Source organism: Copadichromis virginalis, linkage group LG14 (genome assembly GCF_057382275.1).
Source record: "Copadichromis virginalis isolate Kocher_CV1m ecotype Utaka linkage group LG14, C_Virginalis_male_GT1.1, whole genome shotgun sequence".
Classification (NCBI taxonomy): domain Eukaryota; kingdom Metazoa; phylum Chordata; class Actinopteri; order Cichliformes; family Cichlidae; genus Copadichromis; species Copadichromis virginalis.
The window spans coordinates 28,162,107-28,306,285 of record NC_140631.1 but is presented as its reverse complement, the minus strand read 5'-3'; the positions used below and the strand labels follow the sequence as shown (position 1 = coordinate 28,306,285).

General features: G+C 39.6%; 4 protein-coding genes across 7 annotated transcripts; 2 read left to right on the top strand and 2 right to left on the bottom strand.

The window, feature by feature from the left end:
- Positions 1–11,879: 11,879 nt before the first annotated feature.
- On the bottom strand, positions 11,880–46,103 carry LOC146694155 (neprilysin-like). Of its 4 annotated transcripts, none has more exons than XM_085430301.1 (23): positions 45,639–46,103; positions 42,415–42,591; positions 41,096–41,131; positions 39,008–39,169; positions 26,674–26,754; positions 26,154–26,249; positions 25,932–26,050; positions 25,716–25,784; positions 25,125–25,259; positions 22,851–22,952; positions 22,582–22,718; positions 22,341–22,434; positions 21,334–21,462; positions 17,405–17,503; positions 17,206–17,283; positions 16,887–16,990; positions 16,474–16,532; positions 16,256–16,375; positions 15,750–15,883; positions 15,260–15,325; positions 14,638–14,733; positions 14,089–14,165; positions 11,880–13,893 (listed from the first exon to the last, which is right to left on the bottom strand). In XM_085430301.1, the coding sequence occupies exons 1-23, from the start codon at positions 45,679–45,681 to the stop codon at positions 13,794–13,796; spliced, it is 2,313 nt and encodes a 770-aa protein (XP_085286427.1). In that variant the 5' UTR covers positions 45,682–46,103; the 3' UTR covers positions 11,880–13,793. The 4 variants fall into 4 exon arrangements, with proteins under 4 accessions (XP_085286427.1, XP_085286428.1, XP_085286430.1 ...); XM_085430302.1 differs by lacking the exon at positions 45,639–46,103 and adding an exon at positions 45,223–45,447; XM_085430304.1 differs by lacking the exon at positions 45,639–46,103 and adding an exon at positions 43,299–43,699.
- Positions 46,104–71,064: 24,961 nt separating this feature from the next.
- Positions 71,065–81,550, top strand: LOC146694154 (putative G protein-coupled receptor 149). The gene is made up of 5 exons (XM_085430300.1): positions 71,065–72,280; positions 73,753–73,933; positions 74,092–74,594; positions 79,352–79,495; positions 80,287–81,550. Exons 1-5 carry the CDS (start codon positions 71,297–71,299, stop codon positions 80,797–80,799), a joined length of 2,325 nt encoding a protein of 774 aa, XP_085286426.1. The 5' UTR covers positions 71,065–71,296; the 3' UTR covers positions 80,800–81,550.
- Positions 81,551–87,716: 6,166 nt separating this feature from the next.
- Positions 87,717–118,725, top strand: dhx36 (DEAH (Asp-Glu-Ala-His) box polypeptide 36). Its single transcript, XM_085430298.1, has 26 exons — positions 87,717–88,269; positions 92,705–92,862; positions 93,011–93,118; positions 93,253–93,454; positions 94,162–94,200; positions 94,356–94,526; positions 95,566–95,645; positions 97,872–97,946; positions 98,636–98,802; positions 98,911–98,992; positions 99,080–99,220; positions 100,560–100,665; positions 104,878–104,965; positions 105,948–106,003; positions 106,129–106,193; positions 108,962–109,105; positions 109,538–109,655; positions 112,012–112,110; positions 112,421–112,594; positions 112,708–112,794; positions 112,895–112,978; positions 113,085–113,184; positions 113,333–113,423; positions 115,098–115,218; positions 117,171–117,323; positions 117,412–118,725. The coding sequence occupies exons 1-26, from the start codon at positions 88,015–88,017 to the stop codon at positions 117,640–117,642; spliced, it is 3,195 nt and encodes a 1,064-aa protein (XP_085286424.1). The 5' UTR covers positions 87,717–88,014; the 3' UTR covers positions 117,643–118,725.
- Positions 118,305–143,957, bottom strand: LOC146694152 (rho guanine nucleotide exchange factor 26-like). The gene is made up of 15 exons (XM_085430299.1): positions 143,758–143,957; positions 141,804–143,325; positions 140,941–140,992; positions 140,720–140,862; positions 138,755–138,811; positions 138,391–138,551; positions 134,924–135,076; positions 134,653–134,782; positions 134,064–134,138; positions 133,678–133,767; positions 132,059–132,210; positions 127,290–127,499; positions 120,905–120,975; positions 120,613–120,717; positions 118,305–120,279 (listed from the first exon to the last, which is right to left on the bottom strand). The coding sequence occupies exons 2-15, from the start codon at positions 143,247–143,249 to the stop codon at positions 120,137–120,139; spliced, it is 2,988 nt and encodes a 995-aa protein (XP_085286425.1). The 5' UTR covers positions 143,250–143,325; positions 143,758–143,957; the 3' UTR covers positions 118,305–120,136.
- Between the last annotated feature and the right edge of the window lie 222 nt (positions 143,958–144,179).

Below are 144,179 nucleotides of genomic sequence, written 5' to 3'. Positions count from 1 at the left end.
AAACAGTAATCTATATGACTCAAGCCTCATTACCGATTCACAGCTTAAGTACCCGAAGAGCTGAGAAGCAGAGGTGTATTATGTAGAGTTCAAGCTTTCAGCAATGCTTTCCATTACCACCTTTGGTTAGTCCTTTGAATAAAAACGGGAACTGGAGGCTTTAAGAATACAGAGGAGGAACTCATAGAACTACTTTAATAAGGAGGCATTGCTTTGAGTTTGTTTGCAACCCCCTGAATCCTAAATCTGCCAGAATCATCATATGCATACAGCAATTCCACCCAAGTCCATCCCATCAAGGGCAGCAGCTCAACTATGGCTCATGCTTGTGCAGCATCACTGGGCAATGAAGGCTAGGTAGCTCATCTGTGAAGAATAGCAGTGGTTAGAGTGACAGATGATAGAAAGAGAAAGAAAGACAGTTTAAAAAGACAGAGACAGTGAGTATGAAAAAATGGAAATTGACACATCAGTTGAGTTATAAAATATGAGTAATCCTAGAGAAAGACTTCATTTTTGAGGCCACTGCTTTTGTCAAAGGCAATTGTGGGAGCATGTCTAATACCTAACAGTGATGCCTTTGATTTGTGGGAAATTAGGAGCGGTCAGAGGAAAGCCATATGAAAACTGGGGAAACTTGAAAGTTGAACATATAGAGCCTGCAAGCTTGTTATTGAGGTAGCAGTGCAACACAGTGTAATTCAAACACAAATGTGTAACGCTTCATTACTGGTATGAGCAACAAAGTAACAAAACAGTCAGTGTGTTGACAGCAATATTGTCGCTGACTTGCAATTGAAGCGTTGCTCTGACCCATGTGGACATTATCCAGGGGCTTGTGTCTACCTGCAAACTTGGAAGCATGATTGTTTGACCTTTCATCACTTCTACAGTGGAACGTTTGGGGCATGAACTTAATCTCTAGTTACCATAGACATGGCTGCTAACAGAGTGGTGCCCTTTGCTAGGCAACTCTCAGCTTTCAGACAGTCAAGGGTGACGCTGAACAGGAGGTCTGAGTTACTGTTCATTTCCTCCACTGCGAAGGTCGTATCCCCAAGGCGTTGACAAGCTGACTGGTTAAAACTGCTACATGAGTCACACAGGAAAATAACACCAAGAAAGATCAACATCAGAAATAAAGCCATACAATGAAAAATGCGTAGTATTAATAGACCTCTCTGCATTGAATCATATCTGTTATTAACCTCTGTCTCTCTTCCACAGCATGTCTTTTATCCTGTCTTCCTTCTCTCACCCCAACCGGTCGCAGCAGATGGGCGCCCCTCCCTGAGCCTGGTTCTGCCGGAGGTTTCTTCCTGTTAAAAGGGAGTTTTTCCTTCCAACTGTCACCAAAGTGCTTGCTCATAGGGGGTCATATGATTGTTGGGTTTTTCTCTGTATCTATGAAGCGCCTTGAGGCGACTTTTGTTGTGATTTGGCGCTATATAAATAAAATTGAATTGAATTGAATTGAATTAGCTAATATTAAGGAAAAGAAAACATTACATCCTTTAAAGTCCAATGTTTTAGGGGAAGCACTAGCTTTCTCAGTCTGAAATTCCAGCTCAGGCTGTGCTGCTCCCACATGAACACAGATGAGGCCATCAATCAATAACCTACCTACCTGATAAACACTACCTGGAATATATTTTACCACTGGCAAGAGTTCCTACTTCTCTCCATAAAGGTTATTGTCAGCAAAGCAGCCATGGAGCTGAAATGCATATTTGATAGAAAAAAGTGCAGTAAGAGAAATTCAAAGAATATCCAAAGTTGATTAGTTAGTACAACAGATATGCGCATGAAAATACTTCACATAAATCCTCTAATCACAAATCAACAATACAAATGAACAGTTACTTTGAGCAACAGTGGTTTCAAGTAATCTTTGTCACACTAAAGGAAAGAGGAGGAAAACAATGTAGCTAATATATAAGAATCACTGCAGCAAGGATGGAAAGTCTGATCAAGGCTTAGCAGGAGGAGAAAGAGATTACAGGCTAATATGGAGTTAACACAGGAATGGCGTAACACCCAGGTGTGCACATTCAGATCACCAGGGAAAGAGGTTTTAAAATATAGATGCTATATTTACATTTCACCTCAAAGTAAGTTGTTGCAGCAATGGTGTAAAATCATTGGAAACAGCTGTGTCAATTTCATCAACACCCACACTTTGCACTGACAGCAGACGTTGGGCACTTTCATGTAATCTTGCAATCAGCCTAACCTCATACTTTTCAGATCTCAGCATACAGACTCTGGGCCATATGTTAGCAGGTGAGGGTGCTGGATCTACAATTAGAAGGGGGGACTAGAGGGGTATTAACAATGAAAGGGCTTAGCCAGAGAAAAAGAGCTGTCATTTTCAGAAGGACAGCCTGTCAGTTGCAAGTGCTCATCCAATTACACCATGAGTGCCGTCTCTTTTGCGTTCTCGTTTTCTTCCCTTCCTCTGAATCTTCCTGTGCCCTCTGCTTTCCAGGGCACATGATCTCACTTTTCCTCTGCTCTCCTCCTTCATCCTTTGTTGGGTCTTAAAAGGTCTCCAGTAATTACTGCTCCTCTCCTCCACTCCTCTCTCCTTCTCTCGTCGACACGCCTATTTCTATCAACGTACAAAACAAAATCTGTTTCCACATCAGTTGGCATATTGCATCCAATGTGATTATTGTGCAGAAAACACAAAGTGTGGAAATGACTGACTGTGGTTTTACTGACAAGTAACCTGCCCAGACTCTGGGGAGCCACAGCTCCTGGTCAAGAAATAGTCCTGCACACTCCAAACCTTTTTTAAAAAATATATTTACACATGGTTTGTAAGAATCAAATTGATTTTAATATTTAAATATTAATAATCAGTTTCTTGTATGTTTTGGCTAATCTGTGTAGAAAAAAAAACAGACAGGTCAAAATCCACAAAAGAAACCGTTCAGAAAAATGCGTTTTATCTCACGTTGCTCTAATATTGACCCAGAGTATTGAGCTGCTGGAGAGTCAGAATACACTCTAGAGACAACATTGCCAGCCTCAGCTGTAACAGTTTCTCCCGGGAGGATAAGAGAGGAGAAGACCAGGGCCCACCACAGCTGGGACTTGGTCCATAGAGAAAACAATGTGACAGCCACTGCATCACTTCCAAAAAAAATAAATAAATAAAAATAAAGGAAAATTTAAATGTTCTGTTGGTAATATAAAGTGTATTGTGAATGTTGGGTAGAGGAGAACAGGCTAAAATCAAATGGGACTGAAGAAGGGCTAAAGATGGATTGTATTCCAACTCCACCAGATTTGTTTCACCCTGCTCTGCCGGATGCCAACATCAAGCCCTCACAGCAAGGAGGCTGGTTTTGCACACATCACAACAAAAAGATTAGAACAGAGAGAAGTGCCATGTCCAGGCGAGGTAAGACACACACGTACTACCCAGAAATGAGACACAACATTGGGTGGGGGGGGGGGGCTCCGTTTAATAAATTTTTCCTCAACCACTCATCACATTGATATTGTTTCTCTATTTGTCTCTAGTTGTGGGTCCAACAGATTCATCCTACAAACTATTCCCTGTTCTGTTGATCGTAGGATGGATTCTCGGTTGCATAGCTGTTGTCTACTTCGTCTTCATTTTTGCTTGGGTATCTGATTTCTCTTTAAAATGTATGACATGCTTAAATGTAATACAGCAATAATGTATGTATTTGCTAGATGTTTTTAAATGTGAATACTTTTGAATAAGTTGTGAATGCCAGTGGCTTGTCAGTCAGTCAGACTTTCAGCCCACCACTCTGACTCAGACTGAACTATCTCAAAAAATATTTGATAGGTTACCATGGGGCTTTGCATAGACCTGCAAGCCCCAAGACAATGATTTGCTGTGACTTAGCTGATCCCCTGATTTTCCTTTTTAGCACTACGTCATGGTTTCAGTTTAAAACAGAAATGGCTGGATGGCTTAAAATTTAGAAAATTTAAGATAGACATGGATGGCTCAATCTGGGTGAAATATTTTATCCTTGGCAACCACTTAATATTTCACATTTCATCAGATCAAGATGACATGTATACACAAGAGGAAAAGTACCTCAAAGAAAAAATAGTGACTAGAGATTATGTTTCAAAACCTACAAGCCAGCCTGAAGTCTCATCCTGTGTGTTGTCTAAGGGGCTTGGAAAGAAAAGCGTCTGGACTTCTTTGAGTTGCTTGAAGACGTTTCACTTCTCATCCGAGAAGCTTCTTCAGTTCTAAGGGTCAAATGGTGGAGAGTCCCAGATTTAAACCCAGTGGGAGTATCCCCCCAAAGAGGGACAAAGGACCCCCTGATGATTCTCTACCTAATCACATGAGTCAAGGTGTGAAAGCAGGTGTGGGTCACAATCAGCCAGGGTTTCGGGTGAGCTCATTATGAAACCTGGCCCCACCCTATCATGTGATTTCCTGAGATCAGATGGCCCAGGATGTGAGTGGGCGTTAAGGCATCTGGGAAGGGAACTCAAAACTGGATTATAGATGGCAGACAGTTGGTGTCGTAAACCACCGCCTCTGTTCAAAGATGGTCACTCACAGTGGACATAGATGGCTTCTTTCACTCCTCTACACTACAATAGGTGACACGGGGGAGCCCATGAAAGATAGACGCAACAACATTGTCATCCCCTATGTAGCCGGTGTATCAGAGAAACTCAGGAGAGTTTTCTCCAAGCACGGCATCCCAGTGTATTTCAGACCCAGCAACACACTCAGACAGAAACTGGTTCACCCGAAAGACAAAACTCCTAAACACAAACTTAACAATGTGGTGTATGCTGTACAGTGCAGCGAGGAATGCTCAGACCTCTACATTGGAGAGACCAAACAGCCACTTCACAAGCGCATGGCCCAACATAGAAGAGCCACCTCCACAGGACAAGACTCAGCAGTCCATCTGCATCTAAAGGGCAAAGGTCACTCTTTCGAGGATGCTAACGTTCACATTTTGGACAGAGAGGATGGTTTGAAAGAGGAGTGAAAGAAGCCATCTATGTCCACTGTGAGCGACCATCTTTGAACAGAGGCGGTGGTTTACGACACCAACTGTCTGCCATCTATAATCCAGTTTTGAGTTCCCTCCCCAGACCCCTTAACGGCCACTCACATCCTGGGCCATCTGACCTCAGGAAATCGCATGATAAGGTGGGGCCAGGTTTCACAATGAGCTCACCCGAAACTCTGGCTGATTGTGACCCACACCCGCTTTCACACCTTGGCTCATGTGATTAGGTAGAGGATCATCAGGGGGTCTTTTTGTCCCTCTTTGGGGGAAACTCCCACTGGGTTTATATCTGGGACTCTCCACCTTTTGACCTTAGAACTGAAGAAGCTTCTCGGATGAGAAGTGAAACGTCTTCAAGCAATTCAAAGAAGTCCAGACGCTTTTCTTTGCAAGCTCCTTTGACTACGATGACCTGGATGACTGAGAACCTTCACAGACATCCTGTGTGTTTGTTTTACTAATCTATTTTGATTTTCTTTGTTTGGCAGAAAAGTGGTATGTGAGGAAGAAATTCAATTCATCACAGAAAAATAACTTCTCCTTCCAGAGGGCACGGGGAAGAAAAGATCATCTGTACGCTTCAATATTAATTTTCTATCAGATACGGTCTGGACAGACAAGAAAATGTTTGTATGAAATTAGGGAACGGTTCCCTACTGTGATTGTTTGATAATAATGTTCACATGAATAATTCTCTGTCCTGTCATATATTGTTTTTTTCAAATAAACACATTTCTGCAATTATCTCCCATTCAATTGCAGTATTTATATTATACTGTAATCACTACAACATGAATTAAAACACTTTCAGGCATCTGGGATTGAAATCCATTAACTCCACAATCAAGTAGATATCCTATTGAGAACACCAGCTGTTTTTTGTCAGATAGTGTTAAATGTGAAACATTTGCATATTTAGGCTGCTGAACTTCACTTTGTAAACCATTTCAACTTTAAAAAGAATAATGCTTCATGTTAAAAAAAAACAAAGCCAAAAAAAAAACAAAACAGGAATATACTGTATTGTCAGTGTCACATAGCCACATTACTGGGACATGCCAAGTTCTGCTCAATTATAGTCTACAGTGAATGTATATAGCTGGGTGTAATTTCTGCTAAAATGATGCACCCCATTTGGTGCTTGTTCCAAAAAGTTGTCTGTGTGTGCATGTGCACGTGAGCCCTCTCTGTATATTCCTGTCATACAGCTGTGCATCAAAATTCTTTCTTAGTCTTAGGACTAGCAATATTGTTACCATGGCTACCACAAGTCTCTTTTTTTTTAGCAGTCCCGCACTCTCAATGGCTGTGAAACCATAACTCTTGAGAGATTAGACATCTGAGGAGTACTTTTTGTTCATAATTTGTTCTAAGAAATGTAAGCACCTGATGAACTGTTGCACACTACTGAATTCAGGCAGAATTTACTGTAGCACGTCAGGAAATGTTTGAAGCCAGTATTTGGACTTCAGCTATGAGTGATCAAACATCTTAGCTCATAAGTTAAAATGACCAAACTCTGCAATGGCGCTGTCAGCTTAAAGAGGCATTTTAAAGACTGCATTTAATAAGAGGCTATTACACTGTCTGGTTTTTTACTGCAAGTTGTGTCACATCCACTTTCCAGTAAGCAAGAGGTGTAAGCCTTATAATCGGGCACAGGCCAAATAAGCCTGTACATTGAGTGTCATGTTCAATATGTGCACCAGATGCAAACATCAGTCTAAAGGGTAATGAGGCTGAGATGGAAACTTTGTATACCACAACACCGTAATAGCAGAAACACATGTAAATTATAGTGACTCGCACACACATCTTCATGCTGACAAACATGCAAACACATGCAATTACTCTGCATCCTACTTATACACATATAACCTTTCATTAAACACGCATACAATGATTTGTAGTAATTTAATAGCGTCAGGTTGCTCGTAACAGATATTTTGCAGAATAATCATGCTTTATGCTGTTAACACACCCACTGTGCTCACTTCACAGCAAACCTGCCTTACACCACCTCACATCGAGATACGCATTCTTCACAAAACTTGCAGCCAGCCTCACTTTGGCATGCCTTCCCACTAATAGATCACTTTACAGGTACACCACATGGTGCTGTGCAAAAACATGTCTTCCAGGTGTGGTACATTAACTCTAAATTAATTCTATGTGTCTACACTTGACATTACACAATTACCACCTTGTTGTTTTGCCCTTGTTTAGTAGAAAAACATAAAACATGCATGAGTGGAACGCAAAACTGAGATCATTCTAATAAGATGCATCGTTCCTGTCAAACCTTACTGTAAGTATTGGATGGTAACAGCAATAATATTGCTTATTGTTTCCAATAATACCTGTAATTGTAACGTTATAGTGATGTAAGAGTCTTTTTTAGGCTTTAGGCTGATTTTAGCAGTAAATTTAACACCACTAATGATGCTGGCAATACGGCTGCAGTTCTCCTATATATAACCCTGGAACCACCTGGCCTAACAGAGGCTGTTTGATACCACCACCACCTGGGGCAAAGCCAGGTCCATTTTGGTCTTAAACTTATTTTGGGATGGGAAAAAAGTAGCCTGTATGTGGATCTAATGCTCTTGAAAGACTCATGGGGAATAAATGCATTTGTTTTAACAGTAGCTGTGGGCCAATTCAGCTGTAGTTAAGAAATCAATAGCTTCTTAAAATAAACACGGAAAATGACAGTTAAACTTGAGTCAAATCTTGTTGTGGAGTTGATACATAGTGAACAAGCCAAATATATAAAAGCACTGCCTTAACATAAGCACCATGACCAGCCAAGACAAGAGATTAAAGTAGAACTGATGGTTTTTCTTGATAATTAAAGACGGAGGTTGAAAGAATGCACATCATGTTTTAATTGTCTGATTTAATCCAAATATCTAGCAGCTGATGATTTGATGATATTTTATCAAGAGTGTTTAACAAAGCAACTATCTGGCCAGCAAAATCAGCAAACCAGCAAAATGGAAAGACTGCATTCCCAGAAAGCCCTACAAAGTGCTGCATGTCGAATTGGCATTTCTGATTGTGACAGATAATAGTGTTTCATCAGTTGAACCAATTAAGTGCTGTGACCTGTGTGCCAGTGTCTTGAAGCAGTTAATAAGAAATGCGTGGTCCACTTAGTGAGACAAAATGTAAAATTAATGGAACTGATCTTTCACCTGTTATCTGCTAAAAGAAGATCAATGGTTAGTTTAATGGCAGAACACACTAGAGTAGACATGGTTGAAACATGAAAGGGAGAGGGGGGGGGAAAGCATATGTGGCTGTCTTCAGATAACTGAAGTGGATGCCTAGCTGTCAGCTCAAGGGTCGATTAGAGCGAGCTACAACATGCAGTTTCACCTGCGAAAGAGAAACAAGATCCAGTGTGGAAAGTTGTGTGCAGCCAAAGTAATCAGTAATCCTCATCGGATTAAACTTTTAAACTTTTGCAGCTATCTATCCAAATGGACTCAGCTAAAAAACAAATAATAATAGGTAAACAAACAAAGAAAAAGATATTTAAAAACAAAAACAGATTTACTGAACAACCACAGGAGGTCACTGTTTTATATTAATTATGAAGTGAGCACAGACACTAATGTGAAGCCTTAAAGCTGTTGATGCAAAAAATATTTTTTAAAGTTTTATCATGTCCTTTTTTCAAATATTTTAAACTGTATTTACACATTGTCTATGCTGAGTACTTGAGGCAAACTAATACACATATGTCTTTTTTAATTCTTAAATTCTTGACAATATTTTTAGAAAAGGCATTAAACAGTTTCTTTTGATATATCTGCACTCACTAATGTGAAGCTGAAGAATTTTATATGTTAATTTATGTATTAAATGAAAACCACTAGCGACAGTGAATTGTTCCCGTGCCCGTGTGATCTTATGAATTCTTTTCTTTTATACTAATGCATGAAAAAGTAAAGAGCCATATAAAAAAAACTTCAGGGAAAACTCAACCAGTTTGAACTCAAAATGGGTGGCTATCAGCAGCCATTAAAAACAAGAGCACAGCAAGAGGGCACTTCACAATAAGAGCTCCTTTTGAATCAAGTGAGCAATAACAAGATGTGATTTCCTACCTGAAACACTTTCTCACTTATGATTCTCCTAACATATTATTTGCACGTGGCAGTGTGCCTATGCACATGTGCTTTTGTGCATACACCGTGCAGTGCCCCAAGCACTAACACACACAAGCATTCCAGAGACTGGAAGAGACACCCCCCCCCCCCCCCCCCTCCCCCAAGATACACACGCAAATACACACATACCCACACACATACCAGTAGACCCACCATTAAGGTCACCCAAAGGGCGCACGATGGAAAACTGAGTAGTTTTATGACCAGAGGGCAACAGAAGGGAACTTTGTAGTGGGAGCGAAAACAAAAGAAGAGCTGGCACTGGTGACTTTCTTAAAGTTGAAATGGCAGTAGGCTTTAACATTTTAAGCCCAGAAGTGCTAGTTGTGTTGTGAAATATAAAATAAAATAATAACAGCAAATTAAAAAAAACAAAAAACAAAAAAAACCTCAAGTCACTCTTTAATGTGTTTTCGTTTAATATCCCCCCTCTGGGTTACCACAGCAGTCTACAATGTTCACAGTGCAAAATAAACTGTTCAGCCTCCTAGGAACATGCTGAGGTGTTGTAATGTTAGCTGTGATGTTAGCTAGTGTAGCTGCTAATGACTGGGAAGGTGAGAGCACGAGGAAAGTGGGTGGTGTGAACTTTCAGCTAACTGCCAAAGTGTTACAGCCAGTGGGAGCAAAAGGGGGAATCTTGGCAGTAAATAAGCAACTGCAACTAATATTCTACTGAAAACAGTAACTGAATGAATCTCAGATAGGGCAGAAATGTGTTAACCAGAAGCAGCAGGTGAAAATATCTTTGTTGGCTGTTTGTTGTTTTATGCAGTCAAGAAACACTAAATAAAGTTTGTCCTTGCTTTTTAAAGTCACCCTGTTTGACACACTGGCGACATTTTGTAGACTCCAGCATAACCCCCAAATACTTCTGGTCTGCTCTGCCAATGAGAAGCATGCACTCACGTGAAAGTTTTTATAGTGTGGTAAAGAAGAACTACAAAAATGAAGACATAAACAAAATAATTCCAGGCTTTACTTTTTGTCTATTTGCACAAGTATGTGTTTTTTGGCCCTTGCCCCTGCAGCAGCACTCTCCCCTTTCTTAAGATATTTTTGACACTTTTCTTCAGAGTTTGGTCATATTTCCTGTGCTCCTACTTGGCATCCCTGTCCCTCACATCATGTGCGTTATAATTCTCTTTGGCTCACCTCTGAACTTCTGAAGTGTTGTTTTCCTTCTTCTTCTTCTTCTTCTCATTCCCTGTACGTCCCTGACAGTTTCCCTCTCTAGTCTCAGCCAAGGTGCAAGCCATCCCCGTGCCAGGAAATGTGCTTGCTAGTTCATTGCAGCATGGGGTATATTTACTAGCAGGCAGCTTGGGAGCTGCTATAAAGATATTGCACAGTCATTTGTTTGCATTGTGACTAACTTTTGGCTGGCTTCACACTCAGCTCCTACTCCCCCAATTCTTATAGGCCTAATTAGTGGGGGAAGCTGCATTTAGATTAAATATTTGCCCTCTCTGTGGAAATTTCAAAAATAAACCACTTTATTCATAATACACGCATCAAGTCAACAATATTGTGTGAGTGGAATGTAATGTATGTCCATACTTTAATCTTTACAAGGCCATCAGGGAAATGCAGATTTCAAGCTTTGATGTAGAATATTTGAATGATTTTCTGCACAATTTTATTAGGTACACCTGTTAAACTGCTCTTTATCACAAATATTTAATCAACCAATTACATGGCAGCACTTATGTAGACATGGTCAAACCGAGCATTAGAATAGATAAGAAGAAGTTGACTTGTTGGTCTGACTATTTCAAATCTACCGGATTTTGATTTCAGATAGTATGGTCAGACTTAAACAACATAAAAACATTGATCCATCCCAGTTATGTCAGTTCAGGCTGTAGTGGTGTAGGAGATATTCTCTTGGCATCCTATCATGTCAATATGAACCAAAATTGCTAAGTAAGGTTTCCAGTGCTTTGTTTATTCTAAGAATTAGGCATTTCTGAAAAACTGAGAAGAAGAGGAAAAAAAAAACAAACATATCATCAGCTAATTATTGTAGTAAATGACTTCAGCTTCGCCCAAAATTTTGATTTCTTGTTTCTCAAGGATTTCTGACAAGATTAACCAACCTTTCACATGTTACTAGCACGTCCTTCCTATCCCAGATAACATGCATTCAGAAATATATTTGAGCTAAAGAACAAAAACACCCATGAACATAATAAGTCAAGCTGTCTGCAGACATACTGTGTTTTTTAAAGGTTTATTCTGAAAGAAAGATGCTTCTCAAGATGATAATCAGTCATTCTTAGAAAGTATCTAAATACAGGCAACTGAGGTATTTCTGTCTTTCTACAAGTGGACTGAAAGTGAGAGAAAGAAAACCGAGTGACCAATAAAGACACAAAAACAGCTAGCACAAATAGCATTGAGAATATCTGTCTATATATATATATATATATATCAATATATAGATGTATAGAGATATATATATATATAGATATATATCAATATATAGATGTATAGAGATATATATATATATAGATATATATATATATCTCTATACATCTATATATTGATATATATCTCTATACATCTATATATTGATATATATATATATATATATATATATATATATATATATATATATATCAATATATAGATGTATAGAGATATATATATATATAGATATATATCAATATATAGATGTATAGAGATATATATATATATAGATATATATATCTCTATATAGATATCGATACATATATCTCCCGCTCGCCCCTGCAGGCAGTTTAGCTTTCAAGCTGTAGTGCTCTACCAAAGGCCTGGGAGCTTGAATATATATATATATATATATATATATATATATATATATATATATATATAGTTTGGACATGGAAGGCGTATACAGTCTACATGATCATGTACATCATTCATTGCACTAATTTCTAGCTTTTCTAGCTTTTTCAACTTACAATTTAACATTAAAAAATAAAACCACATGAAATGGTTAATTAAATTCTACTGATTTAATACAATCACCTGTATTCAAAAAATGGATGCACTTGTGATTTTTTTTAATGTTTCTGAAACTATATAAGAAGCTTAATCTTTTTGCTTTGTGCTTATAATCACCGTAAAACAAAAACAGAAAACATTGGCTATATGGCACACTTTGTAAGATTAAGCCAAGATAAAAATGGGAAATCACTATGCTTCTTCTCAATAGTTAAACATTTTATGAACACACTTATTCAATGTCTTATCAAAAGTTTGGAAGCTTAATAATACGCTCACATGAGTTTGTTAAAAATCAGATTCTTTTTTGACTTTGGCTTTTCGTACTGATAAAAACATGAAACGCAATGTGGCAATTACTGAAATCAAGCCGGGGTTATTATATAAACTGGACAGACCACGGACAGCTCTTTGCACTCGTTATGCTAAGTTAAGTCATATGGCAGCTGGCTAAAACACTGAGACGTGAGAGTGGTGTTGATTTTCTCATCCAATTCTTAACGAGAAAGCAAACGAGCATGAGAAAAAGCCGAGCTACTTGTTTAATAATACATTTTCTTATCCTTTGTTCTCCCACAAATGCACATACACACTCACACAGAGTAGCACAACTGTAAGGCATACCAATCTGCTTGACAAACAGCAGGCAGTTATAACAAATGACGTACAAAGACTGGAAAAGACACAGAGACATTCATTCACACGGAAACACTCAGGAGTCTCGAAGAACGAAAAGGGTTTGGTGTCTGTCGATTGTCGTCTTTATGACTTATGACCAGGTGTCATCTTAAAGGCAAAAACTTCATTTTGGTTTATAATCCACGTTCTGCTAATGAAGAGCAGCCACCTGCCAACTGCGGTAAAGATGTTAGCATTGATTATAGAACAGCACTGTGTAATATGCGATCGCGATTAAATACTCGCTGCTCTATATAATAAAATGACTTTTGATTTTCTATAATAATTTATCTAATCTAGTTTTATGGATGACCAAAGATTACACTATGAGTACACTGAAGAGTGGATCAGCATGTTGATGAAGGCTGAAACCAGCTGAGGTTTTATGAGAGTACAGCTCAGGCCCACATACAATAGAGTGGTTCAGCCCTGTTACATGTATATGAGTGTGAGTGGGTGTCTGGTGTATTCATATGCCAGTGGGCTGAGCACATTTGTCTGTCTGCTGCTCTTCTGCCAAATACTTTTGCAGAATTTAGACTGAAACACACTCACATGTGCACTCACAAATACACATTGGACTCATAAATGAGAAGCAAAACAAGAAAAATTGAGAGAAAAATAAAAACAAAAATACAAAAGTGATTGTATGAGTAGGAGAATAATTGGGCTGAATGAATGAACTACAGTGTCAGAGGTGGAGAGACAGTGCTCAGTCCATCCATCTACGAGGGTACAGTGTGCTGCCGTCCTTGGATGAAGTGCATACTGCAGTGTCAGTCCACCAGCCATGGTCCATCCAGTCAAGAGCTAAGGGAAGCTTCCATTTTAATGCAGCCCCCGGTGAGTTCTTCAAAAATCAGAGGGTAGAGGTACTGTAGGGGAATGGGGAGGACCCATCCCAGAGGTATGTGAATCACCACACACGGCAGATGTTGTCAGGAACCATGTAGCTGCTTTTGTTGCAGTTGAATGCTTTGGCAAATTCTGGGAAATTCTGAAGGGAGCCTAGTACCCTGTGAACGTAGAGAGGAGATTGATGGTTGGAGCTGAAGTTGTTATATTAGACGGGGACTTGAAAGTGAAATTAACATGACATATCATTTTGTCTAGGTTTTAAAATGTTAGCTACCATTGTAATTTGTTTTCTGCCCTTTGCCGGCAGCACATAGCTGATTGATGTAGAGAAAATACTCTTGGTTTGAGTTTACCTGAATTTCCCTGGACTGTGTACGTCAACTTTAATGGAATTAACAGCTTGCTCTGGCCGATGTGTTCCACACCACACCTGTAAAAAGACAGTGATTAGGATGCACTGAATTGCACCAAGAAATCTGCACATCTATCCATTGCTTAACCCAGTCATCCATCAATCCATCCATCATTCAGCCATCATTATTGCTAAGGATTGTCTTATTGCATTGGAGTCACACTGGGTTAAATATGTACACTTGGGTTTTAAGGGGTATTTATTTATTATTTTCTTCTTTTTTTTTGGGTTGTATGGAAGCCCCAAACGCAATTTCATTGTTCTTGACAATGACAATAAATAAATAAATACTAAATACTAAATACTATTCAATCAATCCACCAATCCATCCATCCATCCATCCATCCATCCATCACGAAGCATGCACATTTTGCAGGATATTTTTCTAATGTTGCCTACAGTCCTAGGAAAGATCAGAACTACAATGCATGTGTAAAAAATGGCTTATTATTCAACAAACAACTGCTGCATCAGACAGTAAGGCTATTACCTGAGCAAAGTTTAGGAAGAAGAGTTGATCATGGGAAAGGTCAATTCCAGGCAGAGGTGGTTCCTCTCCATGCTGCTTTACGTAGTTCTTGTAGGCCTAAATCAGTGACACAATCTTACCCAGCAGTCATGTTGAATACATCCAAAAATCACACTGATTATGAAATCATAACTTATGTCACCATGTTTGCAGACAGAAAAATAAATGCATATGGATCCATCCTGTCTCCCTGAGATCTACGTATTAATTAGAAAAATAATCTAGACTTTGCGCTGAAAGAGAAAGAAAAAAAAGTGTACCGTGTATGTACTTTGTTAGACATGTATAATTTATGTGAAAATACTATACCTGCTCTTTCATGTTGCATTCAAGTCTTTGAATGTCTTTTCTGTGCTTTGCCAAGCTAAAACTGATACATCCAGCAGCGACATTATGTCCTTTATTGCTGTGTTTACAATAGCTAATGAGCCAGCCTGTGACCTAACAAAATAACTAGTCTATTAATGTTATAAAGCAGATGACAATAGCAAGCTGCAGACTGAATCACCTCCTCTCTTATCTGTAAACTGGGCCTCTTAAACAGACTTTCTCTCTCTCTCTCTTTTTTTTCCAGGCTCATTACCTGATACGCCTGTCGTATCCCTCCATTGTCAGCAATGTTTTCTCCGAGGGTGTTGTTACCATTTAACTGGAGAGGCGATATAGGGACATAGAACACAAAGATTGACAGGGGAAAAGGACAGAAGGAGGCTGTAATTTTTCCTCTGTATTTCAGCAAATCGTACATATAACTTTTGGGATATAGGAAATCATTTCACAAGGGATAAAAGAAGCATTGTTCAAAAGAAAAGGACACAGAAGGTGAGACAAAGAGAAGGAGAGGAAGAGCCATTGATATGTCAACACAAAATATTAAGGGCACCTGGAGCAGAGAAGGTATGAGGCAGCAAAATGTGTGGAAAGACAGAAAAATGACCAACAGATAAGCTGGCAAAGGTAACAGGAAAGCAAATTATGAGATAAAGTAAAGTTCATGATAATATTGGGGGAAAATATGGGAGGAAATTTGATAAGAGAAAGAAGAAGGATGGATATAGTTCAGATGAACGTACATGTAGTCCACTAGCGAGATCCCAAGAGAAGTTTCCGTACTGATCAACAATGCACTTCGACAGTTCGAGGAACCTCTGTGTTGAGTCTGGTGTCCACCAGTCCTTCAGGTCGCCATCCTTATCATAGTTACGGCCTAAAGAATGAATGGGACGTGGACAGGTTGAACTTGATGAACAAGAAAACAAGAATATCAAGAGCACTTAAATGCTATATAACATATAGCAACTAACATATATATTCTATGTTAGTTGCATATTTCAATTACATTTATGTGTTTGTGAACAGTAGATGTCAGTACAAATAAATCCTCTCATCTCTGAAGCAGAACCAAGTTGGAAAAAAAGTTCTGAGATCCTAAATGGTGTTACAAAACATGTTTTTCTGGTACCAGTTACAAGGGGAAATCTATTACATATATATATATAATTTATTTTTCCAAAGATCAATGCAGTCTGCCAGAACTGCCCCAGGGAGGAACAAAGAGTAACAATGCGAAAACTCATACCATTGTCATCAAAGCCATGTGTGATCTCATGACCGATTACCATGCCGATGCCGCCATAGTTGAGAGACTTAGCCTGGCCTTTGCTGAAAAAAGGAGGCTGAAGGATTCCAGCAGGAAACACTGACACCAAGAAAAGTAAAATAAATAAATCAGCAAATACATAAAATATGTATTGTTTTAGTCTTTTGCAGTTTAATCTTTGCATATATGTGAAATACCTATTTGATTTTTGCTGGATGAGTAGAAGGCATTGACAACAGCAGCTCCAGTTACCCACCTGGAGAAAGATGTTGGAATTAACCTACAGTGAAGAGCACTACTGCTACAGTAAAGAGCACTAGACTACTGTGAAATGCATGTTTGATGAAATATATCAAAATTAACCTGCAGTTATTAATAGCTGGGCTAATGTTAGCCTCCCAGCCGAGGAAAGCTGAACTCTATACGTGGGTAGGAGTATGTGTGGGAGAATGATCAGTGCACTGTGCTAAATGTGAGATACTGGGGTACACCAAAAGTGGCAAAAAGAGAAAAAAACTGATTTATTACTGCTAATTTAAATGGTAATAATTGCAGCTTAATATACATCTGGAATAAGGCAGTTTATTCTACCCCTCAATGGAAAGCTTACTCTTCTTTGTTGACTTTTACTCTGAGTTTCCGCAGGCGTTTCTTCTGCACATACTCCAGGTTCTGTAGGATGTTTTCAAAGTACTCCTCTGCACTGTAGCTCAGCTAACACCAACACACAGAAAAACAGGAGGATTAGCCGAGATGAGAGCTATCAACACTTGGCCATATATTCTCCAGCAAAACTCATAAAAGCCAGGAATTCACAGAGATTTTTCACAGAACCGATATGCGGCTACAATAAAGGCGCTCTGTATTCTGCTGAAATGATTCCATGAAAGAAGGAAAACATTCTCAGTTGCATATTTTCAGATACTTACATCTTTGTACTCATTGTTAAGATATTCGCCATCCATGATGTTGTCTGAATAGCCGATCCGTTCCCGAATAGCTCGGGCCTGCACAAGAATAGGTTGAGAAAATTGAACAAACATTTTTAGCCATCAACTATCCTGAAATTCAGAATGGGCTATACGTATAACAATCATTAACTGTTATAGCTAAAAGTATAAGCAATACCTTCTCCTCAGCTGCTTTCTTGGTCTCTGCATCCATCCATGTCAGGTCATCAAGGTTACTAATGAACACTTCCCGAATGCCTTTAATCATCTCTTCCATCTAAGCCAAACCACACAAACACAAACAAAGAGTGAAAACCTCATCATATCAGTCAGAACAGATTTACTGCAGAAGGAGACTATCATCAAAAGTCATCTGAAGTTATGCCAAGCAATCTTGCAACATACTGGGCAACAAATTCATAAAAATGCACTTCCCTGAATTAAGCCTCATTATTACATAGTCACGTATGAATGCAGAACAACTCCAGGTTACACTCTGTGTAGGAGACCTTGGCAGACATTTTCAGAAGTGTGATATTAGTTTAACATGACATATTTTTTTCTATCAAGTGTTAAAATTGGCTGTAAATTGGCAATAATCAGATATGCTTCATGACTAAAAACAACTACAACTACCAAAAGAAAATTATTATTAAATAGATATTTCTTTGTACATATAAAAGTCTCATCTTGTTTTAAAATTCTCTACAGTAGATGTCTTCACTCCTTGACTGCATGGTTACAAATACATTATTGATCATGCTACTGCTCTACATATTTTAAAAATCTACATTCGCTTATAGATGCATTCAGCATTTTAGGGTTTCATTTCTGGTTACTCGAATGATCCTGAGCTTCATGAATTTAAATCATAGAAGAGATATTGCAGCATAACGGCATCCATGCGATAGGCAGGCCAGTTATATTATTTTTATTTAACACATGAACGAGTGCAAGTGAAAAGATGCTTCAGAGCAATAGTAGCTTCAGATAATGAGATTTTCTTATGCAAATTCAAAAATCATCAGTCATCACATCAAAAGCTCACTTTTCAGTGAAACCTGTGGTGCATGTTTCTATAATGTATTTGCCCTGAGCTACATGTTTTCACGATCTGACTGACGGCACCAGTGCAAACCATGCCTGTACTTTGGCCATCAGACTTAAAAAGGCAAAGGTTTTTTGGCCACAAGCACAACAAATACACAACTGGGACAATTCAAATGAAAGTGAAATGAATCGCCACCAAATAACAAATGCAAAGAGAACAGAAACAGGAAATTTAAAAAAAAATAACTTCAGAGACATCAAAGGTCACCCTTCAAGAGTCCTCTAACCACAGATTTATTTTGAGGCCACAGTAGGCAGACAAAAGGCACACCAGCTTCTCATCACATTAGCAGAGCCCTAGCTAACATAATGCGTGACGACTTGGAGAGCACACTGTGGTTGCTGACAAACCAGCAGCGATTATACTTAAGAGGCTTTTCTAAAAACCTTTTAACATACTTGTGATAGTGTTGTGTGCATGGATACGCTGTGTTCCAGTTGTTGGTTTTTTTCTTTTAGTCAAAGTTTTAGTATGATTATGCTTCTTTGTCACACAGTGCTGCAAATTAGGTGCATTATCTACCCAAAGCTAGCAAAGTGCTCAAAAATAGATATTTTTCATTCACCATGATTTAGTCCACATGGACTGAGTTTGGAAAAGTAGACAGTTGGACCCAAAGTTACCTTATCGTAATAAAAAGGGGGATGCTTAGAAATGTAATGCTTTAGCAACAATCTAATGAAAAATATTGTAATTCAACTTATCAGAGTTACATATTTACCATCTACATTAACTATTTTGAATTACTTTATATACCATATATACTTACTGGTCAATTTTTAGGTACACCTTTCAAGTACCAGTTTGGACCCTCTTTTGTTTTCAGAACTGTCCTAAATCATTGTTGCACAGATTCAACAAAGTGCTGGAAACATTCCTCTTATTTGATTTGTGAGTGTTTGTGTTGTTTTGTCATGGTCCTGGGCCATGTTGGCCCAGTATTCTTAGTTTCCATGTGTTTTGTATTTTGTTCTTTATTTATGCCGTGGTTCCTAGGTTCTGTTAAGATGTTGCTTATTTGATTACCCTCTGTGTATCTGTGAGCCCTCGTTTCCCCTCCTTGTGTTTTATTCCATCTTTTCCCCAGCCCGTTATGTCTGTGCTCTCCCCGGGCTCTCTCTCCTCCTGTCTGAACCTCTGTGTACTTCCTGTTTTACTTTGACAGTCTCCCGTCAGTGTTGCGTTTACTCCTGCCGTGTCTTGTTATGATTATCAGTTTCACCTGTGTTCCCCGTGCGCTCCCACTTCCCTCATTAACCCTCTGTGTGTTTATGTCTGTGTCTCCCTCAGTTCTGTGTCACGTTCTCCCTCATTCATGGCTGTGTGTTTCTCCGTGCAATATGTTATAGTTTCCAGTTTAGTTTGTATGGTTTTTCTGTCCAGCAATAAAGCTGTGTTTTGAGTTCAATCCTGCCTCCGTGAGCTTGCGTTTGGGTCCTCATCCTGCCTGCACACAGCCGCAACCATGACATGTTTAGCCGAAATATATTTCTGAATGCATATTATATATAAGATTTGCTAATTACATCTGAAAGGTTGGTTAAATTAAATTATTCATTGCAATAATAACTTTTGTTAGGGTTTTTCCTTTTATTTATTTATTTATTTATTTTTTTGAGAAGTCATATATACACTCACTGGCTGCTTTATTAGGTATATTTTTCTAGTACCATGCCTTAATTTTTAGATTAATCAAGATGCTGGAAAAACTCCTGAGAGATTTTGGGCTATATTGACATGATAGCATCAGCTGCTGCAGATTTGTTTCTGCATATATCCCGTTCAACCCTGTCCCAAGGGTGGTTTATTATTGTATTGACATCTGGTGATGTTATGTTCAATAAACCAGCTTTATCATACAGTGTGTTATTCTGTTGGAACACAAAAAACATCAGAAGATAGATAGACTATACACATAGACTATGGTGTTTAAATGACACTTAATTTAAAACCCCAAAGTCTATCATTAAATTTCCCCCACACCATTACACCACTAGCAGCTTGTGCTATTGATTCATGGCAAGGTGGAACCATGCTTTCAAACTGAGATTTATTAGACCAGGTACCATGTTTCCAATCATTTATTGTCTAGTTTTGATGAGCTGATGTAAGTTACAGCCTCAGTTTCCTGTTCTAAGTTTACAGGAGTGGCAGCGATTGTGGTCTTCTACTGCTGTAGCCCATCTGCTTTAAGATTTGAGGTGTTGTGACCTCTGAGATGCTCTTCTGCATACCTTGGTTTATAAAGTGGCAGATGAGTAAATATTGTATCGATGGTATACTAATAGCAGCAGTATAAAACAATAATTTACCTAAAGTACGCACTGAAAGGAAAGAAGAACATATCAAAAAGATACTGTATCTGTGTCACTTAAAGAAAGTGTGGCAGCTGCAGGTCAGTTAGTCACAATGAAATGTGTGTACTGTGTGCATCAGAGGATGTACTGCCATACAAAGATACTGTAAAATTCTTGATGATATGACAGAAATGTACAATAATGTATTTCTATTTGTGAAAGTTGTACATGGTCGCAAATAAAAATTGATTCACATGCACAATGTCAGATGCCACAGCTCACACATACACATGCATAGGCAGTTTGAATTTACAGTGTGGGTGGTGTGATCGTGCTAACAAGGACACCTTGTTCAGCTGCTTTGAGTGGAGGCAAGCAAAAACTACAGTATTCTGATAGACAAGACACAAATGTGACAAAAACACAAGTGGGTGTCAAAATACTCTCCATCAGATGTGCCTGAAACACATGTTTTTTGTTGTATGTATGACTAACTGAATACATAAACGTCCACACTCCTCTTGTAATGCCCTGCAGAGGCATTTTTAGATTATCAGTTTCAGCTTTCAATAAACAAGGTGCGGAATTCCATTACAGAGATTGTATCTTGTCTAATGAAGGATATTTCCAAGAGCTCTTTATCTTTGATTGAGTCTAATGTGTTTTAACAATACAAAGCCTAATGCACCTTCTACTGACCAGTTCTTTACTCTTTTCAGAGAATGCCTCCTGCACATAAAGTCGTCCCACAGCATTTTCCAGGTTGTTGTTGACGTACAGAGCACACTGTCGCCACACTGCTGCCTCTGACGTCGTACCAGACAGAGCCTGCAGGGAAAGTAACAAGGCACAGATCAATTAAAGATGAAGGATAAACTGGTCAGCATATTGTTTAAAGAGGCTCATGGCAATAGGAAATGGGGCAGTGGGGAAATGATTAGATTAGAAAAAGGATTACCAAGATTTTTAAGGCATGGAGGAAGAATATGAATGAAGCAACGTGTTGAAATCGACTGTTTATTAGAGCCTGACTGATACTGCAGTTTTAGCATCAATTAAATAGGTGTGTGGGTGGTGGTAGGGTTTGATTCCCATCCCCCACTTTATTTTAAAGAATTTTTCAAAATGAAAACTCTTAACACCCCCCCCCCAAAAAAAAGTCATTGAAAATATAAAATCTTCTAATTTCTAAAAATGTGCCTATTTTGCATGTTGCATAGACAAATCTCAAACATGTTTTAACCTTAGATGGTTTTCCAGTAGCCTTGTCAGTGTTAGAAGATAAACTGTATCAGCTTAAGGTAACTGATATTGCTTTGTGAAAGTAGCAAAAAAGTGCAGTAAATAACCATTTGGAAGCAGCCTTATGTGCTAATGTAACTGTGGTTTAGATCATTTCTGTTTAGCACTAATTGCCAAGTGTTAACATGCTCACATATTCCAGCAAGGTGGTGACAGTGGTAAACAAACCTGCAAATGATCAGCATGTTGGCATCTTAAACATGATCCCATGCTAACTTTAGCATTTAATTCAAAGCATAAGTATTGTCATTTAGCCCCATACCAGCAGGAACATTACTGCAAACATTTTTAACTGCTTTGCACCCTGTGTTGTTTGCATTTCTTTTAATAACTTAGGTAAGCAGCAGTGTCTGCAAACAGGACCTTCCATGGACTATAACAGCATCAAGGTCCTGTACGTATACCTTGCGGAAGGCTTTCCTGGTGTCTCTGTAAGCTCTGCTAAGACCCACCACCATGTTCATAGCAAAACGCCACACCATGTAGTTCTGCAGATCCCTGTGAGTAGACAGAAACATGTTGAGAAAAAAGCAATCATACTCACACAAAGCTATCAATACTGTGCACTCCCTCCCCCACAAGCTTAGAGACAAAAACAGGCTTTTATACTCCATCACAGATACAGACTTAAATGAACACACCTACCTCTTGGTGTATTTGGCCAAGATCAGGTTGAGCCTTCTGTAATAGTTGGGCGAGTAGTTTATGACCTTTTCTGTGTCAGGGACGCTGATGTTGACTGTATTCATTATTTTAGCTGTGAAGTAACTCCAGTCAAATAGCTTCAAAAGGAGTTGTTTTTTTTTTTTTAAATCCCCCCAGAGATAAAGAGGAGAAGAAGATAAAGATGAGAAAGAAGTATCTATGTGAAATGAAAACAGCAAACTGTGGTACATAAAGAATTTTTTTTTTACCTGTGATTCAACCTCAAGGGTGAAGTTGGCGTTCAGGTCCCCCAGTTCCATCTTGTTGTAAAGCAACACCGGGTTGTTACGATCCTCTGGGGTATCAGTAGCCTTGGAAAGAGCAAGACAGAGGGGCTAAAAGTCAAGAATGCTGTCACAACCCTCCTGTTTCCCGACACATGCGTACAGTTGCAGTGCAGGTCCAGCAGCATCAAAAGTATTTGGCGTCCCAGGAGGCTTTGGCTCTGTAAATGTCAGAGCGCGAATGGTGTGACTGCCTTGTAAAAGCCAGCAGCTGAGTGGAGGAGAAGTGAAGCATGGCAGAGAGCAGAGCAGAACAGACTAGGATGACAAACACAGAGTGTGGAAAACTGTTGATGAAAAGTCACGGTGTTGGGATCAGGCTGGTTAACAGCTTGTTTTAGACATCAGCTGCTACAGACTGGAACCACAGACACACACACAGAGGAGGGAGGTTTGGTCTACAAATGGATGACAGGAGGGTCATCCTGCTAACAGAAACCTTTTGTGTTAAGTTAGATGAAAAAAAACAGAACTAGAATACAGAAGGAAGAAGGAACCTTTGAACCATCATCTTTCCAGTCTGTCAAGAAGTACCAGCTTAGACAGAAAGATAAAGCTACTGAACCTGCACAAAGTCTTTGCCCTGCTAAAGTTTTTGCCTGCATTTTAACTTACATCAGTTGTAGGTTGCCTCTTGTGGGATTATAATATTATTTTATGCCATGTTATACCCCTAAATAAAGATTGTGAATTATTATGTCGTTTTAGTTTGCATTATTCTCCTGAATTAGAAGAAGGTGATAACTATTGCATTTGTTAAACTGATTTGCATTACATTAGACTGCTGATTTATTGTGAATGAATGATATTGTTTTATGATGCATTATACTGCTGAGTTATAAGAAATACTGTTCGCAGAAAGTCATCGCCTTATTTGTCTGATTAGAAGAGAACAGAACATGCTGGAGTTTTCTGCCCCATCTCAGCAGGAGCAGATAAACAGGGAGCCAAGGTCGTAGCTTAGGCGCTGTGTGAGAGAAAGAATGTGAATGTTTAGGCTTTTATGATTAGGTGGGGGCCACTAGAGGCTATAAGAGGTTGATCAATGCTCCACCATTTTGAGATCTGATGCTGTCTGCGTACGGTGTCCATCTCCCACGCGTGTGATCATTAAAATCATTGTTTGACTCAACCCGGCCGGACCAGTGTTGTTATTGTGGTTTTTCCTCTTGTGTCCATCCCCAATATTTGAATCCGTAACACTCTATATACTGAAATGATCACAGTAATTATGTCACCACAGCCTGCAGCTCTACATTTAACTGCAGGTCAGTGAGCTCTATCAGGTATGATTCAGAAAATCTTGGATTTCACAAGGAGGCAACTCACTGAATCTCCTCAAAAATGTGCAAGTGTTTTTCATTATGTTGACTTGCTTATTAAGGTATCTGCTATTTTACTGCTTTATTACTGACAGTTTACTCCAAGTTACCATTCCAGGTTATGGTTAACTTTCTTCTGTAATATTTTAGTTGACTGTACTATTCAGTCTCAATGGCTGTCACCTCATTCACTAGCCTCAAAATTGAGATTAGTTTAGCTTAATACCAGCCTGCTTTGCATCACTAACAGTAGTTTTAAATCAATGACATCCCAATGTCTCTCTTTCCATTACCTGAAAAATATTCTCTTTCAGCTAACAAGAAGAAAATGTCACTCCCTTATCTGCACATAGGTCAAGGAGAACGGGAATGAAGAAGCTCAGAAAAAAAGGTGTATTTCATATTTTATAAAATGGTATGTGTTTAACTACACGTCTTCTGTTGCTTATCATTGGAAAAGGGTAAGATGTGAGAAAGAGGTTTATTTTTGATTGTGGTGTAGTTCAGTTTGCCACATAATCTTGCTAGCTGTTTCATTATGGACAGCTCTCAACCACCAGGAAGTCTACACTAGCAACAGTGCCCAGTGACAACTAGCCAGTTTTAGTTTGACGATATCTATTTTATATCTACCACACTTCTCGCAGTGGACCGGGAATTATTTTACATTCAGTTATTGATCATAATCAGACTTGGAACTGGATGAATACTTGGAACTGAGCAGGCTTGAACTACAGTATGCATTACTGAAAACAAGATCTCTTTCCCATGGTTTCTCAAAGCCATAATAAGCATATTTTGAAAAGTACAGGAGGTTCTTAAGTATTTGAATTCATATTTCTACTTGTAAAACGGCAAAGCACAAATCCATACTTACATTAGCAATGTCTCTCTCCAAGTCTATAACTCGTGTCACCTCCTCTCTAATGCGAGTTTCATTGATCGCTAATCCTCGGTCCTTGCGCATCAGCTTAGCCAGGTCAATCATGAATTGCTCATAGGCCCGACATGCCTGCAAAATAAACACAACTTGTAACTCACTGATTTCAGTAACCACTGACTAAATCAAGATTTGACTGATACAAAGTCTGTCTATAGCAAACATGCATATCAATTAAGGCAAAATAGGAAGCTGTAAAGTGAAACCAGAGCAACGGACGTCTGTTCCACTCACACATCTGGTTTGGATTGAGATAGAGTTATCAGCATTATGTGTGTTTTCGTTCATCACATACAAACTCACTACATTTCTAAGAGTAGGAATAAAATTTATTTGTGCACTGATGTGAACGGATGTTTCGGCTGATAGCCTCATCATTTGTGGTTTTTTTGGAACAAATTCGGAGGGACATGAAATCCAGGGGCTCAGGTGAATAGTTGGAACTGCTTTCATTATTCATTGATTAAAACGCTTTAACTGCACTGCACTGGCGTGTGGATTTGTATACATGTAAACATGCAAACTGACCTCTGCATAAGGACCAGTGCATGCATAGTAATCTCTGGACACCAGGCCAAGGCTTGTTTGCTGGTCAAACTGGCAAGGAGAAGAAGACATTTATTTTCAGTATCAAAGCCAAATAAAGGCTTAGTCATTACCTTCAGTGAACAGAGGGACATGAGGGCTTTTTGAATATGAACAGAGGGAGGTGAGTTCTTTTCCTTGCCACAGGCATACACCTACATGAATGATATGCGAGGTTGAATCCCTGTCATCAGTGCCGACGAAAAAGTTAACCAAGAGCAGAGTTCCATATTTCTCATTCAACTTGGCAATAACGTCCTCCAACCTCCATGTTCTCCCTGAAGAAATAAGAAAAAAGAAGTGAAAAAGAAGTGAAAAGAAAGAAATGGCATCAATAACATCATGCCCAATGACACTTGAAAAAGAACCAAAGTTCTCTACCATAATTGGTCTCCCAGTTGTCAACAGCTATAGGCCACTCAGACACGTCAGGCAGCATGTCAAGCAGAGGACTCCCCCCTCTCAGCTCAATTAAACCTAGTTATAAGCGAAAATCAAAGAAAATAGGTTTTGCGGTGTAGATACATTTATTTTCTACCCATAAAATTGTGAAAATCAATTAAAAAGAAATTCAACCACTGTATTGCTTTTTATCAAGTACATACTAAACCTGTGGCAATTCAGAGGCCTTAGAGGAGTTTATTGATGTGGCTTCCAAAGCAAATCACTTCTGAAGAAAGCATTCATTTGAATCATGTAAAGCTGAAATACTGCAGTTCTTTTTTTTTTTTTAATTGATGATTCATGTATATTTTCATGACAGTTTTGTTGATAGACAACACAAAAACTGAATAAGAAACATTTAACCTTCAACAGCAATTTACAAAATGACTGTTCACATTAGGATAATAGAAGATCTAAAAAGGCATAGCGTGTTAATGTCTTTTGCCTGCTGACTCACTCTCATTGGTACAGGACTTGTAAAGGGTCTTAGCCTTGGTGAGAGCAGCAGCTTCCCCCTCCACTGTTTTTTCAAGGACACCTTCAAATAAAGAAACAGAGCAAGCATGAAGCAAACAATCACAGACAAAGATGAAGAAGCAAAGTTGCTCACTGCACAATAAGGAAAGAGGGAGTAGTTGGGTGCATATAACCTCAGGTACAACATAGAGGTTTTATTTTTCTTATCTCTGGGGATTCAAAAATTCAAGAATTCAGCTGTCATGCGTATGCATTTTATTTATTTTAATTAAGGGATGCTTTCGGTCCTTTTGTCAGAAAATGGCGACACTAAGTAAATTATGATATAAAGCCTTTGCAGTAGATAGTAACCGGTGACAAAACAGAAGAAATGTAATTATTCTAAGAAGAAAAACATGTCACAGCTGTTCTTTTCAATTTAATTGTTTTATTTCTCTCTAAATAAAAACAACCTGAATAATTATTATGAAAAAAATATTCAGAAAGTGCATTTTTTTGAGTCATAAACAAGTACAGAATAAATGGTCTTCTGAAGATAGTTTAGGTTTGCAGAAAATAGACAAAAACAAAGCTTTGATCATTTTTATTTTAAATGTTATATAAAAACACAAGCAACATAGTGTGTATTGGAATTTTCCTTTGATATACCAGGTGCCCCAAGAGCAAAGCTAACACATCAATACACTGTCAAAATGTGAATAAGGTGAACAACCAGTTTTACTTTGAATGAATAAATAAATCAATGAGTAAACAGATAAATAAATAGTGTTCTAGCTCCCATCTTTTAAATGGGCATGATAAATGTTATCATGCAAAATCATGTAAAAATAAATGCATATTTTATTCTGTGCTTGTCACAAATACCTTTTGGCATGGGAGTTACGGCACAGAGCAGACGAAAAGAGGTGGAAAGAAATCAAGGTGCAACAAAGCTGAAGGTGTGGCAGTAAAGGGCCATTTGGAAACAAGAGTGAGCACCAGCGCTTGTTTTATTACCTGCGTTCATTGCCTCTTCAACACCTGTTGTGGGCATATGGACGCCAGTTAGCTCAGCCTCAGGCTAGATAGCATTTCTAGGTAGACAGCTAATCAAAATGAGTGATAAGTGTTGGGGTGTAAACTTGCTAAACTGAGGGGGAGGGCATGGGGACCAATACTCTTTTCCTGTGCCGCCTCAAGGCACCAAGTTGCATATTGTAGCTTTAAAGTGTAACTATTCCTACAGGAACTGCTGTCACTTTTCAGCAGCAGCACACGAGCAGGAGCAACACGAGGATGTACCTAAATACATTTTCTCATCATCAAGGTTCAAACACCCACACAGTCAGTAATTTTTGTGTTTGCTGCAAACCGCTGTGGTTAAAGCAAGTTTATTGTTATGTGATGCCGGTACAGAGTCTGTGTCCTCGGTGCTTCAAAATAACAAAACCTTACACCTACACAGGAGGTATCTGAAACTTCAGCTCAAGTCCAGCTGCTGGTTTGTCATTCAGCACCAACAATATGAAGAACTTAACTCTCCCTGCACTACGCTGATAAATTCATGAGCATGACTATCACGTCATAATGTTTCACTGCAGTTCAACTAGTATGCTGGGATTTCTAGGGGTGGTTCAGGGAACCTTGAAGAAAAAATTAGAGAGATGGTGAGCGCATTGAGTGCATTGAAGTGATAGGAAACATTGTAACAATGTAGGAACACAACATGATGTAGACTAAAGATATTCTGGTATCACAAAAAAAAGCTCTTTATTTTTCTCCATCGAAAAAAGTCTCAACTTTTCCCCAGCTTTTAGATTTTTTGTTTCTGTTCATCAACTGTATAGTTGCTTTATATGGCCTGTATCATGAATAATACATGATGTAAATGTCTTTCAAGTCTAAGTGCCTTGTGATATGCTTTGTCTACATACGGAATGTATGTAAATAGCTGCACTTATGATTGCTGTTGCTATTGTTTATGACAACTCAAGAGAAAGAAGCAGCCTTTATGTATTTCACATTTTGAAAATGTATCTCATCAGGACTATATGTGCATTTACATTTTCAGCACAAGATAGTGCATTTAATGTGCTAGTGCACTGACCTTTCAAAGACTGTAACCCAGGTTCATATCTGTCTACAACTAACACCTTTCCCAGCTACAAGTAGTAGTTGTTTGTTGTGAATACCAGTACAAATGCACGTGCTTACAACTACAGCGCTGTGCAAAAGTCTTGTGTCACCCATTTCTTTATATTTTGCTTCTGAGGACCCAGACTTTCTTGTAATTATTTTAAATGGTTTTAAGCTACACTTTTCAAAGCTTTTTAAAAGTTTTTCGTGGGACATGGGCTTCGTTTTCTCTTATTTTCAGTCCAGTCCTTTAACCTAACCATTGTTTGTTAGTTTTTTAGCCCTTAACACTGTGTATGATTCATGCATTAAAAAAAAAAACACCTAACTCAAGGGATGAACCAGTGTTGTGTCTACACAGAACAGAGAGCTTAGCAAAGAACCCATTTTAAATGGTGTCTTTAGGTATTTTGTTACTAGCCTGTCGTACAAACACATCATTTGTTCCTAACTCTATAGTTAAATCCTATGTAAAATGCCAAGGATAACACTGTTTCTTAGGCATAAAATAACATGTTTGCACCAACAAGGTGATTCCCAAGGAGCTAGGTGAAAACCTGGCATATCCCAGCGCAGTCTGCAGCGTGTCCTTAAAACAATAGAGGAAACTGGACAAGTGAAGTACAAAACATCTATAGTAGTATCTACAGAGTAGATTTAGCTCTTTCAATGCTGTGCACACAGATAACTAACAAAAACTTTTGGCCAAGGTACAGCCAAAGAGAAATTGCTACAGACCGAACTACAGAGATAATGCCCGTTCATGAACTCGTGGCTTCTCAGAACTGGCCTGCTGTCTAGAGAACCAGTCATCTAAACAACAAGAGTGAACGATTGAAGTCATTCATTTAGATTATTGTAGCATGTTTAAACATTTAGTCCCTCAGGGATGGCTTTTTGAAGATTTAATGGAAGAATTCATTGGTATAGCTAGCTTAGTATTTCAGACTGTGTGTCTCCTCTGCATTCATAAACTTCCGCTTGTTGATAGCCACAAAGACAAGCTGTGCAAACACTGTCTGGTTAGTACAATCCTCCTTTCTTGAGTCTAAAAGAAAGGATTTAAGGTCATTTTCCCCATGGCTTTTAGTGTAGCAGACTAAATATTCGGCAAATACAAGCATGTATAACCTGCATGGTAAATGGTAAACAGACTGGCTCTTATAGAGCACCTTTCAACTCTACCTGTACTCAACGCGCTTTATTCACCCATTCACTTTTTTGTGAATGCTTTCTATCTAACATTCACACACAGTCTCAAGAGCTTGGAAAGAAACATTCACGCACATTCATGCTACAACGGATGCAATAGAGAGCAATCTGGGGTTAGTTTCTTGTTCGAGGATATTTGGCACACAGACTGGGAGTAGCCAAGGACCGAGCCACCAACCTTCCAATTAGTAGATGACATAATTTACTTCCCGTGCTGCACTCACCCTGATGTCTGAAAATTAGCTTTTTCTTTCTGACAACACAAAACTCATAAAAAATAAGAAATGAAATAATATATAAATCATGTGCTGTGTTGCTGCAGAGATTTTGACTAAGATCTAAGAAGGATATACAAAATATCCCTGACAAAAAATGCTACCAACATTTCAAAAGCTTAAATGATATTTTCTTTGTTTTATTCTTCCTGGTTGTTTTGACATTATCCAAGGAGAGCAATTTCTGTGTTATCAAAAGTAAACTCTTCAGTGGGTGGTTAAGTAGGTAGGATGTGTTAGAAAGATAACCTTTGATAACCTTTTGACTTTGACAAGCCGTCACATAGCTCAACATGACCTGAAAGCTTCCTGACAATTATAAAGTTATCTTATAAATATTGCATCAACAGATATACACCATCATGCTGCACAGCTCAGTGACACACCAGGATCAATACAGGAAAGAGGATGGAGTTTAAATTACACGGGCGCTTGACAGCCAACTTTCCCCTGAGTCCAAAAGGACAACAATCCTGTCACTATGAGTTGGGTTGATATGAAAAGATAACAATAAGAACAAATTAGATTTTTTTAACTGCTCAAAAAAAAGGATTTTCAATGCAGCTCTCTACAGTTTAAAGATCTGGGTTTCCATAAATTACACAATTCATTTTTTTTTAGGAAAGATTATCAACTTTAATATTTAATTTATCAAGATCTGATATGAAATATCATTTTTTTCCCCTTTATAAGCAGTAGGTCTGCAAAATACATATTTGAGCAGTTTCACTCTTTGTTTCTGCAAATTCAGTTTGGATTAAATTTGTTTTCTACAGATTCTGGTGACCCATTATTACCTCAGTGCATCAAATACTGCTGATCTGTCACATGTTGCTGGCATCTCTTCCTTACACACAAAGTGTTTTGGCAGCAGCTGTGGCAGAGAAAGATAACAGTTCTGTTTCAAAGGTTGATATTCCTGTGACTCAGGGATGGCCGGAGGTTTTTCTTTTCTTATTATTGTTATTATTTCATTTTCAGCATCTGACTTCCATTGGGCTTTTGACTTACACTGTCACTCACGTGTTATCGTTAGACAATGAATACAGCTGGTCATGGTTCACAACAGTAATCCTGCATGTAGGAAAATGACACCTCACCACTAGGTTTAAATGTGGTGCAAAAGAGTGCCTTTGAAGCTTTCATAACGGGTGAGTAAGGGGGTGAGAGATGTGCAAAGCCAGCCACTCATTACACACATTAGTATGTGATGAGAAAAGGTTGGATTCAGAAATCCTTGGACACAGCTTTTTTTGTTTGTTTGCCATATGGGTTACTGTGGTTTGTACCAGTGACCATCAAATTATAATTGGTTCATTCTAGTGTTAAAGAAGAGTCATAAAAAGATTTCCACAAAACATGAAATGATTCCAAGAGATACCTTTTCAAATGGTATCTCTATCTCCTGCTGCACAAAACATCCTTTACCCCTTGGAATAAAAAGGAAAACAATCACGCTGTGACAGCCACCATCCACTGACCTCAAGCCTACTAAGAACATGAGGAGCATTCTTTAAAAGGAAGATCTATAAGAGTGGGCAACAATATAGCAGGAACCAGCAGCTCCGGGTGGCAGTATTGACATCCTCAAAGGAAATCCTGACTACTATACACAGACCTACAAGTAGCCCAACTGATGAGAGAGTTAGATTTAAAATGACATATAAAACCAACTTAGAGGTTTCTTTATTGTGCTTATTTTATGTTTATATGTGTTTTTGGATCACAGCACAGCACTGTTATCTATAGATCTGCCTCGGAAAATAGAAGATATAATTAACGTGGCTCAGATACTGCCTCCCCCACCTCTGAGTAGGCTGTTATCACCTAATTAAATGGTACAGCAGCTCAATCGGACTGAGATCAGGTGAGGGACAAGTATATTCTTCATCCTCCTATATTCCACCATAATGATGTTGTATCCATTAGTTTCTTTCAAAATTGGTATGCTGAAACACAGAGAACATCATTTATCCAAATACAAACACAGGCTAGAATTTTGCACCAAATGCTCAGTGTGTAGTTTTGAGTGGGTTTTTTTTTTTTGGTTCATTTGCTACTTTTTTAAGTAATTTCCTTCCTTTTTCCCTCATAGGTCTACTTGTTTTCACTTCTTGCATAACTGCATTTCACTTCAGACTCTTTATACCGTGTTCGTATTTCGAATCCTTCCATTTTCTTATTACCATGTGTGCACTATTTATGTGCTCATTTAATTGTAATGATGTCCTGAGATAGAGACCCTTCACAGGGCGCTTCCTGCAAAAGGGCACAGATCATGTGTGTGTGATTGGATTACTGACTGCCTGGCGCTAATGTTTAACCACAGCAAAGGCTTACCCTTTCACTCTCTTTTCTACACACACACACACACACACACACACACACACACACACACACACACAAACAAACAAACAAACAGACACACTTTCTATCACCCCTTATGTGTGTATTTGGATTTATTTGAGAATGGATTTTGTGCCACCTGATGTTTGCTTGAGACGTCACGTCAATTTGAACCAAACCACTCAGCATGATACAGAATCCGAATTTAGAGTTTCTACCCTCTGCATTGCCATTTTATCCCTGAGTGTTTTTCATTCCACAAGGCATTTCACTTGCAGTGTTTTTAGTGCAGCTGGATTTGCTTACAATACATGACTATAAAGGATGTACTTAGTGTATATTACGAGCAGAAATTGCAAATGAAGTCAAGACTGAAATGAGTCAAAAGTGTTTTCAGACTCTAAGTTTCCTGCTTTACACATTTGTAGGGACAATAAACCCACTGCGAGGAAACGTCTTTACCAAAGGAATACAGATTAGCTTTAAAAATTTTATGCAATAGCTTTAACATCTCAGCTTCTCTGAGGCAGCCCCGTCTCCTGTTCCCATTCAGCTAAAATTTATTGAAATGTGTTATCTAAGACTGTTTGTTTGCGATATATCTGAAAATGACTTCCTAATTAAAATTTCTTTGTCTTTTTTTTCATGGCTTTGCTAATGCTGTACATTTTCAGGTAAAAGATATTATATCAGACCGTGTACTCAAGAATATTCTGGAGAAGCTCCTATCGGTTAATGTTGTAAAGAAGCAATTGCATAAAACCATAATATTTTTCTAAATGTCACAGAGTAGTCTAGAGCCATAATTCTAGCCAATCAGTGGCAGACTTGAAAAGAGTATCAAAATCAGAACATCCTATGATTCAACCCCCTGTGGTCTAGGCGAAAGGATGGTAGGAAATCATTCTGCTTTTTTTTCTGAAAAAATACATTTCTACTCCATATGCCCAGTGAGTTTTTATTTATTTTTTGTTTAAGTGAAATTGGCTAGTCAGGTTTTTGTTTGCTCTCTGTGTGCTATTGCTGGGAAATATCTGGGCAGAGGAGCTATTCTGAGGGTCAGCTGCCCCACAAATAAAACGTTTGAAGCAATTAGGTTGGAAAAAAAACTATTTTGTGTTACTTATGTTTAAACTAAAATAGGCTGAACAACTGCACTTTAAATCTCCATTTGTTTAAATTAAATATTAATTACAATTAATATTAATACTAATTAGTTAATACAAATGATGTTTTGTTAATAGAATGTACATAAAAGATGCACATAGCCAATATAGTCATTGGATAGAAAACTCCCATTATGAGGCCTCGCATTAATAATAATGGATTGGATTTATATAGCGCTTTTCAAGGCACCCAAAGCGCTTTACAATGCCACTATTCATTCACACACTGGTGGAGGTAAGCTACAGCTGTAGCCACAGCTGCCCTGGGGCAGACTGACAGAAGCGAGACTGCCATATCGCACCATCGGCCCCTCTGGCCATAACCGGTAGGTGGTAGGGTAAAGTGTCTACCGCCTACTGCCAAGGACACAACGACCAGGACAGAGAGCCTGGGAATCGAACCGGCGACCTTCCGGTTACAGATGCGCTTCCCAACCACGGTTGCCGCATTGACTGCTTTTGCTGTCATCATCTTAGCTATTAGAAAATAGAGGTCACAAGAAAGGAACAGGGGGGCCTTGTGGCAAATTGTCAGTCACCAGGTAAGCCCACCTAAGGCACACCCCTCTCTATCATCCTTTTTGACTCTAATTATAGTTTTAAAAATAAATAATATCTTGCGTTCAATAAGAAGCAGACAAATTGAACTAAAACCTTCAACGGATCTGGAAAGTGTTTACTCAGGTTAATGTTTAATTAGATCTTAGATTGCTTTCTGAAATCAAAGTAGCAGCCTCCTGCTGGCACATCAGCACTGGCTTCATGTTTCAGACCCATAAGTTACATGCAACTTTCATATACTTAGTGGTTATAGAGCTATTACATGTAGTCTTGTTCCCCATTCAGTGACAAAAACAGTAATTTCTTAGAGCTTGGCTGCGCCACAGCCTACTTTGCTATTGTGTAAACTAAAATAATCCCAGCAGTTGCTGAAACAGCCATATAGCTCAACACTGCAGTTTTCAAGTAAAGGTAGTAAGTATTTAGTCCCCCCCTCCCCCCCCAAAAAAGCAAAATCAAAACTTTGTATATACTATACACTCGTTCTGTCAGTTCTTGTTAGTCAAAATGCCACTTTATTACTCTTAGTGTTATTTACACAGGAAACTCAGACATTTGGCTTTAGGACAGCTAGCAGGGGAGGTTATTACCTTAGTGGAGGTCTAAACTATTTCCTTTTATTCATAAGCATTTTTTCTGGCAAAAACATATTCACTTCAGGATTTTAGTTCAATATGTTTTTGTTGGAGAAGAATTACTGCATTAATATTCATATTATTTTTCTTGGCCACACACCTCAGGTCAGCTATATTTATTTGATGTGTTTATGAGGAGTCGAGTTTCTGTGGTGTTTTGCAACGATTCTTGCTGGAATTTTGATATGAGGAGGTCATGTGAGCAAGCTATTTATCATGAGCAAGTCCTACTGTGGTCAGTACTGTTTGTCTTACAGTAAAGCCGTATTTCAGTTATTGTTGTCACAGACAGACAGTCTCTTCAGTTTGTCATAAGTTGTTAGCATCATGCAGAAAGAAAATCTCATATCTGGACACAGTGTTGATGCCACAGCTACCACACAGGTTTGTTTTGAAGCTCTTGATTATGCCGAATTCCACAAGAAACGTAATCTGCAGGCGCTGCCCTGGTTGGATTTTGCTCTCAATAGTCAGATTTAGACCTATACAAGAAGCACCTCACACAATCAAATCAAATCAAATCAAATCACTTTTATTGTCACATCACATGTGCAGGTACATTGGTACAGCACATGTGTGTGTGTGTGTGTGTGTGTGTGTGTGTGTGTGTGTGTGTGTGTGTGTGTGTGTACACATATCTTACAAATATGTGTACAAAACAAGAGAGCAGCAGTGTGCTCATATACAGATAATGCACAGATAAATGTACACACAGACACAGACACACACTTTGCACTTTAACAAACAAACACACACACACACACACACACACAGACACACACACACACACACATATATCTGCCTTTGTTCCTTCCTAACTAGTTTGTTCCTTCCTGAAACAAACTAGTTAGTAATTAAAAGAGTCACGGTCAATTAGTTAAATTATTGCACAGCATGCCACACCTGAGGAGGGGGAACTGAAAAACAAAATTCTACCAGCCTCGTGCACCTACGTACACACAGCTGTGGTCACATTCAGGGTGCAGATCCTCATTACGGATCATTACAGCATTTTACAGCATCTGAGAACAATCCAAGGCATTTACAAGCAGCCACAAATCTACACAGCTATTCACACACATACACATAGATGGAGTCATTTTTATTGCATGTCAGAGAGCCTAGAGCTCTGTGGTATCCAGGTGTTTTCAGGCCCCTGCAGCTGTTGACAGGAAAAGGATGTGCTCATCAGTAGGCGGTAGTATCCAAGTAAGCATCGGCAGCCAGGCCTAAGATCAGAGGTCTTATATTTGAGACCTCAGAGCAGAGGTCACAACTCTTAGGTCTCACACTTACAGTAAATTTGCCTTCTTACATATTTAGTCAATAGAAACGTTTTAGGGGCAAAGGTTTTATGGCTATAAGTCTTCAAAACAATAGAATGTGCACTTCAGATCCAAGGCGTTGTGTTTTTATTTTGTTTTTTTAAATGAAAAAAAAGGACTTACACAGAGAAGCAAACAGAAAGTAAACCTGAACATGTGTGCATACAGTGCAGTCTGAGACGTTCCTACTGTGACAAGCTGAAGGAATGAGCGCAACACTGACTGCTGTTGGGGATTTAATCTGATGAATGACTGGAACCTCATGTCTCTCTGTGGTAAGCAGAGCATTTAGAGCAATTAAGTCAATGATTGTAAAACATCAACCACTGCACTTTGCCCAGTGTTTCTGCCAAAACTTCCTTTCTTCCTTTCTCCTTTTATAGTAATGCAGCAGATATTAGCGCAAGACCTGATAAATCAGCCAGGTCTCAGCAACAATACAAGAGTAAGCATATTTTGTATGTGTAAAGTCATGCCGCAAACCCACACGGAGCCATGCAATGTGCATAACGGCACATACAATAGCATTTTCAAATGGTCAAATGAGTCTTTGTTGAGAAATGTTTCCTTCTTGCCCCCTTTGTGTGATTTTTATGAGTGCTTATACTGTCATAGAGAAGACAGAATAAAGCAGAAATGAATGGCTGTGAGTTGTGCAGTCCGAATAAGTTAATGTGCACTGCTTTTTATACCATCCCTAAGCTGTTTGTTAGAAGTCTAATTTAAAATCCCTGCAGTACCTCTGAGAATCTCGTGTTCAAGAAAATCACTGTGAAGGCGTAAGAGGCAGAATTTCAGCAATACACTTTTATAATTACACTACACAGAAGAAATAATGATGCAATTCTACCACTAAAAGGACCCTCTGAACAAAGGTATATAAATAAATGATCATTATGTTACAAGGCAATCTCTAAACCCTAATGAATGTTCTATTGATTGGTAAAAAGGTGTTGATCAAGAAGTAAAGAAAAAGTAACAAAATTAAAGAATTTGTTTTCCAAAACAAAAAAGTTTTAGAAAAGAAAAGCTTTTCACTTTAAAAATAGCATAGCATGATAAATCATTGTAACAGACGGCAGACAATATATACTTCATTTTGGATTAAATGCAAAAATTACTTCATTCACATCCACAATCATTTTTATGTTTTGAAACAAATCTCACCAACTGAAAATATCAGGGTAGAAAGCAAAAGAAAGACGATACTGTCCCAATGCACTAAACAGTGTGTTTATCCATCAAGACTGGACAAATGGATTACTCAAGGATGCTGCAAAGTCCACAAGACAAGCTGCACTTTAAACCCCATTTTTCCTTTCCCAATAAGGATGAATCTTTCTCATCCTCTCTAATCACTCTGTTTCTCCTGCAGCCACTCCACACTGTTTTTATTACAGAGAAAGGTACTGATATATACATTTCTAAATTTATGGCAGATGAAGAGTTTTCATTTTCCATGGAAAGTTTGTGTCCCATAAATATTTAGCACCCTGAAACAAAGGGCTCTGCCAACCTTCATGCAAACAACTTGAAATGAAGCATGGACCCATATGTACACACATGCTCAAATCTGCAAACACATTTGCACTTTAACTGCCTTTTTTGTAACAAGGACACTACACTCTAATGCCTACTAAAAACCTACAATACACTTGGGCGCACTCACACATGCAATGCTTAAATTGTGCTTTTTTCATCATAATGTGTTGGGATCTTTAGAAAACAGCTCACGCTCACACACATGCACACATATAGATAATGCCAACAAACTCCCAGCCCCCGTGGCATCAATGATATCTATAGAGCTGCGATCCCTGATGGACAGTCCTCCTTACATGTAAACTAGAGAAACCAAGTCAAGCTGTCCTCAGTCCTACAAAAAGTAGACCAATAAGAACGTATTGTGCGAGTGCTTCAGAAGTTTTCATAAGCTAAAAGCTTTGATACAACCCTAATTCCAAAAGAATCTAAAGACAAACAGAATTTTATTTAATAGAATATAAAAGAATATCAGATGTTTCAATTGAGAAATTGCTTAATTTTAAGACAAATGTTGGCTACTTTTAAATCCAACAACTTGGACGGCCCCTCTCTCCTTTTGTCAGGGGGCCACAGCATCCATGTTTTCCAGAAATAATTTCAACACAATGGAAAACTAAAACAGAGACCCTTGCACACTGTTTTCTTCATTCTGCCTCAGTGCACCTCTGCACTGTGTTTTTAAAGTACACAACTCAAATTTCAATTTGTCTGACTACAGAACTTTGACTCAATCTGTTTTAAATGAGCTTTGGCCTAGAGAAGATGTTGGCATTTCTGCATCATGGACACACGGCTTCACATTTGTACGACAGAGCTTTAGCCAGCATTAGTGGATGGCATGGGGAACTGTGTTCACAGACAGTGGTTTCTGGAAGTGATCATAAGCCTTTTCAATGATTTCCAGAGATTTCTTCAGATTTTTCTCAGTTTAAACATTTGATATGTTTTCTGTGTTCAATTGTGAAATAAATACAACTTTATGACATTGGTAAATCATTGCATTCTGTTTTTATTTTTGTTTTACACAGCGTCCCAACTTTTTCCGAATTGGATTTGTATAAACACTTTGGTCTGATTGCCTGCTTGTCTTTCTGTGCGTGCATCTGCTTGCGTGGGTGTGTGTAGGTGTCTGACCTTTGAGGATGACCTCCAGTTCATCTCGTAAGATGTCAAAGGTGCTGTATCTAGAGGTGGTTTCAGGGATGATGTTCTTTTTAAGCCACCCTCCACAGGCATACTGGTAGAAGTTGTCACAGGGGTCCACGTTAGCGTCCATGTTCTCAATGAGACGAGACGCTGCATGGACAGAGAGGAAAAAAACTCCATGAAATGAAGGAATACAGAAATAAGCAAGCCATTGTTTAAGGATATACAGTTTCAGTAAAAAATAACCAACAAATATATGACAGTGTATATGCAACCTATAATTTGTATTCAAAATTGTGTATAGTGCTGTATAGTTTTTTCAACAAGTGCAAGTCAGTGAAACCTACCATTGCACTATATTTGGACAAATGTATTGACAGCAAAAAGCTAACAAGCTGCAGGCTACACTAAAAGGACTTATTTGAGTATTACTGATGTGAACACATTTTTGTTTAATAATTAAAACCATTGTTAACTTAGATTTAATAAAAATAAATGCATTCAAAGAATAAATATTAGGCTGAAAACAGAAAATATACAGTAAATGAAATCCCGTAAATGTGTGTGAAGTTAAATAACCAAAAAGTTGAAACTAATTTTATTGGGTTTCCCCAAAAGCAGATCAACCTGCCCTTCTCCCAGTCATAGATGGCACAAATAGATGGATAACAAGCAGAAAAATAGGTCAGAGACTAACACAGATCAAATTTTGTTTCATAAATGACTGTCAGCTGAACTGATATTCTCCTTGAACACACATGTCCATTCTTAATCACTGCAATTTAGGTGGATAATGGCAGATGGCAACTTGAAGTTCCAGTTAACATGGTAGCCAGCATTTCCATTTTTATATGGCTTGAAATAATGTGATATAACACATTGATAAGTGATCTGTGAAAATCTTTCCATGTTTTCAGTTGTTATATAAAGCTAAAGATATGAGCTGTCTGAGGCATTATAAATGGTTGACGGCATCTTTTCACATACGATTCAGCAAGACAGTGAAAAATACTTCAAAACACTGAAATGCTGAAACTTCACAGAGAACATTGACTAAGCAGAACGAAGGTAGGAATTGTTAGGGCTCTTTCTGTAGGTCACTGAATAACCTGTAAAAAGAAAAGAGCATTTGCAATCATGATCTCCCTAAAGCCTGAAATGCTTGCTGTTGCAGTAGCATAATATTCAACAAAAGAAGATACAAAAATACAATTCTCTGGTATAAATGTAACATTTGCAGCAATGCAAAAGGAAAAAAAGCGGTATAATGACAGTGATTGAGTTCAGCTTAGCACCGGTACTCGAAAGATGTATACTTTTTTTAAACTGCAATTAAATTCCGCAAGGCAGCTCAGAGATCTCCTGTGACAAGGCTGTCTGTCAAATTTGACTGAACTGGGACACCAGCTCCCCAAAAATGCATCAGAAATGAATCAGCATCTGTTGCTAGAAACGGGAGGTAGAGTTTTAACCAGTTAATCTTGTATTTCATGTATTTTTCTCTCCTATGAGATGTTTTTAACAATGTGAAAAAATAAAGTAATAATGTTTTATGTTAGTATAGATGAAGAGAGAGGCAGGGGTTCTTTTTTTAAGGATAACAACAGAGTTGTTGGGAGCTACTCTTACAATTTTAGTAAAAATGTCATGTTCACTGACAGGAATCATGATAAAAAAAAGAGGAGAGAGAGAAAGATAAGAAAAATTGGTTGTGTGACAACAGCTTTGTGTGATATTCATAAACGTTATACAAGATTGCTTATTGCTGGAAACGTGGTCAAAGAATATTTACAGTTGAAATAATGAACTCCATAACAAAATCTTAATATGCTGAGAAAAAGAAGTTTCAGCTTTGGACTGTTTCGCTTCATCTATATACCCGCTTAACGAATTACCAGTTTCTCAGCTTCTGTTTCCTATGAGAATCTGAAGTGACAATTTCTCCAAGAATGTATCTGAAATCCCTGGGCTTCATGAGGCAAACTCAGTTTTCCTATCTTCTCCGTCTTCCCTTGAGAAGAATCAAAGCCTGCGGAACGAGCCATTAAAGAGAATGCACAAACAAACACTGCTTACCTGACTGTGTGCAGTCTGCTGTGGTGCAGATTTCATCTACAGAAAATGCAAAACAAATCATTACTCAGTGGGATTTTTGCAGCTATCAGTCATGATGTCATATCCTATTCCTCTTACTCCACTTCCATTTTCTCTCAGTTCCTTTGTTTATTTGTTCTTCTTCTTGCAAATAACGTGTGTAACTCTCACTATCAGGAATGATTTAGATGGTAAAGTGTTAATGAAATTCAGTCTGACACAAGAAACAAAGTACTGTACGACCTTGAACAGAATGCTTCATGAGTTATGTGGAATTGCACATGATGTGCGCACAGCTATGTGCATGAACGGGCACAAACAAGGTGTTGAACTTTAATCTTCATGACTTGGTAGTTTACACATTTATGAAGCAAAATGCTATAAAAGCCTCAAACTTAATTTGATTCCTCTTTCTGTTAGATGATTGTTTTCTAAACCTGCAAATTTTCACATTCCTTTTATTATTATTTAATCTGTACATCTATAAATAAGCTTCCTATTATCACTATTAATTTATTCCTACATAGCTTGTGCCACATTCCATTAACCCTGGATCTGCAGTGATATAAGTGAAACTCCTAATATTATGTAAAATGAGCCTTCTGTCATGTGCAAGTGACAGTTTAATAAATCATAAAGAACATAAAAAAGCACGAAAATTCATGTATATGTTAAAAAACTGACAAATGAAACAAACTTATTTGGCTTCCACTGGCAAAGAAAGGTTTTCTCAGTGTCCTTTTATCATAATTTCTCCTGATTTGAAATAAACATCAAAATATATTTACATATATTCTCATCTGAGGTCAGATTTTGTACAATGGGTGTACAAAGGTGCCAAAAAACACAATGGAAACTTTAAAAAAAGGACCTTTAAGAGTGTTTTCTTCATTCTGTCTCAGTGACTGCACTTCTGCACTGTGTTTTTAAAGTACACAGCTCAAGTGTCATCTATCACCTGAACAAAGTGCTGCTCTTCAGCAGGCTTCTTTGTGCTCACCATTAACCATGAACTCAGTTGAAAGCAATTGTCCTTCCATGTACACAGTTTAAAGGCAATCTTGAAAAGTTTGGAAAAGTTTGGTTAAGATGAGAAAAAAATGCTCGGTAACACTCGGTGACTGTCAAAAGTATTTTTAATTACTTGATGCATTTGTATTGATAAGGATTTTGTTAGGTGCAGAAAACCTTCATCAGCATGAGCCTGACAAAAAAACCCAAAATGTTTGTCCTTTGAGCTACTCAAGGTTTTCGATATTTCTTATTTATCTTTATCAGTCTTCTGTTGTTAGATCACTCACCCGTCTTCTGTGTGGCAAAGAGGATGATGAGGGCAATGATGACAATGAAGAGCAGGGAGACAATAGTAATGAGGCCGATCTCCAGGGAGGTCCATCGGAGCTTCTTAGCCGACTTGGGGGTGTTGGTCTCTGTCATTCTTGGCACTCCTTCTTCAACTGCCGCCTGTATCAACTCACCTACGGAGTTTTGACTGAAATGATTAGTCAGCTGAGAGCAAACTAATCAGCAGCTATTCTAATGAGCAACAAATTCTGATTTAGTAAGCAAAAACTTTAAAATGCATATATGCTGACGTTTGTAGTTTGTGTATACTGGTTGCACAAAATAAGTAACTTAATGTTGGCACATTGGGACATTTTTGCAGTTTTGTGGCAAATGTTGCTTTAATTTATTAGAAATGATTCAATAATTTAATATAAAAATAATAATTCAATCTAAATATAACAAAATGAATGGGTTCAGATAATAGCAGTGAGCCAAAAATATAAGTAGAACTAAAAATCCCAGTCTTTGGGAACCTTAAAGTTTGGGAATTTTTTTTTCTCTGTTTTTTTGGACCATGTACTTTTCTAACATGAAAGGTATTAGTTGAATCTTTTTGTTGCTTTCTTAGGCACATGCAGAAAAAAGAAAGAAAAAGTTAAAAGGAGATAAAAGACACGGCAATGTTAGGAAAACAAATGAGGGGGAAAAAAGAAACCGTAAAAACTTTTTTTTTCTTGGAGTGAAAGGTGAAAATAATGGAAGTTCTTACCCTGGTGACTGTACGCTCCCAACAACAAAAAAAAGGAAAGCAAAAGAAAACAAAAACAAAAACAAAAGAACAAAACGCAAAAACAGAGAAGGAAGCACACACTTCTGAAGAACAGAAAACAAGCAGAACCTTTCCTCTGCTCTTCTCTATGCAGTGTTGTTTTCCTCTCCGGGGCCAAGTGAGAACTTTACAAAGTTCATGAAACAAGTAGTTAAGTCTATCTCTGAAGGCAATTAATCCTTAATCCTTTAACAACGCTGCACAGACATGCACTCATTCAGTGACTGCACACAAACACTCATCCACAGCCATGCTCTCATACACACTACAAGCTATAGTGTCATGAGGTGTCTATGCAGATGGGTGAGTCTTGCCACATGCAGGCTGAGATGAGAGCGCTGCGTGACCAAAGGACAAAGTCTCCTAACTTTCTTTGAACGAACAGACAACTACAGACACACATCATGTCCTGTACTCCCACACACCCCCAATCCACATTTATCAAACGTAACCACAGTCTTGCTGGATGTAAATTCACCTATCAATCCACTTCATGACTAAACAATAACCCGAGGTAAAGTAAACCTCTGAGGTTATGGCTGTTATCTAGCATGATAAGCCACTATTACACACACCAAGCACAGATCCCCACAGGCAGGGTGCTTTCCCAACTCTACACCGAAACCAAAGCATGTAAGACATCACCAAGATTTACTACAGGGAAGTGACAACTGGATTTGTTTCTACAACTGTAATAAAGGCAAGGGAAAATATGGAGGGGAAACAAGTGATTGAAAAGATAAAAAAAGGAGATGAGACAGTACGATGACACAAGTTGATATGTTAGTCGCAACTTCCTGTCAACCCCTCTCAGACTGCAGGAGGGGGCAGAAACTTTGTCTGCGAACACACACATCACTGTGACAGCAGTCCCACAGCTCTAATAAAACCATGTGTGCATGTCAGCATTGTAGAGGTTGTATATTATATTCAGCCACGCTTCTTGACACTTTGCATGCCAAGAAGTCGAATGTCTGCAAAATATATTAAAAGGGAAACTGAACATAAAGACGCAGTGAAGGAATGTGCAAAAAGAGTTGAGAGCAAGAGGAAGAAAAGGTGCAAGAAAAACTGAGCAGGACACTGAGAGGTCCTGAGTGACTCCCTAAAAGTGTATCCAGGCACGTTTAGCGGAGTCCTATAGGAGCACTAATACTGTCCCACTCGTGTTCTATTTGTCATTACGCTTACTGCTGTGTTTCTGGGGCTACAAATATAAAGTAAGGTTATTCTCATTTACTCATTAACATTGGATCTGGTTAGGTTAAGGGGACCTGTTAGCAGTGACAGTGATGCTTTTATTAAAGAGGTTTACTCTGTCAGTGTGTGTGACAGAGAACACCTAATCCATGTTAAATGTTGCTACTCCAGTTACAGGATGCAGTCAATATTTTTTTTTCTAATGCTGTGGCTCTGAGTGTATTTGAAAAGTATGCACTGCTGTGTCTGTATTTTAAGATAATAGTTTATGAAAGGAGCCACAAAAATCAAAACTCATTTTTTTCCCACTCTGTCTGCCTTTCTTGATATATCTAAAACATAAACAGCCCAAATCTTGTGAGACCACACAAACCCCTTCAAAATTAAACCCATCATTCACTGAGACACCTGAAAACACCCATGTGCCCATACGCACACGCACACATACACAATCGACACAACACTATTTGCAAAGTCACTTTTTTTTTTACAACTTACATACATGTGAGCATTTAATATGTCCAGAGTCTAAATGGGTTTGAATACATGGAGGAATGTGGCCTACTTTAACTGAAAATAACACCTTCTCTGAGATATGATTTTTAGCGCGGGGCCTATAGCTGCACACTGAAGACTAAAATCATCTTTGAGTGAAGAGTCCCTGTGCGCAAAAGTGCTGTGATCTAGATGAAATGAAGTCCACCTCTTAAATTGCTGTCCAAATGGTTTTTGCAAAAGCAGTATGAATGCAACAGTAAAAATAACTTTTAAAGGGATATAACACCAAACTTACAGCAACACCACCAGTCCGCACACAGCTGGAATACAGTGCACTAGTATCACAGAGAGGTTAGAGGATACCCAGCTGGAACAGTGTTTTCTTGACGCACCAAATGCATCTAAGTTTTAAACTATGGTGGGGGAAAATATAAGCCTCAGCGCACACACCGTGCTTCGCAACCGAGAAATGCGTGCCAGCTCCTCATCTCCTGTTGCACGTCAGAAACTCCGAGGGGGGTGGCATGATCAACTGGTGCACGCTGCCCCGTGTCACTGAAGCAGCACGGGCGCACAAGCAAAACCGATGCGCGCGCACACACGCGCGCACACTCACACATACGCTCACACACACACACACACACATAGAGGCGCCGACGCACACAGATGGCACAGCTTTACAAGAGCGCTTGGTTTGCGTGAGCGACTTACCAGATATGTCGGGAAATTTACGGTCGATGATATATATGGGCATCACATCCACTGATCAAACATCCATCAAATCCACGGAGGGAACGCGAACTGCTGATCGATCTATTCCAGACGATCTATTTGCTTCACCCGGGATTTCAACAAGACACAAACCGATCCCGCCTCTCTTCTTCTCCTTCTTCTCCCTCTTCTCTTTCCTCTGGCTGTATATTCTAGGAGTACAAGAACACACAAACGAACACACTCACGCACAGACCCTTCTCTACAACTACCTACTGTACTATACCACATCTACCCAGAGAGGATCGCTGAATTGAAAATGATCCATCAGAGTCTTGCGCAACTGTGTGATCCACACAGGGGAGACCCCATATTTATACAGCCCGTGACATACAGTAAAGCAGTGAAGTAGCCCTCTGAAGTTAGCCGTCCATAGAGTCGTTGCCTCCTCCGCTAGGGCGACGTTTAGAAGTGACCCTGTCAGCTGCACTTGCTACTAGTGGTGCCTAAATAGCCCCAAGGCGCAAATTCAGATGAACAGTGCCATGGACTGATGTGTACCTTATTTCGTATAGCCTACTTATACAGCTTTTAGTAGCTTTTAAGCCTGAGCAATAATGGCAAAATGTACAGCAAATTCTCTGTTTTTAAGCTACACTATGCTTAATGGGTCTAAAATGCATAATTTGAATTAATAAGGACGAGCAGCTTTTAATGGAAATATTGCCTGCATTGATTTACATATGCAAGAAAAAATGATTTGTAATAGTGCAATCGACATGTAGGCAATAGGGACACGTGGATTAGTCTTCCTTTCTTTTCTTTTCGTTTCTTTTTTTTGTCCCTGGAGGCCTAGACAGTCCTAAAGATGCAAACATAAAACATGTATTCACCACTGATTCACCATTGACTACTTATTGTTGCAGGGTCTTTATCTCAGAATAATAAAGTTCCTTGAGGCGACTATTGTTCCGATTTGGTGCTATATAAATAAAAATTGTATTGAATTGAACTGAACCATAAAAATCTACACCGTCTATGTGGAGTGATCTCAACAGTGAATAGAGATTGTCTAATTCTTTTTAAACTGTCAGTCTATTCTACCTAAATCATGTTTAATGTTACCAGGGCTGGGAGTGTTATATTAAATATATCTGTGGATGTATGAGAACTGTTTGGCCTTGTCATAGTATCGTGCCTATTGGGTGTTAGTGAGTTTTTAAGACAAGTCAAAAAAAACCAAAAAACTTAAATTTATTATATTCTCCATGTTACTGTTGAGTTAGTTGTGACCTTTTGCTCCTACTCCACTTACTATTTAACAACAATGTTCGCCAGTGGGCCATTCCTGTAAGACCAGTTAACAAACAGTGGTGTTTGAACTGAAAGTGAAAGTCAGCATTAAAGTGAGAGGGGTAGAAACTACATGACACTGGAAAATGAATGATGTCATTTATTCATGTCTTATTTATTTATTTATTTATTTATTTATTTATTAGTAAGTATAATAAACATTTCACAATATTGTAAGAAAGATGGACTATCTGGTCAAAGAGACATGATTTAGTTACACCTATTGCAAAATGCACTCAAACTCTAAGATCCAGAACTCCAAATTACTTTTTCGTGCATGTCCAAATTCAATAGAATGGTCCAGTTAGTCCAGGTTGAGAAAAAATGATTGCTTGATGGAGTTTAAGGAAGAAAAAAACATTGCTATGGGTGGGGAAATAAACATGTGCTCATAGTTCCCCCGGTTTAAAACTCAAAAAATAAACATCACTCTCCTGTGTTATAGTTTTAAAGCCTAGTAGTTATAGTTTTGTTGATCCATTCATTCACCCCAAGCTCTTTCTTAGATAGCTTTTGTGGTTGTATAACTATGTGACCTTACTTCCTCTTTAGCTCTTGTCATTATAGATAAAAGACCTTATCACAATAAAACAGAAGGTCATAGATCACAATAAGCTACTTTGTCAGCTCCACTATCAATCATGTGAATTACACCAGGAAAAAAAAATAAGCAAGCCTATTTAATGTCACCCAATTATCCTGTCCATGTTTCATTGTCTGCAATCACAAAAACAGTAGGCATGCCCTCCAAGGAATTCCCATCTGTGTATATCTTTTGAATATCTGTGAAGCTGAACTGACAGCGGTTTTCACAGCAGCTGTCTGTCAGTGCATTTAAAGGATGTTCATTTGCCTGGAGTGCAACCACTGTGATCATATTTTCCATCGTTGTGTTTCTGTGCTCTTCACATAAAACCTATTGCCCCTTCTCTGTTGGCCATTTGAGCTCTGTTCGCTGTCAGTAAACCCAGCATGTTATGGACTCCTGGAGAGTATTGGATTTTAATTGCGCTGTGCCTGGGGTGACACAGGTATTAAAAAGTCTTTTGTTGTAAAAAATAGGTCGATGTGTGGAAAAACAGACACAAACATACAGACACACACTCTTTTCATTCTTTTTAGGTCTTTGGGTCTTTTTTAGGTAGGCTGTATTTTTCAAGCTCAACGGGGTCCCACACTAATCTAAAATGATTTTCATCCAAGCTCAATTCCATGTTTACCATCTCAGTTCTAAATGGCATTACACAGATACAAATATGCATCAATTACCCTCGTGGACATCGCATGGGTTGAATAAAAAGAAATGCTGCCTTTCTGTCATTTTAATTCAATTTAGTACCATTTATTTCTTAGAATAAAAATAAAAACTTCCACATTTTCATTAGATGATTCATCAGCTGAGTTTTGTGTGACAATTTTGTGGATGTAATTGATTTCCAGACAACTGGAAGCAAAAACCGTGACTAATAACCACTTCTGCATTTGGTAGGCATATGCTTGTGAATAAGCTGAAGAAAACAAATAGATGGATGCTTGAATCACACAGGACAGGCACTTTGTCACAATTTTAAAAATATATGCTTTGTTCGTAATTAATGTAACTGATGTCTAAGTGTTAGGCGTTTGTCGCCAGAGGAGCCAAGGTACGAAGGGTTTTCGGTTTGTATCAAGGTCGCTCAGATGGGTTGTACTATCAGCAGCTCCTTTCAGAAACTGTCACGGGAGCACCTCTACTATCAGCAACGGACGAGCCATCCAATTCAGCTCAAAATGTGCTGTCAGTACACATAAACATGCACACATAATCTACACCCGAAGTACAGATCCACAGAAACACAGCCACAAGATTAATGACTCACATTTACTGCACAAACATTAATAACCTTGTCACTCATAGAGATGGACTTTCAGCCCAAGCTTTGTGACAGTCATGAGGCGGCTTGCAGAGGAATACAGAAGTGCAAAACATAGAAAACACAGGAAAATGGTTAAAAGTACCAGATTACTCAGTATTTCCACACAGGCTCAGACTGTTTAGTTCTTATTTTTTATGAATTATTGTCACAAGGAATTGGATATACTCTGCACTACACTAACAAAATTCATTTGTTGTTATTTTACAGTTCCACGACACTAACTCTTCAGTGATTTACTGGAATCACTGGGAAATACTATATGTAGTATTAGGTAGATGTATACATAGAGTGCAGGAATATTATGAAAGCTGTTCCACTTGAGCAAATGCCTTCCATTAGCATGTATATCATGTATTTGTTAGTGACTTACATTTATTCCCTTGCTTTGAATCATATGCATAACTACCATGTGGCCAAGTCCAACCACTAATAAAAAACATAATCTCTGCCATGTGCTTACTGTGATAACTTTTTGTTATCAATAATACAAATTCACACCCACACCCATTAATATACAGTGTTCTTTATTATATTCATTATTTGTGCAGAGATTGTTTGTGCTGATAATTTCACTTGCTCTGTTTGAATTGCAAAAGTGGGGCAAATATCTATTCCTCTTTCTTTCCTGCGTCTTCCTGAAAGAAGTTTGCCTTCAGGGCTTTCCGCTAGCAAGGCTGTCAGGCATAAAAGCGTTCTTTTCCCTTATCCTATTTCCAGTTCTCAGCTGCAGTGTGATCAGATTTAGATAAAGATCACGGTTTGGGTTAAACCTCACCCTTTTAAAACTGGTAACCACACCTTAGAGATCATGTCTGACAAAAAGGCCTGCAGGCAAACTGCGAGTGCGTTCGTCTGCGTCACTGTTTTTTATGATTATCGATAGTCATCATAAACGCTGTGAAAATTCAAAAGACAGCTTCTTTACCCTCTTCACTTGTCCATTCTTGCTTTGCAGTTGTGAGCTGCTCTAAGAATTCCTGACGTGGAAAGGAATGCAAACCGATTCAAAAAACTTCCTTCCCAATCAGATAAACTCTCTTTTTTTCCTCAAAGTAAAAAAATATATATTTTGATAAATATGACATTATATAAATGCAGTGCTAGTTTAAGCTCAGTATGTTCTTTTCTAGAGACATTTTGTTCTTTACTACCTGATGCTTTTTCTGATGCATGCCAGCACTTGCAACCGACCATGCTGGTTATAAATATATGAACAGTTATGTGAACAAGGTTACTTATAGTACTAAAAGTGAGGAGAATTAGCACACATGTTTTACGATCCCTCAGTTTAATGTGTCAGCTCTGAAGTCATTGGTATTTTGGTTTACTATTAATATTGTGCTTTTAAGCATTACCAAGCAGCAGGTTGAGTCCCTGAACCCATTTTTAATGTGAGGAGACGCTGCTGCCCCTAGCACCAAATATCAAACTTAAAAGTTAAGCCACTATAATGGAGTGTTAGCAGCTAAAAAGACAAATGTGTGTCTCAGAAGGTAGTGTGTTCCTTTTTTCTGCTTAGTAGATGAATAGGTAACTCTTCACTAACAACTCGCATGTATACTGTAACTTCAAACTAAAGTCATACAGCAGAGGAAATAATTATTTGATCCCCTGCTGCCTTTTTAGGTTTTCTCACTTACAAAGAAATGAACAGTCTCTAATTTTTCATGGTAGCATCATTTTAGTGGAAAGAGACAGAATATCATCAAAATATATAGAAAAAAACACATTACATAAACATTAGAAATTGATTTGCATGTTATCTAATGAAATAAGTATTTGATCTCCCAAAAAACATGATTTGTTAGTGTGATTGAGGTCTTGAGACTGGCTAGGCCACTCCATGACTTTAAAGTGTTTCTTCTTCAGCCACTTCTTTATTGCCTGGGCAGTATGTTTTGAAACCATGTCATGCTGGAAGACTTTGTGACTTTGCCACAGTTAATGTGGCAAAGTCACCCTGTACCCTTAGCAATATAAATATAAATATAAATATATATATATATATATATATATATATATATATATATATATATATATACATATATAAATAAAAACACCCAGCACGCCCCTGCGGGCGGTTTATCCTTCAAGCTCGGGTCCTCTACCAGAGGCCTGGGAGCTTGAGGGTCCTGCGCAGTATCTTAGCTGTTCCCAGGACTGCGCTCTTCTGGACAGAGATCTCCGATGTTGTTCCCGGGATCTGCTGGAGCCACTCGCCTAGCTTGGGAGTCACCGCACCTAGTGCTCCGATTACCACGGGGACCACTGTTACCTTCACCCTCCACATCCTCTCGAGCTCTTCTCGGAGCCCTTGGTATTTCTCCAGCTTCTCGTGTTCCTTCTTCCTGATATTGCTGTCATTCGGAACCGCTACATCGATCACTACGGCCGTCTTCTTCTGTTTGTCTACCACCACTATGTCCGGTTGGTTAGCCACCACCATTTTGTCCGTCTGTATCTGGAAGTCCCACAGAATCTTAGCTCGGTCATTCTCCACCACCCTTGGGGGCATCTCCCATTTTGACCTCGGGACTTCCAGGTTATACTCGGCACAGATGTTCCTGTACACTATGCCGGCCACTTGGTTATGGCGTTCCATGTATGCCTTGCCTGCTAGCATCTTGCACCCTGCTGTTATGTGCTGGATTGTCTCTGGGGCATCTTTACACAGCCTGCACCTGGGGTCTTGCCTGGTGTGATAGACCCCAGCCTCTATGGATCTTGTGCTCAGAGCTTGTTCTTGTGCTGCCATGATTAGTGCCTCTGTGCTGTCTTTCAGTCCAGCTTTGTCCAGCCACTGGTAGGATTTCTGGATATCAGCCACCTCCTCTATCTGCCGGTGGTACATACCGTGCAGGGGCCTGTCCTTCCATGATGGTTCCTCGTCTCCCTCCTCTTTCTTGGGTTTCTGCTGCCTGAGGTATTCACTGAGCACTCGGTCAGTTGGGGCCATCTTCCCAATGTATTCTTGGATGTTCCTTGTCTCATCCTGGACTGTGGTGCTGACACTCACCAGTCCCCGGCCCCCTTCCTTCCGCTTAGCGTACAGCCTCAGGGTGCTGGATTTGGGGTGAAACCCTCCATGCATGGTAAGGAGCTTTCTTGTCTTTATGTCAGTGGCTTCTATCTCCTCCTTTGGCCAGCCTATTACCCCAGCAGGGTACCTATATATATATATATATATATATATATATATATATATATGTATATATATATATATATATATATATATATATATATATATATATATATATATATATATATATATATATATATTCCTGCCTGGGGCGTCTGTATCCAGTAAGGGTCCTAAGGCTAGACCCCCTATGCTAAGCAAGCCTACCGCAGACATGAGCGAGACAGATAAATATGAAGGCATGCCAGCTCGGACGTCGCCCGGATCAACAAGGTCCGCGTCAGGTGTTGAGGAACCAGGGCACCCTGACGAAAAGTGGGCTACTGGAACAAGAAGGCATCGGTGGGCAAGAGACGAAAACAGGGTGTTGTTGGAATGCTACTACGCAAGTAACCCCGGCGGAAGGGGCTACATGAATAGGATGAGGGACCTATGGATTCTTCGATACCCAACATCTACAATGACGGCGAAACAACTAGTAGCTCAGTGTTCCAACATTCGAAAAAAGGGACTGCTCTCACAGCTAGAGATTGACGAGGTACAACACAAATGCTACGGCAAGGAGGAGTCAGGACGCCAGGTCAGGGGGGCGATATCATCACCCCCACCCGAGATTGGGTACATAGCCCCAAGTGCGATAGGAGAAGGATCGTTGAGTGCGAGAGGAACTGACCTGAAAAATAGGATCATGGCCAAGCTTGAAACCTGGATCCCGCGTAGCCGGTTACCAAGATTACGTGAAGTACCCTCAGAAGGTCTGCTAGATGATGTTAATGCAGCACTACGGGCAATACCTACAACCACGATTACCGACACTAACAAGCTGATCTACAATACGGCAGCAGTGATCAGTGAGATGCTTGGCTACAAGTTGAACAGCGACAAGGGGCAGTACCCTCCATGGAGAAGGAGGCTAGAGGGCAAGATCAAAGTAGCACGGAGGGAGGTTAGCCAACTAACGGAGTTGCAGAAAGGTGCGACAAATAAGGTGCCTAAGAAATACAGCAAGCTGTCCATACCTGAGGCCTTGGAAACTGCCAAGCAAAGACTCACAGCCTTGGCCAGCCGCTTGAGGAGGTACACCAGAGAGATAGAAGGCAGGAGAATAAACCAGCTGTTCTCCACAGAACCAGCAAAGGTGTACTCTCAGTGGCAAGGGAACAATAAGAGAACAGCACCACCAAGGCTGGAGACGGAGCAATACTGGAAGAGCATATGGGAGAAGGATGCAACCCATAACGGCAATGCTCAGTGGCTAGAGGATCTGAGGGCAGACCACAGCGACCTCCCTGAACAGGGTCCAGTAACCATCACAGTGGCAGATATCCAAGAAAGGGTCTCCAGTATGAAGAGTTGGACAGCACCAGGACCCGACATGGTTCACGCCTACTGGCTGAAGAAGCTGACTGCACTCCACGAGCGTCTGGCAGCACAAATGAACCAGCTGCTAGTTAACGAGAGACACCCGGAATGGCTAACTGAAGGCCGGACGGTCCTGATCCCCAAGGACCCCAAGAAGGGACCAGTCCCCTCCAACTACCGACCAATAACCTGCCTCAGTACTACATGGAAGCTCCTGTCAGGCATCATATCGGCTAAGATGAACAGGAACATGGGTCAATACATGAGCGGGACACAGAAAGGAATTGGCAAGAATACCAGAGGCGCAAAACACCAGCTACTGGTAGACAGAACAATCAGCCGAGACTGCAAGACCAGACTGACCAACCTGTGCACTGCCTGGATTGATTACAAGAAGGCCTATGACTCAATGCCCCACAGCTGGATACTGGAATGCTTAGAATTGTACAAGATCAATGGGACCCTAAGAGCCTTCATCAGGAACTCAATGGGGATGTGGCGTACAACACTAGAGGCCAACTCCAAGCCCATAGCACAAGTCACCATCAAGTGCGGGATCTACCAAGGAGATGCTCTGTCCCCACTGCTGTTCTGCATAGGCCTGAACCCCCTCAGTGAGATCATTAACAAGACTGGCTACGGATACCGACTACGGAACGGAGCAGTTGTCAGCCACCTCCTGTACATGGATGACATCAAGCTGTATGCCAAGAGTGAACGAGACATCGATTCACTGATCCACACTACCAGGCTATACAGCAATGACATTGGAATGTCGTTCGGACTGGAGAAGTGTAGTCGGATGGTATCAAGAGAGGGAAGGTAGTCAGAACTGAGGGGATTGAACTACCAGAAGGCAACATTGCAGACATAGAGGACAGTTACAAGTACCTGGGGATCCCGCAGGCAAATGGGAACCATGAAGAGGCCGCTAGAAAGGCTGCAACCACCAAGTACCTGCAGAGGGTCAGGCAAGTCCTGAGGAGTCAGCTGAATGGTAAGAACAAGATCCGAGCCATCAACACGTACGCCCTGCCCGTGATCAGGTACCCTGCTGGGGTAATAGGCTGGCCAAAGGAGGAGATAGAAGCCACTGACATAAAGACAAGAAAGCTCCTTACCATGCATGGAGGGTTTCACCCCAAATCCAGCACCCTGAGGCTGTACGCTAAGCGGAAGGAAGGGGGCCGGGGACTGGTGAGTGTCAGCACCACAGTCCAGGATGAGACAAGGAACATCCAAGAATACATTGGGAAGATGGCCCCAACTGACCGAGTGCTCAGTGAATACCTCAGGCAGCAGAAACCCAAGAAAGAGGAGGGAGACGAGGAACCATCATGGAAGGACAGGCCCCTGCACGGTATGTACCACCGGCAGATAGAGGAGGTGGCTGATATCCAGAAATCCTACCAGTGGCTGGACAAAGCTGGACTGAAAGACAGCACAGAGGCACTAATCATGGCAGCACAAGAACAAGCTCTGAGTACAAGATCCATAGAGGCTGGGGTCTATCACACCAGGCAAGACCCCAGGTGCAGGCTGTGTAAAGATGCCCCAGAGACAATCCAGCACATAACAGCAGGGTGCAAGATGCTAGCAGGCAAGGCATACATGGAACGCCATAACCAAGTGGCCGGCATAGTGTACAGGAACATCTGTGCCGAGTATAACCTGGAAGTCCCGAGGTCAAAATGGGAGATGCCCCCAAGGGTGGTGGAGAATGACCGAGCTAAGATCCTGTGGGACTTCCAGATACAGACGGACAAAATGGTGGTGGCTAACCAACCGGACATAGTGGTGGTAGACAAACAGAAGAAGACGGCCGTAGTGATCGATGTAGCGGTTCCGAATGACAGCAATATCAGGAAGAAGGAACACAAGAAGCTGGAGAAATACCAAGGGCTCAGAGAAGAGCTCGAGAGGATGTGGAGGGTGAAGGTAACAGTGGTCCCCGTGGTAATCGGAGCACTAGGTGCGGTGACTCCCAAGCTAGGCGAGTGGCTCCAGCAGATCCCGGGAACAACATCGGAGATCTCTGTCCAGAAGAGCGTAGTCCTGGGAACAGCTAAGATACTGCACAGGACCCTCAAGCTCCCAGGCCTCTGGTAGAGGACCCGAGCTTGAAGGATAAACCGCCCGCAGGGGCGTGCTGGGTGTTTTTATATATATATATATATACATATATATACATATATATATATATATATATATAACTGTGGGGATGGTGTTATTTGGGTCAAACTCTACATTTGTTTTCCTCCAAACACGGTGAGTCAAGTTGATGCCAAAGGACTCGATTTGGGTTTCATTTGACCACAGCACTTTCTTCCAAGCCTTATCTGAATAATTTAGATGTTCACTGGCAAAATCAAATAAGACAAAATTATTTGATTCACAAAGCTTGACTTAATAAATTGTGCAAAAATGATCCGGTTTTTTTTTCAGGTTTGGGCATACGCATTTGTAAAATTGTTTTAATGTGTGGTCAGATTACTTCTTATTATGTACACATTTGCAACCCTTTTGGTGCAAATTTCTTTCCTTAAAAGAGTGGAAGAAAGTGAGCCTTTAAAGCTGTGCGCATTTGTTAAGCTGTGCTGAGATTTATTATCAGTTTAGTTTAGTTTAGTTTAGTTTAGTTTAGTTTAGTGTGGAAGTAGTCAGTAAGAAAACAAAAAAACAAATGCACCAAAATAGTAATAGTAGTAGCAACAACAACTTGTAACAAGTGTAGTCACAGGTAGGTGGTGCAGGAGAAGTACAGGAGGAAGGACAGGAGTCCCACCAGAGTGTTCTGTATTTCCAGTTTGCTGTACTGACTCTACTGCTGAGGTGATAAACTCTTATCATTTAAATTAATGAAAACTGTGTTTTTTGTGCCGAGTTGCATCAATCTGAATTTTATGACTTGATAATATATGTGTTTTACCTCTTTCTTGAATTTCCTTCATTGGGGCCCCCAAAAACAGGCCACATGCTTCTACTGTTCAGAACCTCCCTCACTCCAGCCCAGAGGGAGAAGGACATATATACTTACCCCATCATAATGTCATAAGAAAATCTTCATAATTTGGCTATAACTGTCCTTTTCCTGCCTAGAAGCACCACTTGGACTTGGCTTGTAGCTCAGTGACAGACTCAATACTTCACATTTAACAAGCTACAGACTCTCCAAAGGGGAGCTGTTATGTCACACCAGTTCAATACATGTCAACCAGCAGTTCTAAACTGATGCTGCTGTTACTTTTCTTCACCTGCTTTTCCAGTAGGCCAGTAACTTCTCTTAGAATCTCAGGTCCAGAACTGTGGCTGGGCAGGTGTTTCACATCAGCCCCACATGTCCTTGTTTACTCAATTTTTCACTCTCATATATTAACAGCTATGCACACACACACACACACACACACACACACACACACACACACACACACACACACACACACACACACACACACAAAGACACACACACCTACACACAGAAAGTTGTCCCTCCAAAAGCTCTCACTTGCTGACAGCTGGAGGTTGAAGAGGTCAAGTTGATTGCTGCTACACAGCTTTGATCTCAGACTTAGTGTGATCACTTCCCAGACTGAGGTCTACTGGTTCAGTACAGTATGTGTTTCTCTTTGAATTCCAGTGTGCAAGGGATAAAGCCACTCTGCTATGAAGAGGTATCCAGTTTTTATGACTAATTGGCTTCAAATACGGGCTTATCCAGCCATATTTTTGACTCTTGTTTGTAATTATTTTCTATAAGATGCATCAAAGAAACAAATATGCATATCATTAATTGGCACTATTTTTTGGTTAAATGCATATAAATATATAAATGCATCTCTGTGTGTTGCTCATGAGTGTATTTTCCTGAGTTGGTCTGAATTGGTTATGCATGACCCAGAAGAATTATCTAATAGTGCTCATCAGTCATGGCCATTTAGCATGCCTGCTCCTGAGTGTGTTCCACCCTCTGGCACCTCTGTTCCAAGCTTTCAGAAGTGATAAACCCTTTCACTGTGTCCACCACTGAACAATTTGTCTTACTACACAAATGATCTGACAGAGGTTGGTCCACAAGCATGAGTGACTTGGACCTGAACAGCTTGTCTCAAAGAATTAACTACAATTAGTAAAAGAAATACCAAGGAGCAGTTCTGAATTAAATGATCTTAACTGGCAATCTTGAAGATTTGTATTAAAATAAAGGTCTGTTAAGTAAGATGATAGTTATACTTTTTTTTCAGATGATAGTTATACATGAAGTACTATAAATTGGTTGTCTTCAGATATAAACAGGATAATTGCTGTTATATTACTGCAAAATGTAAATTGTGTTTTGAGGCCCAGCTGCGAGGTAGTTAGCACCACTGGCCTCTTCCGGGGCACGGGGTGCCCTCAGGCCTCTGGCCTCTGGGCCTGAGGCCCGGTCCTCTCTGGCACAGCTGGCTGCTGGCAGAGCCCACGGGCACGTCACTGCAATCCCCTCTGGCTTCTGCTCCGTAGCTGCTGGGTGACCTCTCGTTTGGGGCTCTCCTCAGCTCTTCCCAGGAGGGTGGCACGGTTGCCCCTTTAGTGGTCCTCCTCGGGTCCTCGTACTCTGGGATCTCTGAATGTCTGGGGCCTGGATCTCCTCCATACCTGCTTCATGCCCTGGGGGACGGGGCTATGGCGCTCCACACTCCCTAGCAGATCGTTACATGGAGAAACCTTTTGAATACAAGCGTGCTGATCCACACAGGTGTGCACACAGGTGTTCACAGACACAAACTACACCTTCCTTGGCTGCACATTGCAGCCAAGGAACCTCAAAGCACATTGTGCGCTGTCGATCTTGCGTGCTGCACAATAACATGTAATATTTAGTATCTACTGTTATCTACTGTTAGCTAGTGTATTGTGATGGTGTTTTATTTATTATGTTGCTCTTTTTTGTTTGTTTTCTCTTCTGTTTTTTTTATCTTCATACAGGTGATCCAGGTGTTTTGTTTGTTTTTCTTTTTTTTCTTCCCCCCTTTCTCACCATCTCTTCTCCCCTCTATTTTTCTTTCTCTCCCCCTCTTTCATTGTCTGTCCCGTCTGTAACAACCGAAAATCTAATAAAATAAACACATAATTATAATAAAGGTCAGTCAAATTAACCAATATGGCAAGGCCATGATGATCCACTTGGTAAAGTAATTCCGCTTGGCATCTTTCTTGGCCTTCAGACAACAGTTCTGATGGCTAAAGATCCAAACGGGACAGGCAAAAAATTGGTGATTCTAAATGGACCGTAAGTGTGAGTTTGAATGGTTGTCTCTGTGTGTTAGCCCTGCCATAGGCTGGTGACCTATCCCCCCACGAACCTCCTTCAATCCTCAACCGCTTTAGAAAATGGAGGGATCAATATTTCCTCCTGCTGCAACTTCACAGTGAAACATTTAACTGGCAAATTACAAGTTGTATTTTATTATGAAGCAGTAACACACAGTCACATGAAATGCAATATTTTATTAGTCTTTTTAGGACTTACCTTTATTGGTCAGTGCTAAATGTATATACAAAAAGGACATCATTCATTTTCAGTTTAGAATACTGCACAGATTAATAGCACAAGAAGGAGCAGCCACAATGGACTATAGGTGACAGGCTGCGCACCACCAACTTCTCAGCAAGGTAACTACTGTGTCCTTTCACTGTGCTCTGCTGTTTGCAGACTCAAACCATGTGCAGCATTAAATCAGATCAGACTTGCTCACAGAATGATGGAGAAAGCTCGATTTATTGCCTGACTTCTTTATCAAAACAACAATAGTTTGCTTTTCTGGTCCCAGCACTCTGTCACACGCAGTATTAAAGTGCATTTGGAGTTACCACTAGTAACTACGGGTGTCACCAAATCAACCAGGACTGAAATCTTTGAGATTGCCGCTTAAATTACAAACAGAATGGTTTGCACTGAGATCGGCTCCAGGGAAAATACAAAAATTGAAGCGTTAATTTTGAAAGAGTTTGGAAAGACTTTATAAGGAGTTCAAGTCAAGTCAAAAATTGTAAGAAAAAACAAAACAAAAACAAAACAAACACAAAGCACTTATTTAACATACAGGCACTGTGAAAGTTCCTGTTACATCCTGACTCATTTCATTACCAGTGTTTTTCCAAGTCAATAATGCTGTCATAAGTAATTATGGTTCTTTCTTCTGAGAAGGCTCTTAGTCAGTCTACTCCTAAAATGGGACAAAGGCGTGCTTTTATGCAATAATCCCTTGACTGAGCCATAACGGAACAGTATCTATACTTCTGTCTTCTGCTCTCACGGATTACTGATTTTTCAAAAAGCTTCAAGTACAAGTGTGATATCCATTCACATCGCACACTTCACTAAATCCAATATCACTCCATGTATAGGATGTTATCTTTAGGGTAGCAATGACTTGATTTCCACACAGATTATATTCTTTTGTGCCTTTTATATTCATTCTGTCATCACACCACATGTTCCAGCAGGAATCAAGACTTGACAAAATGTGGGGACATAACAATGCAGGTACAGTGGGATTTATCCTAATCCAGACACTGAAAAGAGATTTCACTGAATACACCTCCTGATCAAAATGTAAGACATGTCTAGACCAGTTCCAAAACAGTTTTTTTCATTCATTGGGAATCAGCAGGAATCGTAGAGTTAATTGTGTGGTATCTGGGTTGGAGCTGTGTGACTAACCACTCTACTATGTGCCAAGCTTCCTCGTGAGTAGCAGCATTGCTGCATGCTGTCACCTCTTACAGTGTGCCATTTTCTGTGAGCGGACATTGTATGTTTTCAAGCAATATTTGTCTTAACACTCTAACATGATCTGTCGACCACCACCGAAATTCCTACGCTTCTATTTGGGTTTACTTTGTTTCCTCACCCTCGCTTGTTTTCCCCTCTGTCTGAAATCCTCTGACAGGAAATGTTTTACTTCACTTTGAAGAGTCAGCAGAGACACAGAAAAAGCATCTATCTCTCCTCTTGGACTTTTCAGGGGGCTACTCCTGTTTGAGTTTTCCATCTTCTTTGGCAAAATGTGAGCATACTGATTGGCAGTGAAAATTATGCAACAGCTAAGGTCAAGTAAGCATGAAGGTGAAGCACACAGCGGGCTACAAAGAGAGACTAGTTAACACCAGCCACTGAGTGTTGTGTCTGCTGTTTCACAAGTTTCTGGTTGATCTGAAATCGGCTTTGGCACTTTATGCAAACCCACTGCCCTCTAATGTTCTGTAATGAAAGCACAGCAATGTTTTATTCCTAGCTGTAACCCCCTGTGGTGAAGCATATTTGTTATTTTTAGTGATGTTCAAGAGAAAGGCTTTTTTTTTTCTACTCCAGCCAAATTTTTCAAACTGTTCATCTCTGTCTGAGATGAGCACTGGATTGGAAACATCAAGATTGAAAACACACTTCCCAAGATAAGATCTGCTGCCAGTTAACTTGTTGGGGAGTCGCTACCCGTCCACAGTGTTTTGAAGTGCGCTCCAGTTTGATAGCGTGGCTGCTTGAAAGGTTTTTAAAAGTTTGCCCAGCCATGCTTGTCAGCAGCACGGGGATGATAGCCAAGCTAGTGCATAGATGTCAGTCAAGGAAACCTTTCGGATTTGAGCTCAGTCCCTTATGATCTGTTTGTTTTCTATAATTGAAGCATCTGCCTCTCAAGTTGAAATGATTAGTGCCAAAATGTTTATTTAATAACCAATCATATTTCATCATTTACTTGTCATCACTCAACAGCTGATGTTTCTTTTTCTAAAATGAAAAGGAGTTCAAACAAGCTGGGGTATTCTAAAACGGTGCCAGATATATTGCAGTTTACTGAACTCCTGTGACAGTGAGGCATGTCTCTTTCCACTCTCTGTCTCTCTCTCTCTGGTTATTGCATCAGAAGAATGAATGAGAGCAAAGAAGCCCATAGGGAAAAAGAGGTACTAATGGGGCCTTAATGAAAATCTTTGGTCTGCTCATTAATGTTGAAGTACATACACACACACTACACACATGGATAGGGAAAGGAAGCGAGGCTCAGTGCTTGGGCACACATATGAAAACATGCATATGAAGACAGATGGGCTTGTCACATCACCTCCTTTATATGAGCTCCTTTTATCTTCTCTCCCTTCCATCTCTTTTGTATAATAAGAAATAAAACAAATAATAGTTTATCATCATCAGTTGATTTGCATAAATGATCAGACGTATTACTCCCCCGTTATCTCAGACACAAGCTGGGTTTTCTCTTGTTGTTGTTTTAGTAACTGATTCCATTAAGCCAGGCATGCTGGATGAATTCGTTATGCTGATTAATGTGCTGCAGGTTGTTGAGATGGAGTATAGAGATCATGGAGAGAGATGGTCAAAGAAGCAAAAAGCTAATTTGACACATTTCTCCACAATCAGCTGCCTTTCTTAAATAGATAACTATCATATCTGATATCATATCTCACAGTACAATAATATTGAATGGGTTGCATTGTTGTATTTTGTCATGTTTCTCAGATCTTTGTCTGAATTTCTACGAACATTATTGCTAAGGATTGTCTTATTGCATTGGAGTCACACTGGGTTAAATATGTACACTTGGGTTTTAAGGGGTATTTATTATTTTCTTCTTTTTTTTGGGTTGTATGGAAGCCCCAAACGCAATTTCATTGTTCTTGACAATGACAATAAATAAATAAATACTAAATACTAAAAATACTTGATGAGTTCTGTCTCTGCAGAACTACAGCACTGGCCCACCTGAGTGGCGCCAGAGTCCCCCCTCAGATTTGTCACCCCCTGCAGGGTGACAAATCTGCAAGAAAGGAATTGTGAGTGTAGAAGACAGATACAGTGTTATCTGGCTCTGGTTGTATTCATCTTACACTGGCTTTAGGCAAAGCTTTGGAAGCCTGGTTCCTCCTGAGTGATCCACGATTGGTTATGTTTGACTCTGACACAGCTGAGCCATTACACAGTGCAATAGGTCCATCTGGTGGCCAAATTAGAATCTTGACGTGACCTGTTCATGTCTGTTCATTTTGGCCATTAAGTGACGTTCCAGGTGTGTTTGCCATGTTGGTAATTGGGTAAAAACAATGCAATCCTTGTTATGTGCAAAAGTATGGGGGTTTTTTTGTTTTTTTTTCTGTCTGTCCCATTTGGTTCTTTAGCCGTCAGAATTGTTGTCTGAAGACCAACAAGGATACCCAATGGATTTATTTTGCCAAATGGATCATCACGGCATTGCCGTATTGGTCCATTTGATCGACCCTTGTTTTTATTATTTATTTTATTTTATTTTCAGTTGTTACAGACGGGACAGACATGAGTGAGGGATAGGAAAGGGAGAAAGAAAGAGGAAGGAAAAGAAAAACAGAAGGGGAGAGGGACAGTGAGAAAGGGGAAAACAATCTCCTGGATCACCTGTTGAGAGAGAAAGAAGAGAAAACAAGCAAAAAAAAAACAAAGCAACATACTAAACACAGCACCATCGCATTAATCTAGCTAAGTGTAAACAGCAGTAAATACTAAATATTCAATGTTGTTGTGCAGCACGCAGGACAGACAGCGCACAATGTGCTTTGAAGTAGCAGCCAAGAAAGGTGTAATTTAAGTCTACGAGCAGTGAACGCCCGTGTGCACACCTGTGTGGATCAGCGCGCTTGTATTCAAATGGTTTCCACATGTAATGATCTGCAAGAGGATGTAGAGAGCCATAGCCCTGTCCCCCAGGGCATGAAGCAGGCATGGAGGAGATCCAGGCCCCAGACATCCAGAGGCCCCAGAGTGCGAGAGCCCAAGGAGGACCACTAAAGGGGCATCCGTGCCACCCTCATGGGAAGGGCTGAGGATCCCCAGACGAGGGGTCACCCAGTAGCCACCGAGCAGAAGCTAGAGGGGGCTGCACCGGCGTGCCCGCCAGCTCTGCCGGCAGCCAGCTGTGCCAGAGTGAACCGAGCCGTAGGCCCAGAGGCCGGAGGCCCGAGGGCACCCCGCGCCCCGGAAGAGGCCTGACCGAGCAACAGGCGCCAGGCCCCGCCAAGTAGCCACCGGGAGTGAGCTGGTACATACGTGAGCGCCCAGCCCCGGACACCAAGAACCACCAAACATACGCAAAAGTATGTTCTAAAGTTTATCTTTTTGAGCAAAGTGGACTTTTTAGTAGAAAATCTGTTTTTCTAGCCACAGTAAAGTGCAGTCCAGGAAACAGAGTTTGAAATAATATTTCAGTAGGAATACAACATGAGAACAATCACACTGAAACCCAAACCGGCCCCTTAGAAAAAGCCAGGTCTACTTCTGGATTTTTTTCCTACTTTTACGTTTTCATATAGTCTCAGGACCCTTCAGACTGAGCTTCTGAACAACTTATGGTCCTGTTACCCAAATATGGGTAATCAGAATGGCTTACACATTCTGATTTGATGAGTTATTTGGTATTGCTTCCACATACAAAGTAATGGCAAGTAAGAAAAATAGACATTAATTAATTACTAGCCCATATTTCTTTTTTCCAGTGACAGCCTGCATTAGAAATCTTACAGCAGCTCTTAGGTTGGAAATTAAGTCAATAAATGACACAAAACATAGGAAACTGGTTATATATTCCATTAATATTTACTCTGTAACACACATATTCATATTGTTTATTAGCTAATACAGCCACACACTTTATTATCTATAGCTTTAATACAGAAAAGTAACAAAAACACATACAGAGACCACAATATCCATTATGATCCATGATCCCTGTAATTTAGTCATTGTTTAATAAAACATTTTGAACTTGTCATTTAAATGATTCCAGTCAGGATTCATTGAATGATTCATGAATTTAGTGGTTGTGACATTTCACAGTGATCCCCCTAAACAAACAAAGGCATTGTTCAGAGGAACATATGGGAAAGAGCATATACTTACAAATCTCAAAATAGGTGGCGAAGCAAAAAGCAAAGCCCCATTAGAGTATCCTTGAAAGGTGTTGGGATCTCATAATAGCCTCAGTTCTTCTTGTCAAGACTCTCCAAAACTCCAAAAGTGTACTGGAAGGATGAAGTTCCTCCTACTAAAATGTCTTTTCATTCACTATCATGGCAATAGTGATGGATAGCGATCTTTCAGACAAAATTACCTGTTGGTGTTTATCTCCCCTGAAACATGGATCATTTTCATTCTCATTATGCAATTTTATAATGAGTATGAAAGCATCTGAATGTGTTACATTTTCCCCCTCATTTAACCAGTTATCTGTTGCTTCCTTGTCAAAATATTTAAAAAAAACCACACAGTGTGGTTGCGCAGAGGTCTGTGGCTTATAAATAGCATGTTGTTTTTTACTGTTTTCATTTCTACCAGGTGCATTAAAATCATTCCAGCCCAACAAGGCATCGGCTTTTAAAAATGCAAATCAGCTTAATGTAGCACTGAACTTTATGGCTTTGAAAAACTTTTAATAACGCAAAAGGATTGTCTTCCTTACTTGGAAGGTGTTGCCTTCTTTAACTTTACCTCAGCCTAATTTCAATTTCAAGCATTTGTGTTAGGCAGTTATTTGTTTCTGTGGGTACTGTCACTGCCATATGTTGTCGCACTCATCGCAGCCAACAAAAGGAACCGTTATTACTAAAAGGTATACCACATTTTGTTTGGCTGATGGGGATGTGACCTCCACTTAAACCTCTATGAGTGCACCATTAGTCACTTTTGTAACTTGTTTGGGAAAGTAAAAAATTTATATTCAAACTCAGTCAATTAGTGCTGATGGAAACTGAGTACTGGTGCATATGTCCTTGCTTATGTGAGAGATAAATAAGGGAAACAGCACCGAACCAAACCTGCATATCGCTAAACTCCTGTCACCGTTTCCGTGGAAACAGGTGCAGAATTGTTTGTGGTCTGATAAGAATTTCTGATGGTCAACTTGGCTTGAGTTGAAATGGCACACACACAAAGTAGAAATGAGCTATTATGCACCTGACACCCCTAATGCTATTCAATCTCCCTAAAAAAAACACTTCATTTGTCTCAGGGTGGGTAATAAAATAATGTGCTTCACCATCTAACTACCACTGACATCCCCTGATCAGTAGTTCATTATGTAGTGCAACAAAAATCACAAGTAAGTGTTAATCAACACATTATTGTTTCAAAGCAAGCACACACTGCTTCACCTTTATAAGTATTATTGTAAATAATCCCTACATTTAAGCGCTTGAATAATTAATTATTAACTACACTGTATTATTACTTTGTTAAAAAAAACAAAACTACAAAAGAAGAAGAAGAATCTGCTCACAAGTCTGCCTAATTTGTGATATATGACAACACTTAAACTGCGTGCAGATATAGATTCCTAACACATCTGCATACATTATTTCAGATCTCAGTCATTTACAGGTGCATACAGCAGAGAACCAAATGGACAATAAATGCACTTCCAGTTTCATTTGAATTTTGTCTGCACAATTTGAAAAGCATTCTGAAAAGATACTGACAAACTGACAAGCAGTGAATGTGCTGATTTATGTATTGATTTTAGGCATTTTTTTCAGCCTGCTTGCTTATTATAATAACCTTTAAAAGCCCACTTTAATAGAAGAGAGGGTCCTTGTCCTTCAGCCTGCTCACCATGCGCCTTTTCTGTTTTTCAACACTGCCTTTATTAAGTATAGATTCCAGTAAAAATAGAAAAAAAAAAGTTACTGCAAAATCAAGGTGAAATTCAAAATACAAAGTTAATTTAACTGGGCACATTTTTTAGTATTTCCCATTTTCAGTGATAACATTTTAAAACATAGGGTTGACATTATTTACTTGAAGTTTAATCTATTATCAAAATTTTATGCACCTAAGTATATTTACTACAAAAAAAAAAGAAAAAGAAAAGCCTTATCTTATTTAAATTTGGTAAATCACAGATTTGGGAATATATTTCTGGTGCGCGTCTGCACCATTTTCAGCATGGCTGTAAGTCCCATTATTTTCTGCAGCAGTTGAGCCTCTGCAATGGACACTAAATCACTTCCAGCATGTCAAAACATGACTTTTCAACTTGATTTAAATTTTTGAGATGTGGACTAAGTTGCACAAGGCAAATCTGGGAAAGGGTCCAGACTTTGTTTCTGTGGCAAAACCTGTGTTTTCAGTGCACTCTGAGCTAGCAGGAAAGAGCAGTTCTGTTCGAAAAGAAAAAAAAAAAGAGCAAATCATGCTCCCTATCTCGCTCTTTATTTGACTGGCTTTGAATATTCTTCAGCTGGGAAACACTGGAAATGTCTTGGCCGTAGCTGGAGATCCTGGTCTCATCACATTTTGTTGAGTTGAGTTTCTCTGCACAAGTTTGAGGCATCATAGCCTGAAAATTGTTAAGCCATCTAAATTGGACAAACAGGGAGTGGTCTAAAAAAAATGCAGTGATCCTGGAAACTATCTTACATACCTGAATGAAAATTCAGTCAATTTTACAATTGGTGAAATTAGTTTGGATTTGTGGATCTGTTCACAGGATATTTGATCAAACACCCTATTGTGTGTGTGTGTGTATATATATACATATATATATATATATATATACACACACACACACACACACACACCTTACAGTTAATAGTATATGCATATACAAAAGATGTTGTATTCTTCAACCAACCTTAATCAATGTTTTCATTTAGCAGAAAACACCAGAGTCGACCAAGCAATCTCCCCAAGGCCAGATCGTCCAATGCTCAGAGAAACTGCAAAAAAACCCAGGAGCTACATCTTAGACTCCACAGGCCTAAGATAGTATGTTAAACGTTAAAGATTATAACAGTACACAGTAGACTTCTGGAACAATATCAGATGAGAGTTAGAGAAAGTGGCAATGCACGTGCAAAAACCAAACACAGCTCACCAGTATAAACACCTCATATCAACTGTCAGCACAGCTGAGGAGGGGGGATGACTTGGGCTTATTTTGCAGTCACAGAACCCAGACGTTTTCTAGTCATTGATTTAACCATGAACTCATGGCATCCTACAGTCAGATGTGAAGCCCTCTGTCTGACAGGTAAAGCTTAGATCAAATTGGCTCATGCAACAGGACAATGACTTTAGTTTAGACCTCAAGCTAACTGAATGCTGTCAGAGTAGTGTCAGAGCTGTGCATAAACAAAAGCCCACAAACCACAATGAACTGAGGCAATGTTGTGAATGTATGGAAGCAACTGCTTACTCCAACAACTATGAGAATGGTTTCTGCTCACTTACTGACATTAAGATATTTGTTCTCCTTTTAGTTCAGAGTTTACCACTAAAAACCTAATTGCACAAAACCATTTGATTCACTGTTGCACTTCTATGAAAACATTTTTAACACAGGTTTAATGTGTCTTTTAGACATTTCTACTCACTAATGCTGGACTAACTTGTTTGTACCATACAAGTTTTAATGATTACATTGGATATAATTTGGATCTCAAAGTCACTTTAATTCTAAAAACAGCATTTGAACAATGCCAACATGCACCAGTTGTATTTTACATGGTACACTCAGCAGAGAATTGAGTGTTGAGCAATTATAAATTCATGGCACTAACTATTCATCCTCCTCTGCTCATTAAATTTAAAGCTCTCTCTTTTATGCAAATATAATCTTCCATCCTGTTTCTGTCTCTATATCTCTGTGTCAAGTGCTGCTTCATTAATATTTGATGTGACTTAGGATAATGATGCACTTAGACACTCTGTGTTTATATGTGTGTATGTGCATGTAGATGTGGGTACATTTGTGTTTAGAGAGAGGACGAGAGCTGCACTCCAGCAGCTCTACAGTTTAAAGTTACAAGCTGTGATGTACCACCAGAGGCCAGTAAGCAACAGAGGATTGTTAGTTTTATATTTGTACACGTATTCATGTATATGATGCAATGCAGTACATCATTTATGAATTTGAAGGGCATTTGAACAGTATATTACAATCATCAATCATCGATTAGCTGTTTCCTTTTCATGGTCCCGATGAACTACACCAAGGTTTTACTTCAAAGTATTCCCATGGTTTTGGTTTCATATCAAAGCCAATATTACAGTAAATGGATTTATTAGATGTGGTAATATGGCTGTAATTCTCAAATGAAGCTCTTTATTAGTTTGAATCTAATTTTATTTTCCTTCATGGGACGTCATTAATTGGTGGACACACCAATAAAAATGTCAGATGTTACAAAGCACACGTTCCATGTTAACACAAGGAGAATGCTAGCCATAGCAAGCCTCATTTGCAACAACACACAATCCAATAAGAATAAAATTCATGTTAGAGTCTATGCAGATTTGCTCAGTGTAAACTCTTATTACCCTCATAGTGCAGCATGCATGTGTGTCAGTCAGTCTGCAGATGGAGGAAGTTCTTTTATCATGTAGCTAGAAAACAATGATAAGCTAGTTGTGGTTGTGCTGGGAATTTGCAATAAATGTTTCATCACCCAAGCATGAATTTGTATATATGTATTACAATGACCTTGAATTTAACTGTGATTGTATAAATGACTTTTTTTTAACTTCTTTTTTAAGACTTAAAATGTGGAGTCTATGATAGCCATTTATTCATTTATTTATTCAAAACTGAGCTACATCAAAACTTGTAGTTCAAACACACTCACTGTGTTTGCTCTGATTAACATTTATTTTATAACTTTTAATAGGACGTACTGTGTTGTTCTGCCCTGTAATCGACACTAACATGAGGATTTTAATAACTTACTCAAAACTGTATACACCTACTGTTAAATATTCTGTTGTGGTAAATAATTTTCAGCCGTGTATTTCTTCTGTTCAACCTCCGCATCGAACTGACTTGAATTAAAATGTACTTTAGGTCTTTGTTCCATCAACAGATAATGAAAGTGTGTTCGTTTTTCTAACAGATCATGTGACCCTGCATTTACTCTGTTCCTCATCGATGCACTTTTGCACAGTGTTTCTGAATTTATTTTACAGAGCTGCACACTTACCTTGCGCTCACATGAACAAACCACTGCATGCAGTACACACACAGAGATAGATACACATAAAGTAGGTCACCTTGATGTGTGAGGCTGTGCTCAGCTGGTATAAGAACTAACAGACTTAAAAACTCCTTTGTCCCACACGCCATCAGACTGTTTAACTCCTCTCTGGAGGGGAGAGGGAGGGGAAACAGGAGGACAAAGGAGGGAACAACTAAGCTGTAGTGCCTCTTCACCTCACTGTACAATACCTTGTGCAATACTTTTGTAAATAGTCAACGGTGCAATAGACTCAATACTTGAAATGTGCAATTCACTTGTATTTTTATTTTTATTCCTATTTATTCTATTTATCCCCTTCGTATATTTTATTTATATTGTCTCTGTATTTATATATATGTGTGTGTGTATAACTCTGTAACTTCTGTCGGTGCTGTGCTTTTTTGGAAATCGAATTTCCCAGAGGAACCCACCCGAGGGATTAATAAAGTTCTATCTTATCTTATCTTATTTGTGTGGGTTTGTGTGTATTTGTGTTTTAGTGTTTATGTACCCTTGTGGATTGTGTTTTTGTCCTTTTACATTCCCCTCTGTGTCCTCCTGCCCCCCGAGAGAGTTGAGTCATTAGAATAGCTGGAAGTCACTTAGCCCAGACTATAATTTAATTACAGGACCTGAAGTCAGATGCACTTACACTCAGGAGCATCCACAGATAATGATATCATACAGTGAGTAAGAACATGAGGAGTGTAAATAAATGAGCCTGAGCTGACATCATGCATCTCTGTGCATATTTGCACAAAGGGCATAAGACCAAAAAGCTATCAACAATGATAACAAAGCACAACACAGGAGGTGTGATCTCTTTTTCTTGAAAAAACAAAAGTAAATGAACATTCATAATATTCTTTATCACAATATTCTCTGAAAGAAAATACATCATGTAGTAGCTCTCTGTAACACAGCTTCCTTTTACAGATAAGGGTAATTTATTTCTATAACCTTCAGAACCTTTGCCACACTTTTTTTCATCTTACTTTACGAGTACTTTTCAAATCTAAGGACATGGGATCATATACAAACAGCCATGTAAGCACTTACAGTAAACTGGCCTTACTCTGTTTCGAGAGAGCATCCACCCCACATGATTCCCTTATTATTTTAGCCCTGGCATTTAGTTTCCTGACTCCATTAAGCAAAAAAAAAAAAAAAAAAAAAAAAAGGCGCGGGTGGGGGGTTTGAAAACAAAGCAATGAAAACCAATCTGCTGAAAATGGCTCGCACAGCCTGTGTAGATGGATTTCAAATGGAATTATTCAGTAAGTGATGGCTCCACCATTACACATAAACAAAAATCTGAATTGTCCAAAAAAAATAAATAAATAAATACATGAATAAGACCCTCTACTTTTTATCATTTGCATTAAATTCTGTCAAAGGGCTTGTTCAGACAGGGGTGATTATTGGAATGACTCGTCAAATGAGTCGAGCCATGACACAAATAAAAATACACCCTGATGAATCGAACCGGTCCTACACGGATATAGAACCGGTTGTAGTAGTATGCTGCGTTTGGCTCAACCCTCCAGTGACTGCCGTGAAAGTAACCACTGATGACGACAGCGCGTAAATCAGCAGCTGGAAACGAGAGGCACTCTGGCTGCGCCGTTTGAACGGTGGACACAGGTGCCTCCCGACACAACCTCACCAGCTCCACATCCAAGAGACTGGAAAGCGTCTGCACACGTTCTCAGTTGGATGGTGATTTTTTTTTTTTTTTTTTTAAAGAAAAAAAAGCATGAGCCGAATGCTGTGCTGTTCTCGCGTCGTTCCAGCCTGGTGAACTTTACAAGCTAATGAGTCAAATTTGAACACTTAAAAGTGCCAAAAGAGGCAGAACAATGAATTCACTGGAGATGTCTACGACGTATCAGAGCTCCCCAGCGCCTAACCAAAGCTACCTTCCAACTGCCACCTACGACACGCCAGACCCCTCCGGGATGGAGAGGCAAATCCGCCTGCTGCTTTTCGGTTTGTGCGTAACCATCGCCGCTGTAACGTTAGTTGGAGGTGTGTATTCGCTGCTGTCTGTCCTCCGGATGAGGAAAAAAACCTCCCTGTGTGTCATTGTGGCTTCCATGTCGGTGGACGACCTGCTCAGTTTGGTCCCACTCGCTTTATTCATGCTCCTTCAGTGGGAAGCAAATGGAGGTGAAGGGTCGGGCAGCCTGTGCACTTTATCTGGACTTCTGTACGTGTTCCAAGGTGTTTCGAGCAATATGAAGGCTTGCCTTATAGCAGCCTACACTTTTTATGTCACCAAGAGATTCGGAGTGCTTCAGTCTGTGCGCCGGCCACTGAGAGTAATGTGGGCTATTGCCGGTGTGTGGGCGGTCAGCCTGGCCGTCAGTGTCCTACCTTTATGCGGATGGGGAAGCTTTACGCCGGCCTCTCTCGGGTGTTTCCCAGAGAGCGACAGTTTTTACATTTTGCTGCTCTTCTCTTTATATTTTCTGTGTTTTTGCGGCTTGTTATTTTTCTTTATCCCCCTCACTTACCAGCTGCTGTGCTCCAGGGAGCCCCAAAGGACTTTATTGTACCCCAGCTATCTAGAAATGGCAAGAGGACTGAGCGGGACCACTCCTCTCTGTGATCTGCAGTCCTTTTCCCGGGACAGCCTGAATAAAAGTTTCGGGGCGTACAACGAACTGAGTCCAAGTCCGTGCGGGACAGAGATCAGGGAGAAAGAGGACAGCAGTTTGTCCCCAGTGTCTGCCAGTGATCAAAGGACAGCTACTGTCGGGGATTCGCCTGTGGTGTTTGCACAAAAGCGCTTCTCCATGATCCTGGCGGTTGTCAGAGTTGTTTTATGGATGCCAATGATGGTAAGAAGCCTCATAAAAGCAAATGTCCCAGTAAATGGTGCCAAAAACAACACCATAATAACTTTTTAGCAAATGGCCTGCCAACCCATTGCTCTACTTGGCTTGGAGCCTTTTAGTTGTATTACCTTGAAATGAAATCATTTATTATTCATTTAGTTGGAATGCTATTCAGCGCTCTGTGTGTAGAAAATCTATGAAACTCCAACCGAAATCTAACACGAAACCGCCTCATAATTATAGAACAACCTCTGGACAACAAAATAAAACCTCAATATCTTACTTTAAAGTAAAATCACTTTAACCCAAGGTCTCTGTTTGGCTTTATATAGCTACACAGATTGTTTTGGTGATTTATTGCCGTAATCGGTGAGGTGAGCAGACCAATGGAAATTATCGTAAAGAGTTATATTGTATGTTTCTGGCCAAGGGTGACGTCAGCAGCCACCATCCGAGCAAATCCACGAAAGTGCTTAACAGCCAATTAGAGACTACCAGGGTCTCTGTGTGGCACGCGGTTGAACAGTATCCCCTAATCAGATCACTGTTCTTGGTGGCGCATATGCTGTAAGCTGTAAGGGTTAATAATGTGGAGGGGAAATAAAGTGGAGTCGTTTAATAGAAGTGTTTTCTTCTCTTTTTACTTTCTCTGTCACTAAAAATGAATAAAATTCCTTATCTTGTTAAAGACTCCATCAGAAATCCTTCACAGTGAGGAGGACACATTGTGAATGATGTCAGAGATTGTGGAATTTATTAATATTAATAAATTATTTCAATTTAACTTCATGGTTTGCTGCCTGTCTTGTAAAACCTTGATATTTTTTAAAATACGTTTTTTTTAATGCATTTTTTGTATTTCACAAAATAATCTCCCTAAAAGGCTTTGAGAACAATTGTTTGCAAGTTTTATGTAAAGCCTTTAGGGCACTATTCACTGGGTTTGCTTTGTGAAATACATCCATGCTTTGCAACACCAAGTTCCTCTGTTACAAGAGTTGTTCTTGTTCAAAAAAAAAGAAAAAAGAAAGAAAAAGAATAAAGTGTAGGTGATAAATGCTGTGCAGCAGTGATGGACAAAGAGAATTGGCATTCCAAACTTGCAACCCTCTTAAATGAATAAAAACAAATGATGATTAATACGAAAATGTCAAGATATCACCGGTCAGAAATACAGTAATTTCTGTTTTGTTTCTGTGGATTAGAATATTTTCATTGGTGTTGGTTTTGTTTTATTGTAGCTGTATTATTTGTAGCCATCTTTAAAATTGAGAATACTCAGGTGCAATGCTAAAGTGCCGCTGGCCCACTGGAATACGGAACATAGGAAAATTAAAATCAAGAAAGCCCAGTATGTGTGAAAGGTCTATGCAATTTATTTTCATTCATGTGTCTCCCTCCCACAACTTCCTCATGCATATTAAGTCAGAGACTCCTCAATGACTTAATTTCTCTCCTTTTTTCCCCCCTCACAGACTTTGGTACTAGTGCGCCACGCAATCAGTGCACGCAGCTCCTCCCTGGAGACTTTGAGCTTCTTTCTCACTCTGCTGGCGCCTGCGGTCACTCCGTTATTCATGCTTTCTGAGCGCTGGATCCACATGCCATGTGGCTGCTTCATTAACTGCAAACGGGAACCAACACCAGAACCCTCAGGTAGATGATGGCACAGCACAAATTAATTAACTGTGCACAACCAAATGTCTTTTTGCACAGTAAAAGCCAAAACAACTGTTCCCGTGTGGTACAGGGGGAAACAGTGATGATTTTGCAGGGTGAAGAAAATAAAATTTTCTCACTTTTCTTTCTCACAGTGATGAAAAGAAGATTTAAGTTCAACCTTTCCTTCCAACAAGGCTACGGAGTGTATAAGTTGTCACATGCCACCATGTCACATAACAGTCCTCCCATTGAGAAGCCTGCTTATCACAGCCTTTTTAACTGTGACTTCCCTAATGCCCATCATGATGCGCTTCAAAGTGGTGCGCTCTCTAGGCTGGGGCCCAATTTTGATTTCAGCACCACGTGCCCAGTGGACAGCTCCTCTCATGCAGATCTTCTATTGGAAGCAGTGGCTGGTGGCGGGGAGGCACTGGCTGATTGTGCTCCACTTCCCCATGAGAACCATGGGAATGATGAGAAATTCTGCTGTGTCCCTTCATTGGCTTCTCATCACCGGGAACAGGATCATAGTCTCACTGACACGTCATCAGTGTTTGAGGGGCCTGAGAGGAGGCTTTCACATGAGGAGTGTCGGAAAATCGAGCTGACAGACTGGGAGTGGTGCAGGAGTAAATCCGAGAGAACGCCCAGACAGGTACACCAGCATTCAGTGTAACCAGTTTATTTGTTGGCTCTTGAACCATTAAATGAATCATTTGTGTCTGTCACTTTGTGGTTTATGGCTGGCATTAGGCAGTTTTTCCACACACTGCAACTCTATTGCTTTCATAAATTAATCAAAGAAACCTAGGCTTTACCATGCAACGTGCAGTAACATAGTGTAGTGGTGATCATTTAAGAGTAATTAGTGTTTCGCGACCGTAAAACAGACACATTTTATAATCTCCCTTTGTGCATTTACATTTTGTTTGAAAGGAAATTAAAATTTTTTATTGTGGTCCACTTGTATAGAGACACAGGATGATAGACGATGGAATAGGGTGCAATATTTACACAGACAGTTTTTAAGGAAGTGTTTGATGAGAAAGGCTTACATACTGTTGGTTTGGATTTTTTTTTTTCCACATCTAAAAATATGCCTCTTTATAATCAGGCTGACAGCCTTGGAACTGTGCGTGAGATTTAGATAAAATGCTTAAAATCCTCTCTCCTCTCCTCTCCTCACATATTCTTATCTGTTCTGAGCTTTTATCACTTATAGAGCAATTGATCAAGTTACCGCACACCATTTTAGTAGCCAATGCCAGCCTGTCTTTCAAAACCAAATATACATCCACAAACTTAAAATTTATTATGTCTAGTGAATTTCTTTCACTAGAAATAAGTTGAAGTTGGAGGAATGTGCAGCTTTAAAATGCTTACAGTTTAAAGATCAGCATCAGTGAGATTCGTTGGATGTTAGCTCCTTCATATGTGTTTATGAATAAGTTGTGCAGGTTAAATATTTGAGTGAAAGTTGAATTTAAAAAACAAACAAACAAAAAAACAAACTTATTTCCAATTCATTCTGTAGTTCAAGTTTAATCAAACACACACATTGATTCAGTATATACTGTACAGTGGTGTTTCTATACCGGGACTCAAAGTTATCATTTATTCAGGTACTCAATATTTTACTCTATCCACTAGCAAAGTCAAAGACCACTAAAGCTTGAGACAGTTTGCTAGAGACCACTATCCACTAATCCATTTTAATCCATTTCTTTCTTTGTTGTTGACATCCTGTGTTCTTATAATACCAGAAGCTTAATTCTCTTTGTGTTTCGCTAGAGCCAACTGAATTGTTAAACAAGGACAAAGCAGTAAAGGCCTAATGATTAATGTATCCTGGCATTGGAGATAAACGACACAGATGAGAGAGCAGCCTCTCTTGTGAAACAGAGCAGCCACAAGCATTAACGTTGAAACCAAACTGTGACTATTAGAACAATAACACTATTAGATTTGATATAGGCTCATTCAGTAGACTGTGGATGTAAACAGACATGGAAACATACAGGCATGTACACACATGAACGCACGCTGTAGCTGTCTCTCCTTCTTTTTCTTTCTCTGCTCTACTTATAAGTTTGAAATGTTTCACTCTGAAAATCACCAGAGGGTGGAAAATCCATGGAGCATGCATCTACAGCTTGGTTTTGGCACTCACTTTGCATCATGTATAAGTCTAAGATGCTCACTGCTGGCGTGTGTGTTTGTGTGTGTATGTGTGTGTGCGTTTCCCTGCCCTACTTCTCAGTATACCAGTCTATATATATGTCTCTCTAGGCCTTAATCATTGATTGGGGTCTTTAAATGTGGAATCACGATTACAGTGCAGTTTACAAACAAAGATAAAAACACTGCCAAACAACAAAGAAAAATGAAGCCTTTTTTTCTGTATCCACCAACCATTATGTTCCTCAAACACATTTACAAAAGACATAAAGAAACACACACACAACGTGTTATTACTGTATAAATACAGAAAGCCAAACAACAGATGAAAGACAAGCCAAAATACTTTGTGATTTATAGTTCTTCCAAGCTGTGTTTTGTTCCGTGTTAGCAGACTAGATGTCATTACCCATCGTCTTTTCTCCTTACTGTCAGCCCATCTGGCCTTCGGGAGCCAGGGAAAGAGGTGGAATTAGAGCTTAAACACATCTTTACCCTCTCTGTGACATATCTGTTAGCAAGCACGGAGTCAGGGTCCACTTACAAGCCCTTTTCCCCAAGAGGAAATGGAGAACTAATGTGCATTAAGGTATGGAGGACTGAAACCAATTTACTCTAAAGAAAAAGATTGTCCAATGCAATGAAATATAGAGACTTAAAAAAATACTGACTTTGAATAAGTATGAAGTTGATACAATTTAAATAATAGATTACTGTACGTGTGTATGCTGACACTTCAATTAATGACACTTCAATTAATTAAAGGTGTGAAATAAGCAAATGAGTCATGCTGACAACCTGATGCTTTGCTGTCCTAATGTGTTTATCCTTATTTAGTGTATTTGAATACCAAGATTTTAATACCAACTAACCTTAAACACAAAGAACTACACAAGCGTATTAATTACTATTAATTAGTAATTGAGAATAACTTAATTACTGTTTACTTACTTGTTATTTAACTGTTCAGTTCATTACATTACACAAAATATCTTATTTAAACAATATATAACCTATTAACAGCAAGCCTTGGTATTCATCTAAAAAGGGAATGAAATATAGTGACACATCAAAAAATATCTCAGTATTAGTTAACTTCAGTACAGTATTTGTGCTCTTCAGTTGTCACCTGCTGTAAATTAAAAAGGAAAAAAAACGAACTGGATCTAACTTGTTACAGTAAAAGTTATTTACTGTTCCTTAGAAACAAATATTAGCTTTATGCCAATTTTTGGATCACAACATGTGCCTGGACATGTTAGCATCCATGTGCAGTGCTTAACAAATTTATTAGCTTTATTAGCCTAAAAAACAAGAAAACAGAAGCATCTTTCAGAAGCTTGTTTTTATACAAAACAATAACTGACTTCATTGGACGTAATTCATGTTCATTCAATTCATTTTTAAGAAAGTTAGGAATTAAGCAAGTACAACATTCCACCCCTAATATTTTTTTCTGTTTAGGAGTGCAAGTAAGTAACTTTAGTTTTTCATACTAAATAAAGTAATATTAATGTGTTTTACTATAATTTTCTCCCTTGGTGCATTTAAATAATATCTATATTTTGATTCAGTTTTATGCGCACTCACTACGCAAGTGATTGCACCATAACTCTGTTAGCAAATTTTAAAAAAAAGTTATCATCACTGCAAAGGTCAGCACCACATTTAATGGTGATCCAGTAGTTTTGTTGCCATTTCCTTAATCACTGGGGTCAACATCAATTTGGCATAAAAAATCAGAACAGACTTACTGTCAGCAAATAAGGAAACAGTTCAAAGGATGTTAGAATACACTGACTGGGCGCTATACAAGTACAGGCCTTATTAGTATTCATTTTAAAATATCATCACATCTGCATTGGCAGAATTTGAAATTAGCTCCCTTAGTCCCTTAGCCCCCCTTTCCATTGCACCCTACACCCACTAGAAAAGCATGGTAATATGCACGGAAATATCTGACAACATTCACACGCAGGTGTAAGCCTTCTGTGTAGTCCCACCACTTCTTATTTTTTATGCAGACTTTTTTTTAACCTTATATAACTCATTCGATCTGCAAATAGCTTCAGCTGAACAAAGTCCTCTAGCACAAGTTAGATTTTCGTTGGACAGACCAAAAGAGGTGCAAAATGGTTATTGTGGATTTTTTTTTAAAGGCATTTTAAAAATAAAAGAAAAAATTAACTTGGAAAAGGAAAAGCCAGGTGATCCTTTGGGGAGCATGTTAAAATAGTATTTTATATGTAAGATGAAGAAAGGCATGTGAAAATATCCAGAAAGAAATCCATCCGTGTGCTTCCCACATGATGTGTTCTGAACATTATTTGATCTACGTGACAATGTGTTTTCAGCTCAGCTTTGCAGTCTTTGTCTCTCCCTCTATGTCTCTCTCCATTCACAATGAGGCAAACATAATGACAGGGAACCAGGCAGATTTGGGGGAGATTGCCAAGAGACTGGCATCTGCTTTGTTTCTGTTGTGCATCATAGTCACAATAAGATTATTATATTTAACTAAATAATTTAGAAGCTTAATTAGACCTGCCACAGGTCTCCCTACTTCTGTGCCACATGATGCTTCTATTTCCCTCTGCCATTAGTATGCACAGTCTCAAACATGTTTTCACAGAGGCTCACTTTGATCTACTCTCTGGCATCATAATCTCTACAAAAGCAGTGTAAATGTGTGACTGAAAAACATGAAATATGATTGAAAAAATGAAAATTAAACTAAAAATGTAGACTCATAATTAAAAGCAAGCTGATAAGCCGTTGGAGAAAATCTGCCTGATACTGTGCACTGAAACTTTGCTATTCGAATCTAATAACGGCCAAAAAAATATGTCAGTCATTATTTGTGTTTGTGTGTTTTTTCCACTGAAAGGTCTGTTGGCCTCTACATGCATGAAGTCTTGACATCTCATTTTAACAGCCGAGTGCTGTTGTTAGGGCTCTACATGCAAGCCTCATTAATTCTTGGATAGAAATGACTGGTCAGCACATTCATCTTACTGCACTTGACATCAGGCACATAATGTAACTTCAGTTACTTTAAACAACAGGAATGAGATGGAAAATGAGTTGTAGTCACAGTGAAGTATTAGTTGCTTTGGATTTATTGTCAAGAATGAGCGGCCAAGGCGGAATTTAATAGCAGTTTGATTTTCAAATAAAGACGATGTGCTAAATTCTGACTGAATTTTTGTTCTTTTCTGTGTTTTTCCTGTGCAGCGATCATCAGGTGGTCTATCAATTCCCCTGTGCGCCTTTCAGGGAACTGTATCTTTACAAGCACCTACAGGGAAGACGCTGTCTCTCTCCACCTACGAGGTCAGCAGTGATGGTCGAAAGATCTCCCCGAACAATGCCAAAAAGGTAATGTCATCTCAGCACTCTCTTTGTTTAAACTCACGTTGGAAGACAGAATTTATTTCCTCCGTAGTATGGCATTGTGGGAAATGCTCTTTGCATTCGTACTGAGAATAAATACAAATATGAATCGCTTGCTTACTCCTTTGTTATGCTGTGATCATCGATCACTATAATTTACTTAAATGTGTTTGTTTGTGTTTAAATTAAAAGAAAGGGGTAAATTATGATTTAGTTCGCTTTAAAAATGTTGTTAGGTACATTTTTAAGCTTTGAAATCATTTTCCAGTCTGTAAGTAAATCTAGTCTGAAATTAAGCTAAGAGCTGCCTGGCTCTGGCATCATATTTAAGATTTATGCAAGGTAAATATTGTTTGTGAGATCAATTTTACTCTCTTATATAGCCATCAAGAGCAGCATAGTTTTAGCCATTTCTCTCACCATCAAAAACATTCTAGATTATTTATCCTGTCATGTGCTCCTGATTGCAACACAACTCACTTCTAGAATTAGCCCTATAAGACCTTGAATCAGTGAAATGTGGAAAAGGAAATTCCTAGTTATCAATAAATATAAAATATGTCCATATGCGTTATGTAACAAATAAAAAGAAACCATTTATTTTCATAAAATGACTAGCTTAAAAAAGTAGATTTAAAATTTCTTCAGGGAGTTCCACTGGGAAAAGATTAATGGAATAGAGTTTTAGAAATCAATTATAACATTGTGAGATATTTTTGTACGACATCAAGTACACTGTGGTCCAAAACAAAACATGAAATCTCTCTTCCCCTCAGGTGGAAGTTTATCGTTCGAAGTCAGTTGGCCATGAGCCCAGTGCAGACGAAACAGCATCCAGAGGCCAGGGTGGAGATGTGAACGCCAGCTGTGTAGGAATGGGGATGGAGATTGGAATGGAGATGGGAATTGGAGCTGGGGTTGGGGACACTAATGTCAAGATCCATCTTGAAGTTTTGGAAATTTGTGACAATGAAGAGGCAATGGACAGCGTCTCTATCATATCTAACATCAGTCAGTCCTCCACCCATGCCCGCTCGCCATCACTTCGTTACTCCCGAAGGGAGAACCGCTTTGTCTCCTGTGACCTGGGTGAGACTGCTTCTTACTCCCTGCTCATCCCCAGCAGTGGCACCACAGAAGCAGAGACCATAAATATCACTATACCTGACACTGTGGAGGCTCATCGGCAGAACAGCCGACGCCAGACACAGGAGAGCTCGGGGTATCATGAGGAGATACAGCTGCTCAATGAGGCCTATAGAAAGCAAGCTGGGGAGAGGGAAGAGTGACATACATACAGAATAATAATAGGGTGGCTGTCTGGTGGAGGTTGAAAAAGCACCTCAGACAGTAAAGGCTGTGAGACAAATTTCCTAATCATTCCACATTTACTTCTTTCTGATCACCGCTCTAACAGAGTTGACAGGTGACCCAAATAGAGGCTTAGCTGAAGACTGTAATAGTCTGTTTGCCTACTCTTGTACTTCCTCTTTAGCTAATATCAGGAGAGCACATTTACTGCCTATATGTAGAGTACACAGAGATATATTAGACTGTAAAATGATATATATTGTAAATCGAGTGGAATACAGACCTATGTCAAATAGACAGTAGAAGAGAATCAGTATTTTAGTAGTGTATCTGTATTCTTGCTTTCACCATATGCCAGTTTGTTATCACAGAAGAAGCAGGTAGAAGAAAAAATCACAGATGTAAAGGAGGAAAAAAGGACCAAGGTGTGATCACGTGTCTGACATGAAACAGCTCCAGTAGACTACGTCACTGGTGACTCAGCTGTGAGGCGAGGGGTCACCTGACCCATGTGTCTGACTCATCTGAGCATGTGTTGTGCATTTTAGTATCTGTGCCCATAGAGATGAGGGTATATGTTTGAGAGCATTGATCTGTGATGTCAGTTAACAAAAATCTTCACATGCTTACCGTGAAAAAAAATTTGCGTTTATTCTGCATATATTTCTTCAAATTGTGTTTCATTTTCACCCAGCTGCAATGTCTAAAATGTCTATCTGCTATCTAATTTGGGGCTGGGAGGGTAGGGTGGATCCACCATCACTGTTTAGGATGTAAAACAAGAAGAAGTGAAGCAAACATTTTTTTTTTGTTACTTCTTCAGAACAGTTTTCTGCCTTGCACATGTTTAGTGCAATTTAAATGAGTGACTGTGCATATTTCACCACAGCAGGCAGCATATGAATGTACATTCCAAAACCACTTCGGGGGATCATCTGTCTGACCGCTCGGTTTGCTTCCCATCCAATCGGTGAGCCACAGGGACCTCTTACTTTCTATCTAATACTGTACATGCATATATTCAGGACTGGAGTAAAATTTTCATAGATGGGACTGTGTAAATCAGTATTGTTTGACAGGGGTTAAGAATGTCTTTCTGAATCATATAAATCTTCATTCTCTCAGATGACATCATTCTTTATATGCACATATACATGTACTTGTGTGTAGAAAAAACAGTGAAACTGGTATTGAAGACTAATTTTAAAGTATATATGTATTTATGTTTGTTTTATGGTGATGTCTTCTATATGTTAACTGTTTGGTTTTTTGAACTTCAACACAGCCTTGGCACAGCAAGGACTTCATTTGCAAGCTTTTGAATTGTTCTTTAGGGAGTCCCAGCCATCAGCCTCAATGTCTCCCATCCTCCTGAAGACCGTTTTCATTAAAGATTCATACAAGAAAATTGCCTCCAACAGTAGTGCGATGCATTCCTAGTTCAAGCGCTCCTAGGCAAAATGAGAGTAAATACTGTGCAGGCATGTGAATTGTGATGAATGCAACACTGTATTTAATATCAACCATGTCAACTGTTAATGGTGCCAAAGGTTTTTAGCTGAGCAGTGCGCCATCTTTCCAGCTTAACAGCGTGGATGTGATTCCATTATGTGCTTGTTCTCATTGTTAAACTACAGCTCAGCTTCTGGTCCAGAATTTTCATAAATTCAGCAAGTAATTGTTATTTGTCTTGTTATTAAGAATTCTGAGTTGCACATCAGCTGCACCAGTATTTGCATGTTTATTCATTCATGTCAACCATCTGGAGCTATTTGGTAACACACCGTTTGGATTCAAATGGAATTATTTACCACAAATTAAAAGGCAAGTAAAGTGCAATAGTTAGCTACTTTGGAGAGTGACCTATATAATATGTAACATCATTGGTTGCTGTGGCCCTAGGGTTTGGAATGTGACTAATCCACAACAGCTGTATGATGTCTTTATTCTGCTCAGTGTTCAAGATGACAGAAAAACAGCATCAAAAACATATTTCTTTTATAAGCTATTTCATAGGGAAAATTCTGGAATTGCTTAATTATATATTATCCGTGTACAGCTAACAGTTATTTTGAAACCAAATGACAAGAAAGTAGGAGAAAATTTAAAAGAGGCTGCATGAGGCTGCAAAAGCATAACGTAAAAAAACAAAACAAAACTGCAATATCAGAAACCTTGACCAGAAGCTATTCCTGATGTTTTCATCAGTTCTCTCTGATTCAAGGACTTTCACCTCCCACTCACAACCTCACTGTTTATGCTGAAACAATAAGGTGCAGGTAAGCCTGCATCAAAATGCAGCATCAGTGGCACTGTGTGAGACCTCTAGTACAATATGTGCACCTCTAAAGAGCACAGCACGATTTCTGAAAATGTAAAAATCCAGAAGGAGATAAAACCACTATATTAAAACCTGAGGCTTTTTATTGGAGGTTTTTGAAATTCATCTGGTCAGGGATTGCTTGTATGGATTACAGCTAGCCCCTAGGGTAACAAACATGGTGTATATATGAGCTGTACACCTGCTACAGTGCTGAAAGGTTCAGGGAATGGAGGCTTGGAGCATATGAAACAGTGCTTTCTTCTTTCATGTCATTTGCTTTCCACAATCCCTCTACTACTCAAAAGGCTTTACTCCCAGTATGTTTTTTAATACCTTCCCCAAGTTTAGCAGTATTTTTTCCTGTATCATTTTCTCTCTGACATCCCTTCATTTTGAATCCCCCATCTGTTCTCTTTAGAGTACCCAGCTGAGATACTGATAGTACTCACAGAGTTCAAAATAATGACAAAGATAAAAGAATTGGCAGCTGAAGCAAAAACATGAGTCACTCCCAACTTAAAGTTTACCCGATCACTGTGGAATTGTTTTCTTTTTTAATGTCCAAAGACACAACTGAATATATTTCTGTCAAAGCTGAACAGGGAGCCTTTGTACAAGCAGGTCCAGTTAGTACTTGATGAAAATGAGATTCTCAAATACAAACTGAAAATAAGATTTTACACAAATTAGTCTTTCACACCAAACTGCTAATAAATCGTTTCATCGTCACAAATCACTATTCTCTGATCTGGGAAACTGTCTTCTTTCAAATGCATCTCCTTAATAACAAAATAGCTGATTGTGGAAGTACTGTGTAAGTATTCATTTCACTGATTATAAAAGGAAATCGTGTCTTTGATGGTTCTGATGATCACAGTGGGCGTGAAAAGAAAAAATTAATTTAAAAGTGGCAAAGCATGATATTTCCTGACAGGAACAGAAAGATTAAGGGTGGGATCTACCCTGTCACCTCCCATGAACATCCTGCACAAATCTTTCACACCACTCTTTCTACTCTCTCATCTGTGAAATGTGCTTCATGGCACAGATAGGGTGTCTATTGCTTTTAATTTGCAGGGCAAAGACACAGAGTAGAGAGAGGTAAACAATAAGGAAAAAGCACAGATTTTCCCCATATGGCATTGCTGCTAATTTGAAATAAGAGAATGCAGAGTATAATCCAATTAGATTTGGAGCATTCAGAAACAGAATCAGTGAACGGTGACGTATGGAAATGTGAAAACACTGTTTGTAACCGCTACAAAAGTCAGATAAAGCCAAAGCAATCAGTGACTGAGGAGATACTTAATAAGAATGTATCACTACTACTACTAATTGTTAATGTTTTAGTTTTCACTTTAAATCTGACAAAAAATTATATTAAAAAACAGTGCTGAAGTGTAGCAGAGAGACCCTTTAAGGTGACAGTCAGCAGTCATGGTGAATCTTTTTCATTTGGCGGCAACCTTTAAGGCCCAGATAGCAGGTCATTCCCTAATGTTCCTTAAACTGCAGTGTACCAGTGTGAACCTGGTACAGCAATTACTTTGACAAGACAGACTGTTTTTGTCTGTGCACAGAGACCCCAGAAGATATTTAGCAATCTAAATAGTCAACAAAAGGTTATTCAGGGCCGGAACCCTCCTATTAAACTGGTGTTTAATGCATAAACAGATTTAGCAAGACTCTAAACAAATATTTTCTACTTTGGATAATAGATAAAAGTAAGAGGGCATGAGCATCCTCTGTCAAATGACAGAAAAGTACGTGGACAAGTTCAGACTATCGAACTTTGCAACTTGCTCATCGTTAATGAGAAGGTTAATGTGCCAGGGCACTGAGTGAATTAAATTTATTTGCACTTGAACTAATTAAATAAACATCAAAATGAAAAAATGACATGTAAAGAAAACTCATGAAAACTTATGGAAGCATAATTTGTTTCCAGAAAGGCCACTCAGATCATCCGGGGGGGGAATCAATCTTCTATCTTATACAGATGGATATATTATAAAGGATTCTTCAGATTTACCTCCAGATACACAATATAACCATCCCTCCCAAACAGTGGTCACAAATCAGTCCAAATGTGTGGTAGTGGGCACATCTGCCATATTGAGATAATCCATCCCACCTCACAGGTGTGCCACATCAGGATGCTGATCTGACATCATGAGTAGTGCACAGGTGTACCTCAGACTGCCCACAACAAAAGGCCACCCTGGAATGTGCAGTTTTGTCTCACAGCAAAATGCCACAGATGCCACAAGCAATGAGGGAGCGTGCAATCGGCATGCTGACAGCAGGAATGTCAACCAGATCTGTCGCCCGTGCATTGAATGTTCATTTCTCAACCATAAGCCGTCTCCACAGGCGTTTCAGAGAATATGGCAGCACATCCAACCGGCCTCACAACCGCAGACCTCGTGTAACCACACCAGCCCAGGACCTCCACATCCAGCAGGTTCACCTCCAAGATCGTCTGAGACCAGCCACCCAGACAGCTGCTGGAACAATTGGTTTGCACAACCAAACAATTTCTGCACAAACTGTCAGAAACCGTCTCAGGGACGCTCAACTGCATGCCCGTCGTCCTCATCGGGGTCTTGACCTGACTCCAGCTCGTCGCCGTAACAGACTTGTGTGGGCAAATGCTCACATTCGATGGCGTCTGGCACGTTGGAGAGGTGTGCGCTTCACGGATGAATCATGGTTCACATTGTTCAGGGCAGATGGCAGCTGAGAATGTCCCAGTTCTTGCATGGCCAGCATACTCACCGGACATGTCACCCATTGAGCATGTTCGAGATGTGCTTGACCGGCGTATACGACAGCGTGTACCAGTTCCCACGAATATCCAACAACCTCGCACAGCCATTGAAGTGGAGTGGACCAACATTCCACAGGCCACAATTGACAATCTGATAGACTCCATGCGACGATGTGTTGCACTACATGAGGCAAATGGTGGTCACACCAGATACTGACCGGTTCTGGGTCCCCAGACCCCCAATAGCGCAAAAAACTGCACATTCCAGGGTGGCCTTTTGTTGTGGGCAGTCTGAGGTACACCTGTGCACTACTCATGATGTCAGATCAGCATCCTGATGTGGCACACCTGTGAGGTGGGATGGATTATCTCAATATGGCAGATGTGCCCACTACCACACATTTGGACTGATTTGTGACCACTGTTTGGGAGGGATGGTTATATTGCGTATCTGGAATGAATTTTAGGTCTCTACGTCCATCCCATGGGGAATGGGAGCAGTAACAAAGGTGTTGCGTTTATATTTTTGTTGAGTGTAGATAATGGATATTAAATACCACAGAAGTGAAAGTAAAAATTAATTAGAAACTCTTCCTGAATTCTAAATCATGGAGGTGGGAATCTGAGAGTCTACAGTAATATATGTGAACTTGTATTAGTAGTGATGAATTCAGTCTAACTTCATTTCAGAGAAATTTTGGAAGTAAAAAACTTGGCATTCTGCACTTGCCCTACTTCAAGTGTACATCTTCAAAAAAAGAAGCAGTTTTTTTTATGTATTTTAATTTGTCACATGACCCCAGAGGTTATGCTGAAAACACACTTTTAGTGTGTTTTTAAAATGTATTATGTCATTTTAAAATCTGGAAAAGAATAAAATTATACTTTTATGCTGTTTAAATGTTATTCAGTGAATAATTTACATAAATATTTTATGGATTCCCTGAGAGACATCCCGTTCATAATCTCTGGGGTTTAATAGCACACCCTTTGCAGCTATAACAGCTTTAACTCTTTTCAAAAGGCTTTCAACAAAGTGTGTTTGGGAGTTTTTGACTATTCTTTCAGAAGCGCATTTATGAGGTCAGACGCTGATGTTGGGTGAGAACAACGTATTGTATGTAAAAATGCATAGGGTTTAATAAATGCATTAAAATGGCACAATAACCTATCATAAAAACAAGAAAAAATGTCAAAAAAATGTTTACAACTAAAAATTATATTATTATTTATTAGGTACATAGCAAACTGAACTCATGTTTTTATGCCCAAATTTGAGCTTCAGGAATTAATCAAGCATAACACTTAACTACAAAAGTTTTTTTTTTCACCTCTTCAGGAATGCAAGCAAATAGCTGTAACTTGGCATCTTAATCAAAAAATAATATTAGCAATACATATATATTTTGAGTGACAATTTGATTAACTATTATAAAAGCACAAGTATAATTACCAATACTATTAATTTTGGGCAGCTCTGATATAACTCTTACATTCGGTGATGGTCTAATAAACTTGTTAAGCACTGCTAGAAATTATACAAGTAACAGGACTGAATGCTTTAGTAATACAATAATTCAGAGGCAAATAGTTATGTTTAAAGGTTAGTGGTAAAGTGTCAGTGTCCTGATCTACACAGTAAATCATAACAAATTGCATAAAAAATAAACTGGAAATTTGAACTGAAATACACATTTGTATGCTAATTACTATGATAACTTCGTTTGAAGAAGTCAGCTAGATTTAGAAAGCAGCGTTTAAAACGGTAATATGGAGAGCAACCAATCCTAGAGCGCCACGTCAATATCTAGTTGCTGAAAATGTTGACGGCATTATTATGCGACATGCCAGATGGAAAACAGCAAGTATCTCGGATGTGACACTTTTTCAAGGGGATGTTGTTGTTTAATAAGTGAGTTAGAGGGGCGCAATTTAGGTTTGGGGTGTAGTCATCGAGAACCCAACTGTCAGTGGCTACGTGAGTGTCACCGCATATTTTTGAAGTGAAATATTTAGTTCGTAAATCCACTGAATATTGCTGGTTAGCGAGTAGCTGTAAGCCGTTAACGGACGTTACCGTTGCCTGCCTCTAACCGCAACATGAGCTATGGATATGGCGGCGGTGGAGGAGGAAGAAGAGGTAGAAGAGGAGGTCGCGGGCACAGAGATGACAGCAGAGAAAGATGGGAAAGGGGAGGTGGAGGAGGCTCGAGAGGAAACATGTCCGAATTTGACCCGGATCGGGGAGGAGGTGGGCAAAGAGACCGTCCTCCTCCACACCTGAAGGGCCGTGAGATTGGACTGTGGTACGCAAGATATGGAGCCGTTAGGAGGAAGCAAGCTGACCGGAGATCGGTATGGACTGTGCTTGAAGTCATGCTCATTGTAAACATGGAAGGTCTGTCTGTATAACTGCAGTCACCCTGTTAGCAGGGGCGGATCTAGAGAAATTTTCTTAGGGTGGCATGAGGGTGGCAAAGAAATCAAATGGGGTGGCAAAATCAAAGCCTCCCCCCCCCCCCCCCCCCCAAACACATATGCAGGTGGTTACATATGGTTAAAATGACTTAAATGCAGTAAGTATACACATTTTTCATATAAATATTTTCTATAACTTAATTATTCTCTGTAGTCCACATAATTAAACACTTTAGTTACATAAAACATGTGAGTTTTGATTGTATGTACTGTATAGCCTGTATAATAAATAAATAGATATGTAGCCCAATAAGTATAAAATCCAGAAAGCTACACAACATGGGGCGGTTCATTTACAAACACAAGTCTAACTTAAGTTTCACACTGTTTTTTGTTAGAAAACAATCACATTGTTAGATGCTTAAATTACACAATATGTCAGAAATCTGCACTGTCATGAACAAAAATGTAAACCTAATTTTTCATGATTTGTTGGATCAACCCACAGAGGTCTGTAATACAACAGCCGTTTTTGACTCCTTTTGAGTTTATGTTTGTATTTCACCCTCAAAGTGTTTCATTTTATTTTTTCCCCCTTGCCTTGTTTGGTGTCATTCTTTTCAGCTCAACTGAATTTAGTTGTTCTTTCACTGACATACTGCATTAGTATTACTGATCTGAAATCACACAAATAACTTAAAATCCTAGTAGCATTTTTTTTTTACTGTAAAAAAAACCACAGACATGTTGAGTAAATTTTTATAACCTGAAATGCAAATATAAATTGTACATTTTGTAAATGTATACAACTATTTATCTAAAAATGCAGCCAATACACCTGCTGTTTTTTTTTTTTTCATTTTATGCAACCATTTAAAAATATTACTAAAACTAAAATGAGAGAACAATCAGGTTTCGCAATAAGATGCCCCACAAATGATGTGTGCCAGTAAAAAAAAAAGTTTGTCCACCAAAAGACAGGAGAGCAGCACGGATAAATCTGCAGGCCTGACAGCAGGGCCCTATTTCAGGAAGCCGGTTTAGAAAACTCAGAGTGAAAAACGATACTCAGGGTTGAGTAACCCCGAACTGTCCAACTCGGAATATTCGGTTTCAGAAAGGCTGATAACAATTAGTTCAATCAACGCGGAGTTGCTTTAACCCCAAATTAAGCGCGCGCACGAGGATACATAAAGCCCTGATTAGTGGAGCACAGATTAAGCGAGTCACCATGGAGACGGAGGGAAAGAAGGCGCGGTCAATGTATTTTACAGCGCTTGAGGCCGAAATTCTGATGGCAGTATATGCCGATAACATGCAAATTTTGCAGAAAAAAAGTAACACAGGCTCAGCTGCAAAAGAAAGAGAGCATGCATGGCAAAACATAGCCGACAGAGTCAATGCGTGAGTGTTAATATAAACATTGATCTAGGGATTTCCACCCATTTAACACGTTATTTTATTATATTTTATTTTTTATTTCATACATTTTATTTTGTGATGTGATGTGAGTGCAGGTGCAACCCAACAGGCCCCAAACGTTCCTGGCAGCAAGTAAAAATGAAATATAAAAATATAGTCCAAACAGGTATGGTGTAATTGTATTATGAGCCATAGTGTCTGTTTGTCCGATGTAAATCAATTGCAGTTAGAGGCTACATTAATTTCCCCTCTGTAAGCACTTATTGAAATTATCTGAGCATTACAAGTACATATTTGCTTACTCTGTATGCTCAAATGTGACCCGTTATGGCCACTAGAAAAAAAGCGGAGGCCCGAAAAACAGGTGGGGTCCTCCACCACCACCACTCACAGAGCCTGGCCACTTGGCTTCCACATTTGTGATAATGTTGGCAGCATCACATATGATCTTCACAGTGCAGAGAACACAAATTAGCATCCATTACTAATAATGAAATAATTTGTTAGTTTGAAATGCTACAGGGAACTATGTACCTGCACATTAATGCTGTGGAAAGACTTCCTGTTCACATAGTCTCCTTCATTTACTGAAGGAGCAATGATTGGAATGCGAGTGCCATCTATACAGCCAATCACGTCTGGGAACTGTGAGAATAAATGTAAAATTTAAGCAGTAGTTTAAGTATCACCACATCATGAATTAAGTTTTGTTCATCCTGCTACCTGCAATTTTGTGGCATCCCTCTTTGATAAATCTTGTGGGTCTATGACCGGGGAACACCACAAACGAGTACAGGAGACGTTTCAGTGCAACTGTAACATTCCTGACTGCCCGACAGACGGTAGCCTTGGAAACGTGCTCAGCGTCACCAATATTATACAGAAAGCTCCCGTTTGCAAAAAACCGAAGTGCGATACAAATAATATGTACAGAACTGAGAGGATGTCCACGATGTGTCACATGAGCAATATATGGCCTGAGGATGTTATTCAAATAAATTGTAGATTGTGCTGAAAAACGGTAACGTTCACACAGGAAATCATCAGGAAATGATAAAATGTCCAAACGCGCTCTAATCACTCTCTCCCGGCGGAGAGCTCTGCGGAGAATTTGGGCTTCAACATCTACTGGCTCTTCAAGGAAGGGACACGCCATGTCTGACACTTCCTACAGTCAGGTTTCCGACAAAGAGGCGGAGAACGTCAGGGTTAGTTGAAGTAAACCTGCTAGGGGGCAGGTTAGCTTCACGGAGTGTGTCGTCATAGTAACTCACTCAGAATTAATCTAAACTCGCTTTGTGAAACCGAAAACCCAGAGTTTTCGTTAACTCAGGGTATACTTACTCAGAGTTTGCACTAAACCGGCTTCCTGAAATAGGGCCCAGGTGTATCACTCCGCTGGTTTTCTACTTAGTGACAGTGTTTACACTGCAATGTGCCTTTGTGAAATTCATTAGTGCCCTCACTGACACACAAAACAAAACGACTACACAACAGAATGCAGAACTACACAAGACAACCCAACACACTAAGTATACACTCCACACTAAACGTCACAAATGGCCACATCTAAAAACTCTCTCTAACTCGCTGTCTCTCTCTCTCCCTTGCTCGCTCTGTCTCGCTGCCGTTACCGTCACTCCTAAAACTTTTCCCTCTTCCTAAACAACCAAATCCCACGTGTTGACTTTTTTTTTTTTTTTTTAAATTGGTCGACATGGTACATATTTCCAGCGATAGGAAAGAGGTGGCTTTTTTCCTTTCTTTACTGTTTTCGCGCTGTCCTTACAAAACGCTTAAAACACACACACACACACACACACACACACACACACACACACACACACACACACACACACACACACACACACACACACACAAACGTGACGACAGTATTTAGAAAAAAGCGTGGCTTATATATATTATTGTAACTCTGGATTTACTGGCCTGTAATTAAAATTTAAAAACTTTGAAGTCCAAACTTTCAATGTGGGCTGAAATAGAGACCCAGCGTGGCTGCAACTTGTTGCTATGTCAGCTTAAAATAGTCATGTGATTTAGAGGTGCAGCGTGTCGGTGGACCACAGGGGGTTCATAACACTCACCTTCATTCCATTTCCAGAGTGTAACATCCACCCACCTGTGTAAAATCCGAAATTCCCATGGTGTTGTTCAGAATGTGCTCTGGCACAATCATAAGCATCGCTTGCTACTGAAAACAAGGAAAAAGCCGGTCCTGTTGTGGGCTGAACCATTTGTTAATGGTGGAGCGGGGGGACACTATGCAATATATACAGTTTTAGCATTTATATTCACTGTTGACTGTAACTACGCTCAAACTGTTAATGCTATCGTATTGTAATTAACAACACTGTCATATGCAAAACTGGGGTGGCAAGGGATCATTTTAGGGTGGCACTTGCCACCCCATGCCACCCTTCTAGATCTGCCCCTGCCTGTTAGGAGCAGATCTTTGAGCACATCAAAGTGTGGGAAGCTGATTGGAAAATTGCTCACTGTGTGCACAGAAAGCATTCACACTGATCTGAACATGGGCAGTAAGTCACATTTTCCCCTGCTGGTTAACAGACAGTTGCTTGTACAATATATAAGAATGGTAATAATTATATATAAAATATTATTAATAATAATACTAATAATACAAACACACCACCACCACCATCATTATATACTGAATAAATATCCAATCTGTCATTGTGTTTAAAAAAAAAAAAGGATTACTTACACAGCACAATTCAAAACTACATCTACAACAGTAAGTATTTCTGTTACATATTTATCTTCTTACATCAGGAATTAGTCCGAGACAGGTCCCTGTCTTCAAAGTGTTAATGAGTAGTATTTTCTTTTTCAGTGGTATAAAGGGAAATTTGGAAAAACACTGTTGCAAGGTCATAGCTAACTTTCCTTTTCCCATTTGCTTGTGCAGCGGGCAGTGGTCCAGATGGATGAGGCAAGAGAGCAACACATTACCAAACTGCTTAACTCTGTCCAGAATGACCAGCTCGGCCCAGAAAGGGGCCGCAGGGATGAAAGAGCCTCGACCTCTGACAGCTGGCAAACAGCTGCCAGGGATAGTGCCCACTGGTGAGAGAGGCTTGTATAGCTTTATCAATTGTCGTTACTAACTTATAATGAATTAGTAGGAAAGCTAGACAGAATAGTAAAATTTCAGTTATTTCTTCCCCTTTGACTACTGACATCATGACTAATTTAGCGTGTCTATCATCATTAGTTACTTTGATGGGGATTTGCCTGAAGAGGAAAAAACTAAGACTGAGGTCAAATGGGAGGAAGAAGAAGGTAGTCCAGGCCAGAAGAAAGCAACTGGCAAATCACAAAGGTAACTTTGTGTAAAAATGTGTGATTTTTTTATTTTTTTAAATCATTTAGAAATTCTGCAGAACAAATAGTAATGTAAGGTTTTCCAGGTAATATTGGATGTTTATACCGCTGAATCTTTTTTTTTTCTTCTAGTCACTCTACAACAGCGGTTAAAGATGAGCCGCCAGATCAATGGGATGAAGAAGATCAGGAAGAGGAGGCGGCGAAACCAGTTATTAAAGATAAGGATCTGGAGTTCTTACATCAAGAAGTAGTCCGAGACAGGTCCCTGGATGACTACTTGAAGAGAGATCTGCAGAGTAAGAAATCAGATGGAAAGTACAAAGAAATGCTGGTAAGAGTTTTCAGTGGTATAAAATCTAGGTTTAAGTTTCTAGCATGAACATATTTATTAAAATAGCTAAGGTGGGGACAAGGTGGGATTTTTTTGGTAGTTTAGCATGTTTAGTGCCTTTAGATAACAACATTACTACTATACTAGTCATTTGTTGTCATTTAATGTCCAAAAGTCCAATTTAATTAATTAATTAGTGTTTTTAATAAGAAAAATTAAAAGTAATGGGTTTCATTCAGTTGAAAGGTTCTATGTTTGGGGAAAAAAAAAAAGAAAAAAAAAAAGAATGTTGCCCAAATGCATTGCTGCATTGGCTGTATGTAAGTAGCTTTTGTTTATGTTTGTGTAAATAAGTAAATGTTTATTATATTTATACATTTAAATTGTTTAGTGCAAAATTTTACTGTGGAAATAGGTGTGCAAAGTTTAATTTATGTACAAGATGATGTGTAATGGAAAAGTATTCTTACCAAGTATTCAATCAATTTATCATAATGTTATCATGCTACATCATTTCAAGTGGTTACCACTGTATTAGTGAGGTACTGCGCAGAGTCAGTATTTATCTTTGGTTATTAGAATTGGATAACTTCTGATGTGCTAGGACTGTTCCCATTATGGAATTTTTCTTTTTAAAGTATCTGTTCCTAATTTTATTGAATTTTTATCTCATTATTTTACTCCTCATCTGTTCTTTTTGTCTTCAGAAATTCAGGGAAAAACTACCATCTTATGGGAAAAAAGAGGCAAGTATTTCACATGCAAATGTGCTTTTATCATGAATCACTAGTTCTGCTAAGACTTCATTACTGGTTTTCAGATTTGATTTATTTATTTTTTTGTTATTGTTTGCTTTCCTGCCTCATCTGTAAATCACTCCTCTTCAACCTCCTGATCTCAGGAGCTGGTAACGCTGATCAATTCTAACCGTGTCCTAGTGGTGAGTGGGGAAACAGGATGTGGCAAAACCACTCAGGTCACTCAGTTCATCCTGGATGACTATATCAACAGAGGCATGGGCTCAATGTGCCGTGTGGTCTGCACACAGCCTCGACGCATCAGTGCCATCTCGGTATGTACTCTGCTGGCCTCTGAAGGATTATATGTTGTTGTGTGCCTACTGATTTTAATGTGGTTGCCATGGCAATGCTTCTATTATGCTGCTTCTCTATGGGATAGGTCAGGCAGTCATTTTTGATTCCTAGCAGACCTGTTGGTTCTCTGTCCAAGGCTAGCTTCTCTGCCATCAAATGTGTCTTTATAACCAATCAGAATTAGGCTTATGCATAGAGGCATCACTGTTCAGTGTTAGCTGTTAATAAGAGTGCATGCACATGTGCCTCTAAGCCACTGCATAGGTTAAATACTAAGAACCTTTGTCACTGTGAGCCAGAGAGCAGTGCAAATTTACACAAACACAGCACCATGAGTCCAGCCACACACACACACACACACAATAACAGTAGAGAACCTATGAAAGAATGTGATCTGTCTGTGAATGAATGCAAAGTACAAACTTCCACACTTAACTAAAATTAAACAATGAAATAAAAGGGCAAAATAATTAGTTTGATTAAAAAAAGATATGGATATATTTTTAAAATCTTTTTATTGTGGAAAATATTTGTCTCCTTCCTGATTTCTTGCATATTTATATTGAATAAATAAATGGCAAATGCACTGTTTCCTTACATCGCCCTTTTCTACTCTACACAAGCCTACATGACATGTCTCATTCACCTAAGTGCTTTCTATGTCCAAGGATACTATGGCATGCAGACTGGAGTAAACAGGGAACGAACCACCAGCTTTCTGACTAGTGAATGATCTGCTCTACTCCCTGAGCTATATTTCATAAATACAAAATGCAGAACTTGAGTGATGATTTTCTTTAATAAGGGGAAAGCTTAAAACCTGCATGGCCCTGTTCGAAAAAGCAATTGCCCCTTAAACATAACAACTGGTTGTTACTTTGATGACATAAAAATAATGCGATGCATTTGCATACAGCAAAATTTCGGCATCGCTCATATAGAAATTATTACTTTTTTGCAATACAATGCTGTCTCTCCTCTTAAATCCTATTTGTGTGTGTGTGCTGTTCCTATCAGGTTGCAGAGCGTGTAGCGGCTGAGAGGGCAGAAAGTGTTGGGAATGGGAATTCATGTGGTTACCAAATCCGCCTGCAGAGGTACACAACACTTTCGAGAAGTGCTCATGCTTAAAATTCTTTCTCCTGAAACTTGAGATCTGGTCAATGTGGAGGCCATTTGACTACAGTGAACTCATTGTCATGTTTAGGATGTTTAAGAAAGACCAGACAAAGATTTTCCATTTTTCCGTTTTCTAATTTTGATGAGCTGCTGTGAATTGTGGCCTCAATTTCCTGTTCTGAACCAAGAGAGTAGTGGCACTCGTGGCCCATCAGTTTTAGGCTGACCTGTTGTGCTTTCAGAGATGCTCTTTTTTTATTTTATTTGAGTTACTTTTACCTTCGTATTAGCTCGAAGCAGACTGGCCTTTCTCTTCTGACCAGCTAAGGATTTTCACCCAGAGAACTGCTGCTTACTGGATTATCTTTTTCTGACCATTTGCTGTCCATTGAAGATAGTTGCTCTCTTGGCCATGTCTACATGCCCGAATGCATTAAGTTGCTACTATATGAGCAAATATCTAATTGGCTGATTAGATATTTGCATTAACAAGCAGTTGAACAGTCATGCCTAACAAAGTGGCCAGGGATTGTATGAAGGTGAAATTAGGCTCACTGTATATTTAATTGACATTCTGTAATTGGTTTAGAGGCTAAGAAACCAAAAGCAATACTTATGTTTAGAAAGCTCATTTCCCTTAGATCTGATATGGTTAAGAGTCCAGCCACAGCAGGTTAAATTGATGGGAGCGCTGTTGCAGAAATCAGACTGTTTTATTTCCCTCCCTGATTACGTCTGTCTATTTCAGACTGAGCTTGCTGTTTTCAAGGTTGGCGGTAACAGCTGAGGCTTTGTGGTTTAGACTGAAGTTGGTGATATCAGCCAGCATGATCAGAGTAGGAACAGATTTAGACATCTTAAACACAGATTTTGACATAGTTAGCAGTTTTAACACATGACATATGTTATAGCTCATTAATATTTAAATTAAAAGCTTACTGAGCTCAGATGTTCTGCATGAGATCTACAGCGTGTTATATTTTTTATGTATACATAGTCTACATAGACTTGGTGAAAGGACTCAAGATGGATACATGAAATGTGTGGGTTAATGAACGCCATAAAATGATTTTTCTTAAAAACACACTCATTAAACATCTGCAGCAAGAATTTAACAAAAGCAATTTGCTGTTGTGCAGCCTGAGCGAACAGTGATTTATACAATAGGGGAGTATGCTGATTTCTATTGGATTTTTTTCTATAATAAAATACCCAATTCTGCTTGTTATTTACTGTCTGATTTTTCACAATTGATTTAGCTTACTGATAGTAGTCAGTACTCACTCCATAGGCTATCATTGCCAAAGTCATGTTGGTTAATCCACTACTCACAGTCACTGATGAAAATGAAGGTGACAGAATCTTCTCACTATGTGCAAGGTTTGGGTAACAGCCAGGTAAAGCAGCCAGCTGTGTCAGTGCTAGAGTGTTTGTGAAACAGGATCCAGAGTATTTGTGAATAAATACGCAGTGAACATGTTGCTCTGCAATACTACAGTATAGAAATGTGTGGTTACAACTGTATTCTACTATGAATGTCTTGCCATTGATACATGTTGCTCTGTATTTATATACCAGTCCAGAAGACTCACTGTTTTTCGTGGTGCTTTTGCTGGTTTTACTCTCTTTTGATTTTTGTGAAATATACATTAATTCTTTGGACTTCAGGCTTCACAAAAAAAGAAAAGAATATTATATCGTGTAATTAGTCTCCTCTTCTTGGCACATTAATCTTGCATCAGTTATACAACAAACCCTTTTAGAAGGCTCAGTTGTTAATGAATTTTGTTTTATCAGATATCATATGAAAGGCAGTTCCTACAGTGATAACTTTAAAATAAGAGAAGCTATTTTGTAATTAATTGAATAAACCTTTCAGCATTAGTACATAAACAAAGCATGGATAAATCTTCTTACTGTAGTGCACTGTAGCATACTACAATTCTGTTACATATTGTAGTATAATATTTGGTATCAGCAACATTTTATTTTCACTTCTATGTAAAGGTTAAACATAAAAGTGGTGCTTATTTAAAGTAAAGTAGCAAAAATAGTGGAAATGCAACACAGTTAACTGTTACAAAACCTAAGTTCATTTCTCAGAGAAGTCCTGCTTTTATTTTGGTGACCTTACTTTAAATTTTCTAAATTGCACAGATGTAAGAGTATCTTTTTCTTTCTTTTTTTTTTCTCCCATTTTCCAGCCGGTTACCAAGGAGACAAGGTTCGATCCTGTACTGTACAACAGGCATTATTCTTCAGTGGCTTCGCTCAGACCCGTGAGTTTGCTTCCACCTCTGCCTTCTCATCCTGTATACATCTTTTCCCTGTACATCTTCTCTGCTTTTTCCCCTATATCTCCACTCCAGCCATTCCTTTGTTTGTCACTCTGTTTTGTCCCCATTGATTTGGGGTTGACGCTACTGTTTGTGGAAGATTCATTAGTATGGGTCCCCATTTTCTGTTGACTCATTCCTCCATGCTCGTCTTTGCATTCTAAGTGCCTTCAGAAAAAGAAATACAGACTAAGTGAAAGTGCCAGCTTTTCCTTGTTGTCTCACTTCATGCTCTTTCGTTAGCACGACTCTAGTGAGTCATTTCAGGGCTACCCTTTTCTGACTAAACTGCATTTTTGGTGTTAAGCTAAATTCGCACATCACTTTGCTTACAAGTGGACGTCTGTATGGACTGTAGCTCTGTTAAATACTTTCTAAAAAAATTATTTTTGGGTAACGTCTGTGCCTTGTGAAATTATTTTAAATAATTTAAATCTCACTTAAAAGTACTTAAAAATGTAGTACCATTAATTGAAACTTGTAAGATCTTTAAAGAGAAACAAGAGAGAATTTGTAAAAAGAAGAAAAAAAGTCAACCAATATTGGGTTTTTTTGTTTGTTTTTTTAACTCTTTAGACAGAAAAAGGCAAAAAAAATAAAAAATTGCTCACCTTTTTTGCTTTTATTGTCAGATTGTTGTCGAGTATCAGTCACCTGGTGCTGGATGAAATCCATGAGAGAAACCTGCAATCAGACGTTTTGCTCATCATTGTAAAGGACTTACTCAACCTCCGAGATGACCTTAAGATCATTCTCATGAGTGCCACGCTCAACGCAGAGAAGTTTTCCCAATATTTTGGTGTGTAGCTCACTAATTTCTTCACCAAATTGTCAGCAAAAGTTTTGCAGTTCTAATAAGTTGAGCTGTTCCTCTTTCTCGCCGCTCACGGTTTTGTTCTCGGTTTAGACAACTGCCCAATGATCCACATTCCTGGTTTGACGTTCCCAGTGGAGGAGTTCCTACTTGAGGACATTATAGAGATGACCAGGTAGAACCACTTTTCTACCAAACACACATGTACATGCACAAAGACACATTGGGACCTCGTATAAACTAGGCTGGGTTTCTCTGCTAGGTATCGCCCCCAGAATCAGGACCGTCGCCCCTCATGGAAGAGAGGTTTTTGGCAGGGGCGAAACTCCAGACCTGAGAAAGAGGAGAAAGAGGCTGAATACAAGGAAAGCTGGCCATGTTACGCACGAACACTACAGGGCAGGTGAGTTGGTGAGAAAATCAGGCTACTTAAATTGGAAGAACAGCTGCCAGTTTTTTGGGGTTTTTTTAGGTAGGAAGCAGGAGGATTTGTGAGACTCGTAGTTTTGAGTAAATACATTTCTTTTAAAGTTCTGATTTAATGAAGATTAAATATAGAGAATTATGGTTTTGATCTACAAACAGTAAGAGAAAGATGAGTGCTTGAAACTGATGTCTGATGCATTTGTTACATAAACACAGCTACAATTAAAGTGCACCATCACAGACAGTTCCAAGGTCTGCTTAGTACAGACACAGCAACACTGTAGCTTAGTTGCTTTTGTTCAAAACATAATTACAGCTGTGAAGGACTTTGCTTTGCCAATTTGACACTTACTAAATTTTTTGGGTGCAAATTTCTCTCTAATAACTGCTTTAAAATTTTTAAGACAATCCCACAACACAACAGAATGGAGATAAGATGCCACTAGACACACCTGCAATATAACAACAGAGGCTCTAAACAGGAGACAGAAGATTGTTCATGTCTACGTGACTGGATTCCACTTCAAAAACTATTTCAGTTTAATTTTAAAGTAATCCTGGACATGATCCAGTTTGAATACTATAGGTAAGGAATTCGATATGTTGATACCCTGAACAGAAAAGGCTATTTTTCTCAAGTGAGAATTCTTGTAATAACACTTGAAGTTTCCAAAATGCTTTGTCTTACTGAACTGAAAGCTTTAAGAAGAATCACAATATTACTGAGAACTGAGGAGCCCGATCATTTATAAAATAGCGTAATATTAACAAATATTTTTTTAAATGTCTTGGCATATTCAATGTTGGTTTGTTTTGCCAGTGTTTAGTTTTGTTATTAAAAAATAATTAAGTCCTAAATTCACAACATGGCATCCAGTCTATTGTGTAACTAGGCAGAAATATTACTTTGAACACTGTCGGTGTGCTTGCAAAATTAGTTTTCTGGTGATTTCAAATGGTTTCAACATAAAACACATTTTTGTATTAAGACCTACTGGAATACATTTTTTAAAAAACAGAAATACTGCTTTTATAGTTGAACACGACACAGATGTTTCTCTTTTTCTCATTCTAAAGGGAAAAAAAGACAAAGGAACCAATTATTAATATGTTACTGATCACCAGTGCTATTACCACAACAAAGAAAAAGTATCAACTGTAACTCAAAGCTATTCTGCATTTTTGTACTAAAGCATAGCATGTGAAAATATTTATAAACCTGTTGTAGCCATATTACAGCGTGTGACACCTCCAGCAACAAGTAAGGGGAGAGCAGGAGCACTTATGTTGCCATGTCCATGTCCTGTGTTTTACAGGTACTCTGACACAACCATTGAGGCTCTCGAGATATTAGACAGAGATGAGAAGATTGATCTGGACCTAATTCTGGCACTAATTCGTTATATTGTGCTCAATGAGGAGGTGAGTCTAACCTTTTAGTTGTGGTTTGAGTGTAGCTGGCATAAATTGGCCAAATTCTAGACTATGCGTTTTATTTAAAAAAACAACAACAACAAACTGAATTTGTACTTTATGAAAATGTCAAAATGAATGTTTCTGTAACAGGAGCTTGCCTTTGAAGATTGTCATTTTTGGACATCATGTTCTTTAATCATTGACAAAAAGTTGCCTATGTGAAAGGTGGCTTGATATTAAATGGAAACTAATAGTTAATGGAGACTCTTAGGCTGGCAAAGTACAGTACATTCCTAGATGGAGCAGATGGAGGGAGCAGGCGGGCTAGCTGCCAAACACAGACATTAGATCAGAGAAAATGACACAGATCCTGGCAGCAAATTTCTGCTAATGAGTGATTGAACAGATGCTCTCCCGCTGCACCTCCATTCCCTTTTTTCTTTTTCCAGTTCTGGTTAACTTTCCTTTTTGGATGTCGGCATCATTTCAGTGCACAGTTGTTAGCTTTGTGAATACAGTGTCACCTGTGTGACTTGAAAGTAGAAAGTTTTAATTTTTGTAACTGCTGGCCCAGTAGCTTTTCTAGGAAGTGGTAAAATGGTTATTATGAAAAAATATATGTCCATACTTCAGCTGCTTATCTAGAGCCTGGAGCCTATCCCAGCTATTATACAATGGGGCAAAAAAGTATTTAGTCAGCCACCGATTGTGCAAGTTCCCCCACCTAAAATGATGACAGAGGTCAGTAATTTGCACCAGAGGTACACTTCAACTGTGAGAGACAGAATGTGAAAAAAAAATCCATGAATCCACATGGTAGGATTTGTAAAGAATTTATTCGTAAATCAGGGTATTTAATAAGTATTTGGTCAATAACAAAAATACAACTCAATACTTTGTAACATAACCTTTGTTGGCAATAACAGAGGTCAAACGTTTACTATAGGTCTTTACCAGGTTTGCACACACAGTAGCTGGTATTTTGGCCCATTCCTCCATGCAGATCTTCTCGAGAGCAGTGATGTTTTGGGGCTGTCGCCGAGCAACACGGACTTTCAACTCCAGCCACAGATTTTCTATGGGGTTGAGGTCTGGAGACTGGCTAGGCCACTCCAGGACTTCCAAATGCTTCTTACGGAGCCACTCCTTTGTTGCCCGGGCGGTGTGTTTTGGATCATTGTCATGTTGGAAGACCCAGCCTCGTTTCATCTTCAAAGTTCTCACTGATGGAAGGAGGTTTTGGCTCAAAATCTCACGATACATGGCCCCATTCATTCTGTCCTTAACACGGATCAGTCGTCCTGTCCCCTTGGCAGAAAAACAGCCCCATAGCATGATGTTTCCACCCCCATGCTTCACAGTAGGTATGGTGTTCTTGGGATGCAACTCAGTATTCTTCTTCCTCCAAACACGACGAGTTGAGTTTATACCAAAAAGTTCTACTTTGGTTTCATCTGGCCACATGACATTCTCCCAATCCTCTGCTGTATCATCCATGTGCTCTCTGGCAAACTTCAGACGGGCCTGGACATGCACTGGCTTCAGCAAAGGAACACGTCTGGCACTGCGGGATTTGATTCCCTGCCGTTGTAGTGTGTTACTGATGGTGACCTCTGTTACTTTGGTCCCAGCTCTCTGCAGGTCATTCACCAGGTCCCCCCGTGTGGTTCTGGGATCTTTGCTCACCGTTCTCATGATCATTTTGACCCCACAGGATGAGATCTTGCGTGGAGCCCCAGATCGAGGGAGATTATCAGTGGTCTTGTATGTCTTCCATTTTCTGATGATTGCTCCCACAGTTGATTTTTTCACACCAAGCTGCTTGCCTATTGTAGATTCACTCTTCCCAGTCTGGTGCAGGTCTACGATACTTTTCCTGGTGTCCTTCGAAAGCTCTTTGGTCTTGGCCATGGCGGAGTTTGGAGTCTGACTGTTTGAGGCTGTGGACAGGTGTCTTTTATACAGATGATGAGTTCAAACAGGTGCCATTCATACAGGTAACGAGTGGGGGACAGAAAAGCTTCTTACAGAAGACGTTACAGGTCTGTGAGAGCCAGAGATTTTCCTTGTTTGAGGTGACCAAATACTTATTTTCCACCCTGATTTACCAATAAATTCTTTACAAATCCTACCATGTGGATTCATGGATTTTTTTTTTTTCACATTCTGTCTCTCACAGTTGAAGTGTACCTCTGGTGCAAATTACTGACCTCTGTCATCATTTTAAGTGGGGGAACTTGCACAATCGGTGGCTGACTAAATACTTTTTTGCCCCACTGTAGGTCAAGGGCAGGGTACACCTTATACAGGTCGTCTGTCCATCACAGATCTAACACAGAGAGACAAACAAAGACACAAACCTACAGAGACAGTTTAGCGTCTATAATTTACAGCCAGCACCCAAAGAAAGCCAACACAGGCACAGGGAGACATGCACACTCCACAGAAATCCCCCCTGCTGACCAGGAGGCGATTCAGGGTAGACTACTATTAATGAGAGAAGAATGATTAGTTTACTACCATTTTAAAAAGTTAAGTGCTATGACTGAATGAAGTAAAATAGTTTTGGATGTATAAATAAACAAGAGAGTGAAAAAGAAGAAGAACACGGAGTGACTAACAGAGGCAGACAGAATAATTATACTTTCCCATATGAAGCTGTATCTCCATCAGTCACGGCCACACTGAGCCAGTCAACCAGCTGATTTGTTGTGGCATTGTCAAATGGCTGTGAGAGAACTGGCTGATTCACCATGATGGTAATCTGAACCAAGGATATGGGCCATCTGCTGAGCTTTTGACTGTGATGATTGGTTAATTATGTTGCAGGGTTCTGTGATTATACACCTAGGGGTTTAACATACAGGCATTAATGAATGCCTGCTGGGTGCAACTGTATGTGGGTGGTTTGCTGTGTGTGTTTGTGTGTGCTGTCATAGAGTAGACTCTCCAGAGCTTACTGTACTGTACTGTCACTTAATTTTTAGTTAGAATTAATTGGAGTGTGTTTCTTCCTGGATGCGTGTAATTTGTCAGGTTGTAGCTAGGCAGCCGACCTTCATCTCTTTCACAAATACACATGCAGAGACTTTAACATACATACAGTCCCATGTGAGTGCCAGTGGTTGAGAACTGGGGATAATAATTAGCTTTAATTAAAAAGTTGGGGAAACCAAGGCCTAGAAGCTACTTTTTATGCCTTCCCTTCATTTGTCGGAGGAAATGAATAGCATGGTGCTTTTTATAGAATCGATTTTTATAGCAGCTTAATTTTAGCTAGAGAATACTTTGTTTAAATCTGGATAGGATGAAAACGAGTTTGCTGAAACTCTGCTCTGTATTATAGCTCTGTACAGTCTGTATAACTGTATATTTATTAAAGACAGATTTGACTAATTTTATCTTTGACCTTTCCAGCATGGCTCCATGGGCTAGCATTGACTGCCTTGTGTAATTTTTTGTGTCACAAACTGTAACCTTCATATTTGTGTCACTGATTTCTGTCAAAACTTTGAGTATTTAGTGTTGAGACAACAACTGTGGTAATAGCTTGTATGGAAAGAAATGAAACAGTACTGCACCATAAACAATTGACTGATTTTTGACTTTGTCTCATTCTTTGTCTCCTTCTCTCTATTCTATTCTTTGCTGCTGCAATGACTGAGCTCTTCATCAGTCATTAAAGGAGTCTTTTTCAGCTTTTTTTTTTTTTTAAAACCATTACAGCATTACTGTAATGGATTTTGGCTTTGTGAATGAGGCGCCGATGCCTGATATCCATTAAGTGGTCAGCAATCTGCAGCCACTGACAAAAGAGCTCAATGCGCAGAGATTTCCTCACCATTTAGTCTTCTCTTCTTATGTTTTCACAGCTAGCGTTTCTGTGTCTGTACTTTTTCATGTGACTTATTGATTTCCTTTTCTCTTTGCTATTGTGGGGAAAATTAAGTCAGTGCTTTTGTTAATGTTAATCAGATGCTCTCCTGTACTATAAAGATGCATTTGTCATAAAGATGTTGGAGTTTCAGTGGCTATTTTGTGTCTGAATGTGAATGTAGAGGTTGGGAGCTGAGAGCAAATCATATCTACAGTATCTGCCTCAGCTCAGCTCCTCTGAGGTCATGGGCATCTTGTTTGCTGGACCCGCAATCTACTGAGACCCTGCTGGATTTTGTGACTTACAGCTGTGTTGAGAGTTTTGTATCATGTCTTGGACAGGAAGGAGCAATCTTGGTGTTCTTGCCTGGTTGGGACAATATCAGTACTCTCAATGACCTTCTCATGGCTCAGCAAATGTTCCGATCAGGTATGCAAACAGAAACACACATTCAGGATGTACAGCATGGAAGTGAATGCACGTCGGTGTCTTGCAATTTTTCTTTCTTGCTTTGACTATACAGTTTTCTGTTCCACAGTTGAGAAATCCATCCTTTGATTTTCTTAACCACTTATTGAATTCAGGGTCGCAGCAATATAAAAGCCTATTACAGCTGTCATAGAGCAAGAAGCAGGGTACACTGAACTGGTCGTCAGTCTATCACAAGGCGAGAGAGACGACAACCATTCATAGTTCACACTTAAGGCCGATTTAGAATCGCCACGTAACCTAACAAGTATGTCTTGGAACTGTGCGAGAAAGATGGAGTACCCGGAGCGGACTGACACAGGCAGATTCAAACCCAGGATCTTCTTACCATGACGAGACAGCACTCATCATTGCGCCACTTTGTTGAAATACACCCATTTTCTTAACTGCTTATGGCTTAGTCTCACTGGAGTCAAAATGAGGGTGGTTTCCCGATTGCTGGTTTTGCATTTGGTGACAGATTACAAATAGAGTTTGACTGCAATAGTCAACTGGTCTCTTTGTCAGTTGTGATATACAGTTAACTCTGAAAGTTTAGCAAAGGTTTGGAAATAAAGGCTCTATATTATAAAAGATTTGTCTTCCAGCTTATATTTTCGCAAAAGATGACTTGACTCCGCTGGTTGCTGATTGCTTGTATTTTGCGTATATTTGTATGTAAAGACAAAGTTGCTAAACACGTATGTCATTTTAAGTTAAGTGGACTCCAGCAACTATGTCACTATTTGTGGTGCAATTTTTCCATTCATCCGTTATCTTCCACCTATCTGAAGTAGGGGTGCTGTGGCTGTAGAATTCTCCATGGTTTCATGATACTTGTTGTTATAGAACACATAATTGTTCAGCCTATGGACTAGTTGTATCTTAAATTGACAGTCAGTGTTTTATTTGAGTTTTTCTTTTGTGTCCTGTTACATTTCAGACCGGTTTGTTATCATCCCTTTACACTCCCTCATGCCAACTGTTAATCAGACACAGGTCAGTATTCTTCAGTTTCTCTTTTTTCTCTTTCTCGGACCATCTCTTTGTCAATTGTGTCCTACTTTAGTCCCCTTTCAATATCACAAATGTCCTGCTCAATTTTTCTCTCTAATTCTTCTCAGGTTTTTAAAAGGCCTCCTCCTGGAGTTCGAAAGATTGTGATTGCTACCAATATAGCTGAGACCAGGTTTGTAAGAGCATGCGTCTGTGGTAAAAGCTTGTCCAGTCTTTGCATTTGTACTTTGGAAAGTGTTTAAAGGTTTAGAAAAAACACAGACCTTTTATGACATTCCATCATATATCTGTTTTCTGTGTGTGCCAGTGCCTCAGTCAGGAATGAGGCCTACAACTGGATTGGAGCTAATTAGCATACATCTCTTGGATTGATTACAAATACTGTCATATTGGTTTGGATGAGAAAACTCTGACAGGCAATTTGTTAATGCGTTCAGAGTGCTGCATTCACACAAACGAGCAGAGCAAATTAAGGAGCTGCCTGCCCTCAGCACTCCCCTCATATCACTCCACTAAATATAGACTCTAAACTAGAGTTGGATGTCTCGAGACCACTTTTACTTGGTCTTGGTCTCGTCTTGGTCTCGACGGACTTTTGTCCTGGTCTCGGTCTTGGTCTCGCTGTTTCGGTCCTGCGTTCTCAAATCTAAATTCTCTAAATCGGTTTCAGTTGTGTACTGATGTACACAACAATGGACATAAGGAGCTTCTTTCAAAGAAAAAACTCAGGTAGATGTTATTTTATATATTATGCTTTGGATGTTGTTCAGTATATTTCTATGCAAAACAAGAGGAATTTCAATACACAGCAGTATATTCACAGTTGAAACCAGATATTTACATACACTTTATGGAGAAAACATAAACTTTTTTTTACTGTTAAACATCAATTTAGAGTAAACTTTTGTTTTAGATAAATAAATGTTGAAATATCTTTTGAATTAGTGAAATGTCAGAATAAAAAGAGGGAGCTGTCTATTTTAATCACTTTCATCAAATTTAGGAGCACATGTACACTAAGTTTATGGTTAATTAATAAGAAAACTCCAGACGATTCCATTCTGAGCTGAAGAAGCTTCTGATTGGTTAGTAGAGTCCATGTGAGTAAATTGGTGGCACAGTTGTGGATGCATATAAGGCAAAACACAGAGCCTGTTTCTTTGACACGGGAAAAATCCAGAGATGTCAACCAAAACACCAGGAACAGAACTGTGGAGCTCCATAAGTGTGGCTCAATTTTGAATACAATTTGGTGCCATTTGCAATTAAGAAATACAGATAGTTTCTCTCTTTACTCTTAAAGTTAACAAATATGTTTTTTATATTTATCAATCTAAAAAAATAAACATTTAGTTTGATTTGATGTTACAATTAAAAAAGTGTGTTTGTTTTTATCTGAAGAGTACATAAATATCTGGTTTCAACTGTATATTTGATGATGATGGAGTTTGGCTTGATTGTCAGCACAAAGAGGGAGAGAGGGGAACAGAGAGGGAGAGAGAGGAACAGAGAGGGAGAGAGAGAATGAGGACAGAACAGAGATGGAATAAGAGCAGGTGAGACACACATGTTAGTCAAATGGTTGTTTGCCAAAACTCATCAGAACATGTACCTAGTGTTTCTTTTTAGATACCATTTGTTACTTTTCAAATTCTATATTTATTAAGTTATGCAGGCTTGTTTGCACAACAAGGCTAAATAATTATATAAACTTTTCTCAATCTAAATATTGTACTTTGGTAGAATTAAAAAATAAGTGTAGTGCAGGTCTATGGTGATTTTTAGTGCTACTATCATCTAGTTCTGATTCTGGTTCTGTCTTGGTTACTGTTGTAGTCCTGTTTTAATTCCGGATCAGTTCTGGGTCTGGTTGAATTGGGGTTTAGTCCCTGTGTCTTGATACAGGCCCGACTTTGTTCTGCCTTGCTGCTTAATTAAAAAACTAGTTTAAGGTGTCCTGCATATGTATATAGAATAGCATCTGGCTGCAGTTTAAAGACTTTTTTTGTCTCGGTCTCGGTCTTGGTCTCGTCTCAACTTGGTCTTGGTCTTGTCTTGGTCTCGGATTAGGCGGTCTTGACTACAAGTCTACTCAGAAACCTACCAAAGGGCTGGATTTTATTTTTTACTTCTAAGTGATTGTGTAAGAGTCTTAACTAGGAATTCTTGAGAGTCTACTTTCAATAGGGCTGTGCGATATGACCAAAATCTCATATCCCGATATAAGAATTCTGTCGTCCTGATAACGATATAAATCACAAAAATGTAACATTTTCTGTAAATTCTGTGAATCTCGGGCAGCTCGTCTTGCGGGAAGTGTTTCCAGCTGCGCGTCATGTAGCTGGAGTCGAGTCTTTTAACAGATGCATGAAACTATACATTTTTAGACATAAGTTGTAACAGCCGCCGTTTTCTCTGTGAGTATTTATTACACAGCGTGCTGCGGGGAAAAGCCTGTTCTAACGTTTGAGTCTAAGGTTTATTTTCTAGCACCTGGCGGCTCTTTTCTACTTCTTATCCGTAAATAATCTGCTCTTTCACGTGATTCAGTTTATTTTGAAAAGTCTCAACAGGATCTTGAGCTTTATCGTGAAAGGTTTATGTGGAACATAAACAAGCGGACACGCGATAGTGTTACCGTCGTTGTTGCTAACCACAACGCATAAAAACAGGCGCTTGTCCGTCCATAGTGTGGTTATATTAAATATAAGAGAAAGAGAGAACTTTAAGAAATTAATATAGCCACTACAGTGACCATCAAAACGATGAAAAAATATTGCCGCAAACAGTTTATTTTTGCGACACCACCAAACAAACGATAGCGTAAAATGAAACGATATATATCGTTATATCGAACAGCCCTAACTTTGAAGTGTTTTTTCTGTATTATTACGTGCAACTTATGTTTTCCCCCCTTTCTCTCTCGCCTGCTCCTCACAGCATCACCATCGATGATGTTGTTTATGTGATAGATGGAGGCAAAATTAAGGAGACCAACTTTGACACCAGCAATAACATCAGCACCATGATGGCTGAGTGGGTTAGCTTGGCCAATGCCAAACAGAGGAAAGGACGTGCTGGCAGGTGTGTGTGTGTTTATGTGTGCGTTTGTGTCTACACGTGGGTATATTTGTAGATTATAATATAATGAGGGCATACTTTATATTAGTGCCTCTGGGTATGCAATATGGGATAATTAGCTTCCCATCTATTTGTCATCTGAGCTCTCCATCACTCTTCCCTGTAAGACCACTCTGTCCTGCTTTCCCATCTGTAACCACTCAGAAAGGCAAAGTGTAGTCACTCTCAGGTTGTTTCCAGTCTTTTACTTGAGACGTCTGTTCTGTTATATAGCTCTGACATCAAAGTGCAGCAAGGCCCAATTAGCAGAGCTGCTTACTGTGTGCAGTTTCATCCCACTGATTTTTAAAGTAAGCCCTTGTCACAGGGCCTGTAAAACATTTAACCTCTTTTCCTTCTCTGTCTCTCTAACAACTCTCTTCTCTAAATATCCAGAGTGTGTCCGGGGAAATGCTATCACCTGTACAACGGTCTGAGGGCCAGCCTGTTGGATGCCTATCAATTACCTGAAATTATGAGGACACCACTGGAGGAGCTGTGCTTGCAGATTAAGGTTGTATATGCGGAGAGAAAGAGGGATAGACTGACAGAGAGAGAGACAGATAGATGTGGGTTTGGGAGTTTAGATGAGGACAAGATTGCTCTCAATGAGTTTTGTGAGTGCAGGGGCGGAACGAGGACAGCGCTGCTGTTTTTGGTGTTGTGCTGAATTACAGCCTCTCCTCTCTAATGAGAACTGGGGATGAGCATCCCGGGCTGACTCATGCCCTCTCCCGCTCTTACTCTCATTTTTTACAGACAGTATAATTACTTTTCTACACATTTTTTTTTCTCTTATATAAACAGTCTTTTTCTTCTTTGGTTGCTTACTTTTTTTTTTCGCGTTCTCTTTTGAAATCCTCACGCTCCACTCAGACATATTTTAAACAGTGCTAATGGAAAATTAAGCCAAAGGTCATTTAGATGTAGTGTTTGCTGTGATTGTTCTCACCAGTTGCTGTATTGGATATGCATTTTAGTGTGTCTCCCCCACTCTCTGTGCTGGATGTATTTGAGTATGTGTGTGATATGGTTTTTGAAGCTAGTGGGTGAGAGTTGCACAATGCATCAGACAGTCCTTAAAGTGAGACAAACACTGACAACATGCTAACCTTGACCTGGCTCTCTAATGCACAAACACTTCAACATCACATTGTTAGTCAGACATAGAGATGTGGCTGTTTCATTGCTCTGCAGTTAGCCACAAGTAAATGTTCCTTTTGAATGTGGAAATGAACGTGCATTTAGCCAAACCAAACCATGTGATCACATTCATTTCGCGTAGCATTCAGTGAATTGCGTTAGTTAAGATTAGAAGTAAGCACTAACATCTTTGTTGTTCTGTCACAAAAAGCAATATGAGCAAGTCATTCAAAGCTAACTGTACTTGATCTTACTATATCTATAGTACTGTGAAAATGTCTTGAGTGATCCCTTATTTCTTTATCTTTTGCCTCCAATAAGTCAGACTTTCTTGTAATTTTAAAGCAGTCTTTAGTAGTAGTTCTCCAGGCTTTTAGGTCTTTTAAAGTTTTCCTTTAAACATTGAGGAACTTTTTCTTGTTTGTTTTGGGGGGGGTTTTCCGCTTTGTCTATTAAGTCACTTAGCACTGGCGTATAATTAATTAAGGTTTTTGTTTTGGGTTTTTTTGTTAAAAGGCACCTAACTTAAGGGATAAACCAGTGTTGTCTACACATAACAAATAACTTAATCAGTTTCAAAAAGTACTTTAGGCACTTTTTTATTATCTGACTGTCATTAAAACTCATAATTTTGAAAGACTTAAAATAATATTTCTGAGGTATATTAGTTATTAACTGAAATATTTGCATAACTCAGTATGTGCAGTGTGTTCTCAAAAAGAGAAGTGGCAGAAGAAAAACTGTCTACAGCAGATGAACACCTCAAAGTAATGAAGAGAAGTACAAAAAAGTCCTGCAAAGACCTGACACAGGACCTGAAAGGTAGATCTGACCTTTTGATTTATCTACTGTTCACTGAAGCCTCATCAGAAATGGTCTCAGAGGACAGGTGGCTTTCAAGAAGCCATTCATAAGGAAGAGAAGAGTTAGAAAAGAATGAGGTATGCCAAATTACATAAGAACTGGACTTAAAATAAATGGCTACAGGTTTTATGGGGTGATGAGTCCAAATTTGTCATTTTTGGTTAAAACTGGTGTCAGTATGTACAGAGGTGGGCAGGAGAGAGGAGCAACAGGTAGTGCCTCCATTTGTAAAACACAGTGAAGGCTCGGTCATGTTTTGTAGCTGGATCTCAGCCAGTGGTAATAGAGGTATTATCAACATTGCCCAAATTATGAACACAGAAAAACACAGTCATACTCTGATCCACCATGAAGTACCATCTGGAAAGCATCTGATTGGCATGTTTCATCATGACAGCCATCCCAAATACACTGCCAGTGCAGTAAAAGCGTACCTTGATTGAAAAACACACAGTGGAACACTATTAGTCATGGATTGGCCTTCTCAGAGCCCAGATCTTAACATTATTGATGCAGTGTGGGATCATCTTGACAGAGAACAGAGCAGAGGACAGCCAACATCTAAAGAAGAGCTTTGAACGTCCATCAAGAGGCCTGGAGAAATATTCCTGAAGATTATTTAAAGAAATAATAAGAAAGCTGCACAAGAGAGTTCAGGCTGTTTTGAAGAACAAAAGTGGTCATACCGAATGTCAAAATATGAAGAAATGGGGAGTGGCTCAAGACTTTTCCACAGTACTGTGTGTCTATAAATCAATGTTTTCCATAGTTAACAGCCCACCTGATTAAGTAAAGGGAATTATGTGGAAAAAATTATGACATGCTTGTGCTGATCAAAGCAAAATATCACATACACTCCCTAGATACTGAAGCTTGGGTCTATAGGTCGATTCCTGGAGAAAGCCTTGGACCGTCCCACTGAAAAGGCTGTCAGCCTCGCCATCAAGAATCTCACAGAACTGGTAAGAAAGTAACTAAAAGGGTTTTTAAGAGATTGTTACGAATCAGAGTATCAATTGCATGCTGGGCTGAGACCAAAGATTACATAATATACTAGTAACTTAATATATTAGTAACTAACTAAAAAGCCCTTACAAATTCAGTAACTTGTGTTGCAGCAGCAAACTGAGAAATTAGTATTTACCCAGATAAAAATGAGCTTTCAGGCTAATGAGGTTAAACTTGTTAAAATAAAATAAAATTGTGGGATAGTTATTATGCACATGTTTCTGAATGCCCTTTCTTATGGATATGATGACATTGTTTTGTCAGAACGCCCTGGACCAAAGAGAGAATCTTACAGCATTGGGTTTCCACCTGGCTCGCCTGCCTGTGGAACCTCACATTGGCAAGCTCATCCTGTTTGGAGCTCTGTTGGGCTGCCTTGACCCTGTACTCACTATTGCTGCTTCCCTCAGCTTCAAAGACCCTTTTTTCATACCCCTGGTAGGTAGAGCTGAGTTCACAGACAGCTTATGAAAGCTTACGCTGTATACTATCTTTGAACTTGTGTGTGTGTGCATTTTGTTTTTGTTTTTTAACGTATCTGTTTGTCTTAGGGTAAAGAGAAGATGGCAGACATGAGGCGGAAGGCCCTCTCTAGAAACTCGAAGAGTGACCACCTCACTATTGTCAATGCTTTCCAGGTAGAACAGCCCACATGGGTGACTCCTGATTTTGTACTCACAGATGTGTCTGCTGTATGAATTGATCCTATCTTAATTTATCATGCATTGATTTACCCAGGGCTGGGAGGATGCAAAGCAGCGTGGAGGCAGGTATGAAAGGGAATACTGCTGGGACAACTTCCTGTCTGCCAACACACTCCAGGTGAGTCGGGATGATTCTGCGTGACTATATTTTAAATATGGACTTCTTTCTGTGAAGTCAAAGGTGTGCTGTATTATTAGAAGCAACTTGTCCTTTCATCATTCAGATGCTGCAAAACATGAAGGGTCAGTTTGCCGAACATCTCATGCATGCAGGCTTTGTCAGCAGCAACGATCCCAAAGACCCCAAATCTAATGTCAACTCGGGTAAGTAAGAAGTTTTTCTGTTTGTTTGTTGTTTTTTAACTGGTCATGATATCTGGGCTGTGAAGCAGTAGCAAAGTATGATATGAAGCATTTAAGTTTAATATTTTCTTTTTCATTTGTTCTTTATCTGTCACTTTTTTCCCCTCAGGCAATGAAAAATTAATCAAGGCAGTGATTGTAGCAGGTCTGTACCCTAAGGTGGCCATGATCAGACCATCTCACAGCAAAAAGAGGCCAGGGTAAGTTTGCTAATCCAAAGGAGGAGATGAGCAATGACAGACAGGAAAGGGCTGCACAGGCCAAGATAGAGAGGTGCACAATCAGTCTTATTGATCTCCAGAGAGAAAAATAGCCTTCACACTGCAATATCTCATCATACGTCCTGGTAAGAGTGCTCTGTAAGGGCACTGTGACAATTACCCCAGGCTGTGCAGAGGCCACGTTTGGATGATTGTCAAAAACAAAGGCACTTTTGCAGCTCAAGATCAATGCAGTCATCATAAAATTGCCCAAAGGCAGCTGTCATAAGCGGTGGCTGTGACCTGCGTGCAAAAGACAGACACGCACAACAGGGGCACAGACTCTTTCACAGCAGGCTGTCACTTTTATTGTTTATCTCGTTGACAGCTTTAGACCTAGGTGCACAGTCATTTCCCAGGGTCATTTCCTTTGTATAAGTAATTCGTAACACCAAGCAAGTTTTTAAATGTTTATGTCCGCACCACGGCTCTCCACTTAATGAATTCAGTGCTTGATTAAGCACTTGCAACAGAATACAAAGTGGTGTACGTTGAGCTGCAAAAGAGAGACGGGCTATTTGTCTGACGCTTAAGGCACTTTGTGTAAATAGCAGAATCCATTTTCTTTTTTTTTTCTGGATTATATTGAAAACAAAGTAATCTGTATATAATCTCCTCTCTCTTATGGGTTAAGTGCATAACAGAAGGTTAGCACTTGTTCCCTGTAGTGAAACAGTTGGTTTTCTTTGGCCAACATACTGGTGTGTGGAACACAGTGTTACTTTCAGCATTCTGCATACGTTGGATTAAAAAGCCAAAAAACACCTGATAGAATTTAGCTCTTGAACAGCTAAATTCTGAGTTATTTTAGCAAAAATTATACTATATTACTTTTTCCTGGCAACCCAAACAAGCCAACAAGCAAGCGATACACGACTCTCCACTAATTTTAGAAAATTAGTGTTTTTCTAATTGTACTCTCATTAACTTTAACATTTGACATACTATCTGAGGCTGGTAGAGTTTGAGGTGGAGGAGTTTGATTTTTTTTTTTCACTTCCTCTGTGCATTGCAAGGTCATGTGCATGACCTTGGGGTGAGTTTGTCAGGGCGTATAACATGTCTCGAATATTTTCCACTGAATAATTTACTGTGGAATGCTGGACTCTTAGATCATTGCTGATTTCTTTCCACCGTTTTATTGTTTTAACACAGACCAACAAACTGCAAACACTTATGTAGCGGTGTTCACACTTAATGATCAGTTAATCAGTCACATTTGATTAGGAGTACCTGGCTCCTACTTGCCTCCTTAATTCTTATAGAAATACTTAGGTTTTGACACACTAGTCCTTGGTATTCCACTGCTCATCTCTGCCTCAGAGATCACACCAGATTGTAGTGTTTGCATATAATCGTTATTTTTATCCAAACTTTTTGAATAATTTGTCTATAAAAATGTAATCAAAAGGGGGGGGGGTGTTCATAACTGTTGCAATTTCTTATTTTTTTTTTAACTGTTTTCCATCTTCTGCTGTGATAAATTGTCTTTTTTTTCATCATTTATTAAGATGACAATTTTAATAAAAAATATGTTGTAAAGTATGAAGAATGTGAATATTCCCAGCTCTATAAAACACACACTTAGACTCACTCACATGTGATCTTTTGCAGTGTCAAAGTGTACACTCAGGCTGACGGAAAAGTGTGTATCCACCCAAAATCTGTCAATGCCGAAGAGACGGAATTCAACTATACTTGGCTTATCTATCACCTAAAGATGAGAACAAGTAGTGTGAGTATCTTACATGGTGGAGTAATCTATCTCTCCTAGTAAATGTTATATTGTTCTGTAAATGTTATTTATTTATTTTTACATTTGAGTCTGTGTTGCTTTGTGTCTTCTTGAGTTTGCATGTGTCCCTCGAATGGTGCATATGAGTGGAAAAGAGGGCCAGTGGTTAAAGGTTGGCAGTGGTGCCACACCAGCTTTGCACTTAATGAATATTTGATTAAAACACTGCCTTTCAAGTCCCTCTCAAAGGCTCTTGTGCTTCAAAGCTTCCAGATACAATGTAGTAGTTGGTGGTGGGGTGCAAAACAGTCAGTGCTGTTTGCTGACTGCTGCCTTTTTCTATATTCTCTCTTTTTTTTTCTTTCTTCCCCTCTTCACACCCGTTTCCCCTCCCTTGCATCTCTTTGTCTTTGTTCTTTCTGTGCTCTCTTTTTGTGAATGTTTCTATTCTGCAGGAAAACACCTTTTATGTCCTCTCTGATGGCCGCCTGTGCTTTTTGTCTTTAAGGGAAAATAAATGATTTGCTGCATTTCACTGTCATTATTGTTGCCATTAAATGATTTTTTTTTCTTGTCGCATGTAAGTGGTTTTGAGCACAATGACATGGTAAAAATAAGGTATTCTGAGAGTGCGAGATTTTCAAGGTTATTTGTTTACCCTGAGAAGAAAGCAGAAGTCCAGGGCTGTAGATAGGACAAAAAAGAATAAAACTGAAGGATGACGTCCAGACTTTATCTTCTCTGACGCACTTGCCCTCGGTGAGACATAACATTACACATTCATGGAGTAAATGCAGTCGTCTCTGCTGTCTCCTCGCTTTTTTTCTCTTTTTCTTCTCTCTTCTCTCTCCATCTTTTTCTACTTCTCCCTTTTAATACTATGGTCTTCAACCTTCAAAGCTGAAATAGTTTTTGTTTGCTGTTTATCCCGCGTCTTTGACTTTTGACCTGAGAGCAAAGGAGTTTTTTGTTAGTGTGTACCCACAGAGTGATTTATAGTGCACCTATATATGACACCTTTTTCTGCCAGCAGTCTTTAGAATTTAACTATAAATAACTAAAAAAATAATAATTTGCATTATCATTAGTAGGAATGGGTATCGTTTAGGTTTTATCCGATACCGGTGCCAAACCGGTACTTTTGAAACGGTGCCGGTGCTTAAACAGTGCTCGAACCGATGCTTAAAGAATAGAGAACACAAACTTTGTCCAAAAACCTCTCATGTTTTTATTTTTAGAAGTCTCTTTTTTTTCTGCAAAATGATAACCAAGTTAGCCTTTTCTGTTGATACAGCATACCTCCTTTGGTTGGAACCAGTGCTTAAACAATGGAAAACACAAACTTTGTCCAAAAACCCCTCATGTTTAGCTGTTTTTTGTTTTGTTTTGTTTTGTTTTTTTGTAAAAAGATAACAATTTTAGCCTTTTTTGCAGCTATAGGGCATATATAGTATCACTCTATCAAACATTTTTTAATCTGTAGCTCTGCTCTAAAAGAACGTGCGTACCTGGGCTCGCCTACTATCCTTGGAAAGGTAAAATGATTGGCTAGAATCCAAAGTGTGTGACATCTCAGGAAACAAAAAGCACCGAAATGTGCGCTGCTTTTCGGTCTGGTTACTAACGTTTATGTCAGAACCGGTGCCGTAATGGCACCGGATACCGGTACCCATCCCTAATCATTAATCAGTCTCCTTCAAACACAGAAGAAAAATGGATGAGGTGTAATACATAAGTTAAAGTCACAGATTGGTCAAGATGACATTTCTCTTGAAACACATTTCAAACTCCACAGCCTCTCCTTACTAATGGGACACTTTCAGCCCACACCACAGAATAGCTGTCAGGCAGGGTGTGCCGTAATGATGCTGCTCTCTGTCACCAAATGTGTTGACGTGTTTGTTGTAATGGCCCTGTCGTCGCGCGTTACTGATATCTCTGTGCTCCCTCAGATCTTTCTATACGACTGCACTGAGGTGTCACCATTCTCACTGCTGTTCTTTGGAGGAGACATTACCATCCAAAAAGACGAGGACCAGGAAACCATCGCAGTGGACCAGTGGATTGTCTTTAGATCCCCTGCACGCATTGCTCACCTTGTTAAGGTAAACGACACACACATGCACATCAACAACACATCTGTCTTTTTGAAATTTCTTTTGTATTAATCTCTCCTTCCTGTCTGTCCTGCAGAGTTTAAAGAAAGAGCTGGATTCTCTGCTGCAGGACAAAATTTGTAATCCTGCTCCTGTAGACTGGCAAAACCGTCAATCCAAAGACTGTGCTGTGATCACAGCCATCATAGACCTCATCACGACCCAGGAGAAGCCCACAGGCAGCAGTAGGGGCTATGGCAGAACATGGGCGTCGGCCCCAAGAGGAGAGCATGTTTACTTCAATGACGAAGATGATGACGATGATTAAAAGTGGATAGAGATTTGGCTGTCTCTGAAAAGAAGATGCCATGAAGTTACTGCCTGCGTCCTTGGACACAGGGTCTAGTTGGATTATTTATGATAACCAGCTGGCCTTCTTGATGGTTCTGCTTGATTGAAATTTTGCTGCTCCTGAAGGCCAAATACAGGCCACTGCTATTAAAAAGAAAGGCAAAAAAAAGGCCTGCATTTGATTCCCATATTTTTTTTTTCACCTCTTAGATCAAAGGACCAGTCTTTCTCTGAATTCTTTCTGTAACTTTATCTTGTTAGTGAACCTCTTGTTTGGATAAGTTTATTTTCACCTGTTGCCACAGGCCTGTGCAATAAAGAGAAGGTGTACCATCATGCGGCTTAACTTCATCCGCCTTGCCGGGCTGAGATGTGGAAAATCTCAAATATTGCTGGTTTTACGATGAGAGAACATAATTTGTTCTGAGCTTTAAGATCATCTGGGTAATATGATATTTCACACCCTCGATTTAATAGCTCCAATCTGAGAAAGGTGCAAATGTCCAGAGGATTTATCTGATTATCCTTCATTAAATGTTCAGAAAGAATGTAATTTATTGTCCCAAGTTTTATTCCTAGAGTGGTCTCTGCTGATGTGTAAAAAAAAAAAAAAAGAAAAAAGTCATTGATCAGACTAAATGATGGGCAATTCAGCTTTTATTAGGAGTTGCTGATTAAAAATATAGAAGGCTGAATAATCAAGTTGCTTCAATATAATCTGTATTTACGAAAACATACATTACACATTTTAAGCCGTTTTACATATTTACATGTACAAAGGTAATTTACACTAGATACAAGAGAGGAAATGACTTAAACAAGACCGGCTCCTGCTTATGTGTGTGGTGCCAAAGCTAATGTTCCCTGAGAGCAAATGCAAAGCTGTTCTCTTTGAAAGTCTGGATACTTGTGTCCTTCCTCGTGGCAGCACTGCCGACCGCCATAGCTTGGTTCGTGTGGCTCAACAGTTATGGTTGTCATTTGGACTGAGTCCAGAGCAGTTGGCTTGATAGATGGTGTTATCTTCATCCTTTGACCAAGTCATTTTTCTTCTTTAGCTGGGCAACACTAAAAAGATGACTCATGCTGGGCAATACCATTAAGAGCAGGGCTGTTCTCTATCTTCCGATCTTGCCATCAGCACACAAAATTAATTTTACCATCCTTCTATAACACAATAAATATGAAGGGGTGGGAGGGTGTACACCCAATATCAGTGCCAGTCCACGCCATTAAAGCCACCTGTCTAATACTGTGTTATACCACATACTTAAACTACTCTTTGGGCAGTTTAAGTATGTGTCAAAGCAACACCTATATGAATGCCACAGACAGCTCAAGATGATTTTAAAGTTGTAGCTGGCTGCTGCATATACCTGTGTCTGAGACCGATCTTGTGTATTTGTGCTTGTAAAATATTTCAAACAATCAAAATCATTGAGTGAATGGAGCGTCTAATAATATTTGTGACATGAATGAATCATTGATTCATGATGGTGGCATTAACAGGAGACAAGAGGGTAGACAGACTACCTTCTGTTATGCACTTAACCCATAAGAGAGAGGAGATTATATACAGATTACTTTGTTTTCAATATAATCCAGAAAAAAAAAGAAAATGGATTCTGCTATTTACACAAAGTGCCTTAAGCGTCAGACAAATAGCCCGTCTCTCTTTTGCAGCTCAACGTACACCACTTTGTATTCTGTTGCAAATATTGTCATAGTTTCACATGCCATCAGAGGCTGATTAAACACTCACAGGAGTTTCCACATTAACCCACACACTTTACATAAGCTGCCAATCACACACTTCCTTATTATCACTTTCACAATCAACAAGATGCTGGCAAAGCTTCAATCACATGGCCTGAGAAGCCTCATTAACAGAGCGCATGCCAGGCTGCTGTTAGTTTCACACAATTTAGCCTGTTTTACCTCTTACAGTATTACTGTACTCTCATTTTAATTGCACATTATAAAGCGTATTCTTTGTAAATGAACAACAACAAAAAAAAGCATTTACAAATTTCATACCAGCTATTGCTGTGTGGTAGGGTGCTAAAAAAGCAGTGACTTTGGCTGTGGGTGTGAAGTTTTACTAACCAGGCTAGGGAATTAATCAGTGTGACAGATCCCACTGTCAAAATGTCCCACCTGCACAGAGACAAATCAGTTATTAGGGAAATCCGTCTTCCACGTGTTTGTTTTTAGTCTTTCCTTTGAAACTTAGACAGTGTGGCTGATATTTATTGATGATTGTGGCTCCATCTTTATTCCACTGTGAGGGCCTAGCAGCCGCAAGGCTCTCATAGATGTCCAGTTGTCCCCTGGAGACAGGTCAGTGGTATGGTTATTGAACTCATTCGTCTGAGTTCAGTGCTTAAAAAGGCAGGTCACTGGTGTGTTGAGGGTTCACTAATGGCCAGGGAAAAGCCCCATGTAGGTTAAGCAGTCTGCTCATCGTCCTGTCACACATTAGTCTCAAGGCCCTGCAGGCGGTCCATTCTCTGCATGTTGCGTTCAATAGTGGCCTGGCATGTAATTGGTTCAGCACACTCGCTTAGAAACCATCCCCTCTCTCCATCACGCAGCCGCTCGCCTTCGTACCAGCCTAAGAAGAGAAACTGGCTTTAAATGAAAACAGAAGAATGTGTTGTGTGGTACTTTATGCTTTTACTGGCTCTTCTTTTTTTGGTTCTGTCTGTTATTTAATGTGAAAAAGGCTTCCATGTGTTTGCACAGATGTGAAACCACATCTTCAAACAGGTATCAGATCCATTATGTGGAAAAAGTAAATGCAGACTTTGAAAGAGAGATGGAGAGTATGTAAAAGTAAATGATGAAAGGAAACCGTTGAAACAGGAAGGTGGAAAATGAGAGGAATATTAAAGAGTATGAGTGAGGATATATGAAGATATGAGGGAGGCAGAGAGAGCTGACATACCATCTTCTACAGTCTGCCAGACAAGCACCACATCAGCCACCTGCAGAGACAACTCGTCTGGCTGCCTGGCGGTGTAAGTTCTGATCATCTCCACCTGCATGAGATCTGAAAGAGCACATCTGAATCATTTTAGAGAAGTCACACTAGCACTTTAAATATCTTTTGACAGGCTAATTTCAACCAACTCAGCATGAGGAAACTGTTTCAACTCATAACCACAAGGTGGCGCAACAGGCTAAATAGAGAAGTCAGGACAGAGCGTCCATGTGAATTATGTGTTGTGGAAACTCACTGGTTCGGTCCTGAGTCTTCTTATTGTTGTCATTATTGTTCAGAGCACTGATCCACCGAGCACGCTCATTCCTGAAAGAAAACGTAATGGCACATGAGGAACTATTAAAGGACTTTATAGTGTTCCCAAAGTTTAATAACACCACAACTCTCAAAATTTTGCTCTACTATGGGAGTTCCTCGCTGCTTTAATTTCAGTCGAAGATGCTTTATTGTTCAGATTTTGTATCATAGATACAAAGGGCGGTCAGAATCAACTTAAAGAAAATAAAATGAGGTGGAGTTGCACGCAAACAGCTTTACAGGCTAGTGTGAGCCGCACAGGAAGCTTAGTGTTCCCTCGCTATCCTCTGTCCCGTGTTATTGAGAGGGCACAGAGGTGTGTTTTGTAGTCAGAGGGAACTGAAGGGAACAAGCACAAAGGCTTGTTCTCAGAAAAGAACTGCCCTGCTTTGCTTTGCTTTTTTTCTTTCTTGTTTGAGTTTCACAGCAAGGAAAAGTGGGCGGAGTTGCACAGATCAGGTTCCATGAAAATCCACCTCTCATTTCACCTGTTCTAAAGGATTTGGAAAGGGAGAGAGGATGAGATAAAGAAGCCTACGGAAATGAACCTGCGGGGGTTTGCTGAGGCCCTCTGTGACTCAGCACTGCTGGCCCTGGATCTTGCAGATGAGAACAAAATGCACAATTGTATGGACCCTCTTCACAGGGGCCTCAAACGGGACGTGAAGAGACGAAGCCCATGAGTCAGACATCATTACTGCATTTCAATCTGTTCTGGTTCTTTTCAGGGGGGAAATATCTTGGCCATGTCAACAACTAACTTGACAATGATATAGGTCAGTAGAGATTGGATAACAATTACTTTTAATAAAATCGTGAAATTAAGAGAACGGGGCGTACCCACACTGCAATATCAATGCCTGTCACACGGTGTGACCTTTGGATTTGGTGGATACATTTCATAACGATCAACTGTTGAACCAATCACCTCTCTTTATCACCTGTCGGTGTGCTTGAAAGCAACCCTGCATTTTTGTCACTTGATGGCCTTTTTAAAAATAGGACAGAGTTTTGCCTTTGTTCATTTCTGTGCTAAAGATGCAGGTTCTTTACATTCATTCGAGTTGCTCTGTGGGGAAAGACAGCTGTTAGTTGTTGCTTCTGACAGCTGGAGGTGCATGCCAGATACAAATACATGTGTGCAAACAATCACAGCAAGTCACCTCGCACTAAAGCTGCTGAGATGCCTGTTTGAACCCACTTTCATTTATGGGTTCAAATATAACAAGCACAGGCTCTAGGCGAGCATCATAAATCCAGAGGACTTTGTTTCACTCCTTTTCCATTGTAAAATGTCTTTACATATTACAGATAAGAAGAAATGACTTTCTAATCTTCCATCCCCTGACAACTTCAGCAGCACGCTACTGCTTTTCATCTTTACATCTTCTTTCCTTCCTGTCAGTTTGTTTACTCCGATCGCTCCTGTTCCCACCCTTAACTGACAGTATTTGGGTACAATTCCTACTTCTCAGACTGAAACGCGGCATATCTCAGCACGGAGCAACGCAGCCAGGGAATTTCCCAAACCAAGGGGAACAATCTGCAACTACTTTTTTTTTCTTCATTATTATCACTTAAAATGAAAGTAGAAAGAGTAAGAAAACCAGAGTGCAACAGGAATACAGTCTCTGGTAGAGACCGTCACATAATCTCTGCTGCTTTGTGTTGTAGCTGCATATCTGACAAGCAGAACTGTTTTGCTGCAGACCTCTGTAGCGTCTCTGTTTCACTAATAGAGAAGAGCTATTCACTGACGACGAGACACAGCATCAAGGTCATGGGAAAGACACGTTGACATGAGCACAGCAAACAAAAGGATACACAGAAAAGAAAAGAAAAGGAAGAGGGCACAGACAGAGAAGAGGAGAATCATAAACACTGCCACAGACAGCAAAACAAGCCACACTGAGGTCCCTGTGCCATCTCAAATCCAGCTGTCTGTGTGAATTCCTGATGCATTACATCGCTGCTAAGGTTAGAGGTCATTGTGTTGTATGTAAGCTTCTTAGACCTTGCACAAAATACTCAAATTAAACTAAGGCATCAGCTTAAAAGGTCGGCAGGTAGAGAAAAAATGAACTGAAAGCAGAAATAACCACACTGACAATAACAGTCCATTTCCACAGTTTCATTTCAACAAAAACAGACCTGCCTCGAGTCAGAATGTGTGGAATTTCCCTTTGGAATATGGAGAATATAGAGAAGGGTTTTTTCTTTTTGTTTTTTTTAATGTTTGTATATTTGTGTTAACACTCATTAACAGATAAATCATGCACAGACCTGCATTTTGTCGTTAGCACTTTTGTGACAGTGACAGGAAAAGCAAATCAAGTCCCTGCCCCACCCTATCCAGTTAGCAGCTGCATGTCTAGGCTTTCACTTTGGAAAGATTAAAAAACATGATTGGGACCAACCTCATCCAATACGTGTAAACGATGTATGCAAATTATTTGATTGCACTGCCTCTTTAAGAAACTGCCTCGTACCTTGCTAATTATTGTATAATATTTCATTATGTCAGTCATGTGAGTGAGAGCCACAAAAGAAAAATGTACACATCGACCTGTTTTAGTGTTTGCATTCAATCTGCTCAAAAGATGGTGACTTATGTTGGAAGATGTCATTTTCATAGTGGTTGTTTTATTTTGATACTGTGGCATAATATTGTGTGTAATATTAGGACATTTAGTCAGCTATGATGGAGGGAACAAATGTTTAAACTGAACAAAAATGCTTTTTGGGGCTCTTCCTGTGCTGCTTTGTATCCAGTATGAAATGAATAGTGGATGCTTCATCTTTTCTTATTGCATTCACAGGCTGCACAAACTGGCATGCAGGCTACTCGATGAGAACCTAAAACTGTTTTTTGTCATGCAAATAATGTCAGAATTTTATTTAAATGGAACATTTTCACAATTTTACGTCATTTAACCGAGTCTTATAGATAAACTAGTACTTTCAAAAAGTTTCTGCATTACTGTTCACCAAAATGAAGATCAAGTCACCCGGGTGAACAGAATTATCGAACAATATTTTATGGACTTGTGTTTAAAATTTTTATAAAAGTGGTTAAGTTTATATTCTGAGATCCTGTAGTCATGTTAATGTCCACTGTGACACCAGTTTCCGAGGCCCAGCATCTATTTATCTGTCTTATTTGCTTCATTTAGCTCGTAAACAGGCTGGCTAATGAAACAACACTGTGTGTCAGGCTGGGTTAAATCGCCAAATTGGGATGAATGAATGGAGGAAAAGGAATTTATCCACTGATTTAAAAACAAAACAAAGCGAAGACATTGGCTGCTGTTGAAGTGATGAGACAGGACGGTGAGGAAGAATCGGGAAGAGTTAAGTTGCAGGCAGGGGGAAGGATAGTCGTGGGAAAAAGCCTGCTTGGCAGTGGATTGTTGCTAGGCAACAACTTCAACAATGACTAGAAACCACTGTAACAATGGACAGTTGCCAGAGTGCCCCCCCCCACCTCCTCTCTTCTTAGCTCATTCAGGACTACAGTGAGTGAAGCGCTGACCCTCCACATACATACCCACACATCTCATCATCTGAGCCAAGGGCCCCAAATACATCAAAAAGGGAGTCTAGGGGGTTTCCGCAACAAGCTATACTACATAGAGGAGGCACTCAGATTGGGTGGGGGATCACAATTATGCATGCCAGAGTAGTAGGTCAAGGCATCAGCAGGCGGTGCATTTAAGGAAGTCCACTGAATCTGCCTCCCGTGCATTCACACATAGTACTATTACATAATACTACTGCAGATACTTTGCCAGGTTTTTGCACTTAGTAAAAGTGCAGAAACAAATCATTTAAAATGAAGGCTTTTGTTTTAATGACGTACTGTGTGAGGTGTCGTGTTTTGGAAACAGTCGTTTTTATTACCCAATAATCTGTTGAATATTTTCTTCATTAATCACATCATGTTTAGTCTGCAAAACGATGAGCCGAGTTAACAAGTTTGTGCTCATTTGGAGATTATTCTCAAAATAGCATTTCAAGTTTAAAGTCATTACAGTTGCTGCTGTACGTACAAAACTCCTTCTGTAGATGGAGTTGGTAAAATATGTCGACCAACTTTTCAAAAGATATATCCTCTTGACTCCATGAGGATATAAAAAAATAAAAATTAAAAACTCAGTATCGTTGTATCTGTCCACTGCCAGCCATTTTATTTTGCACTTCCAAATTTGTGTTGTTTTTCCTGCTGACTTGATGCAGCTTTCTGCACCATATCTCCAACGTCCTTACACTTATCACCACACTGTGTTTATGTGCTTAAAGAGAAATTATTTCCTCGTTACTAAAACTGGTTTATGAAGCACTGATTTCAGTAACTACTCTAAACGAGGCATTTTGTAGAGAGTTTAAGCTTTGGGAGTTGTTTGACTTGAAACGACCACTTTAATCTCCATATTTCAACTTTATTCTGAAACTGATCGATGTGTTTTTCTTAATTTGGCACTATTACCTCTTCTTAGACATTTGCCTCCCATACAATAATTAATAAAGGCTCAAACTATCAATGAAACTAACAGAAACTAAGCTAAAACTAAACATTTTGAAACAGTAAAAAATTAACTGAAACAAGCAAAGTTACTCTGGAAAAACTGAAATTAAAGTGAAAGCAAAAAGTCAAAAGGAAATAAAATAAAACCAGACCGGTCTCTCACATATGGATGCTTAAAGCACTTGTCATTTTAAAATTCGCTTGGTTAATGTTTTGCCGATAACAGTCATTATGAATTACTTTTAAGAACCTAAACCAATGTTTGGTGGGGAAACAGGCTCCTGGTAGACAAATTTTTGACTTGCAACTGCCACCCCCCAAACCTCTTAATGAGGACTTTAGAGAGAATTGTTATCGCTCTGCTTCTAAGATTACAGCCGGTACGTCAGTGACACCTTGTGTGCATGCCTCTGACGCAAGAGGTGTCGGCAGTTCAGCAGAATCTGCTACCCTGAGCTGAGAATGGTATTAGGGTGGGGTTGTAACTTTAGAAATAACCAAAAAACACTCATCCAGTGTGAAAACAGATTCATTTTCTGTAGGTCATCTAACCCTGGAACTTTAAACCCTCGCACTTATTTGCCTGTACTGGCCAACTTCCATCAGGACTGAAAAATAACTATTAATCTTTTGAATGCTTGACTTGATGGCTTGCTGTAAGGTATCCATGTTTAGTTATTGCTGACTAAATCCAGGTTTAAACATGTAGTATTTTTATCAATAAAATGTAATTGCACACCTGTAGTCACCAAAACAAGGCAATAATATTATAAACAGTAAACGGTACAAGTCGAAAGACATTTTTAAGGTTGCAATTTGCAGTGTAGACGTGCCATATACACAGCCTACACAGAGAAACCACAGCTTCTGTAAAGGCAACAGACAGGGAGGTTCTCTAACTACACAGGAATGAGGGGGAACCGGCCCCGTACATATGAAAACACTCCTTACAGTATCAAACCACAGCAACAAGATGCGTGCGCAAACGCCTGTGCATTCATCGAAGTGCGCATGTGTGCATAAGCTGCAGCTCCCAGTACTCAAAAGAACAAATAAACCTTGCAGGAAGCCCAGTGCATAGCTGATCCCTTTTGTTTGTGTGGGTTATACAAGCAGCCTTTAAATATTTTTGTTGTACTAAGACACAGAATCCAAAGCTCCAGCTACACTGACTGTATTTGTGAGTAAATATTTAAGTGGCACATGCGACAAATTCCTGAACCAACCCCTTAGACTATAAATAAAGAGAGCCGCTTCTATTTAGAATACATGATTGTTTTGTTGACTTTATTCCAACCCAATCATCTGATACAGCCGGTCTGTTTCAGAGTACAACTCCAGACAGTACGACTGTATAATGGAACAGCAGACTTTATTTAACAGTGCGCCCATCTCTTCCTTAAGTAACAAAATATCCCTGTGACTTGTAATGGTGCAAAAAGAGACTATAAAATAAGAACCATGAATCTTCTTTGCTTGAAGTTAAAAGGTGTATTGGAGCACATACAGAAAAGATAAGGGAGCAGAAATTTGATCCAAGCTCCCTCGCAGAGAAGAGTAGACATGCTGGTCTTAAAATTTTAAGAGATTGAGCCTTATTGTGTGGTTCAAAGTGAAATCACACGACTACTCTAGTTTCCCAAAATGATGATAGAATACACATGAGTGTTTTAATGAGAGTCAAAAATGACTCATAGTTCCTTATCGCCATGCCTCATAAATCTGTGACAAGTGAAATGCAAGTGAAACGAAAACAGCACATTTAAGAGGGACAAAGGTTACAAAAAAAAGCACTTACAGCAACTCTGTTCCAACGATCATGGTCACCTTGTCACCAGAGCAGTTGCTAGGGAAACTCAGTCGAAAGAGGTGGTTGGCGCCAGCTTGCCGTGAGCTCAGCATGCTGGTGGTGCTTCTGATCGGTGACCGGTTGAAATCGCTGGGTTGACAAAAATCCACACTGATCTGATTCCTCAGAGCGTAGTCTATGACAGTGTAACTGTCCTCACTGACAAGAAAGACAACAAAGTGATCATTGCATGAAAATTCAGTGTACTTAGTCCACATCACTTACAAAGCAAGCCATACAATTCTATGAATCATGAAGTGGGAAAGACTGTACTATGGTATTTAATGAAGAAAATGTTCAATTATCCCTCAGATTTGGTTCCAATCAAAAGTCCAAATGTGCAACTGTCTATATATCCTACGACTGCACTCTGTTTTTGCTTGTTTAACTGCATGCCTACATTTCCCACGACTTTTTCAAAAAATCTAGTAGCAGCTGCAGTTGGTCAGAAACATCTGGAGCTGATTGTGAAACACTGCACCCCTGACATGGCACTGAACCTGAAGAGAAAGTGTGTGCGTGTGCGTGTGTGTGTGTGTGTGTGTGTGTGTATGTGTGTGTGTATTCATAGTGTTAAGGAGCTGAAGTCCAGCTCATGTTTTATCAACCTGAGACTGAAACAGCAGCCAAGCCGAGAAGCTACTGGACAGCAGCTAGCTTGTGCATTACATAAACTCAAACAGATGCCAGCAGTGAGCACGTCTGACTTATACATGATGTAAAGTGAGTGCCAAAGCCAAGCAGCAGAGGCATGCTCCATGGATTTTCCACACAAAACTCTGAAACTCACGGTTGTGACTTCTTTGAGAATCCAGTCATGGTTGGGAGGCTCACAAGGTTTAACCGACACCTACTCTCCAACTATCACCCACAAGTTAAAACCTTTTTCCCCACTACGTAACACTTCTTGGAAGAGGTAGCTTTAAGAGACACTGCACTGTGTGTCTGTGTATAAGATGGATGTAAGACAAGCACAAATCTAACTGTGACTAGACACTTCTCACAACTTCTTAAAGGAGTTGTTTAAAGGAATAATAATAATAATATGATACCCACGGGAAATTTGCATTCCTGCAGATTTAGAATGCAATTCGTGTCTATAGAATGGTGTTAGTTAGCTTAGCTTAACAAAAGACTGAAAATGAACTAATAAAAGTCAACTTTTCATGATTACTGGTTAGATTTTTCATACTTGTCAGATATTGAAAAATAAAATGTTCTCTGCTGAGCATTAGAGGTATAATTCGAGTGATTACAAAAGCAGGATAATCATCTACCATTATGTTGAGTTACCCTAAACAGTCCATTTATCGTTCCAGATTCAAAATGTGCATTTTACCAAAACCTATTTTTAACTATGTAATGTCAGTTTTAACCTCTGTTATCTCCTATGCTCATTGAGGAATGGAGATTATATTTGAGGAAGTCAGACTGCCACTGTTGACAGTGACAGGCCTGCTGCCCTTCACGACTGAAGGAACATGAATTATGTGAATATTTCTGCTTTGCCTGCATTATTATATTATATTATATTATATTATATACTCTATTTATCTAAAAAAAAAATGCTTTTCCTGAGCTCTCCGACCTCGACATGCACATTAATTGTCATTTCAACACTTATCCAGGAATGGGGATATGAGCAAATGCAACAAATAGAAGCAGGAAAGTGTTACTGATAAGAGAAAAGTAGGAAAAGGAAGAGAACCCTAGAGGGACAGACAAAGAGTGACAGGATGGAGGCAACAGAGGTGTGTCTGTGTGTGTTTGTGCGTGCGTGCGTGCTTCAGCAAATTTTCCAGTTATTACAAGATATTTTGAACCCTTTATCGTAAAGCTATATTGTGACAGTTATTTCTCAAGAAGGTCTGGTGCTCTCCATTTAGAGCTATTCTGTGTACGTGTATGAACACATTCCTGTATGTGTGTAATTTTTAAAGAAAAAAAAATTGAGCATCAAAACAAGCTGATAAAGGCCCACCAAACATTTGTTCCCAGCTGTCTGTAACTTGTAACGTGATCTGGGCATGCCTATGGGCAGAATGGATAACGGAAATAACAAACGTCTTTCAATTCCTACACAGATTTTTTTTTCGTATGTAAGGGTAAAGCCTTTGAATTCCACTCAGCTGACAAACAAGTTAAGCTGCATTTCACTTTATCTTTTTTTTTGGCTGAAAAATTAAATCGATGAATTTAATCACCTAAAACAATCTAACATAATCTTCAAATGTGACCATTAATTGCAATTAGAGATACTAAAATAGTGTTTGGAATTTGAATCTCTTCAAACACACAAAAATGAAGCGTTAACAAGATAAAACATCAAACACGCCATTAGCATCATTAGCTTTTTGGCTCCTGACTGACCTACAGGTGAAATGCCTGGAATGCCATTGACATCATGACACTGGGAATGCGATGGGTGGGGAAACTGCATGCTTGAGGTTTGAGTTTTTTTGCATGTGTGTCAGATCATTGCCAAATGGCAGATGAATTGAGGTGGGGAATCGCCGTGATATGCTTTGTCAACATGTGGGAGAGAAACGTTAAATTCTTAAACAATTTTATAAAGAAAACCCAAGTTGTGGCTTTCCTTTTCCTGGACACCCACACCCACACCCACACACACACACACCCTTCTAGTAGCAGGAAAAATTCATTATCACAGCTGTAATAAAGAACAAACAGTTCAAGAAACAAGCAAAACTAATATAAACCTTTAAAGACATGTTGAGATAGAACTCCATGTAAATGGATACGTGCCCACACACAAAATAAGAGTATAATGCTGAAAGCTGAGCCTATGACCCAAAAAAAAAGGAGAATAGACTAGACACAGGCACATACAGCAAAAAACACAAACAAACCATAAGATCAAGAGGAAAAGAATGAGAGAAAAAAAGCAAAAATAAAAAGAATAGATGGAAATCTCAACATGAATTAATGTTTAGATGATGCCCAGCATTTACACAGGAACATGGGGGGGATGAGAACGAAGCCAGCTGGAGTGTTATGTAAGTGTTCCTGCGAGCCAGAGTCCAGCAGAGCAACACTTTACCAGTGCATGACACAAGGCCCAGCCTGACAAAGGGATGGTCCATAGTTTAAAGTCAATAAAACAAGAAGATTGTCTCGTCTCTTCTTAATGGCTATATTGTCCTCTCCATTACAGATTTAGCAGTGGGTGATGTACAAAAACAACTAACTTTTTTCAGATATCATGTTTTATGTGTGGAACTGTACAAATCTAAGATGATTATAAAAATAATAGTGAACATCGGTAAGCACACAGCATACTAAAAACTTACAAACAGCTTAGTTACTTTTGAATACATGGAGTCAAATGACAGGCAAACAGATTTAGCCTTTCTTTCTTCAGATAGCACAGGGTTATATATACACTCTCAAATGGCTCTAAGGTCATGCCTATGCTTTCTCTAGCCTACTGTGTAAGTAAGTGCTTTGGCTCTGACCTTTTCACCCCTTTCTTGTGGTTTTGACAGAATCCTAAAAATGTTAAAGTGAGACAAGACTGAACTTGCAAAATATACCACTCAAACTATAAGTCTTAATTTCAACAGAAAAGGCCATTCTGCCATTATACCTACAAGCGCTTGTGATCTAGGAGTGCCTGGATAGCCTTGTGTGCCCCTGGTGAGCTTTTGTTTGGATTACTGCAGATGGAGTGCAGCAGAGTAGCGTGCCACAGCTGGACTTCAGCGCTCTCCACAGTACAAACCAATATTATAACAGCTTCCCCCATCCAAACGTACGCACACACATAAATACACACTATGATTCCGGAGCCCTCCCTTTTCCCGAATCCGTCTTCCAAACACAGGCTTGACACCACACACTGCTGGAGTCTGCCGTGGCAGATCAGATTCCCAGAAAAATATCATATGGAACGTTTCTTTTCTTTTATACAGTTCTGAGGAATTCTTAGTCTGCGAGTGGCGGGATTATTACTTCCAGACACTAAGGAGATGGCCGGGAATTTTTGTTTTGGCAAAAACAGACGAGCAGGCGCACGCATGCACACACAAACACACAAATGAAAGTCATATCAAGGATGTCCTCTTTATAGCTTTTCTTTTTCTTTTCTTTTCTCCATGGTATTGCCTAAAACTAGAGGAAATAGGGGAAGAGGAAAGCAGACTCACTGACGGGTCTGACAATAGAGCAGGTTTCACAGCTCCAGGTGATTCATGGCAACAAGACATGTCAAGAGCCAAAAAAACCTCTCATAGTGCCAAATAGCAACAGGTTCAGGTATCTGCACCTGATCTACCTAAAAACACACGTGATAATGTTGCCAGGGTGGAAGTGCAGTCTACATCTGCGGTGGCATCAAACTCCTTTAACGGTCTCTAAACCCTGCTACCAACACTTCTCGTGGTTTGCTTTCGGTTTGCACAGAAATATTGTTTTGCTTTGTTTTGTTTTTTTAAACAGGCTCATTTCCCAGGACGAGTTCAAACATGACGACAGAGAAGACAAATCTACACACCCTGCACTCAGGATCTCGGTCACATACAGTGCTCACACGCAGTGAAAACCTGAAGACTTACGGTTAAACTTTCACACTCAACATGCCACGACATGTGAATTATGAGCAGAGCCAGCAGACCAAGCTCAAACTCACACCAAGTAAATCAGATGCAGACCCTCCCATGCATGGCCTGGCAGTTCTCTACAACTTCGACGAGACTCACCTTTTCTTCCTGGTGACAATGAGGACGTCATTGAAGAGGAAGAAATAGACCTGCTGCCGTGATGTTCGCTTGTAAAAGATGTTGTTGTCCACAAATGCAGTCAGTTCCCCTCTTTTTACCATCCACCTGGAGGATGAGACCAGGGGGAAAGGCTAGAGGAGCATAAGAAAGAAAATATGGTGAACAGGGGAAGATGGTGAATCTAATTAATCAAAGAAATTTTAAAATGTCTGTAATGTTGGGGATGAACAGCTGGAGAATGAAAAACGGTTCACTAGGCATCCGTGCGCTCCAAATGTGCCAACAGCAATTTCCCACATGGCTTACGCACACTTAAACCTACCAAACCCCGTGTTTACTGTCGATACTCATGACAATACAGGGGTGAGTTCTTCTTTTTGACAGATACGTGTACATACGTGTTAGCATGCACCACTTGCTAAATATGATCAGCAGATGTGGCCTATTAGCACTGACTGTGATACACTTAGCATACAACTCTATACAAAAACATGGTGGGTTAACACTACCACCTCACAGTGAGAGGTACATGAGTCAAACCCAGGCAGAGCTGTTCTGTGTGGAGTTTGTATGTTTTTCACAAGCCTGCACGAATTTTCTCTAGAAACTCCACTTTGTCACGCCATCAAAACACATGTTATGTTAATGAAGCCTAACTGGGACAAGCACACTGTTACAGTTAAGGGTGACAGACTAGCTCTTTCCTCATGTTATTTCCCTGCAGTCTCCCATAACAGGAAAGCCTCAGTGAGATGTGTTATCATTGACCAGTTAGTCTTGTGGTTAGTCAGCCAGGTTTTCTTGAATGTGGTGGAGAACATAGGAGCAGATAATGTCATGGGAGTCTTTCCAGAGGGTTGCCGTTCCCTAACTGCCTTTGAACTCTAGTGATATCGGTGCATACACATCCATCACCAGTATCTGTTTAACCCTAGAACTACTAGGGAGGGTCATTTTGACCCCATGCTGCAACAATAGCAGTAGGAATTTCTTGAAGAAAGTAAGTTGTAAATTTTTCTCAAATTTTTCCACAGTGTGCATCCCTTTACCTCCTCACACCTGAAACCCATTTGACTCAGCTGGTCTGCTGCAGATTTCACCGTTCGCTTACTTGGATTAGTTCTCCACACTCTGTACTCTGCTCCGTTCAGCTAAAGTTGCCGTAATGCTTTTCACAGCCAGCAACTCATCCAGTTGTCCACGGGTCCGTCCTCCACTCTGCCACGGCTCAATAACCATCCCCGACCCATTCAGCTCTGCGATAATTACTTGCCTTTTATCTAACTACAGTTCCCTTTATATTCCTCTAGCAACCTTATCTAGCTAGCTCTAGCAGCCTTCATAACAAAGTGTATGAATGATATGTCTGTTGCTAGGCAACCAAGCCCGAAGCAATTAAAAAAAATGTATCTTTCAGCAGTTGAAGGTATAATTTTTCTAAACTTTTATTTTCTCTTTTATCCAACTTACTTCAGAATTCACTATGTGATGAACAAACCTGTTGTACACGTACAATGACAATAAAGGGCTATTCTATTATTGTCATTTGTTAATCAAAAATATTTTTGCTTGCCAAAAAACTGAAAAAACCCACATACCTTAATCTTGAACTCCAGTTGAGAGTTGATGGTGTACATCATTTCTGTTCTCTCCATCGTCCGAGCTCCTTCATTGCACTTTCTAACCACCTATTAATGCACACACACATAAAATGTGTAAAAACGTCAACATGCAGGCACTCTGCTTGTCATTTCATATCCACATATCAAAATTAAGAGTACAAGAAAGCTAGATTAGCTTTCTTTGCATAGTAATTAATCATTTCCTGTTGTGGCTCACAGTGATACAACAGAACAGGAACTGTTACTCTAGTTTTACAAACTAATTGTCTAAATAATAACCGTACGTCAATAATAATTTTGTTAAATAATTTAACAAAGGTGCAAGCCATTAACATTGAACTTTTGTTTAACAGTGCCCTCACCTTGCTAACTGCTTGTAAAGCCTTCTTACAAGCTTCATATTGCGGTGAGTCTTTGGCTGTCTTCTGACAAATTGTCTGTAAAACATGGATTCACACAGGTTGTATAATTAAAAACACACATTAAAGTCATTAGTTCACAACAACCCACAACAGCTCACTGGACTCATGCACGTCACTCTCAGCAGCCTGATCACATATTGAAGCTGTGGGAAGAAATGAATGGAAACCAAACTTTCTCAGGATCCAAACCCTCCAAATGTAAAAGCATAAACCCAAGAGGTCCCTAAGGAGACAATGACGGAAGGAAGAGAAGAGGGGGATAAAAGCAGAACAAGCGAAAGGAAGAAAGGGAAGCAAAGCAAAAATGGAATAATGCTCTGCCAAAGTAAGCATGAAAGTGAAGAAGAAGAAAAACATTACAAATCAGTTAAGATTATTAAAGAATTATGTAAGGTCAAAGAAAGATCTTTAACACTAGAACAAACCATGTGTTGACTTAACAAGGGCAACACAGATAAACAAACTGTTGTGCAAGAGGCAGTCTTGTAATTCCTAAGCTAGCCCTGCTGTATGTTTTCAGTGCACTTACATCCATGAGCAAGGGAAGGCGAGTGATCCTCTGCATGGGCAGGATAAGGAAGGAGATCATGGGGAGGTTCCTGCAGTCAGGGTGGCCCTCTATCCTGGTCAGCACCTCCTTAAATGTTGGATTCTTGGAGCTGTATGGGAATAAGGAGGCAGATGCAGCACTGGGTGAAAAAAGTGAACTTGGTCGAGGCAAAAGTGGAACAGCCATGTTGGATCAAATCCACGAATGATAAGATAAGAGCGTATATGTGTGTGATTGCTCGGTCACTCACACCAGCCTCTGCAGGGTCCTCTGTTGGTAGACCTCATTGGAACAGTATGTAATATATGGATCAAAGCTAGACTGGGAATGCTTGCAAACGATGTCAGTGATGTCATCGATCACTATATTCTGTTCATGTTTTTTCTCCAGTTCCTTGAAAAACCTAGACACCAAAGTGGAAGTGAAAGAATAAAAGTTAGTGTGACTCACTAACTTGAGTCATTCCCTACTGAGGAATAATATAGAATAGTAAAATGACAACGTCCGGTAGACAAGGAGAGCTGCCAACAACTTACTTCTAAAGTCACCATAAGATGACAAAAGAGGAACTCTCCACCACTTAAAATAGACATAGCAAGCCATTAGCCATAACACAGAGGCTTTTCCTCTTCCTGAGCAGCAGCAGATGGCCATTTCAAAAGGCATGCCACATGTCCAACTAAGGTGATAAACAGGAAACTTGCACAGACACAGGATGTGGACCTTGACCAAGCTGGAACAGGTTCCTGCTCATCTGCAGAAGCACCTCTAGAGCCTTTAACCAGACCCCCCATACCTACTCCACATACACACACAGTGACTATCTATGGAAAAAAAAAAAACTTTTTGTGGCTATGTAGCCTTGTGCCCATGCCTGACCCAGTACGCTTAACCTTTTGATGAAGGCATGTGCACACGAGATAACAAAAAAGAAAGAAACACATGCTAATTCACATCCTAAACGATGTATTTGGGACATTTACAGGTCAAAGCTGTTCATTCTGAGGCAAAGCATCTCCTGATGGATGTCCTCAGGAGGATCGAGGTCACGGTAAATGAGTCAAATCAACAGTGTAAAATAATTTAATTATTCAAACTTAGACCTCTAATCGAGGATCATGAGTGAAGTCAAGTGAAATGAAATCTGGTCTACCTCCAAGTGCAGAAGAATTCCTCATTTTATACACTGCGTCACAGATGCTGCATTAGGAATACAGTCCGATTTATGAAATGTGGTGGGACTAAAGCATGTAATAGCCCGAGAACACAAGTCAAATATAATCAGTAACACATCTGCATATAAAATACACAACAGCCCTCCTACTTGCTATCACACACAGACTACACAGAAGGCTGAAAATAGACTGATATTCAGGTATGTTTTAAGATAATAACCTCAAAGCTGTTCCTAGTAAAGCATCTGGTTTAACCAGTGCTACAGGGCTCTGTGTATCTTAAGATCTGCCTTCCCAAGTATCAAGGGTAGTTTCTCATTACTGTGTCTGGCCTGTGTGTAAGATGATTCTCAAGAAATTCAAACATATTAGTATGATGTAAAAATATTGAGGAGGACGTATGCGTACTGGAGATGCACCAGGTATATGTGTACTATATACCAGGGGTGAAATCTTCCATGTAAAGTTGTAATCTTCATCAAATGTCATGAATAACTGGTAGTTTCTATGCATATGTGCACACACACATCTCACTGAGCAGTATTAAGATAATTTGGTTGTTTTTGCATTTTAGCCCCAAACCAACAAGCGCCCTAGGAGACTGGAAAATGACAGCATAATCTCATTTCATGCTCAGATTTTTTTTAATCTGAGATTTTAATGCAAATCTGATTAAAGAGTCAAACTTGAAAATTAAACATCAGGATTATCATATTCAAAATACTCTTGATTTTGAAGTGATTTACTTAAAAGTATTGTACATCTTGTGCTAATTGTGGTCTTAACCAAAGTGAAATCACATGTTTCTAAAACAGGTGAAGGAAGAAACAGGACTGCACTAAAAGTGAACAGTGATTTGAGAGAATTTTACCATCATATAGAAACACTGATGTGATAATATTAACAGGCTGAATTGCAGCTGAACGTTCAACCTTTGTCATATTGATATCATGGAACGCGTCTAAGAAATGATGTCATATCTAAAAGTGGCCTCGGAGATAAACTCGAGGAAGAGCAACTGGCGGCCAGAAACTGCTCTGCCAATCATTCGTAGAAATAATGGAGTCGGATCCACCAGAGTAATTGCTGAGCCATCACAGTTTTCATCAGTCTCAGCTTTCATGGCCTCTCATGCATGATTGTTTCCATCACTTTATACGATTTTTGGAAGGTCATGCTACGTGGCCAGGAATGTTATTAAACAGTGAACTATAAAGTCATGATGGACAGGTAACCTCAGAGGATCCATAGCAGCAATTTTTCATAGACGCATAAAAAAAACCCAGACATGCTGCCTGTTTCAGTGCTTTCAATCAGTGAGGAATGTTCACTTTAACAATGCAACCATAATTATGAGGAAGACTTCTTTGTTCCTTGTCGTTTCACTCAATTTGCCCCTTGCTTCTTCTCCATGTCTGCTTTTCGTCAATCAGCATGCGACTTCACTTACACTCGCATCCAGAAAAGAGCTCAGCGCAGCGTAAACACAAATCCTTTGACAATGAAAACAACCCTTACTGAAGGGAGGAGAGTAGCTGAAAGTCTGTATTAGCATACACTGGATAGTTAAGCATGCCAAATTATCCAGCTAATTAAGCAAAACCAAGGTGATGAAAGACACCTGAAGCCTAAAAATTAAACAACCAACCAATTCCCCTAAATCAGTGATGCCAAACTCTTTAAATCGTGGGCCACATGCAGCCTACTTTGATCTTAAGGGGGCCGGACCAGTGAAACTCCCCTTTGTATAAATGTAAAAACATTTAACAACACATTGAAAATCTTTCAGGAAAAGCAAGTGCAATTGCATGAATAAGTCTCAGGTTTTTTTTAACATGATAAAGAAATGCTGCTGTACTAAATGAAAGAAATCTGTCAGCAAGAATAAATAAATCTGTAAAATTACAGAGAAACTTCTGATAGCTCACCTGTAATCACAAAACTGAAGATTTTTGTGAATTCATAAAAAAAATGTACTTTTGTTTATTATTTATTTATTTTACTGTGGACCAATAATAATTCAGTTCAATTCAATTTTATTTATACAGTGCCAAATCACAACAACAGTCGCCTCAAGGCGCTTTATATTGTAAGGTAGATCGTACAATAATAGATTCAGAGAAAACCCAACACTCATATGACGCCCTATGAGCAAGCAAGTAGTAGTAGAAAAATATACATATTCTATAGTAGATAGAAGTGAAAAAACTGGAACTTTTATGGTATTTAATTGTTTATCTACTAATAAATTACTTTAGTGTAGTACAAATTACTATGGGGGGGGATGGGGGGGTCTTTATCAGTAGGCCAAGCTGTAAAACAACTTAAAGTCTAAAATCTATGTCCTCCTTCACTTTTCCAAAGCCATTCAGTGGGCCGGACAGAAGTCTTTCCCAGGCCAATTCTGGCCCCTGTGTCTTATGTTTGATACGCCTGCTCTAAACCAACAAATTCTTTAAACCAACAGCATGACTACCAAATATGAAGACGAATAAAGGTGCTCATCTGATAACAAATGCACTTACAAAACAGCAACACTCACTTTTTGCTAGCCTCACAGACATCAGTGATATTGGAGAACAGGTGATGGTGTTCAGTCTTGGTCATGGTCTCCCTGAGCTCTGGAGAATCCTTGAACATGCGGATCAGGATCTCGAGACTGTGGAGATAGGAGTGCTCCGACGAGATCACCTCAAAAATGGCCTAAGGAGGAGCAAGAGACACATCAACCAAGAGGAAACATAAAAGTCAGATATATGGGATTCTGTCATCCTACTAGGTCCTGGTAACGATGACCCTGGGTTTCAATCACATGAGGTATGCGTTTAAACTAATTACACATCTAAGTACTTAAAGTATGAATCGGAAAAAATAACTTAAAATGAGCTAGAAAGAACGACTCGTACCTCTTGTCTTTTGCGTTCTTCTTGACTTATCTGCTCACACAGGCCACTTTTCTTAACCTAAACAGAACAATAAGTCAGAAACATTTCTTGCATCATTTTTGATAGACACTTGTTTAACTACATGCAATCAGAGCACAGGTGTAGGCTGTGGCTTTTTTTTTTTTTCATATCTAAGAAGCACAAAGAAAGGCAGTCTTTGCAAGAAACACTACAGGAGTATAGAAATTTGTTGGATCCAAACACTAAGATTAAACAGGAACCACTTCTGCTCATTTTGAAAGTGGAATATAGCTGAAAGGAAACTGCATTGGTATGTGGCTGGAGAGCTTTGGTCGAAAGATGTTTGAATGAGAATGAAACAAAGCAACGTTTTGAAAGGGACTGGGTGTGGAGTGCTATTGAATTAATCAGCCTGTGGCTTTGTCAAACTGAATATGAGGCTGAGTAATAAACACCTTCTTTCGTTACACCAGATTTAATCAATATGACCTGGGGCTCAACCACATTATACTTTACCGATACATGTAAGTAATGAGAAATCCTGAAGATAGTTTCCCTTACTTGCACTAGCTCCTCAACCCATTTTTGTGCAAAGCAATAAGGAAGAGATACTCCTGCAGGAGTATCTGCCCCGCAGCTCTCCAAACACTGAGAACAAATAAACCTGAAGCAGGTCAAACACACACTATTTGATTTCTTTCACACATACAGCCATCAGTGTTACTAGATATTGCTCCTACTTTCCTGGCAGCCCATTTTTGAATTGCTCTGTATGAGCAAAGAGGTTTTATCCAATTGAGCATCGTCCTTCTCTGGTTGAAATTGAGCATAATTAATCAGGTGTCATTATAAAATGGCAACTATTTATTCCTTTTTTCCACTTGATCAGGTTGCCTTCAGGTAATTTAGAAACAATTGCGCAAGTTAGCTCCAAAACAGCCGCACCTTCTGAAAGCGTGAATGGTAATTCTTAGAACCATGATAATTCTGGGATGTGACATTTCATCAAAAAGATGAGACACTGATAGTAGAAGGGTGGAGCTGCTCAGATTCAGGATTAAGCAAGAGTCACAAGATGACAACTTGTACATTCGGTTCTCGGCTCCACTGGAAAAAAAAAATTCCCGTCACACCAGGACAGTGACCAATCACACAAGTATTCCTGAATCTGTAGGGTGAAGAAAATTCTTCAGAACTAGATCACAGGCTGAAGGCTCTAACGCATTCACAAAGACGAACAGCTGTAAAGCAGCTGTGATAGAAAGAACGCTTACTTTGCCAGAATCCTGGGCAGTCTGTGCCCAGTTCACTTTAGTGTCTGGCTGACATAAATATAAACAAAACAAAAAGTCTCTCTACAATGTTTTCAGCCTTCAGTCCAATCTCCTACTTATTATAGACCATGTGCAGACAGTACAATCCTCAATTCCTCAATCTGGGCTATGGCCTGCTTTTGCTCCCACACGTTCCATCTTCTACCAGTAAACAAACAGATGGGGCTGCATTAGTAGAAAGCTAAATTAGCCAATTCCCCTTATATTCCTCTGCTGCTCAATTCCAATCACTAACTACATTATGTAATGCAAAGCCACCACAACTCTCCCCGGAGGCAACATTTTAGGCATATTTGCAGTCTGACGAGCGTACAGAGTTTGCCAACACATTGGCATTAATCCCAGAAGTGCTTCCAAGACTTCCTGTGGGCCTGGCTGACTGTCTGACTCCCAGCCTGCACAAGCCCTTGACAAACTGCTCCTGTACTCCCTGATAAACAAAGTGAGGGGCAAAGGAAAGCAGAAAACAGTGGGAGGATGGGTACAGATGGTGGCCAAACTGGATATGACAGCATTCTTTGGAGCACTAGCATTCCAAAACTACACAACCACACTCCAAGATCCAGAAAGGATTTAAAATATAAGAGGAAGAACAGAGACTACTATTGTGCCTGTGTGTGTTATGTCTTACCACACTAAGCTGGCTCCAGGAGGTACGTATGGGCCTGTACTGCACTACAATGTTGTTATCGGGTTTGGGTTCCCTGGAATCGGGATCCTCATCTGAGTCATTATGTAATGCATTCTCCTTGTAGTTCTGGTAAAGCTCTTCCTCTGCAAAATCACAGGTTTTTTTTATTCTGATCTTTTATAGCAAAAATATAACACAGAAACGCAAACAGAATTTCTCACCCTCGCTGTCAAAAGTCAGCTGACTGGTCAAAACCTTCTTCTTATCTGGACTCTGAAACAGACAAAAAACAGCATAATGAGTTTAATGAACTCTGAAAAACCAAGTAGGGACACATGCAAACCATTAAAGAAAGAAACTTGTTTCACCTGTTCACTACCTGTCCGTACCCTTTTGCAAGTTGCCTCCTCCAGTGACCCCTGTCTAATTACAGAGCCTCAGTGTGTTTAAGTGTATGTGTCACGTTGCGTCATGTCTTCCATCAACCACATTAATCGTTTCTTTGTAAGGCCTTGTTCTAACCTCTGCGGCTGTTGCCACCAAGCTTGTTCCACTGTACTTTTACTGGTTGTGTTGTAATTTTCCAATTTGAGCTTTACCCCTCCCCCTTCCCCCAGATAACAAAAGTCCACCATGAAGCAATCTTTGTGCACAATTAAATATAAAACCATCAGAGGGATTGTTGCCGAGTTGAGAAATCTTAATGTGCTGCAGAACGGGGGGGAAAGTAATGCCAAAAGTTCACACAGTATTCATTGACAAATATAATTTGCTAAAGGCTTGCTTTTCTAAAATTGATCACTTATGGCACTTCTCTACAGCTTGTTCTCTGAAGTCACCTGAATATACTAAAATACACAATAATTCATTCTATTAATTATATTATATATAAACTTCATGTTTTTTCAACTGTTTTCTGAAAAAACAACACGGTTAAAATTAATTTCTAGATATTAAGACATTGATTCGAATATTAAAATTTCTCCTACTCCCCTATAAGTGAATGACAAATGTGTTAAATATGTGCGATTTCTTAACACGTACAATTTGAACCCACTCTCTTCTTTGAAACTGATTTACTCACCTTGTTTTTCCCATTGCTTTTAGTCTTTTCCGTTCCAAGGCTAGGCTTTGAATTCTTGGTGCTGACATCTTTGGGTGTCATGGGGCTGTCAGGCTTGTTGGTTGCAACACTTGGCAGACTGATAGAGCCAGGACTTGTTGGGCTAACTAGTGAATCTAATTTATCCCTGCCTAGCCCTCTGATGACGGGCTGGGACAGCCGATGGCCTTTGGGATCTGCTGTTGATACTTCTGAGTCTACTCCACTCACAACTGCTCTCCTGTACGATGTACTCCTCAAGCCTCTTCTAAGAGCCCCTGGACTCTCACTTTCACCATCTTCCCCCTCATTGTGGCCTCCTGTAGAAAAGTAGCTTCCAGTTTCCACCATGCTCAGGGCTTTCAAGGAACGTTTGGAATGATCCCATCCCAGCAGCCCTGCCGATCCTTGAGCTTGTGTCCCAGGGGAAGGTGCCTTGCTTTGCCGAATATCGGATGCTAAGCCCTTGGGAATAAGCTGCTGGGTGCCCATCTTGAGAGCAGCCGCGCTATGGGTGCTTAGGACAATGCCGTTATAGGGACAGATGGATGGGGAGAGTGACGGTGAGGGTGATGTGGAGGACATGGAAGAAGATGAAGAGGTATGCCTGGTGTCCTGTGGGGATATAGGTGAGGATGACTGGGACTGACTGAGCAGTGCCTGCCCTCTGTCTTCTGGCGATGGAGATCGAGGGGTTGGGGGGTCTGAGGAGGTTAAGGAGTTGAGGGAGGGGATGCTGGAGGTGGAGCTGTAGGAGGGGGTGAGCATGCGATGGGTTGGAGGAGATGAGCTGCATGTGGATGAAAGGGAGGACAGTTCAGGTTGATTGTAGTTGTTGTTAGGAGTGTCTGGTGAAAAGACAGGTGAGGAACCATTAAGAGGAGTATTTTCTGTTGAAGGTGAATTCTTCTGAAATGCGATCTGGCCCTTCTGAGAACTCTGACTTAACGGACAGGACATGCATGTCTGTGAATCCCAGAGATGCTTTTCAGGCCATATCATCTCCCCATTACTCGCTTTCACCCCATCAGAGTTCCTATTATATACCCTATTGTCCAGTGAAGCAGATTTGCTATCCTCAGACCTAAATTTGGACAACAAGCGTCCATTGGAGAAGTGGCTGATGCTGATGCTTCGAACCACTCTGTTTTTCTTTGAGGGTTTATGTAAAACATGCTTTAACACCGCTGTGTTATTGTCAACACACTGGGGTGTGACCACAAGTCTCTCAGCAGGCTGGCTCAAGGTAAAGGAACATTTGTTGTCCTCCTCGGTGAAGTTTGTCTTCATGACCCCATTTATGTGGCAACTGTGGGGCCGCAGTTTAGGATTGCTTGAGTCCTGGGCCCTTTTACTGTTATCAGTGCGGAGTTTCCACAAAGGCATGATATTATTGTTGGACAAATCTACATCATTGCCATAATCCATGGTTGAAATGCGAGCGTCTCTTTTTCCCTATTCGTGTCCAACCTCACAAGCTCACGGAGTCGGGAGGAAAAAAACCCTGAAAACAAACAAGAGAGAGATACCAATCAATATCAAAGAACTCAGTGTGGTGTCCAAATTCCCAGAGTTTAATCATTAACAGGGATTTAGTGCTGATACTGGCAGCTAAACTTAAAGAACACACATAAGCAAGCCAGTGAGGAGAGAAACAGCCCTTTTGTAAATGTTCACTGAGGTGAAATGCCCCAATTACAAGACAATGTTGCAATTAAACTACTATAAAAGGGCAACAATGTTAAGCAGCAGCAGTGCCTTTACAGACCACATTTGTTTTTAATCTTCTCAGAATCTTTATTCACAATTTTCTTTTTTTAACTGTGTTTTTCTGTCTGCAAAAATGCGTATAGCTATAAAGAGGCGTGTAACTGAGAGCTTTTCAGCGAGATTTTAAAAGATTTTTTCCACAGGTTAATTAGTGTCTCCAACTTACCTTTAATCAGTCGATCCAATGCAGAATCCGTTCATCCTCCCTGCCCTCTCGAGTGGCGGCCCTCTTTAGCGAAACTGATAAAATTAACGTGCTTTCAGCGCGGAATCAACAAAAGGTTTGTGAAACCGGAGTTACGAAAGTTACTAACCGACTCCCGTGCGGGGCACTGAACGCGTCTGAAGCGCTTCTGTGCGCGCTGGGGAGTTTCTATGACTGAGAGGAGGGGAAGGGAGGGGAGCAAGAACAGTAAGAAAAAAAAATGGCACTCCCAAGTTCACAGGAATTCACCTGCTAGGCGATTCATAACGATTCATACTACGGATCAGCAGAGACTTCCATGAAAGACAGACAGTGCGGTTTGATGGTAAACGTGAAAACATTCTGACAGTAAAGTAGCAGGAAACACTTTATATGAATCAAAT

What these genes read in the sequence shown, in the direction of transcription:
- LOC146694152 (XM_085430299.1), bottom strand. Translation starts at nt 143,249, where the DNA reads ATGGATTATGGCAATGATGTAGATTTGTCCAACAATAATATCATGCCT. An exon ending in AAAGCAATGGGAAAAACAAG is followed by an intron (nt 140,993 to 141,803) that starts GTGAGTAAATCA and finishes TGTCTGTTTCAG; the next exon opens with AGTCCAGATAAGAAGAAGGT. An exon ending in CTGGCAGACTGTAGAAGATG is followed by an intron (nt 120,280 to 120,612) that starts GTATGTCAGCTC and finishes TTCTCTTCTTAG; the next exon opens with GCTGGTACGAAGGCGAGCGG.
- dhx36 (XM_085430298.1), top strand. Translation starts at nt 88,015, where the DNA reads ATGAGCTATGGATATGGCGGCGGTGGAGGAGGAAGAAGAGGTAGAAGA. An exon ending in ATATTGTGCTCAATGAGGAG is followed by an intron (nt 100,666 to 104,877) that starts GTGAGTCTAACC and finishes TGTCTTGGACAG; the next exon opens with GAAGGAGCAATCTTGGTGTT. An exon ending in CAAATCTAATGTCAACTCGG is followed by an intron (nt 113,185 to 113,332) that starts GTAAGTAAGAAG and finishes TTTTCCCCTCAG; the next exon opens with GCAATGAAAAATTAATCAAG.
- LOC146694154 (XM_085430300.1), top strand. Translation starts at nt 71,297, where the DNA reads ATGAATTCACTGGAGATGTCTACGACGTATCAGAGCTCCCCAGCGCCT. An exon ending in CCGAGAGAACGCCCAGACAG is followed by an intron (nt 74,595 to 79,351) that starts GTACACCAGCAT and finishes TTTCCTGTGCAG; the next exon opens with CGATCATCAGGTGGTCTATC. An exon ending in CCCCGAACAATGCCAAAAAG is followed by an intron (nt 79,496 to 80,286) that starts GTAATGTCATCT and finishes TCTTCCCCTCAG; the next exon opens with GTGGAAGTTTATCGTTCGAA.
- LOC146694155 (XM_085430301.1), bottom strand. Translation starts at nt 45,681, where the DNA reads ATGCCCATATATATCATCGACCGTAAATTTCCCGACATATCTG. An exon ending in TGGAGAGAGACATTGCTAAT is followed by an intron (nt 22,953 to 25,124) that starts GTAAGTATGGAT and finishes GCTCTTTCCAAG; the next exon opens with GCTACTGATACCCCAGAGGA. An exon ending in AGAAAGCAGCTGAGGAGAAG is followed by an intron (nt 17,284 to 17,404) that starts GTATTGCTTATA and finishes ATTCTTGTGCAG; the next exon opens with GCCCGAGCTATTCGGGAACG.